The sequence below is a fragment of the Mobula hypostoma genome, chromosome 16 (genome assembly GCF_963921235.1).
Source record: "Mobula hypostoma chromosome 16, sMobHyp1.1, whole genome shotgun sequence".
Taxonomy (NCBI): domain Eukaryota; kingdom Metazoa; phylum Chordata; class Chondrichthyes; order Myliobatiformes; family Myliobatidae; genus Mobula; species Mobula hypostoma.
In genome coordinates, this window is record NC_086112.1 from 18,886,294 (window position 1) to 19,012,261 (window position 125,968).

Below are 125,968 nucleotides of genomic sequence, written 5' to 3' on the forward strand. Positions count from 1 at the left end.
CGGCCAGCAGCAGATGTATGTCCTCGGGCAGTTGCTCTAGGAACGCCTGCTTAAACATGAGGCAGAGCTTGTGTCCTTCAGCCAGGGCCAGCATTTCGGTCATTAATGCTGATGGCGGCCTGTCTCCCAAACCATCCAGGTGCAGCAAGTGGGCACCTCGCTCGCGCCGTGAGAGGTCAAAGGTCCCTAAGAGCAGTGCTTTGAATGCTGCATATTTGCCTTCTTCCAGGGGTGACTGTATGAAATCCTCAACCCGGGCAGCTGTCTCCTGGTCAAGGGAGCTCACCACGTAATAGTAACGTGTGGAATCAGAAGATATCTGCCGAATCTGGAACTGGACTTCTGCTTGGTCAAACCACACGCATAGTCGCAGCGTCCAGAAAGTTGGCGGTTTTAGCGAAACTACATGAACAGATGAAGAGTCGATCATCTTTGGTCCAAATCTCGTTTGGACCGTCAGGGTCACCAATGTAGCAATGTGCTACACACAGAGGTAGAAATAATGACATGCGCCACTGGCTTTTACGCAGTTCCGTTCCCGCCCTCTCCGCGTGGAAATGACATCAGAGGTGCATTACAAAAGTCTCTTCCTGCGCACGGGCTTTCTCCCCTTGCTGGTGAAGAAGAAGGCCCAACGTCATTTTGGGGCTGGCCTCTCTGTCGACGTGCACGCCATTTTGTGAGCCAGTTCGCCTGCGTAGAAAGTGGGTCGCCACAATATATTAAATACAAACCCTATTTCCAGAAAAGTTGGGATATTTTCCAAAATGCAATAAAAACAAAAATCTGTGATATGTTAATTCTTGTGAACCTTTATTTAACTGACAAAAGTACAAAGAAAAGATTTTCAATAGTTTTACTGACCAACTTAATTGTATTTTGTAAATATACACAGATTTAGAATTTGATGGTTGCAACGCACTCAACAGAAGTTGGGACAGAGTTAAAAGAAGATTGAAAAGTGCACAGAAAAGTCATGCTACTGTGACAATTATAGCCACCTGAGCTCGGGAGTACTTCGGAAAACCATTGTCACTCAACGCAGTCCGTTGCTGCATCCAGAAATGCAACTTGAAACTGTATTACACAAGGAGGAAGCCATACATCAACACTATGCAGAAACGCCGGCGAGTTCTCTGGGCCCAAGCTCATCTCAGATGGACCGAAAGACTGTGGAACCGTGAGCTGTGGTCAGATGAGTCCACATTTCAGCTAGTTTTCAGTAAAAACAGGCATCGAGTTCTCCGTGCTAAAGATGAAAACCACCATTCAGATTGTTATCAGCAAAAGGTGAAAAAGCCAGCATCTGTGATGGTATGGGGGTGCATCAGTGCCCACGGCATGGGTGAGTTGCATGTATGTGAAGGTACCATTGACTCTGAGGCGTATATTAGGATTTTAGAGAGACATATGTTGTCATCAAGGTGACATTTCTTCCCGGGACGTCCATGCTTATTTCAGCAGGACAATGCCAGACCACATTCTGCACGGGCTACAACAACATGGCTTTGTAGACACAGAGTGCATGTGCTTGACTCGCCTGCTGCCAGTCCAGATCTATCTCCTATTGAAAATGTATGGCGCATCATGAAGAGGAGAATCAGACAACGGAGACCACGGACTGTTGAGCAGCTGAAGTCTTATATCAGGCAAGAATGGACAAAATTTCCAATTGCAAATCTACTACAATTAGTATCCTTAGTTCAAAAACGATTAAAATGTGTTATTAAAAGGAAAGGTGATGTAACACAATGGTAAACATGCCTCTGTCCCAACTTTTGTTGAGTGTGTCGCAGCCATCAAATTCTAAATTTGTGTATATTTACAAAATACAATTAAGTTGGTCAGTAAAACTATTGAAAATCTTTTCTTTGTACTTTTGTCAGTTAAATAAAGGTTCACGTGAATTAACATATCACAGATTTTTGTTTTTATTGCATTTTGGAAAATATCCCAACTTTTCTGGCAATGGGGTTTGTAGTTAAATTAAGTAAGTAGTGCAAAGACAGGAATAAAAAAGTAGTGAGGTAGTGTCATGGGCTCAATGTCCAATGAAGAAATTGTTCCTGAATTGCTGAGTGTGCACCCTCAGGCTTGTGTACCTCCTTCCTGATGAGAAGAAGGCAGGTCCTGGGTGGTGAGGGTCCTCAATGATGGACGCCGACTTTTTGAGGCATCGCTCTTTGAAGATTTCTTGGATACTATGGAGGTTAGTACCATGATAGAGCTGACTAATTCTACAACTTTCTGCAGTTTACTTTGATGCTGTGCAGTACCACCCCCACTCTCCCCATACCAGCCAGTGGCACAGCCAATCAGAATGCTCTCCATGGTACATCTATAGAAATTGTTGAGTCTTTTTTTTTTAGGTGACATACCAAGCCTCCTCAAGCTCCTAATATAGCTGCTGGCTTGCTATCTTTATAGCCGCATCGATAAATTGGAACCTGGTTAGTTCCTCAGAGATATTAAACCCAGGAACTTGAAATTGCTTACTCTCTCCGCTTCTGATCCCTCTATGAGAGTTATTGTGTGTTTCCTCATCTTACCCTTTCTGAAGTCCACAATCAGCCCTTTGGTGTTAATGACATTGAGTGCGAGGTCGCTGCTGCAACTTCACTCATCTAGCTGGTATATCTTCTTCCTGTACGCCCTCTCTTCACCATCTGAGATTCTGCCAAATTTATAGATGGCATTTAAGCCATGCCTAGCAACACAGTCATGGGTGTAGAGAAAGTAGAGCAGTGGGCTAAGCTCACATCCCTGAAGTGTGCCAGTGTTGATAGTCAGCGAGGAAGAGATATTATTACCAATCTGCACAGACTGTGGTCTTCCGGTTAGGAAGTCAAGGATCCCGTTACAGAGGGAGGTACAGAGAGCTGGGTTCTGTAGCTTATCAATCAGAACTGTAGGAATGATGGCATTAAACACTGAGCTATAGTCAATAAATAGCATCTTGACATTGGTATTCCCCAAGTGATCCAAGGTTTTGTGGAGGTCTAATGTTGACCTGTTGTGGCGATAGACAATTGCAGTGGGTCCAGGTCCTTGCTGAGACAGGATTGATTCTAGCCATGACCACCGCCTCAAAGCACTTCATCACTGTAGAAGTGAGTGCTACTGGGCGATGGTCATTTCGGCAGCTCACGCTGATCTTCTGGGCACTGGTGTAATTGTTGCCCTTTTGAAGCAGGTGGGAACTTCCGACTGTAGCAATGAAAAATTGAAAACGTGCTCGAACACACCTGCCAGTTGGTTGTCACAGGTTTTCAAAGCCCTACTGGGTACTACATCAGGGCCCACCACCCTGTGGGCATTCACCCTCCTGAATGACAACCTGACATTGGCCTCCAAGACAGAGACCACAGGCTCACTGGGTACTACAGATATCCTCAAAGCTATAGTTTTACTCTCCCTTTCACAGTGAGCATAAAAGGCATTGAGCTCATCTGGGAGTGAAATATCACTGCCATTAATGCGATTAGGTTTCACTTTATAAGAAGTAATGTTCTCCAAACCCTGCCAGAGTCGATGTACTTTCAATCTCGCTTCAACCTCGCTTAGAATAGACTCTTCACCCTTGATATAGCCCTCACAAGTCGTACCTGGTTTTCTTCTACAAACCAGGGTCATCATATGCAAATACAGGTTTCCCCCGCCATCCGAAGGTACAGCGTTCCTATGAAATGGTTCGTAAGCCTGAATGTCGTAAAGCAAAGAAACAATTACCATTTATTTATAAGGGAAAATTTTGTGAGCGTTTGCAGACCCAAAAATAACCTACCAAATCATGCCAAATAACACATAAAACCTAAAATAACAGTAACATATAGTAAAAGCAGGAATGATATGATAAATACACAGCCTATATAAAGTAGAAATACTTTTCCACAATCATTGCCGGCACTGTTCTCTGTAGTGAAAATCTCATGCAAGCGCTGTTGGCAAAAACACTCTCTCCAGTAACCTTTAAGCTATGAAGCTGCCAAATCATACCAAATAACACATAAAAATACACAGCCTATATAAAGTAGAAATAATGTATGTACAGTGTGGTATCACTTACGGGAATCGGGAAGACAGCTTGCCGAGCACACTGATGATGGTGTGTTAGGCTGAGTCGTCGGAGGCTGGGGTGGTGTACTGACCCCCATCCTCCGGGCTGCCAACCAATACCGATCCATGAAGCATGCAGGGGTACAGCGGTGGCCGGGAGGCACACAACACATCTTTAAGAAAAAAGCCGAAATAAATATGCTAATTAATTAGGTGCCACCCGCCACGTAATTGTCGGCCCAGATCAGAGGCAAATCACCTCTGATCTGAGCCGACATTTATGTGCCGGGCGGCACCTAATTAATTAGCTTGTTTATTTTGGCTTTTTTCTTAAAGACTTGCTGTGTGCCTCCTGGCTACGCTGCATTCTCCGCAAATTGGTATCTGTCCGTGGCCTGGGGGTTGGGGTGGTGGGACACTGGGGTGTCATCTCATCGTCTTCTGTTTCTAGGGCAGGCAGGTCATCTTCTCCTATGACTGCCCGCCTTGATGTTGAAGGTCGAGGTTCGTCATCTGCTGTGGTTGATGTGGAAGGCTTGCTTGACTGCTGAGCCTCGCGCATTTTTAGATCATACAGTTCTTTGTAAGGACTCAAACCATCCTGCAAATATGCCCTAAACTGATGTACCCTTTCAAAATTAAAGTCGTACTTTATCATTGCAGCGAAAATCTCACGCAGTTGCCTCATGTTCAGTTCCTGGACGACTTCACTTTCGCTACTGAATTTGGTTTCGATTGTTATCATTTCCTCTTCCAATTGCATCAGCTCTTCATCTATCAGTTCTTGGTCATGGGATGCCAAAACCTCTTCAACATCATCTTCGTCAACCTCCACAAGCCAAACTCACTTTGTCCTTACTTCGTTCACCACGATCGAAATGCTTAATTATGTCTAGTTTTATGCCAAGTGTAACACCCCTACGAGCTCTTTTAGGCTTTTCCGATACTTTAGAACTCATCTTGCTAACGGCTGCTCACAGGCACGTGTTTAAGCAATGCCGGCTAGAATGCCGTTCTGAATCCAGGGGAGAGCGGCTGTTCGGGGCGCGCGGTGCGCTACTTTTATCGCGCGCTTATTTTTATCGCGCGCTGATTTTTTTCGCGCGCTGATTTTTTTCGCGCGCTGCCTTTCTTCGTAACAGTGAAAACACCTGTTAGCGAAAACAAGTACTAATGTAGGTCTTTCGTAACAGTGAGGTTTCATAAAGCGAACGTTTGAAAAGAGGGGGACACCTGTACCACAAATTTAGCCCTCAGCAAACTACAAACCTCTTGGTTTATCCATGGCTTTTGATTTGGGTATGTGTGGTATGTTCTTGTCGGCATACATTCACCCACACAGGTTTTAATGAGGTCGGTGACTGCTGTGTCATACTCATTCAGGCTCAAAGATAAATCCCTGAATACAGTCCAGTCTACCAATTCAAAGCAGTCCTGTCAGCACTCCCGTGCCTCCCTGGTCCATACCTTCCTGGTCCTCACTACTGGTGCGGCTGTCTTCAGTCTCTGCCTATACTCAGGAAGTAGAATACAGCCAGGAAGGATCAGATCTTCCAAAGTGTGGGCATGGAATAGCATGGTAAGCACTCTTGTTTAATATCTACCACAATTTAGACTGCATGCCCGTAAACAGTTCCCCTATCAGCAAGATATAATTAAAGTTCAGACTTTTACTTCACCTCATGCACTTCTAATGAGAAATAATAACAATCCAAATAATGGTGATGCTTAGCCAAATGAAAATCCCTGCAAGAATAATTTATGTTCTCTATTTTACAGTAATGTTTACATTTTAAAATCATTTAAATGCTATTAAACCAGTGATTATATTGCAATCTAATCAGAAGAAGAATTCTTTTAAAATCATGTATTTAAGTTGTTTTGATTTGGTGCTTGTTCTCAGTTTGTCATTTTAAATATAAATACCTTGCTATCTCGCTGCTTCCTCTAGGCTTAATAAATATTTTAAAACTCTCCATAGACTGCTGTGCAGATTCAATATATGGTTCCGCCATCGCTTATTTAGTTATGAGATACAACATACTCTTTAATGCCCATGGTCATCTGAGAATAAGGATAACCAACTTCAAACCAAGCACAAGACTCATGGTCTACGGGACGCAGCAATCCCTGCCCTGGACTGTGAATGCTTACAGCAGACACTTCAAAATACTGGAGAGATACTACTAATTCTGAATCTAGAATCTCCAAAATCCAGTAGTAAGGCAAGAGAACCACTGTTAACACCCAGCGCCAAGATGTCATTACCATCATTCAGGCCCCCATTTTAACTCGGTCAGCTTTGTTGGAAATGATCTGAGGAAGCCCTTAGGATGCTTCTAGAATAGAAAGCAAGTTTTATGAAGATGGGTTGGGCAAACTAAGGCTTTTCTCTTTGGGCTGGAGGATAAGGCGTAACTTGATGGAGGTAGACAAAATGATAAAAGGCATTGATCAAGATGGCAACTAGAGACTTTTTTCCCCAGAGTGGAAATGGCTAATATTAGGGGGCATAAGGTTCTTAAGGTTGTCATAACCGGGAGGTGGTAGTGGGGATAAGCTCCCACTACCTATAAGGTGCTCCAAATGGCGTGCGTCTCTAACAGTCTCTGACAATCAGGCCCAACTCTTGGCCTTCATGTGTGGCTTAGCTACTAGGCCTGCAGAACTGTTTCTACTGACAAGAGAAGGGGCAAAGGCAGACCACTGGTGCCTCAAAACCAGTTGCTTTGGGCAGGTTGGGCTCGTCAGCCTTGGATGGCAGCCCACCTAGGGGAAGGAAAACTCTGATTTTAAACCTCCACTGCCCTGCGGCCATACCCACCCATGGGAAAGGCTTCGGGAGTAAACCCCGAGGAAGAAATCCGGAGCCGGGGTCCCTAAGGCAGCTTGATGTTGTTTACAACTTCACTCTGGCAACCTCTGCAATGATACTGGTGCCAAGCTGTATTGGCACTTGCCCTTCCCTTGGACTACATCAGTGACGTGGAGAGGGGGAACCCACTGCACGGGCAGTAGCCGGTTCTTCAAATCTTCCTGCCCCGGCTTGTGCCCTGGAGAGGACACAGTCCACCAGAGGCCCAAACCCATGATATCCTGGGATCAATGGCTACCAACTACTAAGGGACACCCTTTGGGTTGGGAGGAGAGTAGAAGGGGAGGATGCTAGAGGTAGTTTTTTTTTCCCCACACAGAGAAAGGTAGGTATCTGGAATGCACTGCAAGGGATAGCGGTAGAGGCTCATACATGAGGGACATATAAGAGACTCTTGGATAGATAAATGGATGAAAGGAAAATGGAGTGCTATATGGGAGGGAAGGGTTTGATTGAACACAAGAGATTCTGCAGATGCTGAAAATCCAGAGCAAGACACAGAGGAACTCAGCAGGCCAGGCAGGATCTATGGGAATAAATAACATTTCGGGCGGAGACCCTTCATCAGGACTTGATGAAGGGTTAGATTGATCCTGGATTGGGTTAAAGTGTCAGCACAACAGCATGGGCTAAGGGCCTGTACTGTGCTGTACTTAACTATGTTCCAAAAGTTGAAATGTGTAGAGACACAGAGCAACATTTGCACTACTCCTAGGAATTTGTGGCCCATTTTCACTCAAATTAGCAAAGGAGCCTTTGAGGTGGCAGTGAAATCTGCCGCTTTGTGCATCAGGAGTTCACAGAAGTCTGGTGTGTTAGTGCGCTTCTCTCAAACTAACCATCCACTGGCCTGACAATTACATACTGTCCCACCTATAGTAAATTTGTGGGTAACATATAAGCTGCATCAGCTATCTCCAAACTCACATACTGTAACTTGATGAGATTCTTAATCCCAAGGGACTGTCCAACAAGGAAAAGGTTTAACTAATTAGGAACTAAATTGCTCTAATTGTTCACATCATTCTTGACTGACAATATATCTTCAATATACTGTTATAAACCTTTTGAACTACTAAGGAACTTGCGATATTACCACAGTAGATTCCAGTTAATTGGGCCTTCGGTTAAACGGGGTAGCCTCCTATTTGGGATAACTCTTAAAGGACCAAAACAAATCAAGAATATAGCCAGGATTCCCTTCATTTATTTGGGACACTGTGCTGTTTAATTGGGGCAGAAAACTGTTGCCAAATATCTTCTAAATAGTGTCAGTCACCTGCACGTCGTATGGTTTTTGTTACTCATGATTAGCGAGTCATAAACAGTAAGACAATGCAGAACCGTCTTGCTCTCCTTGGTTTCAAGTTTTCAGACTTGGAGTTGCCAGAAATGGCTAGGAGTGAAAAGGAAACTATTTCACTACTTGAACAAGTTAGGAACTGTGAATAATTTGAAGGTATCAACAATCATCTTGAGTGTTACAATGATTTGGAGGATGCAATCATTGAAAGCATTGTATGAAGGCAGTCCACTATCTGATTTTGTTTACTTACAGTCAATCAAAAGTACACGTCAGCTTTCACTGAATGAATCATTTTGTTGATAACTGTTAGGAACTATTATGACAGTTTCATAGTAAGGTACTGGCTTAGGTAGTGGTCCAATTTATTCTCCAATTCATTTAACTACATTATTTGTTATTTAGTTAGACAATAGTTTGTCTTTTTTATGCCTTTTTAAATATTTCCATGAAACCTCAGCTAATTGTGGCAGGCACTGAACTGGGCCAAAATGTACTAGTCCCAATGAATCCTAATTAACTGGAATCTACTGTAGTTACTTTTTGGTATAATTTGTGTCTTTATAAATAGAGACATTTGGCTGAATGATTAGAGCAGTTTTACCTGTTTTTCTTAAAGCGTGAGGATAATGTATGCACCCACTACAATTAGATCTCAGTCCAGCTCAGATGGTCCTCTGATCTTCACGTAATACGAATATGTTTAATGATTGAGAGAGTGTTAATTGTTCTAATTTAATCACTTTTATTGGATACAGAAACCAGATGAAAATTGGTTAAAATCCCAGACATAAGCAGAGTGAAATTTGAAAAAGCAACCAATGGCCAATAAAAGAATTTAAATTTAATCTCTAAATGAACAGATGAATCACAATGCAAACATACACTTCCAACTGAACATTGGTTGGTGGAATAAAAATATAAGAAATAGAATCAAGAGTAAAACCATTTGGCTACTTTTGCTTACTCTACCACTCAAATAGTCCCGTATCAATTCCATTATTGTTCTCTAAGTCTCTGGTTACCATCTCCTTAATAATTTCTACCACACTGCAGCAATTTCTGCCACATCGATTCAAGCTAATTAGTGTATGGCTTCTTGTTTTCTTTGCCCTCCTTTCATAAATGGTGAGATTAAATTTGAATATGCTGAGTTAGTCACCTTGTATAAAAGTATTGGATTTGTTCCAGAGTTAATTGTTGCAGTTTAATATAATTAATTGTGAAACATAATAGCTTAAAGTAAGTTCACCAACGCAGGAGTGAGAATCTCTCAAAGCCAGTGTAACAGCACAAAAAGCTTAACATTTAGAGAATAATGAATGATAAATCAAATATATGACCACTATATGTGTTGATTATGTAATCAGTTCCCATAGATCAACAGCAACATTACATGCTTTATTTTTGTTCAGATTTAAAGATGTTTTCAACAATTAACAACACATACAAAATACTGGAGGAACTCAGCAGGTCAGGCAGCATCTATTGAGAAGAGTGAAGAGCTGACATTTTGGGCCAAGACCTTTCATTCCTGAGTCGTGATGAAGGGTCTCGGCCTGAAACGTCAGCTCTTTATTCCTCTCCATTGATACGGTGTGACCTGATGAGATCTTCCAGCATTTTGTGTGTGTTGCTCTGGATTTCCAGCATCTGTAGATTCCCCTCTGTTTTCAACAATTAACAAGTGCTCCCGTTTCTGATTGTGAACATGATTGGTTGTAGTGGTAGAGCTGAATAGATCTGGAATTCATTTGGTCCTCTGCTGCTACGTAAAAACAAAATGCTCAACAATGGAAGACAACCAACCAGACTTAAATGATGGTATTGGATAAATATTCTGGAGTTCATTTGCTTATCACTGAAGGCAAAGAAATTCGAGGGTAGAGGCTGTAAATTATGCAATAAATCCAGTAAATTTACTTTATTGTTTAAAATGACCAAATTACAAAACACTTTTAAACATTTACCTTATCAAAGCATTCAAGATACCAATTCTAAATAGTTCAATAACTTTAATTTGTTTATTTACAGATTTTGTTCTTGTGTTCTATTTTTAATGTTTAGATAAGAAAGCAGAAATAATTAACTATAATACAACTGGAACAGTTTTGCAAAGATTTTTAAAAATATTAATGCATAATAGTACTTAATGAGAAAGGATGATTCTTGCTCTTTACCGAAGACTTAACCTTCCCCCATTCTACTCATACCTACTAAATAATTAATTGTATCTTTGGTTGCTCACATTAAAGGCTGTCAGACCATCAATGGCTGGTGGTACTCAGTACTCTGCACATTTAGCTAGATTGAAGTAAATGAACAGAGTGTGTGAGGTGAGTACACTGGGCATGCTCATGTGTTTAGTATTAGCTCCTAAAGAGAAATCTCTCCCCCAGTATGTTGTGGAGGCCTAACTCTGGCAGCTTGGGCGATTAAAAGTAACACATCTAATTTCACTATTAATTGTAGATGTGTGGGACACAAGCATTATTTATTTTGTCTCATTCTGCCTTTTTTCCGTTAGAATTGGATGACTGCAGTTCAGTTCCTCCCCATCTAGCCACAGCTCAGATGCTCAGCCTTATGGACAATTTAAGTCTCTTACCCAATACTTTGCCAATGTTCATTCAGGTTCCATTCTACTGAACCTTCAGAAGCATCCAACAATTTTCTTATTTATTTCCCAGTATTTTCTTCCATCTTTTTAAGAAGGAATGCCTTGTGCTTGTATACTATTCAAGAAGCAGTGATAGTTCTGCAGTACATTACCAAGCAGACAGTTCGCACGTGCAAGACTAGAGTTGGCAAAATCTCTCAAGAACACACATACCATATGTCAATGCTACAGATTGGAACATCGATTCTCCTTCAACCACCCCTTTGACTTTGTAGACGGTTGGAAAGAATTAACTAACTTGCTTTAACTGGGCTGTAGGAGATGGTTAAGTCAAAGCTGGAACAAAAAGACTATGTAAGCATTAAAATACAATGTAAATTCAACAGAAAATGCTGGATGAACCTAGGAGTTCGGGCAGCATCTATGGCCTTCATCAGGGTCTCTTACTGAAATGTCAACTATTTATTCCTCTCCATAAATGCTGCTGACATTTTGTGTGTGTTACTCCGGATTTCCAGCATCGGCAGAATCCATTCTGTTAATGTAATTCCAAGTTTTATGATGCTGTAACTTTAAGTTGTTCAAGGTCTCAAGTAGTATTTAATATGATGACTTTTTTAAAAAGTTATTTTTGGTAAATACCTCTATATATAGGCCAGATGTCACCCCTTCCATAAAATGCATCAAAAAATCTTCTCTGTTCTTAGCCACCACTCATGTAGTTTGAGTACTTTTCATGTTTTTCCATTTTATGGTGACAAATGCAGGCTTTTGGTTACGTGCAGGTTTTACGTTTAACTATACATATATATATAAATTGCACTGATAACAAAACTTTAAAAAACTTGGGTCCTCAATCAGATCCAAATAATTGATCCATTATACATCACAAATCAATAGAATTGCTTTTGGTAAAGATACAAATGTGTAGATCATCAAATGCAGAAATTTACATTGCTGTCATATTTTTAAAACATACAAAGTAATTTATTTTGGCCTCATAAATTGTACATTCCTCATCATACACTTGTCTCATACACAGTTCATTCATCAATCACAGTTATGTTTTGGTCCTTGTCCTCAAAACTTCTTTCAGTTCTGGACCCATTAGACAGTGTTTCAGCAGCTCTTGGAGGTTTATACAGGAAATAAGCTGCAGTGATGGCAATAATGCTGAACAGTTTGCAGGGTGCACCTGGAACAAATCACACCAATTTAGAATATGATGACATTCTATACCACAATCTACACTCAGGAGCCACTTTACCTCTTGTACCTAATAAAGTGGTCATTGAGCGCATGTTCATGGTCTTCTGCTGCTGTGTTCAGAGATGCTCTTCTGAATACCACTGTTGTAACACTGGTTATTTGAGCTACTGTCGCCTTCCTGTCAGCTTGACCCAATCTGACTATTCTCTGACTTCTCTTGGTGAACAAAGTATTTTTACCCACAGAACTGCCACTCACTGGATGTTCTTTGTTTATTGCACCATTCTCTGTAAATACTAGGGATTGCTGTGTGTGAAAAATCGCAGAGGTCAGCAGTTCCTGAGATACTCAAACCACTCTGAGTGCATCTTATGGATTTTGGTCTGCTGATCATGAAAATCAGGATGAAACTTCCCTATCACACACCATTTTTTCTAAAATTGCCTATATTTGTTATTTCAGTTCATACATCAAGTCAATTCAAATGTTGCCCACAATGTAAGCTGAAAAGTGCTCTATCTTGTCCAGACATGCCTGGGCAGGACAGGATTTAGAAAGGCTATAAATTTCTGTGAAGAATTTTGATATTTGAGACAGATGTTTACTGAAGCCAGGATTAAGGAAAGCGTTTATGTTGGTCCACAAATCAAACAGGTCATCAATGACAGGCAATTTGAAGAACTTCTAGTGGGACCAGAGGGAAAAAAAATTGCAAGGAAGGCATTCAAGGATGTTGCTGAAAATTTTCTTGGCAACTACAGAGCACCAAACTACATGCAGCTGGTTGACAACGTGCTTCAAGCATACAAATCATGTCACTAATGATTAATTTTCTGCATTCCTATTTAGACTTCCTTCCTGTGTATCTAGATGTCAGTGACAAGTATGATGAAAGGTTTCACCAGAACATCACGGTCATGGAAAAATGGTATCAGAGCAACTGGAATCTATCAATGCTGGCTGATTATTGTTGGACATCTAAGCGAGAAGCCTTAGACACTGAGTACATCAGAATCATCAAGAAAATATTTTTAGCTTAGTTGAACTATTGCAAAGCTTCAGCACCATTATGCAATTAAACACTTTATATTCAATAAAAGTTAAATTCTTCTTTCTCCAAATTCCTATATGATACAAACTATATGTGTTCAGCTTCAAATGGTCTAACATAACCAAAATAAATATTATGAGGAAGTCACACTTTTGAAAAAATTTGTTGTTCAGTGCAATCTTTCCAAGGACAAAGTCACTTAAACCACATTGCTTCTCCATTCTGATGTTTGTTCTGAACAATAACTGAACATCTATCTACATGCTTTTACACATTGAGTTGCTGCCACATAATTGACTGATTAAGTATTTGCATTAATAACCAGGCGTGCAGATATAATCAAGTAGCCACTCAGCGTGGTTTCTCTTGCTAAATTGCAGATTAACTGATGTTCATCACACTTAAGCTATCTACTTAGCACATCCTATTCATGCATGCCAAGAAGTGTCTTCTGGAGCCGTGGTGACCATCTCCAAATAAGGAGGTGTGCAATTAGGGTTCAAAAGAAATTCCTACAGACAGACAGTAGTGAATATTTGGAACAGTGGGACTCTGGAAGTTCAGCCACACTGCATATTCAGAACAGATATCAATAGATTTTTGGATATTAAGGTAACCAAGGTATATGGGGAAAAGTGCAGAGAAATGGCATTAAGATAAGCGACAAACATGAGGAAATCTGCAGATGCTGGAATTTCAAGCAACACGCATAAAAGTTGCTGGTGAACGCAGCAGGCCAGGTAGCATCTATAGGAAGAGGTACAGTCAACGTTTCGGGCTGAGACCCTTTGTCAGGACTAACTGAAAGAAGAGATAGTAAGAGAAAGTGGGAGAGAGAGGGGGAGATCTGAAATGATAGATGCCTTATTAATATTTCTTATTCATATTTCATATTATTAATATGTTAATATAACAGTTAATAATTTAGATTGAAGATACTCCATTGCTTACTCTCCCAGTTGTTGACTTCTATTCAAATTATCTAGGCCACTCAGCCTTTTCCATTCCTATGTCAATCACAGTTTTGTCATATCAGAACTTTCCAACCCTTGTAACCCATTCTGTAACCTTTTCAGTATCACCACACTTTTTCTATAATGTACTTGCCAGAACTGTACTCAGGCTGAGGTCTAACTAGTATTTACCCAGGTTTTGCATGGCCTCTTTTTTCATATATTCAAAGACAATTATCTGAGATGCCTTCCTATCTATTTTCCATATTTCTTTTTGTATTTCCTTGCACTTGGCTGTTCAAGTCCATACTGGCTCTTAGAGCAAATCCATCCGATTTCCCATTCTTCCATAAACTTTATTGCAACTAATTCTCCCAATGCCATTAAAGCTCCTTTATTTTTCCATTAGCTACCTATGCCAGAGGATAACTTAATGCAATGACCTGCACATCTCTGAGATGTAGGAGTAAATTTACATGGTTATTGGGAGAACAGGCAATGATCTCCACACAGATTCCTTGAGTCAATTTTCACAAACAGCAGAGCATGTGGTATTGAACGTCACGGAACTCCACTGCACACAGCTCTCCTGTTTCAAAACTTACAATGATCTTTACTTTTTGCTTCCTCCCTATGTTGAGAAAACCTAATCTCAAAAACATAATTTTGTCTTTTAAATGTCCACTCTCAAGAGCCAGAACATTGTCACATCTTAAAAGTTTATCCTTTTTTTAAAACTTAATCTCTCTTTTATTTCTGAAATTGAATGAGTAATGCAGGACTTTAGTTTTATTAGCTGTCAACTTCTCAACTGATGTTAATATTCTTCAACTACAAACCATATAAGCAATTTCCTGTCTTCAACTGCACATAATCAAGTTTATCTTGTCCTGGTCACTCAGTTTACACTAGTTTAAACATCACTTTAAATACAACACTGGCAATCCATTCTAATCTCAAGAAAGAAACTTGTTTGAGTTTCCATATACATGGACATAACCTTTTCTAATGATGATTCAACTCAATGAACACCGAAGTAAATCACCTTTTTATTGAAGTTCACAATTTAATTTACGTTACACTAAAAATTGAGTGAAAAAAAATTACCAATTGCCATGATTAAATAGGACATTTTTGGGTTGTCATATATCCAACAGGCTCCTTGATTGTTACATTCATCTTGATTCCAAAGGACACAGGAGTAATCAATTACTATCCCAAAAATAATTGGTCCTGGAATGGCACCTGTAAGTAAGTTAAAACAATATTCAATGAAAACAGAAAATGCTAGAAATATTCAGCAAGTCAAGCAACAACTGCGGAGAGAGAAACACAATTACAATTCTGCATCAGAGTTTACAACAGACTCCTCATGTGTGACAAACCCTGCATTTCAAGCAGCCCTAGCAGCTTAAATAACTAAAGAGAATTTTTTTTATGACTGAACATCCATTCCAATGCATAAAAAAAGTGTTTTGCTTGCCAAAAGATGAGGAAATTATTTCTGGATGGAACATTTTGTCATCCAATTTCAACAGTGAACCGTAAATACAAAATAATCTGCAGATGCTGGGGTCAAAGCAACACTCACAACACGCTGGAGGAACTCAGCAGGTCGGGCAGCACCCGTGGAAACGATCAGTCAATGTTTCGGGCCGAGACCCTTCGTCAGGTCAGGGTCTCGGCCCGAAACGTTGACTGATCGTTTCCACGGATGCTGCCCGACCTGCTGAGTTCCTCCAGCGTGTTGTGAGTGTTGCTCCAACAGTGAACACTTTCTCCTTTCCATCTCCAAAATAAATTTCTGCCTAACAGCAGCTCTGGTACTTCCTTTTTTTTTAATTTTGTTTTTATTTGGATAAGGAATTCACAATTATCATGTACTTTTTTCACACATATAACCTTTTCCATTTTTTTATATGTATAAAACTACAATTATTTATACATTCTTAAGTACACATTGAGATGATATAAAAGGAAAATAAACATTTAAATAGATAATTATGTACTGTGGTAAATCTAACCTATTAGGCTAAGTAATGAAATTAGTTGTTAAGAAAAATGGTAATAATAGTTTCCATACAACCCTTCTGGACCATTTCCACTGGTCCAAAATGTTGCATACAAGCCTATATACCAACCATTGTAGGTGTTTATATCCCAATTTGTTCATGCTTGTTCCTGCCCGCAGACATAATTATCCAATCCCTATGTACTTATTTACTTAATTTTTTCATTTTTTTTTATCCCTTTCCCAAATCTTTCCCTTTACTTGTGTTAATTCTCTATTTTCCAAAAAAAAACATTTAGACTAGGGGTGTTTACGTTAGCAATATTACTGTGTTGATGAGAAGAGCAATATAAATCATTAGGAGAGTCATCTAAAGTCTGCTCGCATTGGGGTTATATATTCAATCCATTTATTCCAGATTTGATAAAATGTTTCTTTTTGAGTTCTCAGGGAGTAAGTCAACTTTTCCATTTTAAATATTTCCAAGATAATTTCGTACCAATCTTCTAATGTAGGTGGTATTGGATTTAGCCATTTTCTAGTGATTGATTTCTTACTTGCCGCTAAGAGGGCCTGCAGCAACTTTATATCTTCCTTCTGTTCAAGGAACAATACATGCCCCAAATAGAGCGTCTCAAAGTTCAGAGGTATCTGGGACCTAAGTACCTTAACTAATGTTCTATGAATACCTTCCCAAAATAGACTTAATTTAGGGCAATCCCAGAAAATATGAAAATGATTTGCCTCCTTGGAGCCGCACCTTCTCCAACACATCACATTTGTATCTTTATATTTTTCCTGATATGGGGTCTTGAAGCATCTTATAATGTTTTTCCAACAATGTTCTCTCCAAGTCAAAGAATTAGTCGAGGACCATTGAAAGCTGCAGATTTTCCCCCAAGCCTCCTCTGAAAGTACCAACCCCGCTTCTTTCTCCCACTTCTCTTTAATATACAGTGTATTTACATTTTTAGCATGGGAGAGTGCATTATATAGGCGAGAAACTGATTTACTAGGTATTGAACTGCAAGCCGAATTCAGAATCTTGAAAAATTCTAATTCTACTTTTGATAGGTCTGTATATCTATAACTCTGGTTAACATAGTTTCGTATTTGAAGGTACCTAAAAAAGTCATTATGTTCTAGGCCATGTTTGTCCTGCAGGATTTGGAAACTTTGTAATACTCTTTTATCTATAAATGAGAGGTAGGTTGTAAGACCTTTCTTTATCCATAGCTCAAATCTTTTATCTCCTCTGTTGGGAAGGAATTCGGTATCATATGCACACTATCTAAAGAGTTTTAACATGTTATTAATTCCACATGAATTAACCACCTTCTGCCATACTTTTAATGTAAGATTTATCCAAGCATTATTAAATTTTTCCAACTGGGCCATCAATCCTTTGTCAGCTATTGAGGCCTGAAGAGAAAAACTGTCAACTAATCCAAATTCTATTTCCTTCCATCTAGCCTTATATTCCCTATTACACCAATATAACAGAGGGGTTATCTGTGAGGCATAAAAATAATTTCTCAGGCAAGGAAGAGCCATACCTCCTCCTTCCTTCCCTAACTGTAAGGTGTTATATCGAATTCTAGGTTTCCTTCCTTGCCAAATGAAGCGGGAAATCCATTTGTCCCATTCCCTGAATTGATTATCATCCACCTCCACCGGTAAAGTACAGAAAAGATACAATAACCGAGGAAGAATATTCATTTTTATAGTATTTATCCTTGAATTTAAACTTAAAAAGGGGATAAGATTCCATCTATGCATATCTGCTTTTATCTCTGAGATTAATGGCCCATAATTTACCTGTGACAGTGTTGAAAGATCCTTCGGCAGGGTTATTCCTAAATATTTTAATGATTTAGCTTCCCACTTAAGATCGTATGTATCCTGCAATTTTTTGGAGGGTGTATAATTTAGGGACATAACCTGCATTTTCTTTACATTTATTTTATAACCTGATATTTTCCCAAAGTCATCCAACAGTGTAAACAATCCTATAAATGATTTTTCTGGTTCACTCAGATAGACCAAAACATCATATGCAAATAACGCCACTTTCTGTTCAATCCCTGCCACCTTGATACCTTTTACGATTTCGCTCTGTCTTATTAGTTGGGCAAGTGGTTCAATATATAGCGCAAAAAGGAGAGGAGAAATTGGGCATCCCTGTCTAGTGCCTCTCTCTAAAATGAAGGAGTCAGAGAGGTCCCCATTTATCTTAATTCGGGCTGTAGGGCTGTCATATAGAGTCTGAATTACTTTAATAAACCTTTCTTGAAAGCCGAATCTTCCTAACACTCTGTATAGGAATGCCCAACTAACCGAATCAAAAGCTTTCTCAGCGTCCAATCCTACTACCATTGTCTCTATCTCGTTCTTATTAACCTGTTCTAATATGTGCAGAGTTCTCCTTATATTGTCCTGTGTTTGTCTTTGTTGAATAAATCCAGTCTGGTCTAAATGGATTAGGCCAGGTAAAAGCTTTTCCAATCTGCGCGCTAATATAGATGTAAATAGTTTGTAATCTAAATTAAGAACACTAATTGGCCGATAATTGCCACACTCTAGTTTATCTTTACCCTCTTTAGGAATAACTGAAATAATCGCTTCTCTCCAGGAAGGTGGAGTTTCTCCTCTCTGCAAGATCCAATTAAAGGTGTTAAGTAGTAATGGGGCTAACCGTGCCTTCAGGGACTTGTACCACTCTGAGGTAAACCCATCAGAACCCGGGGACTTTCCAGCCTTTAACCTAGAGATGGCCACGTTCAGTTCTTTGACAGTTACTGGTTCTAATAAACTTTCATTTTGTAAATCTGTAAGTTTAGGTAGATCTAAAAAATTCAATACACTGTCTATATAGGGCTCATTGGGGGCCCGGGGTTGGGAGTACAGCTCTCGGTAATATGTTTCAAACTCTCTTGAATTTTCCCTATTGTACTCTCCACAAGCTTTGTCTTTGGATTCTTTATTTTATGAATTGTATTTTCTGCTTGTTGTTTTCGTAATTTATATGCTAATAATCTAGCTGATTTACCTCCTACTTCATAATTCTTTTGTCTCAGGTAAAGAAAATTTCTTTGAGTTTCCAACGTATAAATATCATCAATTTCACTTGGCAATTTCCTAATTTCCTGTTTTCGATTTGAATTACTTTTGTTGCTATCTACAACTTGAAGTTGTTTTAATTTAGCTCTGGTACTTCCATCTAGGAGATAAGAGTATTTTCTAATTTTTAAAAACAGATAATTTCAAGAATCACGTATGATCACCAATTTGTGAGAACTGTTTCATTCACATCCGTTGTGAAATGAATGAAGATTACCAATTACATTCCAGGCAGTGTTCTTTCCATAGGAAGAATTTCAAATTAAGTTTATTGTCATATGTCATTATGTACTACCCTGAGATTCATTTTCTTGCAGGCATTCACCGTAGAACAAGGAATACAATAGAATCGAATGAAAAACTACACACGAAGACTGACAATCAATGGCAAAATAAGATAAACTGTATAAATACAAAAACAAGTAACAATTTTTAAATATATATAATTAAATAATAGTGAGAACACGAGTTGCAGAGTCTTGGAAGTGAGTCCATAGGTTGTGGAATCACTTCAGTGTCGAGGTGAGTGAAGTTATCCATGAAGAAGAACTAGATTGGTACTGTTCTGAAGTTAAGCACCAGCAAAATGTTTGGTTACTGCAGAAAAAGCAACATTTTTCTATCTAGGTATCCGTTAGTCTCATGAGACCATGGATTTGCGCCTTGGAAGGTTTCCAGGGCGCAGGCCTGGGCAAGGTTGTATGGAAGACCGGCAGTTGCCAATGCGGCAAGTCTCCCCTCTCCACGCCATGGATGTTGTCCAAGGGAAGGGCACTAGGGCCAATACAGCTTGTCGTCGCAGAGCTATGTGTGGTTAAGTGCCTTGCTCAAGGACATAGCACACTGCCTCAGCTGAGGCTCGAACTAGCGACCTTCAGATCACTAGACCGACCCCTTATCCACTTGGCCACACACTAACATGTGCCAACACAAAATGCCAACATTTTTCTATTTAACCAGTTCTTATCCATTTAATTAAAAAAAAGACCTATTCATAAAACAGTCTGAGAAATCACCCCAAGGATTACAATGGGCTCTCACCAATCACTTCCCTTCAACTGTGATATTGCATGAACCTAACATAATTGCAATCTGGATGGAAGATCCAAAGCAATACAGAAGGAAATCTGATTCCAATCCACCACTGGATTAGCATTGCTTAACACCATCAGTAGAAGAGGACAGGTCCAGGCTATTTTGAAAATATATTGCCTGCTCTAAGCTCAAAGTAAATTTATTATCAAAGTATGTATGCAACCCTGAGATTAATTTTCTTGTGGGCATTCATAGTAAATACAAAGAACAAAAAAAAATAAATCAATAAGCAGTAAATAGTGTTTATGACTTCCCTGGTATGGTTCCAATGGTATAGATTTGGGGTCAATATGCCTCTTCCCTCACACATATTGGTTTTCAGGTCCAAACAACCTTCAATATACCACTTACAATATTGTTAGTGAATGTCACCAGCTTTATTTTCTAATCTTACTGGCCTAAAAGGAACACCTCGAAACTGAGCCCCTGATACTTTTATTGAGGCCCAGGAATTCCAACCTGAATCCAAATGAAATCCAAGCAAATTTGGTGTTGCTGTGTTATATGCTTAGCTTCACTCATGAATGCCATACTCCATGACAATAAGTGAGATTTTAATGACGTATTTTCTTTTATTTTGTAGGTTGCTTTACAATATCAGTATCATCATCATGACAGCTCCTTACCTAGGATCCGTACAAAGGTCCAATTAATACCCAATGAAAATGAGCGCTGTGTATCTGGAACACACCTGTAGGAAAATAAATCAGGAAAAGTGGTTGATTATTTTATAAAAATAACAGAATAAGCATAAACATTAATTGTGGATTAGCAATTATTAATGATTAATGAGAATGTAGCACTTAACTTCATGCCCCATCATTGAAATGTTCCCACAGTCAACAGACTCATTTTCAAGGCCCCTTCATCTCATGTTCTTGATATTGATTGCTTATTTATTTATTATTATTGTTTATTCTTTTTCTATTTGCATGTTTTATCATCTTCTTCACTCTGGTTGAATGCCCCAGCTGGGTGGTCTTTCATTGTAATGGATATTATCCTATAGATTTATTGAATATGCCGACAAGAAGATGAATCTCAGGGTTGTATATGGTGACATACATGTACTTAGATAATAAAAATTAGTTTGAACTTTGAAATAAGATTTCTCTAGCATCCCATTTCACCATATAGAATGCATGACATTAACTATTAAGATAACAATAAGAAGAGGTAAGAAACTACTTAGTGTCCTACTTGGTGTGTTATTCTGGAAGGTTAGATCACTTGGGATTCAGTGAGCTGGCCAATTATATACAACATTGGCTTGGTGGAAGGAATCAGAGGAGCTTGGTGGTGGAGGGCTGTTAGTCAGTTTGAAGGCCGAAAATCAATGGTGTGCTGCAGGCATCCTGTTGGAGCCACTGTTGATTGTCATCCATTTAATGATTTAGAAACATACAGTCAAAGAAAAGCACAGTGCAGAAACAGGGTCTTCGACCTATCTGGTCCATGCCTAAGACGTTTGCCCAGTACTGTATTTGTCAAAATGGAGCAGAGAGTAAGTTTGTAAATCTGGTCGGAATCACGAGGGTGGAATGCCACAGAAGGAGTGTAAGACAGGTTGCAGGGAAGGAGTGCCAAGGGTGGGGGGGGGGGAGGGAGGGAGGCGCAAGTGCAGACACACCCAGCCCCGAGACACCAGGCAAGTCTACTTGACTCCCACTCTCAATCCACAATAGAGATCTGTATCAGAAATCCGGTTTATCATCATTCACACGTCATGAATTTTGTATTTTTTTTGTGATAGCAGTACAGTGCAATACATAAAATTATGACAAAACTGTACAAGTCTGAGGCTCTCTAGCTATTTATATGTGCTTCAGACTTTTGCACAGTACCGTATAAAACTTAATTGTTTGATACAATTAAGCATTTCACAGAGCAAGTTAGTTTCAAAATACAGTGGCTATATTAATAGAGTAACAAATATACCACGTACCTGAGAACAGCTGTTGTGATTGAAGTGCTGGTCATGAATGTGAAAATGACACAGAACAGAAATATTCCCAAAAACAATGGCATGTTACCACACGTAGAACCACACTTTCCTTTTCGTGCATCAAATTCAGAGATTACTTTCTGGACACAAGAACACTCCTCATAAACCTGTAATACAAAGCACAAGCACTATATATATATTGATATATATATACATTGATTCTGACCAACTTCCTGGAGAAATTATGGAGGTGAAGCAAGAGCAACAGTTAGAATTCAAAACCAAAAAAGTCCTGATGACAATCTATTTTTTAGTTGTATCTGTTTAATATTAATAAGTGAACTAGATTCACAGCTGGATAATGGTAAGACATTTGAACCAGTAGCTCATTTTAAGACAAGCACAAGGGTGTGGTGCAGAACGGTCAAAACAGAAACTGCATTCAGAAGTTCTGGAATTACCAGTCACATTTCCTATTCCATGCAAAATACTCGTATAAATTTAAGCTATTTCACATTAGTGGCAGATGTTTGTTCGACATCACAGAACATCTGGTGTATTTGTTTTTTAATAGATACTTTGAAGGGACAAGGGTTTGGATGGCATAAACCTCCAGCTTTTTGCAGCACTGAAGAAAATATTATTTTAAAAGTCACCAGAATCATACCTTAAATATCCTAATCCAGGGATTCCCAACCCTTTTTTATGCCATGGACCAATACCATTAAGTAAGGTGTCTGTGGACCTCAGGTTCAGACCCAATGCCCTATCGTCATTCAATATTTAACTAAACAATTCTTGAAGAAGCCCATCTTTAATCCCAATTCCCTTCTCTTCCTGATCTTCTTGCATGTTCTATCAGTCTCAGCTGTCACTGTCCATGAAAGACTTTAAAGCTCCTCTTCTTTTGACTTGTCCAGCAATCTTGAAATTTCATAGCTTCAAATCTTTATAATTTTACAACTTCTAATGTACAATTTTTCCCCCTGTATACTCACGCTCATTTCACCCTTTTTAAACTAATTTCTTTTTGGATCTGGGTATTGCAGGTAGAACCAGAACATTTTGCAAAAAGTACACACTACAAACATTGGAGGCAGGTTGTGGAAGCACTGAGTACAGTATTTTGAGTAGACATTGAGCAACACACATGAAATGCTGGAGGAAACTAGCCAATCAGACAACAACTATGGAGGGGAATGAATAATCAGTCTTTCGAGCTGAGACCCTTCATCGGGTATTTAGGGTAGGGGGTAGGGGGTAGGCTACCACTCCAGTGGTTTGCTTTGTCTTGGACGGGATTGAACTTCTTGAATATTGTTGCAGCTGCAAGTGGAGCATATCCCATGACAATTCCGGATGGGAGAGAAATGTGGAAAGGACGGATTAGATTGATCTTGGAGTAGATTAAAAGGTCAGCACAACATAGTGGGCTGAAGGGCCTGTACTGTGTTGTAATGATCTATGTACTAGGCCTCTTTAATTCTCAAGTTGGGGGGGGGGGAAGAAAGAAACAAAAGAAACTTATGTTTTGAAAGACATATATTGTTTCGCCATATCATATTAAGTCATGACTGAGTGATTCTTGGCTATTTATTTGTGAACCACAACATTCATATGTAATCCTGTTCCAAACTAATGTTTGAATGCTTAGACTTACAGTGGGTGGGAGGTGGAGATGGTGGAGGGGTGGGAGGGGGGGTGGTTTGCCACTGGCTAACAATGACAATTCATGGGTAATTTTCACTTTCCCAACTCAAGTGATACACTTCCAGAATCTTGAAATTCCAGCTCAAAGGCCACATAAATGGTAGTAATTTCTGGATTGGTGCCTGTGCCATGCGGTAGTAAGGATAGAAACAGGATGATTTGGCAAATAAATGCATGGCTGAGAAGCTGGTACAGAGGGCAGGACCTCAGGTTCTTGGATCGTTGGAATCTCTTCTGGGGGAGATCTGATCTATTCAAAAGTAATAGGTTGCACCTGAACCCAAGGGGGACCCCCAATATTCTCATGGGCAGGTTTGTTAGCACTTTTGGGGAGGGTTTAAACTAATTTGGCAGGGGGATGGGGACTGTAGTGAAGGGACTCAGGATAGGATGGATGGTAGGTAAAAAAAAAAAGCAAAGATGGCATATAGTCAGACTGTTAGGAAGGGCAGGCAGATGATAAGACACAATTGCAGCCAACAGGGTATCAGTGTATTAGGGATGATGAATCAAAAAGTGTAGCAAATCAGTACTTAAAGTGTTATATCTAAATGCACAGTGTATAAGAAGTAAGGTGGATGACCTTGTTGCACAATATCAGATTTTCAGGTATGATGTTGTGGCCATCACTGAATGGTGGCTGAAGGATGGTTGTAGTTGGGAGCTGAATGTCCAAGGTTGCACGTTGTATCGGAGGGATAGGAAGGTAGGCAGAGGGGGTGGCATGGGTCTGTGGGTAAAGAATGGCATCAAATCAGTAGAAAGATGTGACATAGGATTGGAAGATGTTGAAACTTTGTGGGTTGAGTTCAGAAACTGCAAGGGTAAAAGGACCCTAATGACAATTAAAAACAGGCCTCCAAACAGTAGCTGGAATAAGTTTACAAAGGGGAAATAGAAAAGGCATGTCAAAGGGGCAATGCAATGGAGCTCAAGAGAGCATATTAGGTGATCTGTACTGGATTGGGGCTATGTAATGAAGTAGAGGCAATTAGGGAGCTTAAAGTTAAGAGCACATGGTATTACAGGAAAGTTACTGGCAATGGATAGAACATTGGCTGATCAGTAGGAGACAGCAAGCGGGAATAAAAGGATCTTTGTCTGGTTGGCTGCCAGTGACTAGTGGTGTTCCACAGGGGTCGGTGTTGTGACCACTTCTTTTTATGTTGTATACCAATGATTTAAATGATGGATTTGATGCCAAGTTTGCAGATGATATGAAGACTGGTGCAGGGCAGGCAGTGTTGAGGAAACAGGTAGGCTCCAGAAGGGCTTAGACAGATTAGGAGAATGAGCTAGAAAGTGGCAAATGAAATACAATGTTGGAAAATGCATGGTCATGCTCTTTGATAGAAGAAATAAATGTACCAACTATTTTCTGGATGGGGAGACAATCCAAAAATCTAAGATACAAAGGGACTAGGGAGTCCTTGTGCAGAACACCCAAAAGGTAAACTTGCAGATAGAGTCAATGGTGAGGAAGGCAAATCCAATGTTAGCATTCATTTCAAGAGGTCTAGAATGAAAGAGCAGAGATGTGATGCTGAGACTTTATAAAGCACTGGTGAGGCCTCACCTGGAGTATAGTGAACAGTTTTGGGCTCCTCATCTAAGAAAAGATGTGCTGGCATTGGAGAGGGTTCAGAGGAGGTTCTCAAGGATGATTCTGGGAATGAAAGGGTTATCATACAAGGAACTCTGGGTCTATACTCGCTGGAATTTAGAAAGATAAGGGGGGATCTCATTGAAATCTTTTGAATGTTGAAAGGCCGAGACAGAGTAGGCGGGGAAATGATGTTTCCCATGGTAGGGAAAACAAGGACAAGAGCATACAGCCTCAGGATAGAGGGGTATCCATTTAAAACAGAGCTACGGAGAAATTTCTTTAGCCAGAGGGTGGTAAGTTTGTGGAATTTACTACCACAGGCAGCTGTGGAGGCCAGGTCGTTGCGTGTATTTAAGGCAGAGCTTGATGGGTTCTTGACTGGATACAGCATCAAAGGTTACATGGAGAAGACTGGCGAGTGGGGCTGAGGAAGGGAATAAAGAATCAGTCATGATTGAATTGCAGAGTACACTCGATGGGCCAAATGGCCTAATTCTGCTCCTATGTCTTATGGTTTTATAAATGACCCTAAGCTGACTATCAATTATTTAGTCAGTACTGCATAGTACAATAAGATGCAAACATGAGGAAATCCGCAGATGCTGGAAATTCAAGCAACACACACAAAATGCTGGTGGAACGCAGCAGGCCAGGTAGCATCTATAGGAAGAAGTACAGTCATAGAAGTACTTCTTCCTATAGATGCTGCCTGGTATGCTGCATTCCACCAGCATTTTGTGTGTGTTGCTAGTACAATAAGATATGTTTTTCCTAGAAACAGAAGCTTTTATGAAATCATTTGCTAATATAGTGCTGCAAAGTATTCCATGCCAAATGCTGCAATACCTCTCATGCATACTCTCATACACATTGTACAAGAACCTTGCATGCCTTGTAACTCATTTCCATTTAGATAATTTTCTCACTTGCAGACATTGAGCACAATTAATTTCAAAAGACCAACTCATGAAAGTAATCTACCCAGTATATACCTTGCCTCCACCTCTTAAAAAGCAAGAAAGCTGAATTTAAGCAACCTTAGATGTCACTGTACACCCTGGGGAATAGGGATAAGCATGAAGGCAGGGCTGCAGGTTGGTAACCTGATTCATTGGTCAGAACCTTAAAGACCTTGGTGGAATCAGAATCAGGTTTAATATCACCAGCAAATTTATTAACTTCATGGCAGCAATACAATGCAATACATGATAATGAAAAATAAATAGATCAATTACAGTAAGTATATTCATATTAAATAGTTAAATTAAAAATAGTGCAAAACAGAAATAATTTAAAAAGTGAGTTAAGTGTTCATGGGTTCCATGTCCATTTAGGAATCGGATGGCAGAGAGGAAGAAACTGCTCCCAAATCGCTGAGTTCTCCACAGTACACCTGTAGAAGTTTGAGTGTGTTAGGCAACAAATCAAACGTCCTCAAGCTCCTAATAGCTACCGTTGTGCGTTCTTTTGTAGCTGCATCGATATTTTGGGTCCTCAGAGATATTGACACACAGGAACTTGAAATTGCTCACTCTCTCCACTTCTGATCCCTCTATGAGGATTGGCGTGTGTTTCCTTGTCTTACCCATTCTGAAGTCCACAATCATTTATTTGGTCGTACTGACACTGAGTGCAAAGTTGCTGCTGCCACGCCACTCAATAGCTGGTATATGTCGCTCCTGTACTCCCCCTCATCGCCATCTGAGTTTCTACCAACAATGGTATCATCAGCAAATTTATAGATGGCATTTGAACTATATCTAGCCACACAGTCATGGATGTAGAGAGAGTAGAGCAGTGGGCTAAGCACACATCCCCGAGGTGCACCAGTGTTGATTGTCAGAAAGGAGAAGATACTATTACCAATCCACAGATTGTGGCCTTCCAGTTAGGAAGTCGAGGATCCACTTGCAGATGGAGATACAGAGGCCCAGGTTCTGTAGCTTATCGATTAAGATTATGGGAATGATAGTGTTAATCACTGAGCTATAGTCAACAAACAGCATCCTGACATAGTGTTTGTATTGTTCAGGTGATCAAAGGCCGTGTGAAGAGCCATTGAGATTACCGCTGCCGTAGACCTATTGTGGCGGTAGGCAAATTGTAGTGGGTCCAGGTCTTTGCTGAGGCAGAAGTTGGGCACTGGTATAATTGTTGCCCTTTTGAAGCAGGTGGGAACTTCTGACCATAGCAGTGAGAGGTTGAAGATGTCCTTGAATATTCCCGCCAGTTGGTTGGCACAATTTTTCAGATACTCCATCGGGGCCAGCCGCCTTGAAAGGGTTCATGCTCGTAAAAGGTAGCCTTACATCGGCCTCGGAAACAGCGATCACAGAGTCACCAGGTGTAGCAGTCATCTTCACACCTGTATTTATGTTCTCCCTTTCAAAATTGACATAAAAGGCATTGAACTTGTCTGGTAGTATGGCATCACTACCATTCATGCTATTGGTTTTCGCTTTGTAGGAAGTAATGTCTTGCAAACCCTGCCAGTTGACATGCATCCGATGTCGCCTCCAACCTCGCTTGGAATTGTTTCTTCACTCTTGAAATAGCCCTCCACAAGTCATGCCCGTTTTTCTTGAACGGATCTGGGTCACTAGTCTTAAATGCCACAGGACTAGCTCCCGGCAGATGACGAATCTCCTGGTTTATCCACAGCTTTTGGTTTGGTAATGTACAGCAAGTTTTTGTAGGCACACACTCATCCACACAGGTTTTAATGAAGTCGGTAACAACTGCAGCACACTCATCCAGATTCGAAAATGACTCCCTGAAGACAGTCCAGTCCTCCAATTCAAAGCAATCCCGTAAGCACTCCTGTGCTTCCTTTGTCCAAACCTTCATGGTCCACACTACTGGTGCTGATTGGAGATGCTTGGAGAGAGGTCCTGGATGCCAAGGGGGTCCAGAAAGCCACCAACTGGATGTGACCAGACAGATAAAGTCCCAAAGTCTAATGACCAAGATCTAGTGTCAGAAAAAGTTTGATGGATTTGCCTGATCAAGTTTAATGGAAATTGTAAAATATCCCATTTACCAAACAACTAATTTATATGCTTACCTCAACTCTATTACCCACTTGCACATCTCATACAACATAATTACTTCAGTTATTTAGCCCTGGTAAGCATATGATACACAATAGAACAACATACTCACTATGGTTCTTGTCTTTTGCAGGTGATGCACACATCGCAGAAGACAGTAGTTGAGAGGGGTGTAACCTACCATACCTACATTACTTCAATACTTTTCAATGTACCTTTTGCATAATCATAGGACAATTTTAATTCAATTTGTAATAAATCTGAAATAATAATAAACTATCTTAAGTTAGAGGGACTTACGTGAAGGTTATCTTTTCTTGTTGCATTAATACAACCAGCATAGCATGCAGAAAAATACTGGACATTTTCTGTACCACAGATTGGATTAAAGGATGAACGGCTACAGTGACAGTCAGCATTACAGGGTGCCTCAAGGTGGAACTTCTCTGCAGTGTTGTTACTATGAGATAACACATAGAATAAAAATCAGATGATTTATGAAGCCATGTGAGAAAAAACATGAAGCATATTGAAACATGAAGTTCTATCACTTCCTTGAAGGGCTAATAGTGAAAATATTACCTTTTTTGGAGATTCTTTATGCTATTTATTGATTTTGGAGTTGACTAAAGTGCATTTCCCAGAATTAAAAAAAGACAACTTAGTTATGCGTTAGAGCATATTCTGAATGATTATGTATATCTGCCCTATCTTGTGTCAAGGCTGTTGAAATGTACCCTTTAGGATCTTTGGAGACATATCCTTTCCACAACACATGTCCCCATCCCGAATGAAACAAAAATTATATGATATAGACTTGGAAGTCAGTAAATTTAATTAATTGCACTGAATATGAAGGATTAATTGCTTCTGAGGATAGTGTAATTATAATGCTTCATGCTAACACTTCCCTCCTTTCAGATGGCTGGTATTACTAGCAGAACTGCGATCGCTCAAATCGAGTATGATTGGTTGTCAGTGGATTCCCTTAATGGAGAACACCAGTGTGTGACTTTTTTTTTTAAATATGCAGAGGGTGGCCACCATATGGTCCTTGACAGATTGGGGCTAGAGTCCATTGTCATGGAATGCAAGGCGACTGGGGACCCTTCACTGTGTCAGCCTTCCTCCACCTTCACTGCCATTGTGATGTGTCATCATCTTTCGTCCTCTCCACCGCTGAGGTCCTGATTGGATCGCTGTTTGTCTGGAACCTACTCCTGGACCTTACTGTCATGGGTAACCCCACCAGGAGCTAAGCACCAGATCACGAAGTTCCAGGCAGCATTGCTCTGCAGATCTCAGGAACTCGCAAGCCTCTCTATCATAACAAGTTAATGATCCTTAGTGAAGTATTGTACAAACAATATTGTACAGCAACTGTTTTTTTTTTATTAACAATGAATGATGACTATCTGCTTCCAATCCCAATGCTATTCACTGGTGACAATGTCAAGATTTATTTTTGAGAAGGGAAATTGCAGCCATGTTTTATTTCAGCTAAATATTAGCCATCAGGCAATAGTTTGTATTTATACTTTTATTCACATTAGCTGCACCCTTAAGTATTAATATCCTTGCTTTGCCCTCTCTTCATCCAGCAGATTTTGCTTGTCTATTTTCCGACCTTTCTTGACACTGTTGATCCTCTGTCAGCCCACTAAACATATTCTATTTTTCACCAACTTGTCTGAACACTATCACTGACGAAACCATTCTGAACATCATCTATATTCTAAGCCTGGCAGAGGACTATCATCAGGTTGAAGTTAAAAGAGACTGCAGATGCTGACATCTGGAATAAGAAGCCAGGTCAAACAGCAACTGTGGAGCAAAATGGCATTGTTCTATAGTCATAGAACTTGGAAACAGGCCCTTTGGCACAAATCATGCCTGCTGACCAAAATGGCCAGCTACTTGCCCATGTTTGACCTATATCCTTCTAAACCTTTCCTATTTATGTACTTGAACAAATGTCTTTTTAAAATTGTTATTGTATCCGCCTCAAGCACATCATCTGGCAGTTCATTCCACATCTGTACCATCTTCCATGTGCCCTATAAATTTTTCCCCTCTAACCTTAAGTTGAGCTCAGCTACTTGGAGCGCTGTCACAGGAAAGCACCATCAAAGGTCCCCACCATCCAGTCCATGCTCTCTTCTCACTGTGGCATCAGAAAGGAGGTAGAGGAGCCTCAGGACCCATACCACCAGGTTCAGAAACAGTTACCACACCTCAACCATCAGGCTCTTGAACAGGGGGATAACTTCACTTAACTTCATTCACCCCAACTCTGAACCATTCCCACAACCTATGGACTCACTTTAACGACTGTTGATCCCATGATATTTATTATTATTACTTTTTGTGTCTTTGTATTTACTCCAAATGCCATCTAGAAAATTAATCTCATGGTTGTATATAGTGACATATACTGTATATACTTTGATAATCAATATACTTATCACCCTGACACAGTGGCATCAAGAAAACAACCTTTCCCTCAGTGTCACAAAAACAAAGAAGCTGGTTGTGGACTACAAGAGGAATAGAGACAGGCTAACCCCTATTGACATCAATAGATCTGGGGTTAAGAGGGTAAACAGCTTTAAGTTCCTCAGCATACACATCACAGACGATCTCACTTGGTCTATACATATTGGCTATGTGGTGAAAAAAGCACAACAGCAGCTCTTTCACCTTAGACGGTTGAAGGAGTTTGATGTGGGTCCCCAAATCCTAAGAACTCTCTATAGGGGCACAATTGAGAGCATCCTGACTGGCTGCATCACTACCTGGTATGGGAACTGTATTTCCCTCAATCGCAGGACTCTGCAGAGAGTGGTGTGGACAGCTCAGTGCATCTGTAGATGTGAACTTCCCATGATTCAGGACATTTACAAAGACAGGTGTGTAAAAAGGGCCCGAAGGACCATTGGGGACTTCAGTCATCCAACCACAAACTGTTCTAGCTGCTTCCATCTGGGAAACGGTACCGCAGCGTAAAAGCCAGGACCAACAGGCTCCGGGACAGCTTCTTCCACCAGGCCATCAGACTGATTAATTCACGCTGATACAATTGTAATTCTATGCTACATTGGCTATCCTGTTGTATTTATTACAAATTACCATAAATTTCACATGGCACATTTAGACAGAGACGTAACGTAAAGATTTTTACTCCTCATGTATCTGAAGGATGTAGGAAATAAAGTCAATTCAGTTCAATACTTTGAACCTTTAAGTTCAAGTTTATTGTCATTCAACCATACACGTGTACACAGCGAAATGAAACATTATTCCTCTGTGGCTAAGATGCAAAACATAACACATATAGTCACACTTAGAAAAAATAATTACGATCTAGCACGTACAATCAAAAAATAATATTAACACAAGTCCATGAGTGGAATGGCCTGGAAATATTCAGATTGTCGTAAAATTCTGGCTTGCACAATCTCTCCCTATAATCCAATCCCTCAAGTCCTGGCAAAATCCCCATAGTTTTCTGTATGCTTTCCAGCTTATCTGTTAATGTTGCAGGTTGACACCCTGCATTAGAAATGAGATGGAAAGGGATGGGGGGGGAGAAGGGGGGGAAGTCTAGCCAGCGGTGGAATCATTATTGTCAGGCTGCTCATCGCCTCAAAGAGCCTTGAGAAACCTCCGTTCCCCTGACAAATACAAGTTCAGCAACAAGTACTACCCCTCAACCATCAGGCTCTTGAACAAAAGGGGGTAACTACACCCACTTCCCATGCATTGAGATGTTCCCACAGCCAATGATCTCACTTGAGGGACTCTTTATCTTGTCATTTCATTGCTATTTATTTATATTTGTATTTATACAGTTTTTGCCTTTCATTGATCCTGTTATAGTTAGTATTCCATAGATTTGCTGAGTATGCCCACAGAAAAATGAATCTCAGGGTTGTATGTGGTGACATACATGTACTCTGATAATAAACTTTACTTTAAACTTTGAAATATTTTAAAGTCAATTGGTAGTTCGATCAGTGGTACATTTTGATCTGCAGGCTGCTATTGGTTCAAAGGTTCATTGTATTGTCAAAGGCTGCATGTACAATGCAACTTTGATATTAATCTTCTCCAGATAGCCATGAAATATAGAAGAACCATGGCGCTGTTGAAAGAAAAAACATCAACCCCCACCCGCACGAGAAAGAAAAAGAAGAAATGAAACTTCCAAACCCCAAACCCCCCCACCCCCTCACCAAAAAACTAACAGATCGCCCACACGGAAAATGGTAGCTAGAACATCACACCCAAACCCCCAACCCTCTTCCTTGTAAAAAAAACAGTGACAATAACATCAAACCTCTGACCCCCTCCCTTACAAAAAACAACAGGAACAATAGCATCAAACTCCGAACCCCTCTCTCACAGACAAAAACTAACAGATTGCCCACACAGAAAAACACCAACAAGAACATCAGATCCCAAATCCTCAACCCCTCCCTCGCACATAAAGTAACACATCTCAAAGCTCTAATCAACCTACCATGAATCAGAAAATTACACAATATAGGAACATAGAAATACAAACTTAATAAAGGTCATATACTGATAGGAGAAAAGATAATAAGCAATTGGATGATAGGTGCAAACAGATATTGAAATAAAAGGAATATTCTAAGAAAGATAAGAACTTCAAATAGCCAGATGCAATAACAACAAAAATAACCATTGTATCTCTGCAGCTTAGGCAAACAGGCTAGTTTTAGAGGACGGAAGGAAGACAAAAGGCTTTATAGAGGGTATCAAAAGGGAAAATGGAACTAGCTTAGCTGGGCATTCTGTGTGGCAGAGATGAGCTAGACTAAAGGGGCTATTTCTGTGCCTTATTACTCAATGACTACTTAAACTATTCAGAATTGCTGTGTTAAACAGAACATAATCAAATATTTACTCACTGATAATTCTGGTTGACGCCAGCAAATGGAGCGTTTGAACAATAACCAAAGGTGAATACGGTAGAGAAGAGTATTGATAATACCGTTGTAGCTAGAGCCATCTTAATCATACTATGACACAGGAGTTTCATCTTGGACATGATGATCCCACTGGTAAGCTGACCAACAACAGCTCCAGGAATAAGTGCTGCTCCTTGAAAGTAAATTTAAGATCATTTGTACCTGTGCTATGTCATTTGCCATGACTTTAACCATTTTTTCTACTATCTGGATAATTAACTGCCAACATGAAAGCTTTCATTATTTCAATTTTACTCATTTTTTCCAAAAGAAGATGTTCTGTTTGCTGAATCCAAATCATTAATGAAAATGTGAATAATAATTTTCCAGTATTAATCCATGGGGAACATAGCTTCATATTTTTTGTCAATTTGAATAACTAGAAGTCTCAAAATTCATTCTGCCAACCACATAGTTACTTTACTCATAATACCTTGTATTCTGAACATACTCATGACTATAAACATAGTCCCTTTTTAAAGCTTTTTAAAATCCCAATGTCATATGTATCAGTATTGCAATGAAATAAAGGGAATTACAGAGGCATGAGAGAGGAGCTTGCCCAGGTGGATTGGTGGAGGATACTGGTGGGGTTGATCGTGGAGCAGAGGTGGCTGCAGTTTCTGGGAATAGTTCCAAGCCGCAGGATAGATGTGTCCCACAGGGGAAGTTGTTCTCAAGTGGCAGGGGTAGGCAACCGTGGCTGACAAGGGAAATTAAGGACTGCATAAAAGCCCGGGAAAGGGCGTAAAAGGTAGCAAAAGTGAGTGGGAAGTTGGATGATTGGGTAGCTTTTAAAATCCAACAAAAGGTAACTGAAAAGCTATAAGAAGGGAAAAGATGAAACATGAGGGCAAACTAGCCAGTAATATAAAGCAGGATACCAGAAGTTTTTTCAGTTATATAAGGAATAAAAGGGAGGCGAGAGTTGATATTGGACCACTGGAGGATAATGCTGGTGAGGTAGTAATGGGGGGACAAAGAAATGGCAGATGAACGTAGTGGATACTTTGCATCTGTCTTCACTGTGGAAGACACCAGCAGTGTGCCGGAGGACCCTGAGTGTCAGGGAGCAGGAGTGAGTGCCATTGCTATTACAAAGGAAAAAGTACTAGGTAAACTCAAAGGTCTTAAGGTACATAAGCCACCTGGACTAGATGGACTACATCCCAGAGTCCTGAGAGAGGTTGCTGAAGAGATAATGGGTGCATTGATCATGACCGACTCTGGTATGGTCCCAGAGGACTGGAAGATTGCAAATTTCATTCCACTTTAAGAATGGAGGAAGGCAAAATAAAGGAAATTGTAGGTCAGTTAGCCTAACCTCAAGTGTTGCTGACTTTGACTTATTTTATCAATAGTCTCCAAGTATCCCGACTATTGATAAAATAGGTTAAAGTCAGCATGGTTTCTTTAAAACCAAAATTTGCCTGCCAAATCTGTTAGAGCTCTTTGAGGGAGTAACAAGCAGAGTGGACAAAGGAAAGGCAGTGGATGTAACTTACTTGGATTTTCAGAAGGTATTTGATAAGGTGCCACACATGAGTCCACTTAACAAGATAAAATCCTATGGCGTTACAGGAAAGATACTGGCATGGATAGAGGAACAGCTGATAGGCAGGAGGCAGTGATTGGGAATAAAGGGGGCCTTTTTTGGTTGGCTGCCAGTGACTAGTGGTGTTCCTCAGGGGTTAGTATTGCGACCACCACCTTTTACATTGTTTGTCAATGATTTAGATAGTGAAATTGTTAGTTTTGTGGCAAAGTTTGTGAGTGATACAAAGGCAAGTTAAAGGGTAGGTAGTGCTGAGGAAGCAATGTGCTTGCAACAGGGCCTAGACAAATTGGAAGAACGGGCAAAAAGGTGGCAGATGGAATACAGTGTTGGTGAAATGTATGATAATGCATTTAAGTAAAAAGAACAATAGTGTGTACTATTATCTAAATGTGGAGAAGGGTCAAAGATCAGAGGTGCAGAGGGACTTAGGAGTCCTCATGCAAGACTCCCAGAAGGTTAATTTACAGGTTGAGTCTATGGTAAAGAAGGCAAATGCAATGTTGCCAAATATTTCAAGGGAAATAGAATATAAAAGCAAGGAGATAATGCTGAGCTTTTCAAAGACACTAGTCAGACTACACTTGGAGTATTGGGCACCATATCTCAGAAAGGATATATTGTCATTGGATAGAGTCCAGAGGAGGTTTATGGAGATCATTCTGGGAATGAAGGGGTTAACATATGAGGAGCATTTGCAGCTTTGGGCCTGTACTCACTGGAATTTAGAAGAATGCATGGGGATCTCATTGAAACCTACCGAATGTTGAAAGGACTAGATAGAGTGGGAGTGGAGAGGATGTTTCCTGTGGTGGGGGGTATCCAGAAATAGAGGGCACAACCTCAAAATTGAGGGATGACCTTTTAGATCAGAGGTAAGGAGGAATTCTTTTAGCCAGAGAGTAATGAATCTGTGGAATTCCCTGCCACAGACTGCGATGGAGGCCAAATCCGTGGGTATACTTAAGGCGGAAGTTGATGGTTTCCTGATTGGTCAGGGCATCAAAGGATATGGCGAGAAAGCAGATGTCTGGTTTTGAATGGGATCTGGGATCAGCCATGATGGAATGTTGGAGTAGATGTAAAGGGCTGCATGGCCTAATTCTGCCTCTATGTCTTAGAATCTAAATACAACTTTGTATAAATTAAGGTGCTCTTTTTCACAAATCTAATAAAACTAACCGACCAACAATGTGTGACTTAGATAGTCTCTTTAAATCAATCATATCAAACCTGCATTTTAAAAAGTAATCCTCATCTGTGAAGAAAATTATTTAAACCACTGACCTCCAAGAATTGCAGCTAGACTAGCAGTTTGGCTGAACTGATTTTCAATGAATTTTGGCAAAAACGTCACAAAGCCTGTGATGACCAGAGCTTCACTGCAGCTTGCTGCAGTCAAGCACAAGAAGACCGGATTCTTCATCATTCCCTGTGAGAAAATATAGATTTGACAATTTGTGAACAGCAGCTTCAGGTAGCTCAGTAAGCTAGTTTGATTCTCTTTATAGAAAGTGAAACATAAAAGCAAAAACAAAAACACAAGAAATTCTGCAGATGCTGGAAATCCTGAGCAAAATGCTGGAGGAACTCAGTGGGTCAGGCATCATTTATGGAGGGGAATAAACAGTTGTTTCAGGTGGACACCAGTCATAGGGACTTCTTCAAAAGTAAACAGGTGCTGAACTAAAAATTCATTTACCCTTTAACAGGATCATTCGAACAGTTCACTCAGGTATCATAGCTGGAGCATCAGGACCCTGGTTTTCAGTCGCTTTCAAGAGTGTAAAAGCACAGGCAACAGTTTCTAACAAGGGAACAGTGCACTCAGTTATACCTTGTCATTAAATTTTGCCCAGCTAGCATATCATTCTCCACAGAGTCACACAACCAGCACTACTGCAGGGAGGAGGAAAGGGAAGGAAGTGTACTACCAAGCCCACAGCTATTTTCACAAGAGCACAAAATGGAAATACTAATCCTAGCCTGGAGAGAGCTGCTACGCACCAAGGTAGCTTGGGGCTTTAAAGGGCCACCATTCAATTAAGCTGGCAGGATGTGGTGGCAGAGCTGTCTGTGAAGGACATTGCGAAAGAAATATGGAGCAGAGCAGTAAGAAATACTTTAACGATACAAAGTATGCCAAGGTGACAGTTTCAACACTTCAACCTGCAGCTCCATGACATACCTACATGCACACACTCAGAACCAGGAAATTAGATACCTTCAAATACACACACACACACAGACTCATGTTCTGCATTACCACATCCAATCCAACCTTGATTACATTCTGCAGTACTGCATTTGGAAGTGAGCTATAGAAACAGGATGTAGAAGACTGGCAGTCAGCCTCCAGGAAAATCATGCATCCTTGACAACCCCTTGATGTCCTTTATCCTCTTAAATCAAAATCAAGAAGAAGAGATGGTGACACAACTGCTGGCTTGCACAATTCAATTTAAGTGCCCAACATTAACAGAGTGATGATTTTTGCCGAGTCCACTGCTGTTTGTCATCTGTACTAATAATTTGGATAAGAATGTAATTGGTAAGGCAAGTTTGGAGATGACAGTGAAATTGGTGCTATTGTGGACAGTGAAATAGAATATTTGAGACTACAATGGGATCTAGATCAACTGGAAAGTGGACTAAGGTATGGCAGATGGAATTTAATTCAAACAACAGTGAAATATTGCATTTTGGGAAGTTAAACTAGGGCAGGACTTCCACAGTAAATGACATGGCACAGGGGAGTATTGTAGACTGGAGACACCTAGGGTTACGAGTACATAGTTCTCTGAAAGTGGTGCCGCAGTCAACAGTATTTGAATGCAAAAATAATAGACATTATGCACAATTCATGTAAAACCAAAGAACACTGGCAGAACTCAAGGTGCAAGAAATTGTTGTGTACTTTAAGAGCATCCTGATCACCCTTATCAGTTTGGCTTCCTTCAAATGTGGCAGCTCCAGCTAAGCCACAAAGGTTTCTGTGTTATGGTCAGAGAGCAAAGAGTATGGAGCCTAGAGTATTCCTCAGTACAGCAGCAGAATTGCTCCTTCAGCCCATGATATCTGTGCTGACCATGATTCCATCTGCCTGCTTATGGTCTACGCCCCTCAATTCCCTGCCTGAACACGTGCCTGCTAAATGCCTCTGAAGCATATCTGCTTCCATCACCTCTTTGCAAAAAAAACTTTCTTCCAAAATCTCCTTTAAACTTTTCCCCTTTCACCTTGAAGCTATGCCCTCACGGTTGACATTCCCACCCTGGGAAAAAGACTCTGACTATCCATCCTGCTCATGATTTCATACACTTCTGTCAGGTTGCCCCTCAGCCTCTGGTGTTTCATGGATCCAGAGTACAGTACAGTATGGGTCCTCCAGCCCATAATGCTGTGCCCACATACAAGAACCAACTCCATGATCAACCTAAACTCTCCCTCCTATATAGCCTAGAACCCCTCCGTTCTCTTTCTTCCATGTGCTACCTAAAAAGCCTCTTAAATGTCCCTAATGTATCAACCTCAAACACCACATCAAGCAGCGCATTCCAGGCAGTTAGTACTCTCTGTGTTTAAAAAAAAATAACTTTAACAAACTTCCTAAACTCTCCTCCACTTATCTTAAAAGAACGCCCTCTCATATTAGCCATTGCCGCCCTGCTGGTGTTGGATGAGAAGCACATTAACTGTTTCTATTTGCACAGATGCTGCCCTTCGTGCTGAGTATCTCCAACATTTCCATTTCAGATCATGACCAGAGTTAGGCCTTCGAGAAGCACAAACCACAGTTCTATCAGCATTTAATTAGAGTTCAGTGCATTTGGTGAAAGAAGTCTTTGTGACATGAAAATGGTTCAGTCGTAAACATAACAAACATTCTGGAGAAATAACTTAGGTGGAAGTAACCTGAACTTTTTCCATTAAATATGCAGGTTCCCACTTACAGAAACTCTCCATTTAGAGTGACTACTGACTATTTTACTTATCTAGGAGTTAAAATTACTAAGAGACATAAGGATCTATTCAATTTTAACCTTTTACCATTAATTAATCAGGTTAAACAACTGATTACTAAGTGATCCCCATTGTCTCTATCATTGATTGGCCGGATCAACGCTGTTAAAATGATCATTTTACCTAAATTTTTATATTTATTTCAAACGATACCAATTTTTGTTCCTAAGTCCCTCTTTGATACTATTTATTCTAAAATTTCCTCTTACATATGGCAAAATAAAAATCCCAGATTAAATAAAATATACTTACAGAAATCTAAGAAAGAAGGTGGTTTGGCATTGCCTAACCTAAGATTTTATTATTGGGCAATTAATACTCGATATTTAATATTTTGCACCCAAGATTGGACTATAACTCCAAGCCCATATTGGGTAAACCTTGAAGGCCAATCTGTACAAGGGTTTTCTTTAGTTTCCATTTTAGGATCTTCACTTACTTTTGTACTATCCAAATTGAATAAACAAACATTTAACCCTATAGTTAAACATACATTGCGAATATGGTTTCAATTTCGTAAATTTTTTGGCCTGAATTAATTTATGTTATCAAGTCCTATTACATCTAATTTCTTTTTTCAACCCTTAGTAATGGACCAAGCCTTTTTGATATGGAAAACGGAAGGTATAATATGTTTTCGTGATTTATTTCTGGATAACTGTTTTATGTCTTCTGAGCAGTTATCTAAGAAATCTGATTTGCCCAGATCTCATTTTTTTTTAGATATTTACAAATAAGAAATCTTTCAAATACTACGTTGCCTACCTTTCCGACTTCAAATCCTACCGGCATTATTGATAAAATTTTAGGTTGAAATCTTTTTCAGAATGGATTAATAGCAATTATCTATGATATAATTATGAAATTACAGCCAGATATATCTGATAAAATTAAAAACGAATGGGATAGGGAACTTCAACTTTCTCTACCTATAGAGAAATGGGATAAAATTTTTCAATTAGTTAGTACTTCTTCTATATGTGCTAAACATACATTAATACAATTTAAAGTAGTACATAGAGCCCATATGTCCAAAGATAAACTAGCTCGTTTTTATTCCCATATAAACCCTACTTGTGATAGATGTCACTCTGAGGTGGCTTCTTTAACTCATATGTTTTGGTCCTGTCCTCTTTTGGAAAAATATTGGAAAGATATTTTTGATATTATTTCAACAGTTTTATATTTTGATTTAAAACCCCATCCTATTATGGCAATTTTTGGATTGCCAATGGTAGAATACAGATCTTTGTCTTCTTCAGCCTGTCGGATGATAGCATTTGTTATTTTAATGGCTATAAGATCTATTTTGTTGAACTGGAAGGACACCAATCCTCCTACTACTTTCCAATGGTTTTCTCAAACTATATTAAGTTTAAATTTAGAAAAAAATTACAAGTGATATTTTTGACTCTTTGGTTAAATTTGAAGAGACTTGGAAACTTTTTATGCAACATTTTCATATGATGTAATCCGACCTTTCTGAATCTTTTTTTCCTAACTTAAATTATATGAACAGAGAAGCGGAGATGACGACATTACTGAACGTGTCTGATTCAAGATATTGGTCTAGCCCTGTTTTGTTCTGTTTTTTGGGTTTTTTTTTTCTCTTTTTCTTTTGGGGATTTGTTTTTGTTTTTATATATATATTTCTTTTTATTTCTTTTTTATGACTAATTTCATTATGAGTTTGGAAGTCTATTATTCCTATGTTGCTTAAAATCCTTTTTGTATATGCTGATTAAGATTATTCCAATCTCTTTGTACCAATTTTGTTATTGAGTTTATAATTTTGAAAATTAATAAAAAGATTTAAAAAGAAAGAAAAGGAAGTAACATTTATAGTAAACTTACCATCAGCACCATGAAGAAATCCTTCAAACTTTCTCCAAACTGTTCCTGTGCAAAAATATTTGCTCCCTTATAACTGTGAGCCTGAGAAATCTTAGCAAGTTGTATTTTTTCTGTGCCTAAAATAAACAACATATTTGGGCAGTGTGAAACCAAGACTTTGGTTATTTTTATTGTCACTTCGGAAGTACATCACCTATCTGTTTATTGAGTCAAACCATGTGTTCTGAACAGAAAACTAGATTTGTCTGCCAATGGCAGCACTAACAGAAATTGTCATCACATAGTTCATCCCATTTGTTACTCTCCATCATATCATGCGGCACTTCCACAATGTTGAGTGGAACAGACTAAAAACCAATCAAAACTGGGCCTTTGGAGGATGTTGTTCTTTCTTCACTACAGATTAATTGGCAAAAACTAAAGATGCCAGAGGGGATCGTGTCCTGAAAATGCGATGCTGAAGGAGGGCCCCACATTTCAGTGAATATGTGCAGCACAGAGTGAACAAAATGAATCTGTTACCAACAGGTCAGGGGAACTGAAACAAGCAATAATTTTCAGTGCACCAGTAGTTCAAGAATCTCTTCATTATTCACCTGTTCCCTTTCCCTTTCAGATAAGGAACGGCTCAAACATTGGTGTAGGAGAAAGAATTTTAAAAAGGTGAAATAAAGCCATCACCCTCTCACAGTTGCACATGGAAGCTCAGATACTAACAAATGGCATCTTGCTAAATATTAAATAGAAGGTTGGCGTGTGTATGTTGAAACATTATCTGTAACAGGACGGAATTGAGTGCACAGAAAAAGAAATTACATTGTATCAAGTTATTTGCTGAAGTTCTACCACAGAAAAGGGCTTTAATGAGAGAGGTCAAGGACACACCATTCAAATACTGAATGCGGTTGAAGTCCTGGCAAAAATACTACAGTCTGTGTTTAGGAGCACGGGGTAGTCCAACATAACCTTTCTCGGAGGCCACCATTTCCAACAAGGAATGATTGATCGCCTCTTGCACATGTGTACAAACAACCATTATGCAATCTCGAGTGACCAATGTCCAAAACAAGCAGCTTCCACCAAAAGTCCAAATACTGAAACAGAACTGTGTGCTGTTAAGCAACTGAATCTCAGACATCTGTCATGAAAACTCAATTTGCTGCCGCACAACTACAAACTGCTCCGATGACCGTTCTCCCATCACATTTCTCACCTTTTTCATCTTTAAAGAAAACAATTTCAGCTTTCAAATTTATCTTTATAACTGTACCTAGGAACCAATCTCATAAATATTTTCACACCTTTCTATCATGAGGTAACCAAAACTGAACATAATACTCTACTGAGGCCAGGCCAGTATTTTATTGAGTTTTGAAAATCAGTCTTTCGTTGTCACATGTACCAAGGTACACTGAAAAAAACTTGTCCTGCATACTGCCTATACAGATCAATTCATCCCAATGGCGCATTGAGGCGGTGCAAGGTAAAATAAGAGTGCAGAATAAAGTGTTACAGTACAAAGTGCCATGCAGGTAGATAGTCAGGTGCAAGATTACAACAAGGTAGATTGTGAGGTCAAGGGTCCATCTTATTGTACTAGAGAAACATTCAATAGTGTTATAACAGCAGGATAAAAGCTGTCCTTGAGCCTTGATGGGAGAGGGCAGAAGAGAGAACGTCCGGGACGGTGGGATCTTTGATTATGCTGACTGAGAGAGCAAGAAATATAGACGGAGTCCATGGATGAGAAGCTAGTTTCCATGATAAGCTGAGCAGTGTCCAGAACTCTCTACAGTTTCTTGTGGTCCTGGACAGAGCCATTTCCATACTCTTTGATGCACCCATACAGGATGCTTTCCATGGTGCATCAATAAAAACTGGTGAGGGTCAAAGGAAACATACCGATTTTCTTCAGGCTCCTGAGGAAATGGAGGTGCTGGGATGCTTTCTTGGCCTTGGTGTCAACATGGTTGGACCATGAGAAGCTATTAGTTCTGTTCACTTCTAGGAATTTATACTCTGTACCTCTAACTATGTATTGCTTACTAACTGCTTTGTCAATCTGTCCTGCCACATCTTTATCCAGTATGTGGCTTCCTGATGGATGCACCGTACTCACAGGTCCTTCTCCTCCTGTGCCATTAAGTCAAGTCAAGTTTATTGTCATTTAGCTACATACATGTATATAACATATATAACCAGATAATGTATATGGAAACAAGATGACATTTCTCCGAACTAGGGTGTAAAGCACAGTAGTACACCTAACACACATAACACACAATAACTTATGAAAGTAAGGATTAAAATCTGCAGATGAATCACATATAAATAACAAACTAATGTACATTTATATTAAACCTTGTAAGGTATGGAATAGATTAACCAGTGACACTTCGAATACAATGCAGCTGGGAGTTCAGAAGTCTTGTTACGTACCCCGTAACTGGGTTGCCAAACCAGCAGAAATGGATCACTCAGTTGGAGTCTGGATTACTAGAACTAAGAAAGTTTTATTAAAGAAACAAGCAACACAGTAATCGAAAGGATAATAGATGCAACAGTTCAGCAATGATAAACACACATGTGCACAGAATTAAGATAACAGCATCAATCAAGCTCTATCATTGTCTAGGGGTAAATGACCAAATTTCAAAGTGACCCAAGAGTTCAGTCCAATTTAGTTCAGTTCGCAGTAATCGTTGCCATGGCGATGGACAACGTGGGGGGAGAGAGAGAGAGAGAACGGGAACGACTGATCATTCAGAAATGGCTTCCACTCACAGACCGGCGATAATTGCTCACAAGCAGCTTTTGGGCAGGTCCTTGGTGATGTCACCTGAGGTCACCGACTGTGACCCCTCCTCCAGATGCGGTCGATCCTCTGCAGTGAACCCGGCACCCAAGCAAGGGTGGACACACACCGGGTTCCCGCTGATCGTACCCTTCCACCCTGTGTGTTGTCCGATACTTCCCACCGACTCGTGAGAGGCGCACCGCTTCCAGGGTCTCGTTACCTCGGGTGTCGTGTGTGTCCTGCCCTAGTGAACCGGTCCCTTTTTATCCCCCTGCTGGGGTATCGCCTGTCCATCACTTCAAATAGTTCAGGGTTCAAAGGGGGAGCCGCTCCAGACAGCTCTCTCTCTCCTGTCCCTTCATTACACATCTCCAGATGCTGTTTCATTGTGTTCCTTATCTCTCTCTTGAAGACAGGTGGCAGACCAACTGCTGATCACACAGGACAGCTAACATCTTATCTATGTGTATTCTCGTCACACTTCCCACCTTTAAGGATTTTTACCGGGAGGTAAAAATTACAAACATGAATACATCATTTGATACACGCACAAATATACATCTTTATCAGCTATTCGGCTAACACAGCGAGTTTGAAGTTGTCAACACCTTGACAGACAGTCATCACATTTTCTGTTCCTTTTATATGTGTTATTAATAATCCCTTAGACCAGGCTCCAACTCAGCAAACTTCATAGTGGCCAAAAACACTGATGAATTTCGATCAATGTAACCTCTCATTTGGTTTTGTCCCGGACCACAATAACAAGGGTCGTCCCATTCCGACTCAGTTTTCTCTCGCAAGGGCTTAGTAGGAGGGGGAGGAGTAGTGACCGCAGAGTTATTGCAAAACTTCCTACAGTACCCCACCTTCTCTAAGAGCCTTCTGAGGGCCCTCTTGTCTGTCGGGGTTGGGAGGTCAGCGATAGCCTGCACTGTAGCTTGCATTGCTGCCAGCTGCCCCTGTGTCACCACAATTCCCAGGTAAATGACCCTCGTGTGGCCGAATTCATTTTTTTCAAGGTTCACTATCAAGCTGGCTTCAGACAGCCGTATTAAATTGCCAATACACACCTCTGTGTTCATCAGCCCTTTAGTCACTGAATTGCTCATTATATATCGATGTTGTTTGCTAGGCTCACCTATTGTAACAGACATCACCCAACGTCCCAGTTCTTTGCATCGCCTCTGGACAATCAAGCACACGGGTGCGAGTCGTTTAATTACTTCTGCTACAGATTCGCTTTGTTCGGGGATTAAGGGAGAGACCTTATCAGTAGACCTGGTCAAAACAATAGCCTTCTCCCATCTGATCGATCCCATACTAATCTTTTCAAAATGGTTTTTTCCTCTTATCAGGGGGCCCTTAGCTTCATTGATTTCCACACTAACACCGACGAGGTTTGTTAGCATATCAAAAGCCGGTGACCGTCTCAGTTCGCGTCGGTCATGATCAATAACATTCTTCCCCCTGGGCAGCCAGTAAATCTCTTTCACGATTCCACCAACTGTTTCCTCCAGCACCGCAAAATGTCCACCGGGGGGTACCTCGTGGGCCATGTTAAAAACCTCATCCCCATAACTCTTTTGCACCACCCCCCACTCCTCATCTGCAGGTACTGTACTTGATTTCCCTTTTTTCCTTAGCACTTCCTCCTCCACACAATAGCCTACTAGTTCCCTTGTTAAAGCTCTGTCAGAGAGAGCTGTTTCTGCCAAAACCATCAGCCCCTCGTCTCGCTCCTGCGTCTGCACAAATTCTTTCCTGGCTACTGCTACGTTTGTCCCAGCTCCCTCACTGCCTCTTGTCTCACTACACTCTTTCTTTCCATTTTCTACCCTCTTCCCGTACAAGGTTGGCAGAAACGTTTCAGCTAAATTCACTATCACGGGCCCGTGATGAACCTGTGAGTCCATGGGCGGAGCCTCAATGCTGGCAGGCTGACCTGTCAATCTCACGGCTGGGAACACGATTCCCCCGGCGATGTCATTACCGAGCAAGACTTCCACGCCTTTCATCGGTAATTCGGACCTCACCCCGATCGTGACTAGTCCAGAGACCAGGTTGCTTTGTAAGTGTATCTGGTGCAAAGGGACTGACTCTGTCCCTTCCCCAACACCTTTGACCTCTACCTTCCCAGTCTGGGTCTCTGAGCTAAACTCTAATACACTCTTCAGTATTAGTGACTGACACGCTCCCGTGTCTCTCCAGATCCGCACTGGAACTGGTTTTTAACCCCTCCTTCACTGACACCAATCCGGCCGAGATAAATCTCTCGCGCCCTTCCTGGATTTTTTCAGACCTGTCCTTCCCTAGCGGTTCGCTTAACAGCTCGATACAGCCATTCAAAATCGCTGTTTTTCCTTTTCCCGTCTCCTTCTTTGGGGCAAAGCACCTGGACGCAAAGTGTCCAACTTTCCCACAATTATAACGGACGACCCCAGGAAACTTCCTACCAGACTGCTCCCGGTCTACCTTATCCTTTTCACTAGTCCCCGGCTTACTTTCTGACTTTTCCGGCGGACTCTCCCCGCCGTCCTGACTACCCTTCTGGTAGCCTTTACTCGGGGCAAACTTCATTTTATGCGTCAACGCATACTCATCCGCTAACTTAGCAGTTGCGGCTAACATGGCTGCCTCTTTCTTATCTAGGTAGGGTCTCATACCCTCAGGGACACAACCTTTAAACTGCTCAATCAGGATCAGCTGCAGCAGTCTGTCATAATCCCTCTCTACCTCCTTCGAGGCGCACCAACGCTCACAATATGTCTGCATCTCACGGGCAAACTCCAAATACGTGCGGTCCCACTGCTTCCTCGCATTCCGGAACCTCTGCCGGTATGCCTCCGGGACCAACTCATAAATCCTGAGGATGGCCTCTTTCACCACCTCATACCTCTGGGCATCTTCCGCGGACAAAGCGGAGTAAGCTTCTTGGGCTTTCCCTTTCAGTACACTCTGAAGTAACACAGCCCACTTATCCCTCGGCCATTCCTGACTTATAGCCACTTTTTCGAAGTGGAGAAAGTACCGATCCACGTCGGTATCGTCAAATGGGGGAACCAGCCTAACCTCCTGGGTCACCCGGAACCCTCCACCTTGGTTCGGCACGAGCCCCTGCTCGGCCCTTATCTTTAACTTCTCCAGCTCAAATTCCCTTTCCCTCTGTTTCCCTCTCTCTTCTCGCTCCCATTGCCTCTCTTTCTCCTCTCTCTCCAACTGTCTTTCTCTTCTCTCTCCAACTGTCTCTCTCTCTCTTGCCTTTCTACCTCTTTCTCTTTCTCCCGCCTTTCTAACTCTCTCTCCTTCTCCCGCCTTTCTAACTGCTTCTCTTCGTGTTCTAACTGCCGTACCCGGAACTCATGCTCGAGTCTCAGTTTTTCAAGCTGTACCTGTACCGCGTCTCCAGCAGGTTTTTCAATAGACACCACCCCCAGCTCACCTTGGGGAAACACACCTTTAGATACATAGTGCTCTACAATAGCTCTGTGTATCTCCTCTCTCCTCATTGTCGACTTCACCTTAGCAAGGTTCAACCGTTTGGCCACAGCTACCAATTCCGATTTCCTGGCATCCTCTAATGCCTCCAAGGTCAGCGCCTTTATAAATTCCTCAGCCTCCATTTCTGCTGTTTGTCTTTTCTTTCTTTCGGGAATTTTAACCCAATCAATTTACTCCGTCCCAAATTTAGCGTTCAAAATCGCGGACGAGAACCCCACTTATGTTACGTACCCCGTAACTGGGTTGCCAAACCAGCAGAAATGGATCACTCAGTTGGAGTCTGGATTACTAGAACTAAGAAAGTTTTATTAAAGAAACAAGCAACACAGTAATCGAAAGGATAATAGATGCAACAGTTCAGCAATGATAAACACACATGTGCACAAAATTAAGATAACAGCATCAATCAAGCTCTATCGTCCAGGGGTAAATGACCAAATTTCAAAGTGACCCAAGAGTTCAGTCCAATTTAGTTCAGTTCGCAGTAATCGTTGCCATGGCGATGGACAACGTGGGGGGAGAGAGAGAGAGAGAACGGGAACGACTGATCATTCAGAAATGGCTTCCACTCACAGACCGGCGATAATTGCTCACAAGCAGCTTTTGGGCAGGTCCTTGGTGATGTCACCTGAGGTCACCGACTGTGACCCCTCCTCCAGATGCGGTCGATCCTCTGCAGTGAACCCGGCACCCAAGCAAGGGCGGACACACACCAGGTTCCCGCTGATCGTATCTTTCCACCCTGTGCGTTGTCCGATACTTCCCACCGACTCGTGAGAGGCGCACTGCTTCCAGGGTCTCGTTACCTCGGGTGTCATGTGTGCCCTGCCTTAGCGAACCTGTCCCTTTTTATCCCCCTGCTGGGGTATCGCCTGTCCATCACTTCAAACAGTTCAGGGTTCAAAGGGGGAGCCGCTCTAGACAGCTCTCTCTCTCCCGTCCCTTCATTACACATCTCCAGATGCTGTTTCATTGTGTTCCTTATCTCTCTCTTGAAGACAGGTGGCAGACCAACTGCTGATCACACAGGACAGCTGACATCTTATCTATGTGTATTCTCGTCACAGCCTAAAGGCCCGGGGGAAGAAACATCTTCTCGTCCTGACCGTGCTTGTTTTTATGCATCGGAGTCTCCTGCCTGATGGCAGAACATCAAAGAGGATGCTGGATGGATGGGTGAGGTCCTTAATAATACCTAGGGTCAGTATTCCTGACCCCTCCTCCAAACGACCAGGTGCTGTGTCTTACTGTGGCCGATGTGAGGAGAACCCTGTGCAGGGTCAACCCACGGAAGTCTGCTGGACCAGACAATATTCCTGGCAGAGTGCTTAGAGGATGTGCAGACCAGCTAGCTGAGATTCTCACTGACATCTTCAACAACAGGGAGGAGGAGAAGATGGTGACGCGACGCAGCTCGCAGCAGCCACTCCGGTGGTGATGTCTGTTATTTGTCAAGTAGGGTGCCATGCACAATCCTGATTTGATGGAGACGGACATGAGAGCACGGAGGAACATCTGGTCAAACTTCTGAAATGCCTGCTTCGCTGCTGCTGATACTGTGTGGTCCAGAATCTCCGGAGGAGAAGGCCCTGAGTCCTTGGTTTTGCTTGTTGCTCTGCAGCTGGGGCAGGGTCGAAGCGCTCGACAGAGGATGGTGCTCAGAGAGGCTGTGTCGGATGGGCTGGTCGGAGGCTCGAAGTTTTCAGACGGTCGGGTGCTTCCAATGGTGCTATATCGGCAAGTTGGCAGTGCCTGGATGTTCATGGCAGGGAGAGTTCCTCCCTTCTGCCATCTGCGTGAGATGATGAGTCTATCGGGACTTCGAGACTTTTTTTTTACCGTGCCCATGGTCTGCTCTTTATCAAATTATGGTATTGCTTTGCACTGTTGTAACTATGTGTTATAATTATGTGCAAACAACAGAAATTCTGCAGATGCTGGAAATTCAAGCAACACACATTAAAGTTGCTGCATTCACCAGCAACTTTGGTGTGTGTTGCTTGTTATAATTATGTGGTTTTGTCAGTTTTAGTCTTGGTTTGCCCTGTGTTTTCTTGTGATATCATTCTGGAGGAACGTTGTATCATTTTTAATGCATGCATTTCTAAATGACAATAAATGAGGACTGAGTGTCCTCATAACCTAATCTAATCTAAACATCTCCCTGAGCAGTGCTGTCGTTCCTTCGTGCTTCAAGGCCACTACCATCGTCCCCGTGCCAAAGAAGTCTTCAGTGTCCTGCCTCAACGACTACCATCCCGTTGCACTCACATCCATCATCATGAAGTGTTTCGAGAGGCTCGTCATGAGGCACATCAAGACCCTGCTTCCCCCCTCACTGGACCCCATGCAGTTCACGTATCGTCCCAACCATTCCACAGACAATGCCATTGCCATCACCCTCCACCTGGACAAAAAAGACACGTATGTTCGAATGCTGTTCATAGACTTCAGTTCAGCATTCAACACAATCATTCCTCAGAAACTGATTGGAAAGCTGATTGGAAGCTACTGGGCCTGAACACCTCCTTCTGCAACTGGATCCTAGACTTCCTGAATGGGAGACCTCAGTCAGTCCGGATTGGAAGCAGCATCTCCAACACCCCCCATCACACTGAGCACGGGGGCCCCCCAGGGCTGTGTGCTCAATCCACTGCTGTTCACTCTGCTGACCCACGACTGTGCTGCAACATACAGCTCGAACCACATCATCAAGTTCGCCGATGACACGACCGTGATGGGTCTCATCAGCAAGAACGATGAGTCAGCATACAGAGAGGAGGTGCAGCGGCTAACGGACTGGTACAGAGCCAACAACCTGTCTCTGAATGTGAACAAAAGAGATGGTTGTCGACTTCAGGAGGACACGGAGCGACCACTCTCCACTGAACATCGACGACTCCTCCATAGAGATCGTTAAGAGCACCAAATTTCTTGGTGTTCACCTGGTGGAGAATCTCACCTGGTCCCTCAACACTAGCTCCATAGCAAAGGCGGCCCAGCAGCGTCTCTACTTTCTGCAAAGGCTGAGAAAAGTCCATCTCCCACTCCCCATCCTCACCACATTCTACAGAAGTTGTATTGAGAGCATCCTGAGCAGCTGTATCACGGCCTGGTTCAGAAATTGCACCATCTCAGATCGCAAGACCCTGCAGCGGATAGTGACGTCAGCTGAGAAGATCATCGGGGTCCCTCTTCCCGCCATTACAGACATTTACACCACACGCTGCATCCGTAAAGCAAACAGCATTATGAAGGACCCCACGCACGCCTCATACAAACTCTTCTCCCTCCTGCCATCTGGCAAAAGGCACTGAAGTATTCAGGCTCTCACAACCAGACTATGGAACAGTTTCTTCCCCCAAGTCATCAGACTCCTCAATGCCCAGAGCCTGGACTGACAACAACCTACTGCCCTCTACTGTGCATATTGTCTTGTTTATCATTTATTGTAATGCCTGCACTGTTTAGAGCACTTTATGCGGTCCTGGGTAGGTCTGTAGTCTAGTGTAGTTTTGTGTTGTTTTTTTTTTACGTAGTTCAATGTAGTTTTTGTATTGTTCATGTAGCACCATGGTCCTGAAAAACATTGTCTCGTTTTTACTGTGTACTGTACCAGCATATGGTTGATAACGGTAAAATGACAATAAAAAGTAACTTGACTTGACTTGGATGGTAGGGAGACCCCTGTGATTCTCTCAGCTGGTCTCACAGTCCTTCTAGTCCAATGTTCGATTGCTCACGTACCAGATGGAGATACAACTTGTCAGGACATTCTCAACTGTGCTGCTGTAAAACACAGTTAAGATGGGATGGGGGAGCCTAAGATGCTTCAGTCTTCTTAGGAAGTGAAAGTGCTGCTGTGCCTCGTTGTTCAGGGAGGTGATATTAAGGGAGCAGATGAGGCCATCTGTGACGTGAACTCCCAGGAACTTGTTACACTTAACTCTCTCCACAGAGGAGCCATGTATTCACAGAGCAACGTCCTTTATTCTCTAGTGCTTTTCCTCATTCTTGCTGCCAATATGCATTTCTTCACACTTTTTTCTGTATCAGATTACATCATCAATACAATATGTTCTCGGTGGTAGCAGGTCCTTTAAGAGGGAACTTACCAGCCTCTCTCAGCTCAGCCAGATAGTCTAGTGTACAGGTGGCCCTTCTAAATCTCAAACTCCAAAGCTAACTACAGCCTTTTCAATTGCACACTGGGGGAGGGTGTTATTGGGGTTTGGTGTGAGGTTTGTGACTATTTTAGTGTAGGCTTCACTCAATGTTTTTGGAACAGTCTCTTCCCCTCCAGTTTCTGACTGGATAATGAACCTATGAACAATACCTCACTATATTTGCATCAGTTTTTGCCCTACTTATAACATTTATATTTCATGACATGTCAGTGATAATGCACCTGATTCTTTTGGAGACACAGCTATCAGTCAGGTTACCTCACTGGTTCAGGCCTCTCAAGCCAGACAGGTATGAGGCGCAAAGGGACTTGGGAGTCCTTGCGCGGGATTCCCTAAAGGTTAATTTGCAGGTTCTGTCTGTGGTGAGGAAGTGCAATGTTAGCATTCATTTCAAGAGGATTAGAATAGAAAAAGCAAGGATGTAATGTTGAGACTTTATAAAGCATTGGTGAGGCCTCATTTAGAGTATTGTGAGCAGTTTTGGGCCCTTTATCTGAGAAGGGATGTGCTGAAACTGAAGATAGTTCATAGGCGGTTCACGAAAATGACTCCAGGATTGAATGGCTTGCCATATGAAGAGTATTTGATGGCTCTGGGCCAATGAAGGGTGGCCTTATTGAAACCTAACAAATGGTGAAAGGCCTTGACAGAGTGGATGTAGAGAAGATGCTGGAAGAGTCTAAGAACAGAGGACACTGCCTCAGAATAGAGGGGTGAAATTTTAGGACAGAGATGAGGAATTTCTTTAGACGGAGAGTGGTGAATCTGTGGAGTTCTTTGCAACAGGCAGCTGTGGAAGCTGCCTTTATGTATATTTAAGGCAATGGTTGATAGATCCTTGATTGGTCAGGGCTGAAAGAGCTCCGGGGAGGGGCAAGAGATTGGGGCTGAGAGGGGAAATGGATCAGCCACCATGAAACAGTGGAGCAAACTTGATAGGGCAAATGGCTGAATTCTGCTCCTATACCATATGGTCTTGTGGAATGACAGTCTGAGTGCATCTGAATGTGGTAAGTATGGACACAAAGAGACTCTTGGCAGTGATTCCAAGTGGTGAAACCTGACCAGTAAGCTTAAACTATTGACGCACAGTTAGAGCACACAGAGAATCCCCATGACAAGTTCATTGATACATTGTGTAATAATTTAATTTACTCGAGTGACACATACTAAATGTTGGAGGGACTCAGCAGGTCAGGCAGCATCTATGGAGAGGAATAAACAGTCAACATTTCAGATTGAGACCCTTCCTCAAGACTCAAGAAGGGTCTCAGCAGAAACATCGACTGTTTATTCCCCTCCGTGGATGTTGCCTGCCCTGCTAAGTTCTTCCAACATTCTGTGTACACCACTCTGGATTTCCAGCACCTGCAGAATCTCAGTATTTATAATTTAATTTACTAAAAGAGATTAGAATGTATATTCTGTGTTAGCAATGTTTGCATTGTGGGAAAGATAAGGAGTGAGAAGCCTTCGATATGAGGTGCTATTTGGAGATTACTGATGTCAGTGATAAAGTATTTGATCATAAGCATAGGAACAGAGTTAGTCCATTTGGTCCATCAACTCTGCTCCACCATTCCATCATGTCCGATTTATTATCCTGCTCTACCCCATTCTCCTGCCTTCTTCCCATAACTCTTGACAGCCTTCCTAATCAGAAACCTATCAACCTCCGCTTTAAATATATTCAATGACCTGACCTCCACAGCCGTCTGTGGCAATGAATTCCATTGTCTCATCGCCCTCTGGCTAAAGGAATTCCTCCTCATCTCAGTGAACCAGAGCAGGAAAGGGAGGTACATGTTCCAAACCCCTTTTTTCCGCTGAGACATTTTCCTCTTATTGAGACTTCTCAGCTTCTTGCTGTTAGCTAGTGATAAGGGCAGCTTTATCATGATAGCAAAGTTACGCAGCAGGCCACACGTCGCCACAAGTTTTATGAGTCATGAAGCTGAGCTATTGCAGGACTCCAACAGACAGCAGCATAAGGAGTCTGTGTATAAAGAAACAGAACTGAAGTTTCAGATCATAAACACACAGGTGATAGAAAAATTAAAGGCTATGGAGGAGGGAAGGGTTAGATCAATCTTAGAGTAAGTTAAAAGATCAGCACAATATTGTGGGCCAAAGGACCTATACAGTGCTGTAGTGTTCTGCTTCTAAGAGATTCTGCAGATGCTGGAAATCTTGAGCAACACACACAAAATGCTGGAGGAACTCAGCAAGTCAGGCAGCGTTTGTGGGGGACGTTTTGGGCTGAGACCGTTCAACAGGATTGGAAAGGAATGGGGAAGAGGCCTGAATAAGGTGAGTGGAGAGGAAGGAGTACAAGCTAGCAGGTGAGACCATATGAAGAGAAAGGTGGGTGGGGGGGAGGGGTGAATTAAGCCTAGAGGGGATTGGTGGAAGAGGCAAAGGGCTGAAGAAGAAGGAATCTAATAGGAGAATGCAGAGGACCATGAAAGAAAGGGAAGGAAGAGAACCAGAGTGAGGTAATGTGCGGGTGAGGAGGAGAAGGGGAACCAGAATGGGGATTGGAGATAGAGAGACGGAGGGAGGGAGGGAGGAAGTTAGAGAAATCAATGTTCATGCCATCAGGTTGAAGGCTACCCAGACAGAATATGAGAAGTTGCTCCTTCAACCCGAGTTTGGCCTCATCATAGCAGTAGAGGAGTCCGTGGACAGACATGCCAGAATAGGAATGGGAGTAGAATTAAAATCGGTAGCCACTGGGACATCTTTCCTTTTGCAAAAACAGTTTCTGATCAATGTCTTTTCATCAGAAATGGTAAAGTGAGAACATTAGTGTCTTTTAAGTTAAATAAAGATACGGGGGGGTCAAGTTGGGGGTAGGAGTGGAAAGAACAAAGGTAATGTCTGTGCTGGAATCGGAATATAGACTGCCTCACACTGGTGAAACCAAACACTGATTGAGTGACGCTTTGCACTACAATGCCACTCAATCCTCAGTCCAGCTGCTTGTCACTCAGATTTCGGCTTCCTACATTTTCTAAGGAAGCACAAAATATACCTGAGGAACAGCAACTCGCCATCAACCTGCGGATGATTCGCCAATTTCCGCATTAATGTCAAACTCCTTGGAACAAAAGTGGAAACCGGTCATTCTATATCCTAATGAACTAGCGAAGAAGAAATAGCCATGGAGGCTGAATTAGAACCAGATTCAGAACCAGGTTTAATATCATTGGCATTTGTTGTGAAATTTATTGTTTTGTGGCAGCATTGCATTGGAATACATAATAATAATAATAAAACTATAAATTACAATAGTACAGGTATACCCAAAAATATATATTTTATTTAATATATAATTAAATGAAGTAGTGCAAAAAGAGAGCAAAATTAAATAGTGAGGTGGTGTTCATGGGTTCATTGTCCATTCAGAAATCTGATCATGGAGGGGAGAAGCTGTTCCTAAAACATTAAGTGTATGTCTCCAGGCTGCCATACCTCCTCTTTGATCAAAAACAAGAGAAAAGCTGCAGATGCTGGAAATCCAAGCAACACACACAAAATGCTGGAGGAACTCAGCAGGTCAGGCAGCATCTATGGAAAAGGGTACAGTCGACGTTTCGGGCCGAGACTCTTCAGTAGGACTGGGGAAACAGAGATGAGGAGTAGATTTAAAATATGGGAGGAGGGGAGAGAGAAACACAAAGTGATAGGTGAAACCTGGAGGGGGAGGGATGAAGTAAAGAGCTGGGAAGTTGATTGGTGAAAGAGACAGAAGGTCATGGTAGAAAGAAAAGAGGGAAGGAGCACCAGCGGGAGGCGATGGGTGGGCAAGCAGATAAGGTGAGAGAGGGAAAAGGGGATGGGGAATGGAGAAGGCAGTGGGGGGGGTGGTGAGGGGCATTACTGGAAGTTTGAAAACATCACAACAGTGGAAGAGGCCATGGGTGGATATATCGGACTGGAAATGGGTGGCCACCAGGAGATCCCACTTTTTCTGGCAGACGGAGTGTAGGTGCTCGGTGAAGCACGTTATTGTGAAACTCCTCCCAGTAGCTGCAAAGTGCTTTTAAATATTCCGAAGAGGTCATAAAGGCATTTTTAAATGCAAAGTGATCCTTTCTTCTGCCTTAAAAGTTTGATTTTCCAGCACAATTGCTACTGTTAATAGTGAATTCTGTGATCACCAATAACCTATAAATCGCACAGTCCCCTGTATTGATCGTAAGTATCATATGATTTGACAGATTCAAGAAACATTCTTTTGTTTCAAAAGTTCCCTTCAAACTCATTGCAGTCATTTGCTCTCAAACATCAAATAAACAGTAAAATACACACTTTAGAAGCGATTGTAGTTGTTACCAGACTTTCATAAAATGCAGTGCTAGCCAGCACATTGATGAATGGCTTCCTTAATGAGCATTAGAAACCAACTTAATTAGAAGTCCAAACTTTAATCATTCTCTAGTTAGACATGTCCACCGTGCATTTAATCTCCAAGCCAAAATGCTAACTCATGTTAACAATAGATTAACCAGGTATTACAGGAAACAACTCCAACTTGAAGACATCTTGACGCTTAAATTATTGATTCCACAGCAGAGGATATATGTCAATCAATTAACTTAGTAAGTAACTTGTATAACCTTAAATCTTAGTAAGAATGCAAGCTGGAATTCAATTTTAGCATTCTATTTAGAATTAATTTTGCAAACTTTATTTTTAGTTTGCATATTCTATTATTTCAATTGGGTGGAGAGCATCTAATTTTATAAAAACGAATTTATGCATACACCAATGCTATCCCAAACTCAAAACAACTCAGGTTTCTAATCCTTTACATAATTTTTAACTAGTTCAGTAATCATTTTAAAGTGAATTAATCATGGGATTTACCTGGTAGATGCTTTGGGAAGCAAGATAGAGGTATAATCAGACTCCAGGAAAGCATCCAGCACACAAGAAATCCAATCCACCAAGCACCAAGCCATCGAGGGTCATCTGGCATTAAATCAATGCTGCAAAATAAAAATAATGTCTTAAACAGGAGACCTAGGTGTCAATCTTGGGATCCTTGGTCAGCATGGACCATTAGGCCAAAGGCCTCTTTCAGTGCTGATTGAATTTTTGCTGCAGTGTCCTAATCTTACCTCAGGGAACCATACAAAAACAAAAAAAAAGTATAGCTATTGGTATTAGCGAATTTTTAAACAATTTTGTTCACATTAGCTTTCTCTCATCCTTCCGAGGGATTTTAGCAACATCTAGCTTAAAGTAATTTCAGAGGTACTGTATACACCTTGACTACTTTCAATGTTAGGGATAGTTTAGGCAATAGATTATTAAGAATATCTTGCAAAAGATGATGTTTCATCAAATGAACATCAAAATATTAATCGAAACATATCATGGTGGAGGATTACAAATACCTGGGGATATGAATCGACAATAAACTGGAGACTGGTCAAAGAACACTGAGGTTGTCTACAAGAAGGGTCAGAGCCATCTCTATTTCCTGAGGCGACTGAGGTCCTTTAACATCTGCGGACGATGCTGAGGATGTTCTACGAGTCTGTGGTGGTCAGTGCAATCATGTTTGCTGTTGTGTGCTGGGGCAGCAGGCTGAGGGTAGCAGACACCAACAGAATCAACAAACTCATTCGTAAGGCCAGTGACGTTGTGGGGATAGAACTGGACTCTCTGACGGTGGTGTCTGAAAAGAGGATGCTGTCCAAGTTGCATGCCATCTTGGACAATGTCTCCCATCCACTACATAATGTACTGGTTGGGCACAGGAGTACATTCAGCCAGAGACTCATTCCACCGAGATGCAACACAGAGCGTCATAGGAAGTCATTCCTGCCTGTGGCCAACAAACTTTACAACTCCTCCTTTGGAGGGTCAGACACCCTGAGCCAATAGGCTGATCCTGGACTTATTTCATAATTTCCTGGCATAATTTACATATTACTATTTAATTATTTATGGTTTTATTACTATTTAATTATTTATGGTGCAAATGTAACGAAAACCAATTTCCCCCGGGATCAATAAAGTATGACTATGACTACCTCATCAATCCATTTCAGAAAAGTGAACAACTGGATGCTAGGGATTGAAGACATGAAAACAGGTCAGAAATGAGAGGTCAATTTCTTCTCAGTGCTTGAGATTCTCAAACGGTAATCAAAGTCCTTGCCTAATTCGTATCAAAAATCAGTTTGTAGCTCTCCACCTTTAAGAGACAGCTAATTCAAACCCCATGAGGTAAAATTCTGAGAATCTGCCAACACATAGACTTTGTTTTGCCAGCCCTCAAACACACGCATCTCTGAATGGGTCTTTTTCCACGACCTGTACAGCTAGCTGAACAATCTAATTTTGTTAACTTGAAAAATTGAAATTTAGAACAATTTGATACAGGATATTGAAGTGATATTATGTTTGAAAAGCAATATTCCCAAATCACAACTGCATTAGAAGAAGTTAACTTTTTTTAGAAATCCAGCATTGCTGCTGCTTATGTGTGGGAGGGGGAGTCGGGGGGGGGGGGGGGAAGCTTTGGAGCTCTAAAGTTTTTACTGTCACTGATTATTTGGGTACTTTTCTGTTTTCATGGATGTCTTCGAAGAGCAAGAAATTCTGGTTGTATATTGTATATATTCTTTAATATTAAATGGAACTATTGAACTATTATTTATTGCCTTAAAATTAGCAGACACTGGTACACTTTAATATAGTGTACCAAGTGTGAAGCAATTAACTGTTTTGATATTTAACTATTTTGAACTAATCAATAAGCTTCAAGATCTAGACTTCAATACCTCTTTGTGCAACCGGATCCTTGATTTCCTCGCTTGCAGAACCCCACCAGTTCGAGTTGGCAATATCACCTCCACAATCTCCATCAGCACAAGTGCACCACAAGGCTGTTTGCTTAGCCCCCTGCTTTACTGCCTTTATACTTATGACTGTGAGGCTTAGCACAGCTCCAATGCCACATTGCCAGATACAGGTTTGCTGAGGACACCATTGTTATTGGCCAAATCAAATGTCGTGACAAAGCAACAGGTAGGAGGGAGATTGAAAATCTGGCTGAGTGGTGTCAGCAAGACCAAGGATTATTGACTTCAGGAGGAAACCAAAGGTCCACAAGCCAGTCCTCATTGGAGGATCAGAGGTGGAGAGGGTGAACAACTTTAAATTCCTCCGTGTTATCATTTCGGAGGGCTTGTCCCAGGGCCCAGCACGTAAGTGCAATTACAAAGGAAGCACAGCAGTGTCTTCCTTCCTTAGATGTTTGCGAAGACTCGGCATAACATCTAAAACTTTGACAAACTTCTATAGATGTGTAGTGGAGAATATATTGACTGGCTGCATCACAGCCTGGTATGGAAGCGCCTGGTGGTCCTCCTAAAGTTCCACACCTCACACTTGACTGCATGAAATTCCATCTGTAATTTTTCCAGCCCATTTCACCAGCCGCTAAAGATCCCACTGCAAGCTTTGATAGTCTTCCTCACTGTCCAATACACCCCTAATTATTGGTGTCATCCACAAATTTGTTAATCCAGTTTACCACATTATCATCCAAATTGGTGGTATATATGACTAACAGCAACGGAACCAACTCTGAACCCTACGGCACACCACTATTCAGAGGCCTCCAGTCGGAGAGGTAACCATCTACGACCATTCTCTGCCTTCTGCCACAAAGCCGATGTCTAATCCAATTTACTACTTCACCTTGGATACCAAGCGACTGAACCTTCTTGACCAACCTCCCATTCAGGACCTTATCAAAGACCTTGTTAAAGTTCATGTAGACAACATCCACTGACTTGCCTTCATCAACTTTCCTCAGAACTTCCTCAAAAAACTCTACAAATTGGTTAGTCTCGATTACCAAACACATAGCCATGTTGAACACCTAATCAGTCCCTGTCTATCCAAGTACCTATTTATCCAGTCACTTGAAATACCTTCCAATAACTTTTCCACTACTGATGTCAGGATTGCTGGCCTATAATTTCTTAATTTACTCTTACAGGCTTTCGTAAACAACAGAACAACATTAGCTATCCTCCAATCCTCCATTATCTCACCGTGGTTAAGGATGTTTCAAGTATCTCTGCTAAGGCCCCAGCAATTTCTGCACTAGTTTCCCACTGGGTCAGAGGGAAAGTATTGTCAGGCACTGGGGATTTATCCTCAAGAAACAAACACCTCCTCCTCTGTAATCTGTATAGGGTCCATGACCTTGCTGCTGCTTTACCTCACTCCTATCGACTCTGTGTCTGTCTCCTGAGTAAATACAGATGCAAAAAAAAAAATCCATTTATTATCTCTCCCATCTCTTTCGGCTCAATGCATGGATTATCACTTTGATCTTCCATAGGACAAATTTTGTCCTTTGCTATCCTTTTGCTCTGAATATATTTGTAGAAGCCCTTAGGATTCCCCTTCACCTTGTCTGCTAGAGAAACCTCATGACTTCTTTTAGTTCTCCTGATTCCTTCTTTATGTATTCTCTTGCAAGTCTTACACCCCTCAAGTACCTCATTTGTTCCCACCTTCCTATACCTGCAAGGCACCTCCTCCTTTTTCTTAACCAGGGCCTCATCATCTCTCGGAAACCAAGGTTCCCTAAACCTGTTATCATTCATTGCCTTTTATGCTGGCAGGAACATGCCAACTCTTTACTCTCAAAATTTCATTTCTGAAAGCCTCCCACTTACTAGGTAAACCATTGCCAGAAAACTACCCATCCCAATCCACACTTGCCAGATCCTTTCTGATACAATCAGAATTGGCCTTTCTCTAATTTAGAATCTCAACCCAAGTACAAAACCTATCTTTTTCCATAATTTCCTTGAAAGTAATGGCATTATGATCAGTAGATGCAAAGTGTTCCCCTACAGAAAGTTCTGTCACCTGTCCTGTCTCATTCTCTAATAGAAAATCTTCCCACTCTCTTTAGTTGAGTCTTTTATGTACTGATTGAGGGAACTCTCCTGAACACATTTGACAATTTTTTTCCCATTCAGCCCTCTTACAGTATGGAAGACTCAGTCAATAAGTGGAAAGTTAAAATCACCCAATATCACAACCTTAAGTTTCCTGCAATGGTCTGTGATCTCTCAACAAATTTGCTCCTCTAAATCCCATGGACTGTTGGGTGGCCTATAATGTAACCCTCTAAACATGGTCATGCCTTTATTATTCTTCAGTTCTACCCATAAAGCCTCACTAGACAAGCTTTCCAGTCTGTCCTGACTGAGCACTGCCATGACATTTTCCTTGAGCAGTAACACCACCTCTCTCCATTTAATCCGTTATGCTCTATTACATCTAAAGCAATAGAACCCCAGAACATTGAGCTGCCAGTCCTGCCCCTCCTGCAATCAAGTCTTAGTAATGGCCACAATGTCATAATTTCATGTGCAGTTCCGGGCCCTAAGCTCATTCACCTTTTCTACAATATTTCTAGCATTGAAAAATACGCAGCTCAGAATATTAATCTCGCCATGCTCAACCATTTGATTCCTGACTTTGTGTGAGGGCTTAACAACATCTTTCTCCACAACCACTCCACTGTCTGTTCTGGCGCTCTGGTTCCCACCCCCCTGCAACCGATGTCATGATAGATCCTTGCTTGTTTCATGATCAGCGTGCTGCTAAGCAGTATATGCTCACTGCAAAGCTGGCAAATCCACTCATTCAATACACGATGGAGATCTTAATTTTTCCACTTGATGCAGTGATTTTTGATTTTTGATTAACTTCCATTCATTCATTACGTACGTGAGATCAATTCTCAGAACGGTCTGGGGTGTGCAGAGACCTGTGCATGGCTTGAGAACCTTCCCAGCGCCTTGTGGAATTTTCCATTTGTAACATCAAGTCAGTGCTGAAAAAATTATGGATTTTGGAGGTTTTCGGATTTTGGAATTTTGGATAACCGGTAGTCAACCTGTAGTATAATTAGCTGAGGATCTGTGGAATTCATTGTCACAGATGGCGTTGGAAGCCAAGTTATTGGGTACGTTTAAAGTGAAGGTTGATAGGTTCTTTATTAGTTTGGGTGTCAAGGCTTGTTTGTCGGTTTATTTATTTAGGCATATAATACAGAACAGGCCCTTCCAGCCCAACAAGCCGCACGCCCCAGCAACCCACAGAACAATTTACAATGACCAATTAACCTGCCAACTGGTATGCCATTGGGCTGTGGGGGGAAACCAGAGCACCCAGGGGAAATCCGTGAGGTTCATGGGGAGAACGTACAAACTTCATACAGATGGCACTGGAATTGAACTCCGAACTCTGGAACACCCTGAGTTGTAATTGTGTCGCGCTAACCATGATGCTACCATGGTGCCCCAAGTTACAGGATAAATGTAGGAGAATGGAGCTGAGAGGGATAATAAATCAGTGGAGCAGACTCGATGGGCCGAATGGCCTAATACTGCTCCTATGTCTTACGGTCTTAATATTTTCAGCCCAGCAAGGAAGGAAGCATAGCTCTGCTAAGATCAGAAAATGAAATTATACATATGGAATGTGCATTAGTGTGGAGCATGCAGGAAGCAATGATTGTTCCCAATCATTTGCGGAAAAGGAGTGGGAAGGTCGCCTCTGAATAATCGGGTTATTTTCCGACAATTTAAACTGACCCAGATGAACTAAAATCAAGAGGTCTGCAGGTCAGCAGTAAATATGGAATGGGTGCCCTCCAGGGAGAAAACAGAGTACAATCACAATGCAGTTCCACAAGGAGTAAAGAAGAGCATCCAAAGCTGGAGTGTCCGGTCTACTTCATATGTAAAAATGAATATAAAACACAAACACGAACATTGCGAGTAATGCCAGATTCACAGTTCGATAAAGAACCTGGTTGAGTACCAAAAGACCAGAAGAAAACACAAAAATAAACTGAGTAGGAGAGCACATCAGCAAATAGGAATAAAGAGTAAGCACATATAAAATCATTTGTAAACAGAAATAAGCAGAAAGTCAAAGATAAAATATGGCCAGTTTGGAAGCATAATGCATATTTTACTGGCAGAGGGCAAGGGCCTCCCTTTAGAACAGAAATGAGTAGGAATTTCTTCAGCCAGAGGGCGGTGAATTTGTGGAATCCATTGTCAGAGACAGCTCTGGAGGCCAAGCCTTTGGATATATTTAAAGCGAGATTGATATGTCCTTGATTAGTAGAGGTGTAAAAGGTTACGGAGAGAAGGCAGGAGAATGGGTTTGAGAGAGTTAATAAATCAGCCATGATTGAATAGCGAAGCAGACGATGGGCTGAATGGCCTATTTCTGCTATGTCTTATGACTTTGGTAAAATATATTAGACCATTAGGCATTTACTTTGATTGGAAAAGAGGATGCAGCTGATGTAGCAATAAAGGAGAAGGTAGGAACAGCAAACAATATGACAAAAATCTTCCTTCATTAATGCAATTGTTTTCTTCAATGAAGAAATGGCATGGCTTGATGAATGCAGTGGACTTGATATGGAGAGGTAATGATGGGGATTATTTGGGATATCTTCAAGAGTTGAGGAACTATGTGGACCATAGGCATTAATACAAATGAGAACAAATGTTCAAAAATCTTTTTGAATGTAAATTACAAGCAGTAATCAATTTTTAAATTAAAAGTATAGCTTTGTAAACAATTGGTACTTTGTGCTCTGTACGCAGTATTGACTCACAGCAGGAGGCTATTTCAAGAGAAATAGTTTGCATACTGACATGATCTCGAAACATCTTTGCACATCAGCCAAATACAAGACAATGGGGTAATTTACTGGTCTCTATCAAAACAGACATCAGATAACTTCATAAAATGCTGGGGAAATTTCTAGCATCCGCAGATTTCCTTGAATCAGATAACTTCAGCTAAATTACTTTCGACTTCTCTAACTTCCGCTAAGGCCCCACCTCCCCCTCGTACCCCATCTGTTACTTATTTTTATACACACATTCTTTCTCTCACTCTCCTTTTTCTCCCTCTGTCCCTCTGAATATACCTCTTGCCCATCCTCTGGGTCCCCCCCCCACCTCCTTGTCTTTCTTCCCGGACCTCCTGTCCCATGATCCTCTCGTATCCCTTTTGCCTATCACCTGTCCAGCTCTTGGCTCCATCCCTTCCCCTCCTGTCTTCTCCTATCATTTTGGATCTCCCCCTCCCCCTCCAACTTTCAAATCCCTTACTCACTCTTCCTTCAGTTAGTCCTGACGAAGGGTCTCGGCCTGAAACGTCGACTGCACCTCTTCCTACAGATGCTGCCTGGCCTGCTGCGTTCACCAGCAACTTTGATGTGTGTTGCTTGAATTTCCAGCATCTGCAGAATTCCTGTTGTTTGCAGCTAAATTACTTTGCTTCATTGTGATAGAGGTAAAGGGAGGCTCCAGACCAAACATGGTCACAGGCATATTTGCTCTGTATAGGAATAATGCTGATATTTGTGTAAGCAGTCAGCCTGGATCTCTATCCATGTGAGCAGTGTAGTCCCAGAAAAGAATCTTTCAGGGATGTCTCATCAGTTACAGTTTGTTCCTTTTGTAAATATGTAATTCAATGGAACTGCTTGTCAGACTCAAAATACTGAAGTAAATAATATCACTGCAATTACTGAAACTATATTGAATCAGCTGATATAATCATCGTTCTTGGTGAAATTGTACTGACACTCACCAACAGAATGGTCATTTGACATGATGAATGAAGACCTTCTTGCCTGTGTCAGCTTCAATCTCCAGTGGCTTAGCCACGGACATAATAACCCCAATGAAACATTGAAATACATAGGGGTTAGAGAGGGTAATTACAAGACAGACATTTTCCTCTGATTAAGAGGCTAGAATTACATGGCATGATCTTTGGATAATAAGTCAGCCATTCAGTATAAGGAGAACTATGTTCACTCATCGGTGGGGAAGCTCTGGAAATCTCTATCCTGTGGGCTGTGGGTGCTCATCTGTTCAGTAGTTTTGAAACGGAACATGAAAGAATCAGGACGAGCGGGAATCAAAGAAAACAAGTACCAGGAAGGAAAGTGGTCTTAAGACGGAGGATCCATCATGGTCTTAATGAATGTCTACAACACACACCAAATGCTGGAGGAACTCAGCAGGCCAGGCAGCATCCGTGGAAAAGAGCGCAGTTGACGTTTCGGGCTGAGACCCTTCAGCAGGACTGGAGAAAAAAAGATGAGGAGTCAGAGTTAGAAGGTGGGGGGAGGGGAGGAAGAAACACAAGGTCATAGGTGAAACTGGGAGGGGGAGGAGTGAACTAAAGAGCTGGGAAATTGACTGGTGAAAGAGATAAAGGGCTGAAGAAGGGAGAAATCTAATAGGAGAGGACAGAAGGCCATGGAAGAAAGAAAGACGGCGGAGCACCAGAGAGAGGTGATGGGCAGGCAAGGAGATAAGGTGAGAGAGGGAAAAGGGGATGGGGAACAGGGAAGGAGGAAAGGGCCATACCGGTAGTTTGAAAAATTGATGTTCATGACATCAGATTGGAGGCTACCGAGTTGGAACATTAGGTGTTCTTCCTCCAACCTGAGTGTGGCCTCACCACGACAGTAGAGAATGCCATGGAGAGACATGTTGGAATAGGAAAGGGAAGTGGAATTAAAATGAGTGGCCACTGGGAGATCCCGCTTTTTCTGGCGGATGGAGCGTAGGTGAAACCTCTACTGCTTGGCTTATTTCTGTTTTTTTCTACCTGCCTTTGTGTCCTGCTGTTTCCTGTAACCCAGTTTTGATGACTAAGACCCAATGAAAGGCCTCAGCCCAAAACATTGCTTCTTTAATCCTTTCCTTAGATACTACCAGCATTTGTGTGTGTTGACCTGGATTTCCAGCATCTGCAGAATCTCATGTCTAAAACCGATTTTTTTTCTAGACCGGATTAAAGTCCAACACCATTTTAAAATTAGGGAAATATTATAAACTGGATAAACCATTAAAGGAATGGGTCTTCCTTCCAGGAGATGCAGAACAAGTTGGAAATACTGTATATTGGAGTGAAAATAAAAGAAAATCATGAGGAAAAAGGATAGCAACAACGAGAAAGTGACAGACAAAAGATGTAAAGAATTGAAAACAAGAGTAATGTGTGTGAGAGGATGTAAAGAGTCAAAGGTTTTCCTTCTTTTCCTGCCCAAATGAATTCAGATTTTAACTTGAAGAATTTAAGGTGGGGGAAACTGGGCAAGGGTATTGGTGGGAAAGTGGTTGGGGTTAGAAAGAAAAAAATAACAACAGGAGAAGTAAACATAGTACTCAAGGACCTGTTGCAAGGAAAAAAAAGAGTTGAAGATCTTCTTCAACTAATTTCTGTTATTTCTGTTACTTACTGCAAAGTCTAGAGATCTTGAATGAGAACTAAGGATATTACTAGTGATGTGCTGACGGTGATTTCTTTCATTCTACAAGAGTAAGAGCAAATAAACGGAAAGAACATAGCATGGAGAAATCCAAAAAAAAATGACACACAACTTACCTGGAAACACGATCGACATCAATATAGATGTCCAGCAGCTGACCACCTAATACAAATCCAATGGCTGGGCCCAGAACTGCCATGCCATTTCCAATACCTGCAGAGTATCATAAAATAGGATTATTTAATTGAGACGTAAGGCACCATAACATTAAAAATATGGTTACAATTCAACTAACTTTCCCTTTAGTGGCTGTGATTCCAGATGCCCAAGGCCAAAATTCTGAATTCCCCATTCTAAGTCTCTCTGTTGCCCTTTCTTTTGTACCCTCATTATAACCGATCCTGCATGCTTTAACATATTGTTGTTTTTGCGACTATTCTTGTGAAGTACCTTCTTGTCATGTACTATGTTAAAGTGGCTAACAAATGTAAATAGTTATTGTTGAGGTTGTAACTGGAAATGCTCCAAAGTAAAAGTAAAGATAGTAGATTGTAAAAAGTAGTGTTTGGAGTGGAGTCACCTTGCTTGCAAATTTATTGTCTCAAAATCAGGAGCACCCAACCTGGAGTCCATGGTTAATGGCACGGGGTCCATGGCAAAAAAAAGGTTGAGAACCACTGCTCTAAATTAAAGGGAGTAAATGGAGAGTTTCATCTATGGTAATTTGTGACAAGAGAGTTCTGATCTCCCTGTACTCTGTGGGAACCAAGGGCATCAGGTGAACAAAAGATTTGCATACATTGCAATCACATTCTCAGTCCCCGATTTTTTTAACAATATTTTTTATCATTGAAATTGCATCGCACCACACAATAACCCTTGCTTGTCAGGAAATAACTGCTTAAAAATGATTCCCCATCTTAACAATAAAAGCTGCAATGAAAATCCTCCATCAAATTACTGATGATTGTCCGTGCATAAGACCACAAGACATAGGAGCATGATTTGGCTATTCAGCTCATCCAGTCTGCTCCACCGTTCAATTATGTCTGAAACTTGATGATCTACCAGTACATGGAGATGTCCGTGGGAGAATGCTGCTGACTGGCACATTCTCGGCTGCAGGAGTACGTGCTGAGGGACCTGCTGAAACTTGGTGCAGCCACCGCAAGGGCCCGGTGGGGAAGGACCACAGTTTAGGGTTCTTCTCCCGCGAGAGTGGGAGGGGTCGGGTGGCAGGGAGTATACCCCTCAAACAATGGTGTGGAAAGGTGAACCAACGGAGTGCCACGTGGGTGGCCAAAAGTGTGGATATGTATAATGGAAACATCTGTAAAGGATTGACAGACACTGAATGGTTTATTGTATATAATTTTATTTTTGAATATAGTATATTTTGGTTAAAAAAAATGTCAGATTTATTTTCCTTCTCCACTCCATTCTCCTGCCTCCTCTCCATAACCTTTGATATCCTTACTAATTAAGTACCTAGATACCGCCACTTTAAATAAATCCAGTGACTGGGCATCCACAGACGTCTGTGGTAATGAATTCCAGTTTCACACTCAGCTCTCTACCCACACGCCCAACCATCTATTTAATAACATGGTAAGGTCTGAAAATTTAACTTCTGTTTTCCAACAAGTAGTGTGACATAACAAACAGTATGAATCATATCACCCCAATTCAGGAGTCCTACAGTTTTCCAGAAAATCAGTGACCTTTGAAGTAAGTATATCACCAGCATACCTATATATAGAGAAGTCTTGTCATTAGGAACACTGTCATCGAGGTATGCCGTCCCCAGTGTGTACAAAGGGGTTCCTCCAACTCCATGCAACAATTGCCCCAGCAAAAACAGATAGAAAAAGTTGCTGTCTTTATGTGCAACAGAGGGTTTGCAGTCTTGTGTCGTGGAATTACCACTGGACGGAACACAAATATCTGAAAGATAAAATTGTGCAATTATCCTAATAGTTTAAAATTTAGGTCGCAAGAGTTTTTATATCTTAATATTACTTTTCTTTTTTTTGGTCCCTATTGATTCCACAAGTTATGATATTCAACTGGAATGTCATTAGTTCAGCATATAATTTACACTCATTTGAAACAACACCTAGTTTAAAGAAAAAGAGCTATTAAATTGAAACATAATACAAGATATCAGATATTAATTAACCATGTCCTTCGAGCCATAATCTGGCAAACTGAAGAGAGGAGCTGAATTTGTCTGACTATATAGCTCAATACCAGGTTGTTGATCTGATCTGTTAAGAAGATTGACAACTGTTCAGTTAAGACATAATGTCAATGGTAAAAATATTAATGCTTACATGAATTGTTAATCAGACAGCAATTTACAGTGAACATGGTTAAAGATGGAAATTAAAAAATTGTTGCTCTAGTCATCTTGATCTGACAGGAGTTGTATTGTAATAGAATATCATCAATACATGCAAAATATACAAGCGTAAATGAAAAAATCTATTTAATGGTAAGATAGTCATCAGAAAATAGGGTTCGTCCATTTAAGTGCAAGTGAATTTGTTTACCGGATTAATAAACTCTGATTACTGCCAAATAATCTCTTTAGCACAGGAAATTAACTTTTATAGGCATGGAGCTAAATTCTTCAGATTTTAATTATTATTGGAGACTTGGTATTAAATTAAACATACTTAACTGACAATTTCTAGTTCTGACTCTGCATGGTTCAGTGCCAGTTGTCAATCATAAGTAGATTCAAATTGTCTGTTTTAACTGGGTTCAAATTTGTTTCACAGAATGCATTGCACCATGATGCCTTTCTAATTACAACAAACTCCTGTGTCATGCCTGACAAATATGATTTCTAGTTAAGCACAATTGTAATACTGGATTCATGCACAGCTGACCAGAAAATTCAGCCAAGACAACAATATAATGGGTATTGAAAATTTGGATTAATGTGGCAATTTATGAACCCAGTATTAATGCTAATAAATCGTTTTTACTCAAAGCCTTCGTTATCTGCTCCACACATTCTTTCACGCAAATAATAATACAGCGTGCTAAGGACTAGGACCAGTTAGGGGGAGGGGGCTGGGGTCGGCAGGGCTGTGGGATGTCAGGACTGGCATTCACGTGCCTGACTAAAATTGAGGGCGGAAAGACCAGATCTTGTATGAGAGATTGGAAAATGGAGATGGGCTCAGAGATGAAGGGAGCAGTTGGCAGAGATGGCGGTGGCCGGGAAGTGTGGGTATGCTTGATGATCATAGCCTGTAGTCAGTGGGTTGGAATGGTAGTCAGGCCATGGCAGTGGTCAGAAATCTGAAACTGGTACAGATCTGGGGGGTGGGAATGGGTGTAGGAAATCAGTGGGATGTTTGTCACAAGGCCATGACATCAGGTGGGATGTTAATGGGAGATCATGGGGAGGCCGAAGAAAGCAGTTAAGTTACAGAAATAAAAGGAAATTAAGTAGGTCAGGTCCCTAGTCCTGGAGTGTGGGCTACCACAGGACTCCCTTAAGTAAGGGCACTCAATTCATTTTGGAATGCCCAATTCTCCTCAGAGTAATGTGGCACAATTTACTGGAAAATATTCCAAAGGTCAAATTTTTGATAAGCTGCACTTATAAATGAAAATAACTGCGATTCATACAAGTAGTTCTGAAAAAAGTTCCACCAGATGTCCAATTTTCTTGGTTATCATAGCTCCACATTTCAGGACAATAAAATCAAAATAGTAATTCATATGTGTGCAGTTAAAATCTGGTTTTCCCAAGGGAACAGAAATAGAGTCATCAAGAAGTACAGCACAGAAGCAGGCCCTTCAGCCCATCTAGTCCATGCCAAAACTATTTAAACTGCTTCCTCCCAATGACCTGAACAAGGAACCATAGCCCTCCATACCTTGACTATCGATGTACCTATCCAAACTTCTCTTAAGCGTTGAAATTGAGCTCCCTTGGACCACTTGTGCTGCCAACTCATTCCACACTCTCACAGCCCTTTTCAGCGAAGAAGATTCCCTTCATGTTTCCCTTAAACTTCTCATCTTTCACCCTAAAGCAATGACCTCTGGTTGTAGTCTCACTCAGTGGAAAATGCCTGTTTGCATTTACCCTATCTATATCCCTCATAAATTTGTTTTCTCTATCAAATCTCCTCTCAGTCTTCTACGTTCTCAAGAATACAGTCCTAACCTATTCAATCTTTCCTTATAACTCAGGTCCTCGACTCGGCAACATCCTCGTAAGTTTTCTCTTCACTCTTTCAACCTTGTTTACATCTTTCCTGCAGATGGGTGGCCACCCATATGGAGACAATCCTGGGAGGATACAGAACTGGAAGGGCTTAATGGTTCAAAATACTAGTCAACATGATATTCACAAAATGCTGGAGGAACCCAGCAGGTCAGACAATATTGACGGAAAGGAAGAAAGAGTCAGCGTTTCAATTCAAGACCATTCTTCAGGACTGGAAAGGAAGGGGGAAGCCACTAGTATAAAAAGGTGGAGGGAGAGAAAGGAGGTCCAGCTATAAAGTAATAGGTGAAGCCAGCTGGGAAATAGAAAAGATATGGGGGAAGAGAGAGAAAAAAAATTACTGGAAGGAGACATTGTTGTTCATGCTTGGATTATACCTGGACGGAATATGAGATGTATGTTGCTCCTCCATCCTGAGAGTGGCCTCATCGTGGCAAAAGAGGAGATCATGAGCCATATGTCGGAACAGGAATGGGGAAAGAAATTCATTTCCATAGATGCTACCTGACTTGCTGAGTTCAGCCAGTATTTTGTGTGCGCTGCTCAGGATTTCCAGCATCTGCAAAATCTCTTGTGTTTATGATCTTCAGGACACTGATTTCCACCCCCATGTGCCCCACTACTAGCCCGACTATCAAAATTATCTTCCACAACGTAGAGATAATTTAGTCTGCACAAAGGAAAATAACTAATAATTCATAAAACTACTGAATAATTACATGAAGACAAGAAATTCTGCAGATGCCAGAAATCCAAAACAATGCACACAAAGTGCTGGAGAAACTCTTACCTCTTCTCACTTGCCTGTCACTTCCCCTAGTGCCCCTCCTTCCCTTTCTCCTCTGGTCCCCACTCCTCTCCTCTCAGATTCCTTCTTCTCCAGCCTTTTACCTTTCCCACCCATCTGGCTTCACCGATCACCTTTTAGCTGCCTTCCTTCCCTTCCCCCAACCTTTTTATTCTGGTAACACTTTCAGTACGCTGGATGAACTCAGCAGGTCAGGCAGGATCAGTTAGAAACGATGATCCGACGTTTCAGGCCGAAACCCTTCGTCAGGACTGAAGAATGAAAGATGGGGAAGGATTTGAAGAATGCTTGTAGCTCTTTATTCTGGTGACTTCCTGCTTCCTTTCCAGTCCTGAAGAAGGGTCTCGGCCTGAGTTACTTCAGCATTTTGAATTTCACATAAGACTGGACTGTGCGATTATCAAGTTTATGCATCTTGCAAACTCACTTATTTACAGAATAGACAAGTGCACCATCACCAGCACTTTCTAGATCTTGTCACAGGTCAGTTGAATTAACATTACTGACTAAGCATTTAAAATATGGCAATTCATCTTTAGTCTAAGATAACACTCAATAATTACAACATGCTTGGCACAATAGTATTCACAAATGCTGCTGGGTTACAGTTTCATAACAATACTTTGTCATCAATAAATGTTTTTAAAGCAACACACCTAGAATTCTGAAGGAACTTAGCAAGTTAGGCAGCATCTATGGAAAAGAGTAAACAGTTGACGTTTTGGGCTGAGACCCTTCTTCAGGACTCTATAATTATAGTTTTATATAATTTTCCCCTACCATACCACGCTCCTTCAGACTTTCAATTCGTCGATTAAGTTCTGAATCATCTGAAGCTTTGTAAATGATGTGTCAAAACTCCCAAACATGAATTTGGCAATTTTCATTTATACTGTTTAGTCATTTCCAATGCATTAATTTATTGCAGACAATGAACTCATAGAAAGGGTGCAGAGGAGACTTACAAGGATGTTACCTGGATTGGGGAGCATGCCTTATGAGAATAGGTTGAGTGAACTCGGCCTTTTCTCCTTGGAGCGATGGAGGATGAGAGGTGACCTGATAGAGGTGTACAAGATAATGAGAGGCATTGATCGTGTGGATAGTCGGAGCCTTTTCCCCAGGGCTGAAATGGCTAACACAAGAGGGCATAGTTTTAAGGTGCTTGAAAGTAGGTACAGAGGAGATGTCAGGGGTAAGTTTTTTTTTACGCAGAGAGTGGTGAGTGTGTGGAATGGGCTGCCGGCACTGGTGGTGGAGGTGGAAACGACAGGGTCTTTTAAGAGACTCCTGGATGGATACATGAAGCTTAGAAAGATAGAGGGCTAAGGGTAAGCCTAGGTAGTTCTAAGGTAAGGACATGTTCAGCACATCTTTGTGGGCCGAAGGGCCCGTATTGTGCTGCAGGTTTTCTATGTTTCTATGAACTCATTGCCGTTTCAGGAATAAGCCACTTCTATGCAATAAATATTATGCAAGATGTGATAACATTTGGAATTATAACACATAATAAGTGATGAGTTCTACTTAATTCTTACAATTAATCTCAGTGATGGTCAAATTTAAAATTATAATAATAGAAATATTATGCAGATTTTAGTAAATCAGTTTATTGAAGTGGGCTGTTGACCACCACAAGTCAGAGGGATTACATGGATCTTTACCTGTATGTGAAGGCAAGCTTCAAATGTAACCGATCTTTTAACTTGGATCCAATGACTAACTAGATTTTGGCATGAAAGGAGTTTTGAAATTTTAGTTTGCTTGTGAAGTGGCCCAGATTGTGTGGCTAGCAATGAATAAGCAGCACTGGCCATTTACTGTGGCTACGTTTTCTCTACATTTACTCAACCGGCTTTTGCATTAGAGATTGTAAGATCAGAGGTCCGCTACAAACTGCCTAAGGTAGTTGAAAACAAGCAAGCAACCATGGTCCAGGGCATATAATGTGCAGAAGAACATATGCTAAAATAGTCATGCAAAGACGACCACTGCCAGACATTCCATTCACAATTTCACAAATCATGACAGAAGGGCAAGTTTATAAATGTTACTGCTTGCCTTAACAGAAGGAATTAAAGTGCTGGTGCACTGCATGAAACACCACTTCAAAATCTATGACAAGGTCAAGAGGATGGCAGGAAGGAGATACCATGAAATCTCCATTGGATAATTAGGCTTTGTGTCTCAGGATAAGTAGTTATCACCTCTATTTCACAGCACCACCCATTTTTCTAAAGAAAGAAAATGGCCTTAGTTGAAAAAAATGATCTGTCAGAAAAGATTTCTTCGAGGTCTTTAGCAAAAGGCTCCCTCTACCCTGAGCAATCCTTCATTCTCCTGTTAAAACATATATATATTCTCCTGTTAAGAAATATATATATACACACACACACACACACACACGAGCAATTGCTGCTTTTCAAGCCATTGCTGTGCTTCAAACGATCCATCTAAAAAGATGGATTTAAAAAGATCCATTTTTCACAGATCTTGAACTTGAAGATTAAAAAGATCCATTTAAAAAGTACAATTTTACAAAATAATTTCTAGCTCTATACATCTTAACCAACTGAGATGAAGAATACGTTAGTCCTGACGAAGGGTCTCGGCCTGAAACGTTGACTCTACCTCTTCCTAGCGATGCTGCCTGGCCTGCTGCGTTCACCAGCAACTTTTATGTGTGTTGCTTGAATTTCCAGCATCTGCAGAATTCCTGTTGTTTGTGAAGAATACTTACCTAGTGTCTGAAAATGGAAGTGTAATTGGAAAAATTAACTCAACGCTCAGTGGAAAAGAAGGAAAGAAAGATTACATTATTAATAATAAACCCTAACAAGACCTTTTTTTCTCAGCACCACTTTCCTGTACTAGTCTCACATCTCTTAATTCCCAAAATACACAAATATCTGAAGAGATAGAAAAAAACGAGTTGCATTTATTATCTTTTAAATCTCCAACAACAATTAAAATCTAAAAGAATGTGACCCTATGTATTTAAAAACAACTTTCCATTGTTAGAGAAGCACCTGACCTAAGGTGCCTTTAAGAAATGAACTTGAACATGAATTAATGAACTTAATATTTACCCATCAAGTTAGTTTAACAACTTCAACACTCAATTCCCTGCTTTCCATGCTTAACTGGACAAATGTGGTCATGAGCAATGGCTTGCTGATCTACTCTTTATTACATCTCAATTGATGCATCTTACTTTATATTCACATCCAAATCTGAGCCAGTGTTGGTTACAGATCAAACTTATTTATATCTTGGCTCATGCAGCTCAATGCTGTTTAACAGAATAAATTCACCATTTATTCAACATTTTCATATGATGTAATTTGACCTTTCCGAATCCTTCTTATTAACTTAAAATATATGACCAGAGGAGCGGAGTTGAGGACATTATTGAACGTATTCGATTTAAGATATTGGTCCAGCCTTGTTTTGTTCCGTTTGCTTTTTTTTTTGGGTTTAGTATTTAGTTTTTTTTTGTTTTTTGGGGGGGGTTTTCTTTGTTTTTTTTTTCTTTTTATTTCTTTTTTTCCTCTATGATTAACTATATTTAGAGTTTGGAAGTCTACTGCCCCTGTATTACTGGAAATCTTTTTTGTACATGTTTATCAACAATAAGATTATTCCAATCTCTCTGTATCAATATTGTTATTCTGTTTATAATTTTGGAAAATTAATAAAAAGATTTAAAAAGAAAAAAGAAATTCACCAATTTAATTATCAAATATAAACTAATTTAATTAGCATAAGCTACACATCAAAAGAGGTACAAAAATCAAAGAGAAATTAGCTTAGTATGCCTTGATGACAGTGCAGCTGAGTTGTGTTTTTTTGATGGTTTGAAATTAGATTGCATTATCTTATTGAAACTACTGTAGTATAGGAGAGTGAACAAGGTAATAATTCTCAAAACAAAAAATACAGACCTCTTACTTTGGAACCATAATTATACGAGCCACTAATGAAATGAGGAAGCGAATATACAAGGGATCCCAATCCAAGCATGAAAGCTGTAAAGGCCAACCACCGTGGCTTGTGACCCTTTTGTCCATAGTACGAGATGAAAAGAGCCAAGGAACAGAAGGAGATGTCATAGCCAGTAGAAATCAATCCTGTGAGGATACTAGTCAAACTGTATCGCTTTTCTATTGTGGAGATGTTGATATTCACCAGACCATTCACCAAAGCACCTGGAACAAAAAAAAGTTATTATTTTAAAGGTATAATGCACTGGTTATGATTTCTACTGCTATGCGGTAGCTATTTCATTTTAGCAGCTTTGTAAGAGCAGTCTGTTCTGCTTTTAGCATGTTTGGGTTTGAGCTGAAGTAAGGGACTATGTTGTTCAACTTAAGAATGTTGTGTCAGCCAATCAGGATGGTGGAATTGGGAGAAGGTTCTAGAGAACGCTGGGCAGAGAGGTTTTTGTGACGGACACCGGTGAGGGTTGAGGTCTTTTTGGCAGGAGCTGCGATAAGACAGGAAGGAGGATAGCTGAAATGCCGTCCCTGTTGCGCAAGGTGCTTTGTGCAGATGAACGGCTTCAAGGAGGAAGGACCAATACACCAGTGGGGGAGCCCATTTGTTCAAAATAGATATCGAGCGACATTCGGAAGGTGGTGAGTGCTTTCACACAGCCCATAGGTCCAGTGCGAGTTAAGGACAACTTCAAGATAAGCTACATAAGGTAAGAGAGGTGAAGAGAGCTTTTGGTTTGCTGGCCTTTATTAATCAGAGCATTGAGTATAGGAGTTGGGATGTAATGTTGAATTTGTATAAGGCATTGGTAAGGCCAAATCTGGAGTATTGTGTACAGTTCTGGTCACCGACTTATAGGAAGGATGTCAATAAAATTGAGAGAGTACAGAGGAGGTTTACTAAAATGTTGCCTGGGTTTCATCTCCTAAGTTACAGAGAAAGGTTGAACAAGTTAGGTCTTTATTCTTTGGAGTGTAGAAGATTGAGGGGAGACTTGATAGAGGTGTTTAAAATTATGAGGGGGATTGATAGAGTTGACGTGGTTAGACTTTTTCCATCGAGAGTGGGGAAGATTCAAACAAGAGCGCATGGGTTGAGAATTAGAGGACAAAAGTTTAGGGGTAACGTGAGGGGGAATTTCTTTACTCAGAGAGTGGTAGCTGTGTGGAATGAGCTTGCAGCAGAAATGGTTGAGGCAGGTTCTATGTTGTTGTTTAAAGTTAAATTGGATAGATATATGGACAGGAAAGGAATGGAGGGTTATGGGCTGAGTGCAGGTCGGTGGAAATAGGATAGGGTAAGAGTTCGGCACGGACTAGAAGGGCCGAGATGTCCTGTTTCCGTGCTGTAATTGAGATATGGTCGTATACGTGTGCAGATTTGTACTGGGTTAACTGTAATGGGCTCTTTTTTTTCCCTTTTCTTTTTCCTACTAACTGTTCGATAAAGCTGAAATTTGTAAATATATTTTCTTTATCATTGTATGCTGTGTACAATCTGTTATTTCTTGCCGACGGCTAATTGCACGGGAGCAGTATTTACATAGTATTTGCACAGACCAGGGTTCGGCTGGTCAAGGCGTCCCAACTTCCCAGTTTAGGTGGGACCCAAATCATACAGACCCAAGTCATAGAGTTTGAGAAAGCTGGTTTTCTCACTGCTGAGTCCAGTGGCTGTTGGCGAGAGGCTAACAAGCCGCATCTCTAGAGAAGCTCGGTAAAAAGAGGTTTCGAAGATATAAAAGCAGGGAACATATCTCAACACTAATTCTAAGGTGGCATCAAGCAAGCAACATAAGTGTCAAATTAATGAATTCGACTGAACAACTTTGGGCCCAAGTCACAATTTCCATGTCTTTCCCCATTATCCTTGAATTGCCTGATGGTGGTAATTCCTGAATCGCCCTTCATTTTACTACTGTTACACCAGACTGGGACACTTTAAAGGCAATTTCCATTACTCCCCTTCGATTCTTCTGACCACTCAGAACATAAAATCAGTACCATCATGATCCCCAACATTAATCTTAACACCCTCATAATCTTAGCCCCAATTCCCTGATATCCTCTAGCTTTTCACTATTATTCAAACACTATCTTTCCAAACTTCCTCTATCTTCAACGTCTCCAGTTTCCCAATCTCTCAACTCCTCAGGCACACCCATCCCAAGTGACCATTAACTTCAAGACCTCCCAAGCAACTCAAAGTCAACCAGCACCACCTATGAAGCTATGAACAGTTTCCTGTTTTTTTGGCGTCCATGCGCGTGCGTCTGAGTGTGCGATGTTGGTGGGACGATGTCTTTTTCATGCCTTTACAAGGCACGGAGCAAGAGAGACTGTGTGACGCACCACTCCTCACACAGACATTTCGCAGTAGTTTTCCCTTTATTTTACAAGGTCGAGTTGCAATCTCGACACTCAACCTGGCGCGGATGGAAAGCGTACTCGGGAGCAGCCCCGACGGGGTTCAAACTGGGAACCTCCATTCCGGAGTCCGACGCTGATGTCATTGCGCCACCAACCGGCCCACTATGAATAGTTTCCAATGCAATGACCACAAAAACACTCATCTTTGCACACCTTGGTCCTGAACAGACTATAGAGGGAAACATTAATCAGTAAATGTGGTGTACCAAGGAATTTTTTTTAAATCACTAATTACTGATGGTTAAAACACTGCACAGTACTGTAGCAATTTTATGGATTGCACTGTACTGCTGTCAATAAAAAAGACTAATTTCATGACCTACATGAGTGATGATAAACTTAATTCTGATATGGGTCTCTATTGTGGACTGAGAGTGGGAAGAGGGCAGGGAGAGGGGAATCGTGGTTGGGGAAAAGGGAAGGGAGAGGTGAGGGAGTGGAAAGATCCAGAGAGACATTCTGTAATGATCAATAAACCAATTGTTTGGAATCAAATGACCTTGCCTGGTGTCTCAGGGCTGGGTGTGTTTGCAATCATGCCATCCCACCCCACCTCCCTAGCACTATTTCTCTGCCGCCTGTCCCACACCCATCCCACAGCACTCCACCCTTGCCATTTTCAACATCCTTTGCTCCCCCCAGATTTACAAACTCGCTCTCCACTCTACATTGACAAATACAGTGCAAAAGTCCTAGGCATCCGGCACCCTAGCTATATATTCATATGCCTAAGACTTCCGCACAGTACAAGTTGTAATATTTAGTTACACATTCAGCAGCTTTGACAATAGACAATAGGCAATAGGTGCAGAAGTAGGCCATTCGGCCCTTCGAGTCAGCACCGCCATTCACAGTGATCATGGCTGATCATCCACAATCAGTATCCAGTTCCTGCCTTATCCCCATAACCTTTGATTCCGCTATCTTTAAGAGCTCTATCCATCTCTTTCTTGAAAGCATCCAGAGACTTGGCCTCCACAGCCTTCTGGGGCAGAGCATTCCATATATCCACCACTCTCTGGGTGAAAAAGTTTTTCCTCAACTCCGTTCTAAATGGCCTACCCCTAATTCTTAAACTGTGGCCTCTGGTTCTGGACTCATCCATCAGTGGGAACATGCTTCCTGCCTCCAGCGTGTCCAATCCCTTAATAATCTTATATGTTTTAATAAGATCCCCTCTCAGCCTTCTAAATTCCAGAGTATACAAGCCTAGTCGCTCCAATCTTTCAAAATATAACAGTACCACCATCCCGGGGATTAACCTTGTGAACCTACGCTGCACTCCCTCAATAGCAAGGATGTCCTTCCTCAAATTTGGAGACCAAAACTGCACATAGTACTCCAGGTGTGGTCTCTTTCTTTTTTTTTTTCTTTTTAAATCTTTTTATTGAGTAAGTATACAAAAAAGGTAAGCCATATAAACATTAATACAATGTTAAAGTATAATAAAATTCCAAAAGATAACAATACCAAAAAGAAAATACTACAAACAATGTAATTTAAGCATAAGAAACCAAGATAACATAATAGTATACTAAATTTTATATATATCAATGGAAAAAAAAGAAAAAAAAACCCCAAAAAAAAAACCCACCGTGCAGCTAACTAAAAGCAAGGCAAAGCAATGGGCTAACTTGAAACCAAACAGAGTTAAACTTAAAATCACGTCCTCAATCCCGACCTCCATTAAAAACAGTGAAAAAAAACAAGAAGGGTAAATATTACATTAAATGAAAATATCGAATAAAAGGTCCCCAAATCTATTCAAATTTAAATGAAGAATCATAAAGGTTACTTCTAATTTTCTCCAAATTCAAACATAAAATCGTCTGAGAAAACCAAAAAAAGGTAGTTGGAGCATTAAGCTCTTTCCAATGTTGTAAAATACATCTTTTCGCCATTAAAGTAAGAAATGCAATCATTCTACGGGCTGAAGGGGAAAGATTACTAGAAATTTTAGGTAGTCCAAAGATAGCAGTAATAGGGTGAGGAGAGATATCTATATTTAATACCTTAGAAATAATATTGAAAATATCTCTCCAAAAAGTTTCCAAAGTAGGGCAAGACCAAAACATATGAGTTAAAGAGGCTATCTGCCCCGAACATCTATCACAGAAAGGATTAATATGCGAGTAAAAACGCGCTAACTTATCTTTGGATATATGTGCTCTATGAACCACTTTAAATTGAATTAGGGAATGTTTAGCACAAATAGAGGAAGTATTAACTAATTGTAAAATCTGCCCCCAATCATCCACAGAAATGGTAAGCCCCAATTCCTGTTCCCAATCTACCCTAATCTTATCAAATGGAGCTTTCCTAAGTTTCATAATAATATTATAAATCATAGCCGATGCACCTTTCTGACATGGATTAAGGTTAATTATCGAATCTAAAATATATGTAGGAGGAAGCATTGGAAAGGAAGAAAGTATAGTACTTAGGAAATTTCTAACTTGTAAATATCTAAAAAAATGTATTCTTGATAAGTTATATTTATTAGATAATTGTTCAAAAGACATAAGGGAACCATCTAAAAATAAATCCAAAAACCGTAAAATACCCTTAGTCTTCCAAGTTTGAAAAGCGCGATCCGTAAAAGAGGGAGGAAAAAATATGTTACCTAAAATAGGAATCGCTAACCCGAATTGATTAAGATCAAAAAATTTTCTGAATTGAAACCAAATGCGCAAAGCATATTTAACTATCGGGTTAGAGACCTGCTTAAGGTGTTTCGAATCAAAAGGAAGAGAGGAACCTAAAATAGAACCAAGTGTATAACCCTGAACAGATTGTAATTCCAATGCTACCCATTTAGGAATAGATAGTATGTCCCGGTCAAGTAACCAAAATTTCATATGTCGAATATTAATAGCCCAATAATAAAATCTAAAGTTAGGTAATGCTAAACCTCCATCTCTCTTAGCTTTCTGTAAATGTATTTTACCCAGTCTCGGATTCTTGTTCTGCCAAATAAATGAAGAAATTTTAGAGTCAACTTTATCAAAAAAAGATTTAGGAACGAAAATTGGTAATGCCTGAAACACATATAAAAATTTTGGCAAAAAAAACATCTTAACTGCATTAATACGACCAATCAAAGTTAAATATAAGGGAAACCGTTTAGATGAAAGTTGAGTAATATGGTCTATTAATGGTAAAAAGTTAGTCTTAAATAAATCTTTATGTTTACAAGTAATTTTAATCCCAAGATATGAAAAGTAATTATTAATCAATTTAAATGGAAATTTATAATATAAGGGAAGATGTTTATTAATCGGAAAAAGTTCACTCTTACTAAGATTTAATTTATAACCTGAGAAAAGACCAAATTGTGCTAATAACTCTAAAACAGCAGGAATGGATCTCTCAGGATTAGAAATATATAAAAGTAAATCATCAGCATAGAGTGATAATTTATGGGACTTTAATCCCCGAGTTATCCCAGTAATATTTGAAGATTCTCGAATAGCAATTGCAAGAGGTTCTAATGCAATATCAAATAATAGGGGACTAAGAGGACAGCCTTGTCGACTACCACGAAAGAGAGGAAAAAAAGGTGAGTTTAAAGAGTTAGTACGAACCGAGGCTACAGGGGAGTGATATAACAGTTTAATCCAGGATATAAATTTCAAGCTAAAATTAAACATTTCAAGCACCTTAAATAAATAAGGCCATTCTACTCTATCAAAAGCTTTCTCGGCATCTAAAGAAATAACACACTCAGGAACATTTTGTGAGGGAGTATAAACGATATTTAACAATGTACGAATATTATAAAAAGAGTAACGACCTTTAATAAAACCCGTTTGGTCTTCCGAAATAATAGAAGGAAGTACTTTTTCTAGTCTATTTGCTAATAACTTAGAAAAAACTTTAGAATCAACATTTAATAAAGATATTGGTCTATAAGATGCACATTGAGCAGGGTCTTTATCCTTCTTTAGTATTAAAGAAATTGATGCTCTATTAAAAGATTCCGGAAGTTTACCAAGTTTCAAAGAAGCCTCAAAAACCTTATAGAGCCAAGGAATCAATAAAGAAGCAAAACATTTATAAAATTCAACGGTAAACCCATCAGGGCCAGGAGCTTTCCCCAGATTCATAGAAAAAATAACATTCTTAATCTCATCCATTGTAATGGAAGTATCTAATAAAGAAGACATATCCTGTGAAATCTGAGGGAAGTCTAACTTATCTAAAAAATCATTCATATATTTAGAATCTCGAGGAGACTCTGATTGATATAAAGAAGAATAAAAATCACAAAAGGTTTGATTAATCCCCACATGATCCAATATCAATCGATCATTTTGGTTATAAATCTGATTGATTTGAGATTTAACATAATTAGATTTCAATTGATTAGCCAGCAGCTTGCCAATTTTATCACTGTGAACATAAAAATCACTTCTTGTTTTCTTTAATTGGTTTACCAATCGAGGACGAGAGTAGTAAACTGTGTTCCATTTGAAGTTCAGTTCTTTGTTTGTATAGCTCCTCAGAAGGAGCCATAACATATTTCTTATCAATTTCTTTAATCTTGTCCACAATTGCCATCTCCTCCTGCTTCTGTTTCTTCCTCAAAGCAACGGAATACGAAATAATCTGACCCCGAATATAGGCTTTAAAAGTGTCCCAAAGAGTGTTAACCGAAATATCTTCTGTATGGTTAATTGTAAAAAAAAGCTCAATCTGTTCATTCATAAAATTAACAAAGTCCGAGTCCTGCAGCAACAGCGAATTAAAACGCCATTGTCTATTGTTTGGTATATTGGCCATAATTTTAATAGAAAGCTTAAGTGGAGCATGATCCGAAATGGTTATAGAATCATAATCACATTTAATCACTGAAGGAATGAGACGAGAATCAATGAAAAAATAATCAATTCTTGAATAGGAATGATGAACATGTGAAAAGAAGGAAAAATCTTTTTCCTGAGGATGCAGAAAACGCCAAATGTCCGTCGACCCAGAATCAGAAAGGAAAAAATTAATCAAATTTGCAGATTTATTAGGTAAAGTCCGTAAAGGAGCCGAACGGTCCAAAGCTGGAGATAAACAGGTATTAAGATCTCCGCCCCAAATCAATGAAAACTCGTTCAAATTCGGAAACTGATCAAACAATGATTTATAAAATTCCGGACAATCCATATTAGGAGCATAAACATTAACCAAAACTACTTTTTTATTAAATAGTAAACCACTAACCAATAAAAATCTACCATTCGGATCAGAGATAATATCCTGTTGTATAAAAGTAACTGAGGAATCTATAAAAATAGAGACGCCTCGAATCTTAGCATTGGAGTTCAAATGAAATTGTTGTCCCTTCCAGAATTTGAAAAAACGTAGTCTGTCCCCCCTCCATACATGGGTCTCTTGTAAAAATAAAATTTGTGCTTTAAGTCTCCGGAACACTTTAAAAACTTTTTTCCTTTTAATAGGATGATTAAGACCATTAGTATTCCAGGAGACAAAATTAATAATAGACTCCATAAATCCTAAAGTCAACCCACAACAAGGAGGATTGACAATAGGCGCGACCCACAAACCCAGAGAGGAAACAGAACATACAAAAGATACCGGGGAAAAGGACGCAACCAGTACTTCAATAATGTATATAGCCCAAAGAGAAACAAACTAAAACGTGAAGCCCCTCCCACCACCCCCCCACCCCAAGACCCCAAGGCAAAATCTAAAGCAGACCCGCCAGAAAGAAGCAAGCGCTAAAACTACCCCCATGACTTCCGGTATACGCTCCCTAAAAAAAAGGTATAAATATGAAAAGGATCAGCTAATTGTAAAACAGTAAAAAAATAAGTAAAAAAAAGTTAGCTCAATTAAAATACACACAGAACAGAACAAAAGGCGGAAAATATATATTAAAAAAAACCACAATAAACCTCAAACTCATGAATAGACACAGCAACAAAAAAAATAGGATTATTAACATAAAGTGATTATAAAAAGCAAAACAGAATAAAATTTTAAAAAACTACAAAATTTAAGGCCGCACAGGAAATACGTAAGATGACAAAAGGGAAGTAACCACCCAGAATCCCCTGGGAAAAGAAAGAAATGACGCAGTTAAAAAGAAAGTTTAGCAGCCATATTAAGAAATCAAAAGTAAACTTTTCTGCCCAAATAGGGCACAGAAAAGTTAAAACCAACCAATTCACAGCCTCCGATCAACGGAGATAATTTAAAAAAGGCAATTAAGATGTTGAAGATGAAAGTTGATCCAGATAACTCTGGGCATCCGATGGAGAATCAAAAAAACGAAGGGCTCCATCTAACATGCGAATCCTTAGACGTGCAGGGTACAGCAGCGCTGGTCTTAAATCCATCTTATAGAATTCCGACATCACGGATCTGTAACGGACCCGTTGGTCCCAGATTGGTTTACTGAAATCTTCCACGAATCGGAACTTAAGATCCGAAAAATCAATGAAACCTTTAGATCGAGCGAATCGAAACAGTCTCTCCTTGTCTTGAAAATAATGAAAACGTAAAATAACATGCCTAGGTCTATCTGACCTAGACGAGTATGATGGGATTCTGTGAACACGATCCAGTAGCGGTGGTTGGTCAGGAAATACAGTAGGGAATGCATCTTTTAAAAGTTGAGAGAAATATTTCATGGGGTTGTTGGCTTCAACAGCTTCCCTCACGCCAATCATTCGTAAATTCTGCCGTCGCATTCTAGATTCCAAGTCAGAGTTTTTAAAAGTCAAAAAGTCAAGTTTCTTCTTCATTACATTAATTGTTTCTTCGATTTTCCCCATCTTAAGCTCACTTTGTTGCGCGAATTTTTGAAGATCAGATATAGCCGACTGATGTTCCGCAATACATGTTTGCATCTTATCAATTAAATCGGCAATTTTCTGGAAATTAGTTGAGATTTCCGTATGAATCAGGTCTTTAACAGAGCCTGCAATTTCTGTACGAATCATCTCCCTAACAGAGGTTGAAATTTCCCTCTGAATTAACTCTGATATCGCTTTCAAAGTCACCGGTGATTCAGTCGGGGGGAGATCCGTAGCTTTCGGTTTAACCGGAGGTTTACCATCCTTGCCGTTTTTCCCGTTCTTAGACATAGCAGATCTAAGTATCATCCAATTGTCAGAGAATTCAGTTTAATTCAAAGTATTGTAAAAATTGATGCCTTAATGGTTAATTAAAGTATAGCTGACCATAGAGAAAAAAAACTCAGAGGTAATGGAGCGAGTCAAGAACGCGACTTCACTCCATGAGCGCTACCGGAAGTCCTCCAGGTGTGGTCTCACCAGGGCCCTGTACAGCTGCAGAAGGACTTTGCTCTTATATTCAATTCCCAATTTACAACTAATACGGCAAAGTATCATGTTGTAGCTGATCCTTATCGACTGTACATTTTCAATGCACAAAATTTGATGATGTGACAAAAGCTACTCAAAACATCAGTGCTTTAGACAGCATAAGGCAATCTCTTGGAAATAGATACTGATGGAGAAAAACTGTTCTGTACAATCTACCCTGCAAAGATTTCAGATCCATATTCACTTATTTATCATATGTAGATCAAAACATACAGTGAAATGTGTTGTTTGCCTCATCAACCAACACAACCTACGGATTTGCTTGGGGCAGCGCACAAGTGTCAGCACACATTCCAGCTCTAACATAACATGTCACAATGTTCAGTAGGACAACACAAGCAGCAGTAATGACACCAGAACTACAAAGCAACAGCAAAACAAGCCTCTTTTTCACCTTTCCTGATGTTAGATCACCTTGCAAGTAGTGTGTTGATGTTCATTTAAAGTCAAATAAAAACAGCTAAAATATAAAGGAAATGTTTGTGAAGTTTAAGATGCTTTTCCCTTGAGAAACGATATATCTACTGACTTCTACCAATAACTGTGAAAAATATAAAAACACATATTACTTTTCTGTAAATCAGCTTCAATTTTGAAGTTCATCCAATGATTTAGGTAGGACCTTAATTATGTGATTAAGTGGAACAAATGGCACCATACAGATTGACTCACATCTCCCATGTTGTTAAACACTTCAATAATACATCGTTTTCTCTTCTCATTTTAGCCATTGTTGACTGGTTTCCATTACATCAACATTCATAGTAACGTCAACTCAATAATCCAGCATTCTTGGAAATTCAGTGGTGCTGTACTGGTATCAACTGCTGTTTGTGGAAGGGAGTGTAGAAATACCCCCAAGTCCACTTTTAAAGAAAACTCCCATGGATGGCAGAAATCTGAAATAAAAACAGAAAATACTGAAAATACTCAAACATTCTGAAGGAACCAGCTTTAAGTTTCAGGTCAATAACTTTTGATTAGATTGAACCTGAAATGTTAACTCTTTCACTCTACACAGAAAGAGATGCTTGACTAGTTGAGCATTTTCAGTATTTTCTGCTTTTATCTTATAGTTGGCAAAAAAGTTTTGAATAATGACCTCAAGACCTTGATTTTCCAATCTGCAGAAATAGCTTCTCACTGCCTACCCCAATAGCTCTGTTTAAATACCTTGAAGCATCACTCAAACTACAAACCATTAAAATTCCAGGCAATTAGCACCCACACACATAATATAGCCCTTGCTATTATTTTGTGAAAGTGCACTCCCTCCAGAGCCAATATATTCTTTCCTAAAGAGAGGTGCTGGAAGAACTCTAGATACGGGTTATTCAGAACTTTGTATAGCTGGAGTATAACTCCTCCCTTTCAAATCTTAGTGCTCTATTTCCTTAATGCACAGAAAACTAAATATACATAGAACAGTGCAGCACAGGAAGAGGCCTTTGGGCCCACAAGGTTGCACCGATCTAATTAAATTAGTAATCAAATACTCACTAAACTAATCCCTTCTGTCTACACAGTGTCAATTTCATTCACTTTTATGTGTCTATCTAAGAGATTAATGCCCCTATCATACTTGCCTTCTCTAACACCTGCGGCAGCACATTCAAAGCGCTTGCTACCATCTGTGTAAAATAAACTTTCTCTGCACATCTCCTTTCAACTTACCTCCTCTCACGTTACATGCATGCCCTCTAGTATTGCATATTTCAACCTCAGCTGCCAGGACCTTTCCCCCCATCTAGGCACCTCATAATCTCTAATAGATCTCCCCTCAGCCGCTGCTGTTCCAGAGGAAGGACATAAGAAGGCCACAAAGGTCAAGTGAGTGAAAAGGTTCTAGTAAATGGAATATAATGTGGGAACATTTTACATTGGCCATATTAGCAGGAAAAATAAAACAGCCTACTATGCGAGAAGTTTCAGAGCTCGTAAGTGAGGATAGATTGGGTTGCCCAAAGACAAAGAGATGAACAGGCTAGGCTTGTATCTACTAGAGTTTAGAATAGTGAGAGGATACTTAATTAAAATAAGTAAGGTTTCAAGGGGTATTAGTAGGGCAGATATGGAATGTGGAACGGTGTGTCTTATGGAAAATCTAGAGCTTTTCCATAAGATCTAGATGATGGAAGATGATAATCATTTACAATTGAGATTAGGTGATTTTTTTTTCTCTCTCTGAGGGCCATGAGTATTTGGACCTATCTGTCAAAGAATAACAGAAGCAAAGAATTTATTTCAGAGCAAAGGCAAATACATTCATTATAAGTAAGGAAGTAATTGAGAAATTACAATTCAATTAGCAATGGACTTATTAAATGGTGGAAAAGGTTTAGAAGTATGCTCCTGGTCCTCTATTTACAGTTCATACATTCATATAATTTGCAAGGGCTATGACCACGATCTGGTGATATCAACAGGAAGAGGTATCAGGGGACTTGCAGCATGAAAGCAGTGAAGTCTGGTTATTGAAACTATAGAGGACTTCCCTATATTTAAGAAGGACTTCTGTCACATTGTTAGGGTTCTTGTTAACCTTCCTCTTTCCAATGGCCTTTTTCTAATGGCCAAAAGAACTGCTCCCCACACCATAGTGTGAATTCCATCCATCTCAAAGGTATATAGGGCACAATCTTCACTACATGAGTCTTCCAAGAAAGCTCTAGGGAACAGTACCAGCATACATCAGTCTGAACACAAAGCACATGGATAACAGGACAGGAGTGATCCCAGTCCTCCAATATGCAAGTGACACCTGGACTACCTACAGCATGTATCTCAAGGCACAAACAGTCTCTGTAACAGCAACGGAATTCACTGAAGGGTAAGTGAACCAATGTCACTTTCCTTTCATCTGTCATCATCTATAGTACTAAGGTCCTAGATATACTCAGACTCCCGACTTTACACCGAATTCTATCACAGTTCCTGATAGACAAAAGAACACATTCAATGATATGCTCAAAGTCACTCTGAACAAACCCAACATTCTTACTGACTTCTGAGAACCTCAGGCACATTTCTGCTTAAAGTGGTAAAGAAGCATTTGGGCTGATACTTTGGATGTGCATTGAAACTCTATGCAAGTCACAGAAGGTGCCCACAACCACACTAACCACCACCACCTCTAAAGTGTCTAGATGAGGCTCTATAAGGCACTGGTAAGACCTCACTTGGAGTACTGTGGGCAGTTTTGGGCTCCTTATTTAAGCAAGGATGTGCTGACGTTGGAGAGAGTTCAGAGAAGATTCACAATGATTCCGGGAATGAAAGGGTTAACATATGAGGAACGTTTGTCCGCTCTTGGACTGTATTCCTTGGAATTTAGAAAAATGAGGGGGGACCTCATAGAAACATTTTGAATATTGAAAGGCATGGACAGAGTGGATGTGGCAAAATTGTTTCCCATGGTGGGGGAGTACAAGAGGGGATGACTTAAGGATTGGAGGGCACTCATTCAGAACAGAGATGCAAAGAAATTTTTTTAGCCAGTGGGTGGTGAATCTATGGAATTTGTTGCCACAGGAAGCAGTGGAGGCCAAGACATTGGGTGTATTTAAGGCAGAGATTGATAGGTATCTGAGTAGCCAGGACATCAAAGGTTATGGTGAGAAGGTGGGGGAGGGGAACTAAATGGGAGAATGGATCAGATGACAAAATGGCGGAGCAGACCCAATGGGCCGAATGGCCAACTTCCGCTCCTTTGTTCTATGGTCTTATGGTCTAGTTCAAAGAATTTTAATTATCTTTTAAAAAGTTTACTGAGATAGGAAACAATTACACCGAAGGTTCAGGCCAATTAAGAATTGGTTTCATAAACTAATTTAGAACAATGAGCTATTCTAAAAATATTTGGCTAACAAATGTTTCAAGTGGATCCACCATACATCAAATGGATTCCTTTGAAATTTTCAAATGAGGTCTTACATCTTCAGTCAAATTCACAAAGAAGATTAGATTATTACTCTAGCTAAAGTTGTGACTTTCTCATTTTCACCATGGATGTTTCCAGTCCTTATTGTCAAAAAATTGCATCTACAAGTTAGTACGTAATTCGAAGACATAACGCTGGACCTTTGACTATAATTAAAACATACTCCTGTTTCTCATTATTGAATCCTGTTTGCATTTCTGCCTTTATATCAATCATTTTATATCAGCTTGACAATCACTTATTCCACTCCACTGTGAGTTTATTTGTTCTTCTCAGACTTGTTCTTCGTATCAAAGGCATTTATAATTGAATATCTGTTCGTCAATTTACACTGCTCCTAAAGTTCCTGACTCTTTTTCATTTGTCGATTGAGACTCATCCAGTGCAATTCCCCAAAAGACAAATTATCTTTCAGGGTTCGTGTCTTGGAAATGCCCTAAAAGGTTATTATTACATTTTCAAATCTTCTTCTATTTGCAAATTACAAAACTGCATTTATCTCCAACTCTTAAGTTCACTACAGGAATATTATCATATATAGTGTGCACATCTGTTCCAGTCTGAACAAAAAGCTATTCAGAACATTTTTTTCCCTCTCAAATGCTGCAACCAACTGTGCCCATTCTTCTAACCATTCAACTGTGCCCATTCTTCTAACCATTCAACTGTGCCCATTCTTCTAACACCTCTTCAATTTTAGTAGCAATAGTAATATATGGTACTTTACCATCTGAGTTGACGTTCCCCTCCTTCAATTGCAGCACATTTCATCAATCTCAATCACTCAGCAAAATAGCTTTTAACAATGTCCAAAGCACACTTATTTAAAACCGTAATTTAGAATTACTAAACCTCAAGAGATTCCAGCTCCCTGAAGAGAGGTCTGTCCCCAAATTTCAAACACTGTTCCAGGTCAGTCTAAACCCAAGTGACTATAGCATCATAAAAGTATACAGCACAGAAACAAGCCCTTCTGCCCAACTCATTCATGTGAAGCAAGATGCCCACCTGAGCTGGCCCATCTGCCTGCACTTGGGCATATTCCTCTAAACCTTACTTATCCAAATCCCTGGCTAAATGATTTTAAACGTTCAACTTGTATCCAACTCTACAGCTTCCTCTGTTAGCTAGTTCCATTTACCCAACACACACACTGTAAATAAAATGTGCCCCTCAAGTCCTCTTAAAATCCTTCCCCTCTCATCTTAAACCTGTGACCTGTAGTTTCAGACTGTTCTACCCTGGGATTAAGACTATGACCATACACTTTATCTAATTCCCTCATTATATAGCACTTTAAGGTCTCCCTTCAGCCTCCTATTCTCCAGGGGGGAAAAAAACTTCCATTCCATCCACCCTCTCCTTGAAACACATGCCCTCCAGACCTGGTTAAATTGTCCTGAATCTTTTCTGCATTCTTTCCAGTTTAAGGATGCTCTTCCTAAAGCTGGGCACCTGTAGTTAGCCCCTGGTTTCCCAAAAATATTCCATAGTACTCAGTCACAAACAAGAGAAAATCTGCAAATGCTGGAAATCCAAGCAACACACACAAAATGCTGGAGGAACTCAGCAGGTCCAGCAGCATCTATGGAAAGAAGTACAGTCAACGTTTCGGGCCAAGATCCTTCATCAGGACTGGAGAAAAAGAGATGAGGAGTCAGAGTTAGAAGGTGGGGAGAGGGGAGGAAGAAACACAAGGTGCTAGGTGAAACTGGGAGGGGTGAGGGGTGAAGAGTTGGGAAGTTGATTGGTGAAAGAGGTACAGGGCTGGAGAAGGAGAGGACAGAAGGCCATGGAAGAAAGAAAAGGGGGAGGAGCACCAGGAGGTGATAGGCAAGTAAGGAGATAAGGTGAAAGAGGGAAAATGGGAATGAGGAATGGTGAAGGAGAGGAGTGGGGGGGGCATTATTGAAAGTTTGAGAAAATGATGTTCATGCCATCAGGTTGTAGGCTATCCAAACAGAATACATGGCGTTGTTCCTCCAACCTGAGTGTGATAATCGTTGACAGTAGGGGGGGCCATAGACTGACATGTCAGAATGGGAATGGGAAGTGGAATTAAAATGGGTGGCCACTGGGAGATCCCGCTTTTTCTGGTGGATGGAGTGCAGGTGCTCAGCGAAACAGTCTCCCAATCTACATTGGGTCTCACCGAAATACAGGAGGCCACATCGGGAGCACCAGACACAGTACATGACCCTAGAAGACTCACAGGTGAAGTATCACCTCACCTGGAAGGACTATCTGGGTTCCTGGATGGTATTGAGGAAGGAGGGATCCCAGTACTCAGTGATCATTTAGCACCTTTAATCGTGCAGTATAACTTCGCAGCCCGTCAGTTAAATACTTTAACATATGCAGTAGACTGAGTGATCTCACACTGCTATAAGTCTTACAGAGAGAGCAGGTCACCCCAAGGCTGAGTCCTGGTTCTTGTGGATGATAGTGAAGCTGGCCTTGTGCTTGTTAACAGAGTGAGCCTCAGGGTGGAGAAGGATAGGGGGCCGTGGTGAAATGTTGGGCAAAGGTTCAGATGTACAGAATGAGTTCAGTCTGTCGTTAACTGGATGGAGGCGTGGTGTGGTTGGATGAGAGATGATGGGGAGATATAGCCAAGTGTTCAGCTTGGGCAGTGTAGGTCATGTGAGCATGAACGGGGTGATTAGCATGGAAAGGCAGTAGGGTTGAGGGGGCCTGAAGGAAAACCAACCGGCAAATAAATTAAAAGATATTCATGTGGGTTGGGTTCTCTGCAGCACCAAGATGGATGACTTGGAGGGTGTTTCAAAAATCTATTGCTGCAGATCAGCGATAGATTTGTTGAGCCATCAGTGCCAACAAACTCAAACCATGATCTAATTTCACACAGTAGCGTTCAAAGTGAGCATTCCATGGAGAACAATACCAGTAACTGCCCGCCCGGCAGCTTATACCCTCAGTGGCAACTTCATTAGATACACTTGTATACGTACTCGTTAATGCAAATACTCATCAGCAAATCATGTGGCAGCAACTCAATACATAAAAGCATGCAGACACGGTCAAGAGGTTCAGTCGTTGTTCAGACCAAATATTAGAACGAGGAGAAATGTGATCTAAGTGACCTTGACCACGGAATGATTGTTGGTACTAGATGGGGTGGTTTGAATATCTCAGAAACTGCTAATTTCTTGGGACGTTCACACATAACAGTCTGTAGAGTTTACAGAAAATGGTGCGCAAAAACAAAAAAACAAAAAAAAAATCTTGTGAGTGGCAGTTCTGTGGGTGCAAATGCCTAGTTGGCGAGAGAGGTTAGAGGAGAATGGCCAGACTGGTTCAAGCTGACAGGATGGTGTCAGCAACTCAAATAACCATGTGTTAGAACAGTGGTGTGCAGAACAGCATCTCTGAATGCACAATATGTTGAACCTTGAAGTGGATGGGCTACAGTAGTAGAAGACCACAAACATACAGAAATAGACTCAGTGGCCACTTTGTTAGGTACCTCTTGTACCTTATAAAATGGCCACTGACTATGTGCGCCATTGGAATTGCAATAGGCTGAAACCAATCAAATTTCCAAAGAGACACAGGGATCACTGATTTTCATATGCAGAACACTCAGTAAACATTGCCACACAGCAAAACAGTCTAGTCTCTTTTAAAGACTGAAGACAATCAGGTGATTATGAAAGAGAACAGGATGTTACAATGAGAAATTACTTGGTGCAAATGTTTACGGAAGAATACGCTGTTAAAAGGTTTTTGTGACTATTAAGTTAGAGATAAGTGATGGAGCAAAGTGATGTGCTCAATATGAGCAGGAAAAAATGCCAGAAGAGAGGAGGTGAGATCATATTGTAAGTTACTTATCAAGAGCAAGAAAGACAGTGCAGCTCCATGTGTGACTAATGGGCCAGTGTGGGAGGGAGGGCTCTCTTCCAGGGCAGGTGGGACCTGTACGGAGGGAACAGGTTGCTCCTAAGCTGGAGGTGAACCAAGATCATTGCAGAGAGCCTTTTCAGTGCTACTCGAAAGAGTTTAAGCAAGAATAGCAAGGAGATGTGGGCATGTGGCCAAGTGGTCAAGGCACTTGACTAGCGACCTGAAGGTCGTGAGTTTGAGCCCCAGCAGAGGCAACGTGTTGTGTCCTTGAGCAAGGCACTTAATCACACATTGCTCTGCGACGACACTGGTGCCAAGCTGTATGGGTCCTAATGCCCTTCCCTTGGACAACATTGGTGTTGCGGAGAGGGGAAACTTGCAGCATGGGCAACTGCTAGTCTTCCATACAACCTTGCCCAGGCCTGCGCCCTGGAGAGTGAAGACTTTCCAGGTGCAGATCCATGGTCTCGGAAGACTAACCGATGCCTTTACTTTACTTTAGCAAGGAGGTGGAACCGTGGGAACCAGAGCCGCAGGTCAGCAGGTGGAGAGGTTAATGAGAAGCTGGGGATTAGGCAAGTAAGCCTGATAGAAAAGACAGGCAAATGTGCTCAGTGGAACTGTTGGGCTGAAATGTGTTTATTTTAACACAAGGAGTAAGGCCTTGAACATTTGTCACCATTACACACACTTGGTGAGGGACAGGACAGGCAGCTCAACTTGCCAGTGTTTTGATGTTTCCAACAGGATACAGGAGGAGGTAAAAGAAGTGGGGTAACTGTGTTACTAATCAGGGAGAATGTTGCAGCTACATTCAAAGAGGATATACTGGAGGGCTTGTCCACTGAGGCAGTATGGGTACAGCTGAAAAATAAGAAAGGTGTAATCACTCTGATGGGTTAATACTACAGGCTTCCCAGTAGCCAGGAGGAGACAGAGGAACAGGTATGTAGCCAGATGGAAAAATGCAAAAGCAACAGCAGTGTCATAGTGGGTGACTTTAAATCCCCCTATATTAATCTGATGTCTTTAGTGCAAGAGAACTAGACAGGGGAGGGACAGCATTGTTACATGCATCCAAGAAGGTTTCTTGAAACAGTATGTGCATAATACAACCAGACAAGGAACCAAACAGATCCTTATGTTGGAAAACTAGCCTAGCCATTGATGGGAGTTTCGATGTGAGAGTTCGTTGTGAACAATAATCACAAATCCTTCAACTTTAACATAGCAAAGTATAGGGATAGATCTGGATCTGCTGGTAAAGCATTAAATTGGTGGAGGGTAAATTACAACATTATGGAGAGAAGGTAAATTGGGAACAGTTGGTATTGGGCAAATTCACATCTGCATGTGGGAATTCTTTAGAGATCAGCTGATCCAAGTATAGAACTGGCATGTTCCAGTAAGGAGGAAGAACAAGGATGACAAGGCAAAGGAGGCTTGGATAAAGAAAGGGGTCGATTTAATGGAAAAGATAAAGGGAAACAAACGCAAGGTTCAGGAAGTTGAAATCTGACAGGATCTTTGACAAATATAAAGAAAGCAGAAAAAAAAACATATGCAGTGAATTACAAGAGCCAAAATGGCCACAAAATGTCCTTGGCAATTTGGATTACAGTGCAGAATGCTACCTGGCTAAAACGGTATCAGCTTGAAGGAGAAGCTGAACTAACCTGGATTGTCTTCTCTGGAATATTGGAGGCTGAGAGATCTAATAGAAGGTTATACAATTGTGAGAGGCATAGAGAGGGTAGATGGTTAGAATCTTTTATTCCCCAGGATAGAAATGTCAAATACTAGAGAGGGGAAAAATTTAAAGGGGATGTGTGGGGCAGACTTTTTATAGAGAAAGTGCTAAGTGCGTGGAACAAGGTGCCAAGGGTTGATAGTGGAACCAGCTATAATGGCGGTGTTATACTAATAGATTGAAGAATAGAGGAATACGGAGAAATGGCACAGAAGAAGATTTGAGGCCAGCACAGGTCAGCAGTGATCATGTTAAATGGTGGGGCATGCTTGAAGGGCTCGACAGCCTTACTCTTGCTCCTACTTTCTTCTGTAGTTGCAGAAGTATTGTGTGAAAAGAACTGTCAAAAGCCAGAACTAGAAATTTCACATATTGAGCTTAAAGCTTATCGAAAGCACGACAGCGCCTCTACTTCCTCAGGACTCTGCAGAGATCCGGTATGCCATCAAAAACCTTGATAAATTTCTATAGATATGTGGTGGAAAGTGTGCTGATTAGCTACATTGTGGCCTGGTATGGGAACAACCGTCTTTGAGCAGAAAATACGACAAAAGGTAGTGAATTTGTCCCAGTACATCACTGGTAAAGCCCTCCCTACCGTTCAGCACACTTACATGAAACGTTGCCACAGAAAAGCAGCAACCATCATCAAAGATCCTACCCAGGCCACACTCTTTTCTCACTGTTGCCTTCAGGTAGAAGGTACAAGTACCTCTGGACTCACACCACCAGGTTCAAGAACAGTTACCACCCCTCAACCATCAGGCTTTTGAACAAAACGGGATAACTACACTTGTTCTATTTCTGGTGTTCCAACAACAAAGAGGTCTTAAAGTGAGACTATTTATCTTGTTATTTCATGCTTATTATTTATTGCTATTTATTTATATTTGCATTTGCAGTTTGTTGTTCATTGATCCTGTTTATAGTTACTATTCTATGGATTAGCTAAGCGTGCCCACAGGAAAAAGGATCTGTGTTTTATGTGGTGACATGTAGGTGATCTGATAATAAATTTTACTTTGAACTTTGAAAGCCTGTTATCCAGATTATGCCATATAAGAAAATTGGTTGAGAGGGGAAGAAGCTTCCGATCAGGCATTATACTTAGATTTACTGAGCAATAATTTAAACTAATTATAAAAGACTTAAATCCATTTTGTTTTGTATTGAGTTGGGAATAAATGGAGTTGATACTAAGGAGTGCTAGGTGACTTTAATTTACTCCAATAAAATTATCCATTACAAAAGCATATGCAGCTTGTTTTCTTAATAATTCAGAGAATTGCTGAAGGATAGCCAGCATGATCTCACATACATGTTTGTCCATGGATCAAGAATATTTATGATTGAGAGATTGTGCATTGGTCATCATAATACTCATATTTATCATCTCATTCACAGTCTTAATTGTAAATTTGATAATGATTAATGGGAATCAAGAAAACAATATTAACAATATTTGAAGAAATAAGAAAATTGTAAAACCTACCTTGTACAATAGATAACAGACTGTAAAAGAGTAAATATCCTTTAGGGTTATTGCAGCGTTGAATGTAACTTAATGTAAATGATCCCCAGCCACATGGTCCTTCCTCAAATTCTTGACTTGATGTTGCTACTTCTTGGATGTTTTCATTGTTAGATCTTGAGTTTTGTTCCACATTTATATTTTCATCAAGAATAAATGCTGCATTATCGTTACCTTCAGGCTTTTCTTTAGCAGATTTTGCTAAAGCCATATTTCAAGCAGAACTACTGCAGTCAGACTGCAGTGAACAAATTATACATCCTAAGTTCTCTCACATACAGTAGTTTAGTTTTATCATTTGACTTCTATTGCTGATGGTACTTAGTTTGAAAACAGTAAACCTCAGGTCTGCTGATTAGTTTGCACCTGCTTGTGAATTCAGGGTATTTCTGCTATGAAGTGATAAGCAGAATTACATTTGCATTAACAAGAGGCGGAGTTAGAGTTCTGGTTAACAAATACCGAGACTATCATTTAATTGTCTGACTAATAAACATGTCAACTCATGCCTGGTTTGTAAATTATTGTCCAGGAGAGCCATTTTTCTAACTGTTCACTGCATATCCATTTTCACACTAACAAAGCCTGATATTCAGATGGTTACCCAGTTCTGAGCTCAAATCTATCAACAGGACCTTTATAAAAGCAGGAAGTTCATTGTGTGCTGCTTCCTTTAAGAGTTGACAGTTTAACCCATTCAGGGCTGAAGACGTTTCATACATTTCAAAGTTACTGGAACAAAGAAAGTGAAAAAATCAAATGTTTGGATGGACACTACAGTGCATTAAACAACAGCTGGTGAAACGAGAAAGCTAGGGCAAAATAAGTGCGAATCACAAAACAGAAAATATGCACATACGTACAAATGATCTATTTAAATGATGTGTTAGCCCCAGCTCTCAAGAAACATGTTTTTTTTAAATGATAATTTACTGAGTTCCGAAATATATGGAGGCGGGGGTGAATCACTTGTAACGCTGGGCTCTAGAGAGAAGAGAAAGCGCTAGAGAAAAGGAACTGAAACTCTCAAGCCGAAGCGACGAAGCCGGTCGGCAGCGAGGAGGTCTCCGCCAGGCTGAGGGCCCGGGGTCCGGGCAGGGTGTGGCGCTGAAGGCCCAGGGCGGAGGAAGGGGCACGGGCCCGGAGCCCGGGCAGGGCGTGGCGCTGAAGGCCCAGGGCGGAGGAAGGGGCACGGGCCCGGGGTCCGGGCAGGGTGTGGCGCTGAAGGCCCAGGGCGGAGGAAGGGGCACGGGCCCGGAGCCCGGGCAGGGCGTGGCGCTGAAGGCCCAGGGCGGAGGAAGGGGCACGGGGCCCGGAGCCCGGGCAGGGCGTGGCGCTGAAGGCCCAGGGCGGAGGAATGGAGAGCCCAGCCGTTACTCGCCCCGGAGGTTTGATCTGGCACTTTGAAGCGTGCCGCTGTGACTGGGTGTGGGCCATCGACTCACCTCAGGATACACTTTTTCCAATGAAACGGTGTGCTGTACTCTCTTCTCTCCAGCTTTTTGGAACACCTGCTCAACCACGAACTCTTCAACTCCTAAATTTCTTACTTTTTCTTTCCTAGTCCTTTTTATATAAAATTCAAACATACGTAACATTAGTAATTTTACATTCATTTTTGTCAAATAATAGTTCGTTCTGCAAATTATTACATCCATTCTCTGTCAATTGGTATGAGAAAACTTAAATAAAGCACAAAGGATTCTAGCTGAGGTATTTAACTTATATCAAAAGGTTTAGTTCCAACATAGGACAGATTGAAATAAATTCACTGGAATATGCAGAGTCTGTAAACTCCGCGATTGATGTGAAACAATAACGACCCATTTTCTTCTGAACCACCCTCACTTGTCATAATTTAATAGACTTTTGTAACTATGGCAGCATTATAAGATAAAGCATGAAGTCAGGAGATTATGAAAGATGGATATAATCAGCATTTATGCGCAAATGTTTGTGAACATTTCAGCTTTCTCTTCAGCACTCACTGTTGGTTCTGCAATCATTACAGATGGGAATTTTTAGAATTTGTTGTTTGCTGTGTATTTGTACACTTTGTTGGTGGATGATAGGTCCCCAACCCTAAACATTGATTTTCTCTTCCTACAGACACAGCATGACCTGTTGATTACCTTCCACATTTTCTGTTTTTGTTTTAGATTTCCATTATCCTGTTTTTTTCCCCCTTGATTTTCACTATTTATGACACAATGCAGGGTATCGATATGATGCAATGGTTGTGGAATTGCTAAACTACATTATGTCGATTACATTAGATTCTTGTCTTTGAATATGCATGTCACAATCTCACATAGTATTTTAGGCATTACGTAAGCTCCTCTGAATTCCTCATCTGGACTGATTGAGTAATGAAGAGAGAGGGCAATATTAAATTGTAGCAGTGTAAACTTCCACTGCTGCTAATGGTCTTCATTTCCTTATGGATGCCCACTTTAAATCTTTTAGGTCTGTTCGGAGCCAGTTGGCACAATTATAATACCTAGCATACAAGGGAGTGTGCTGTCAGTATGAAGGCAGATCTTTGGTGATATCTTCCACCACTGACAACATAGCTGAAGTACAAAAAAAAGGGAGAGAGAGGCTGGAGCAGTTTTAAATGAAAAGGTGTGTCTTTAACAGATGGGATTTTAGCTTTGGATTTTTAGGTATCTGCTATTTCTTTCAGTTCATCATATGCAGCCACTCCTTCTAATTATCTTTATCGCATGTTCTGGAATTTTCACTGTAAAAATTTCAATTTCTTCCTATTCATTCTTTTAAAATCCCCCTCTTGGTCTCCCTTTAAAGGCCTCTTTTCTGATAATGTCTCTATCTTTGTCATGCTTTTTAAAAAAGTTTTATTGATCATTTACCAACATTGAAGGTATCGTGAAAGTGTAAATTATTCTTACAGAACATGGTAACTTCCGCCATCTCCAAAGGGATCCTACCACCATATCTTTACTCCCCCCTCCCCGCACCCGCTTTCTGCAAGGATTGCTCCCTCTGTGATTTCCTTGTTCATTTGTCCCCCTCCACTAATCTCCCTCCCAGCACTTAATCATGGAAGAGGACGGCACTACATCTATCCATTCACCTCTTCTGTCGCCTCCATTCAGAACCCCAAACAGTTCTTCCAGATGAGGCACAACACTTCACCTGCAAATCTGCTGGGGTCATCTGTTGCGTCTGGTGCTCCAGGTGTGGCCTCCCTTGCGTTGGTGAGACCTATCGTAAGTTAGGAGACCATTTTGTCCAGCACCTCCACGCAATCCACCAAAACTGTACCATCCAACAGCCAAACATTTTAATTCCCGTTCCGACATGTCAGTCCACGGCTTCAATTGTGCCGTGATAAGGCCACCCTCAGGGTGGAGGAGCAGCACCTATATTCAGTCTGGGTAGCCTCCAACCTGATGGCATGAATATTGATTTCTCCTTCCGGTAAAAAACAATTCCCTCCCCCTCCCTTCTTCTATTCCCCACTCTGGCATCTTACTTCTTCTCACCTACCTATCACCTCTCCCTCGTGCTCCTCCTCCTTCCCTTTCTCCGACAGTCCATTCTTCTCTCCTATCAGATTCCTTCTTCTCCAGCCTTTTACCTTTCCTATTCACCTATCACCTCATAGCTTTCCTCCTTTCACTCCCCCCACCTTTTTTATTTTGGCATCTTCCCCCTTCCTTTCCAGTCATGATGAAGGGACTTGGCCCGAAATGTCAACTGTTTACCCATTTCCATGGATGCTGCCTGACCTTTCAGAAGGAAAAAAATGAAAGAGCAGATTATTATTTAAGTGGTAAAATATTGCTACTGAGCAGAGGGACTTGATGTGCATGGATCACAAAAGGTTGGTCTGCAGGTGCAGCAGGCTATCAAGAAGGCAAATGGAATGTTGGCCTTCATTGCTAGAGGGATTGAGTTTAAGATCAGGGGAGTTATGCTGCAACTGTACAGGGTACTGGAGTACTGTGTGCAGTTCTGGTCTCCTTACTTGAGGAAGGATATACTGGCTTTGGAGGTGGTGCAGAGGAGGTTCACCAGGTTGATTCCAGAGATGAGGGGGTTAGACTATGATTTGGCCGTGGACTCATCTCCACCTACTTGCCTTTTCCCCATCACCCTTAATTCCCCTACTATGCAAAAATCTATCCAACCTTGTCTTAAATATATTTACTGAGGTAACCTCCACTGCTTCATTGGGCAGAAAATTCCACAGATTCACCACTCTCTGGGAAAAGCAGTTCCTCCTCACCTCCATCCTAAATCTACTTCCCCAAATCTTGAGGCTATATCCCCTAGTTCATGTCTCACCTACCAGTGGAAACAACTTTCCTGCCTCTATCTTATCTATCCCTTTCATAATTTTGTATGTTTCTATAAGATCTCCTCTCATTCTTCTGGATTCCAGCAAGCACAGTCCCAGGTGACCCAATCTCTCCTCGTAGTCTAACCCCCTCATCTCTGGTATCAACCTGGTGACCTCCTCTGCACCATCTCCAAAGTTAGTATATCCTTCCTCAAGTAAAGGACCAGAACTGCACGCAGTACTCCAGGTGCAGCCTCACCAGTACCCTGTACAGTTGCAGCATAACCTTCCTGCTCTTAAATTTAATCCCTCTAGCAATGAAGACCAACATTCCATTTGCCTTCTTGATAGCCTGCTGCACCTGCAAATCAACCCTTTGTGGTTCATGCACTAACACTCCCAAGTCCCTCTGCACAGCAGCATGCTGCATTTTTTTAACCATTTAAGTAATCTGCTCTTTCATTTTTCCTTCCAAAGTGGATGACCTCGCATTTACCAACTTTGTACTCCATCTGCCGGACCCTTGCCCACTCACTTAACCTATCTATACCTCTCTGCAGACTCTCCGGATCTTCTGCACAGTTTACTTTTCCACTCAATTTAGTATCATCAGCAAACTTAGATACACTACACTCAGTCCCTCTTCCAGATCGTTAATGTATATCTTGGACAGTTGCGGGCCCAGCACCGACCCCTGCGGCACCCCGCTCACCACTGATTGCCAACCAGAGTAACACCCATGTATCACAACTCTCTGTTTTCTATTAGTTAACCAATCCTCTATCCATGCTAATACATCACCCCCAACTCTATGCATCCTTATCTTATGGATAAGTCTTTTATGTGGCACCTTATCGAATGCCTCTGGAAATCCAAGTAAAGTAATGTGCGTCTATTCCCCTCTATCCACTGCGCTCGTTATATCTTCAAAGACAGACATCCCACCTCTCCCGGAAGTTCCGGGAGTCTCCCGCATATTAATAGTGGCTCCCTGATGCCCGCAAATTATATACAATGTCCCGGAAATTGGTTTTTTTGAGAGTGAGTGTGAGAGAACGTGCAAGAAAGAGCGAGAGAGCGAGCGCAAGAGCAAGAAAGCAAGTGCGAGACAGTGAGTGCGAGTGAGAGAGCGGGAGAGCGAGAGAGAGAGAGAGCGAGAGCAAGAACGCAAGCACAAGTGAGCAACCACAAGAGAGAGGGCAAGAGCGAGAAAGCAAGCGCAAGAGAGCGAGCGCAAGTGAGAGCGACCACAAGCAAGAGAGCGCGCCCGAGAGAGAGAGCGAGAGTGTTCCAAAAAAAGAAAATATGAAACGTACGTCACCCCAGGCTACACTAAAGTGTACCCCTGCCTAATAGGGGTCAAAAATAATGACAATGTTGCTCGCTGCACTGTTTGCAACAGTGACTTTTCTATTGCCCATGGTGGGTTAAGACTGTAAAAGACATGTTGAGGTGAGTTTAACAGGTGTCATTCGTTCATGAGCGTAGCTAATGTTACTTAAACTAGCTGGCTAGCTGCTAAGGAGCTACTCTATTGCAGACATCCCACCTCTCCCGGAAGTCTCCCGCAAATTGATGGGGATGTCTGCAAAGAACTCCAGTAATTTTGTCAAACAGGACCTGTCTTTGCTGAATCCATGCTGCGTCTGCCTGATGGATCCATTTCTTTCCAGTTGCCTGGCTATTTCTTCTTTAATGATAGCTTCAAGCATTTTCCCAACTGTAGATGTTAAACTAACTAGCCTATAGTTACCTGCCTTTTGCCTCCATCCTTTTTTAAACAGAACTGACTTGCCATTCATTAGCCCTTATAGCAAATAACAGAGTTGAATAATTAAAAGTTTATCAAAGTACATTTATTATCAGAGTATGGATGCAGTATACAACTCTGAGATTCATCTGTCTGCAGACAGCCATGAAACAAAGGAAACCATGGAACCCATTCAAAGAAAAACATCAAACCCCCAATGTACAAAAAAAGAACAAATCACACAAACGGCAAAAAGAGTGAAAAACACAGAATATAAAATATAAAACCACAAAGTTCATAGAACAGTCCAGGAATGTTCAGCTTCTGCTCAGTTCAGTTCCACTTAGCACTGTGTTGTTTGTTGACTGCAGGCCACAGTGGCAGGAGCAACCAGAGACATGCCATAACACTACTTCAGATTCCAATCCACAAACTGTTGATATAATAAATATTATATAATAATATTTTCAAAGATTGGAGAAACCAATTCCCTTTAATAGAGCAAAGTAATGAGTTTCATTTTTGTTATCTAAACATAATTAACGATTGTACATGTTGATTCACACACGGTCAGTGAGCAGAAAGCAACACGAAACTCTCATACTGAGCTGTTAAGTGGGAAATGAAATTTAACATAGGTAAAGACAAGGCAGAGCATTGAAATACAAAGTATAATAGCAATTTCTGTACCGTAGAAGACTGGAAAATAAATAGGACAGAAAGACACTTCTCCAGTTCTGATGAATGATTAGAGACCTGATATGTTCAGTTTCTCTGTTCACTGATGCCACATGACCTGCTGGGTATGCCCAGCGTTTTCTGCTCTGATCAGAGTAGCAAGGAAAAGGTGTGCTGGTGAACAAATCACTAAAAGCTTTATGGTAAGTCAGAAATGATTATAAAGTCAGTGAAGTATTACAGTTTCTTTCTGGAAATATTGAACTCAAAATAATGAAGTCATGTTGAAGTTGTCATGGTGCTCTGAGCACCTGACATGACTGATCTTTGCATTATAGGAGAGATAGAGACACAAAATTTATGAGAATTGTACTGTAACTGAAAAATTGTCACTATGAGAAAGGACGGAATGGCTAGATTTTGTTTTATTTAGAGTTCGAGGTTATCTGTCAGAGTTTAGGAATGGCTTGGAGAGAAGGTGTCCATTTCTGGGGGATAAAAACTAAACTTTCTTAACTTATGGTTCGAATGTGGAACTTGCTATCACACAAAATGATGGAAAGAAATAAATTACATGCTTTCTGGAAGAAGCTATTTGAATACATAAAATACAATGGAAGGAAGTGCTGAAAGGTTGAGCTGAGGTTGATAGAGTATCTTGTATATTTCATTTTTATTTCGTGAAGGGTCTCATTGGTTCAAATCATCATTGGAAAAATCTCAGGACTATGAAAGCACTATATAAATGTCAGCCTTAATCTTTCTTACCTCAGTTTGGATTCAAAACCAAGTCCAAAATGTGCAGTGTGAGAACTGGGTAAAATTGCACAATACTGTAGAATATCAAGTATCAGTTTGAAAATAATAAATTTGTAGAAAAGTCAACAAGAATCTTAAATTACAAAAAGGAAACAGAACAAAAGCGTGGAAGAGTGCCATGATGTTTAACAATAGAATATGAAAGACCCAAGTAACAGAAAGACAGATTGTCCATGAAGGTTCTCAGTCATCCAGGTCATTATGTATCAAGCAGTAATAAATCAGGATCAGGTTTATTGGCACCGGCATGTGTCATGAAATTTGTAACTCAGCAGCAACAGTTCAATGCAATACATAATATAGAAGAAGAAAAAATAATAATAATAATAAATCAATTGCAGTATACATATATTGAATAGATTAAAAATCATGCAAAAAGCAGAAATAATATGTATTTAAAAAAGTGAGTTGGTGTTCATGGGTTCAATGTCCATTTAGGAATCGGATGGCAGAGGGAAAGAAGCTGTTCCTGAATCGCTGAGTGTGTGCCTTCAGGCTTCTGTACCTCCTACCTGATGGTAGCAGTGAGAAAAGGGCATGCCCTGGACTGGGGGTCCTTAATAATGAACGCTGCCTTTCTGAGACACTACTCCTGTTGCCTTGATTTACTACTGCTTGATATAGAAAGACAGATTGCTCTGAAAAAATGTACAACGCAAATGTGAAAATATGCACAATATGTAGTAAAATATGCATTATAATTTGCTGATAAATTAACCCATTCAATCTCTGTGGTAGGTACAAAAACAGTGTACAATACGTATTCGTCATTTCACAATTTTAACTTCATCCCAGAATAGAAAGAAGTATGAAAAGAAATTTTGAATAAGATAAGGAGACATTTTGTAAACACGAGGAATTCTGCAGATGCTGGAAATTCAAGCAATACACATCAAAGTTGCTGGTGAACGCAGTAGGCTGGGCAGCATCTGTAGGAAGAGGTGCAGTCGACGTTTCAGGCCGAGACCCATCCACAGGACTAACTGAAGGAAGAGCTAGTAAGAGATTTGAAAGTGGGAGGGGGAGGGGAGATCCAAAATGATAGGAGAAGACAGGAGGGGGAGGGATGGAGCCAAGAGCTGGACAGGTGATAGGCAAAGGGGATATGAGAGGATCATGGGACAGGAGGATCAGGGAGAAAGACGGGGGCGGGGGGAACCCATAGGATGGGCAAGGGCAGAGGGACAGAGGGAGAAAAAGGAGAGAGAGAGAGAAAGAATGTGTGTATATAAATAAATAACTGATGGGGTACGAGGGGGAGACATTATGTCCATGGTTTCAGGCGATCAGGTATATGCCTTGCAAGGAAGAGATTGGGTAACATCTTTCTTCATTTATATGCACTAAACATGCCACAAAACAATAATAATGAACACAAGCAACACACATAAAAGTTGCTGGTGAACGCAGCAGGCCAGGCAACATCTCTAGGAAGAGGTGCAGTCGACGTTTCAGGCCGAGATCCTTCGTCAGGACTAACTGAAGGAAGAGTGAGTAAGGGATTTGAAAGTTGGGGGGGGAGGGGGAGATCCAAAATGATAGGAGAAGACAGGAGGGGGAGGGATGGAGCCAAGAGCTGGACAGGTGATTGGCAAAGGGGATACGAGAGGATCATGGGACAGGAGGTCCGGGAAGAAAGACGGGGGTGGGGGGGGACCCAGGAGATGGCCAAGGGGTATATTCAGAGGGACAGAGGGAGAAACAGGAGAGTGAGAGAAAGAATGTGTGTATAAAAATAAGTAACAGATGGGGTACGGGGGGGGTGGGGCATTAGCGGAAGTTAGAGAAGTCGATGTTCATGCCATCAGGTTGGAGGCTACCCAGACGGAATATAAGGTGTTGTTCCTCCAACCTGAGTGTGGCTTCATCTTTACAGTAGAGGAGGCCGTGGATAGACATGTCAGAATGGGAATGGGATGTGGAATTAAAATGTGTGGCCACTGGGAGATCCTGCTTTCTCTGGTGGACAGAGCGTAGATGTTCAGCAAAGCGGTCTCCCAGTCTGCGTCGGGTCTCGCCAATATATAAAAGGCCACATCGGGAGCACCGGACGCAGTATATCACCCCAGCCGACTTATAGGTGAAGTGTTGCCTCACCTGGAAGGACTGTTTGGGGCCCTGAATGGTGGTAAGGGAGGAAGTGTAAGGGCATGTGTAGCACTTGTTCCGCTTACATGGATAAGTGCAGGGAGGGAGATCAGTGGGGAGGGATGGGGGGAGACGAATGGACAAGGGAGTCGCGTAGGGAGCAATCCCTGTGGAATGCAGAGAGAGGGGGGGAGGGAAAGATGTGCTTAGTGATGGAATCCCATTGGAGGTGGCGGAAGTTACGGAGAATAATATGTTGGACCCGGAGGCTGGTTGGGTGGTAGGTGAGGACCAGGGGAACCCTATTCCTAGTGGGGTGGCGGGAGGATGGAGTGAGAGCAGATGTATGTGAAATGGGGGAGATGCGTTTAAGAGCAGAGTTCATAGTGGAGGAAGGGAAGCCCCTTTCTTTAAAAAAGAAAGCATCTCCCTCGTCCTCGAATGAAAAGCCTCATCCTGAGAGCAGATGCGGCGGAGACGGAGGAATTGTGAGAAGGGGATGGCGTTTTTGCAAGAGACAGGATGAGAAGAGGAATAGTCCAGATAGCTGTGAGAGTCAGTAGGCTTATAGTAGACATCAGTGGATAAGCTGTCTCCAGAGACAGAGACAGAAAGATCTAGAAAGGGGAGGGAGGTGTCGGAAATGGACCAGGTAAACTTGAGGGCAGGGTGGAAGTTGGAGGCAAAGTTAATAAAGTCAACGAGCTCAGCATGCGTGCAGGAAGCAGCGCCAATGCAGTCGTCAATGTAGCGAAGGAAAAGTGGGGGACAGATACCAGAATACGCACAGAACATAGATTGTTCCACAAAGCCAGCAAAAAGGCAGGCACAGCTAGGACCCATACGGGTGCCCATAGCTACACCATAGCACATCTTTCCCTCCCCCCTTCTCTCTGCATTCCGCAGGGATCGCTTCCTACACGACTCCCTTGTCCATTCGTCCCCCCCATCCCTCCCCACTGATCTCCCTCCATGTAAGCGGAACAAGTGCTACACATGCCCTTATACTTCCTCCCTTACCACCATTCAGGGCCCCAAACAGTCCTTCCAGGTGAGGCAACACTTCACCTGTGAGTCGGCTGGGGTGATATACTGCGTCCGGTGTTCCCGATGTGGCCTTTTATATATTGGCGAGATCCGACGCAGAGTGGGAGACCGCTTTGCTGAACACCTGCGCTCTGTCCGCCAGAGAAAGCAGGATCTCCCAGTGGCCACACATTTTAATTCCACATCCCATTCCCATTCTGACATGTCTATCTACGGCCTCCTCTACTGTAAAGATGAAGCCACACTCAGGTTAGAGAAACAACACCTTATATTCTGTCTGGGTAGCCTCCAACCTGATGGCATGAACATCGACTTCTCTAACTTCTGCTGATGCCCCACCTCCCCCTCGTACCCCATCTGTTACTTATTTTTATACACACATTCTTTCGCTCACTCTCCTTTTTCTCCCTCTGTCCCTCTGAATATACCCCTTGGCCATCCCCTGGGTACCCCCCCCCACCATCTTTCTTCCCGGACCTCCTGTCCCATGATCCTCTCGTATCCCTTTTGCCTATCACCTGTCCAGCTCTTGGCTCCATCCCTTCCCCTCCTGTCTTCTCCTATCATTTTGGATCTCCCCCTCCCCCTCCAACTTTCAAATCCCTTACTCACTCTTCCTTCAGTTAGTCCTGACGAAGGGTCTCGGCCTGAAACGTTGACTGCACCTCTTCCTAGAGATGCTGCCTGGCCTGCTGTGTTCACCAGCAACTTTTATGTGTGTTGCTTGAATTTCCAGCATCTGCAGAATTCCTGTTGTTTGCATTATGAACACAAACTGTTATTGCATGGATATGCCAAACATACCCGTGAAGGACACAAAAACAATTCAATTACTTCTAGATTATTTTGGTTAATTGGGATCTAAAGGTTAGTAAAATAAGAAATTTTATGATAGCAGCTTGGGCTAAGATCTGAACCTGAATATCTCAATGCACATTGGAATGAATTGATCTGTATGATTGGTATGCAAGACAAGTTTTTCACTGTACATCATTATATGTGATAACAAAAAAATCAATTTACCAATTTCAAATTTCAAAGTACATTTATTATCAAAGAACATATATGTCACCATATACAACCCTGAGATTCATTTTCTTTCAGGCATGCACAAACAGAGTCCTGACGAAGGGTCTCGGCCCAAAACGTTGACTGTACCTCTTCCTAGAGATGCTGCCTGGTCTGCTGCGTTCACCAGCAACTGTTAAGTGTGTTGCTTGCTAACCATTTCTAGGCGGTTAAACCACTTCCCTGAGAGTCTTCTCGTTTACTTTTAAATATGTATACAAGGGGTGATTGATAAGTTCGTGGCCTAAGGTAGAAGGAGTCAATTTTAGAAAACCTACCACATTTATTTTTCAACATAGTCCCCTCCTACATTTACTCACTTAGTCCAGCAGTCGTGGAGGATACGGATCCCTTCTTTGTAGAAGTGGTCCACGGCAGGGGTGATTGATAAGTTCGTGGCCTAAGGTAGAAGGAGATGAGTTATTAACTTCAAACTTTCTGCATTATCACTCAAAGAGTTGAACTGCACGTGCATGTAACGAGAGTGTCTTGGACCTTCAGGTGGACAACAGCAGGGGTGATTGATAAGTTCGTGGCCTAAGGTAGAAGGAGGTGAGTTATACAGCTCTCGTTACAGGCACCTGCAGTTCAGCTCGTAGTTTTCATTTACGTTGGCAAGCAAGGTTAAAAAGATTTAACAGTAAAACTATATTAAACAAATAAAGACTCGAAGTTCAGACCGGCTCAACAAGATTGCACTTGGTGGATACTGCATGTCACTGACTGGCAGTGAGCTCCGCCCTCCTGTACGTTTCTGAATCATGATTAATTAACTTTGCACTTCATTCTACTGGAAAGGTACCAGCCAGCACAATCCTTGCCAAATGTTCTGTATCTGTCTGGAAGGTGTGAACTCATGTCAATGTTGTCTCCCAGGCCAGCATTCCCAGCATTGACACTCAGTACTGAGGCTCTTACACAGGAGGTACTGATGTGTGGGCTACATTAGACAGAAAACAGAGCACTCCACTCCAAACTTCATCACAGAAAATGTATCAAGGATGCTTCTCAATCTTCTTGATAAAATGTAACATCCTCATCAAAGTGAGAATTCTTCCCTTGTTTCTGGTCAAAATGGAAAAGGAGCATCCTGGTGCATATTGAGAGTGTTTAGTCTTTTCATCAAGAGCACACAGAAGACAAAAAAGTACCACCAAAACTATCCATTCACCTGACTCTTCTATGGGAGAATCTGCAGATTCCATGTTGGGACTATCAGCCACAGGGAGGGACATATGAATTAGAAGCAGGATTGGTCCCTTGAACTTGCTCCATCAAGTTCAACAAAACCGGCTGATTTGATTGTAATTTCAGATTTGCATTTCCCATGGAAATATTTCACCCTCATCCATGTCCACCTACGAATGCTTTAAAAATATTCAAGTACACTACTGCCACAAAAGGAAACATCCTCTCCACATCAACCCTATCAAGACAGTCCCATCATAATTTTAGAGTAAAATGCACAATGGTGGAAGTCCTTCAAGAAGCTCTTGGCTAATAGCAAATGTACAGGTTGAAATAGGAATGTCCAAACACATATAAGGCCATCATGTCATTGCAGGAATGTTGGAGAAAATTGTATTGATAGCATAGTGAGCCATATGTTTTGGGAATATTTCTACCATATTCCTGCCAGGCAGGGCAAGATGGCATTATCCTCAGGAGATACGCTCAGAGTCATGCTGGCAGGAATGAGAAGGACCAGTTACCGATGGTTATTAACTATTTGTGAGCATCAATGATCTTAGGAGTGAACCTGATTTTTAGTCACTTGGATTGAAGAACAATGTTTCACAAAGGATTGCAGCCTAGGTAACAGAAGGCACAGCACATGGATGGGGCCGAAGACATAAATTGCTTAAAGACATTCAAAATTAGCACTATTACCACATGGTTAATAATATTTAGACAAGTGCCAAATATAAAATAATCTATAAATAGAAAATAAATATAATAAAATCTTCCCTTCACAACTACATGGACAATACATCTTCCCACCCTGTCACTTGTGAACCCATTGTTTCTCCCAGCTACCTGGACATTACCTCTTCCCACCCTGTCACCTGTAAAAATGCCATCCCTTTCTCTTAATTCCTCTGTCTCTGCCGCATCTGCTTTCAGGATGAGGCTTTTCATTCCAGAACTAATGAAATGTCTTTCTTCTTCAAAGAAAGGGGCTTTCCTTCCTCCATCATCATTGCAGCCCTCAACTACACCTCTTCCATTTTGCGCACGTCTGCCCTCATCCCATTCTCCCGTTGCCACCCCAGGGCTGGGGTTACTCTTGTCTTCACCAACTACCCCACCAGACTCCATGTCCAGCACATAATTCTCCATAACTTCCACCGTCTCCAATGGTATCCCACCACCAAACACATCTTTCTCCCTACTCTGCTTTCTGCTTTCTGCGGGAATTGCTCCCTACGTGACTCCATTGTCCATTCATCCCTCCCCACTGATCTCCCTCCTGGTACTTAACCTTGCAACTGGAACAAGTGCCACACCTACCCCTACACCTCCTGCCTCACTACCATTCTGGGCCTCAGACTATCCTTCCAGGTGAGGCAACATTTCACCTGTGAGACTGTTGGGGTCATCTATTGGTTCTGGTGCTCCCAGTGTGGGCCTCCTGTATATCGGTGAGACCTGACGTAAGATCAGGAGACCGCTTCACTGAGCACCCACACTCCGTCTGCCAGAAAAAGTGATGGCCACCCATTTAAATTCTACTTCCCATTCCCATTCAGACGTGACAGTCCATGGCTTTCTCCACTGCTGTGATGAGCTCACACTTAGGTTGGAGGAGCAACACATTATATTCCATCTCCAACCTGATGGCACTCACATCAATTTCTCGAACTTCCGGTAATCGCCACCCCCCCCCCACCCTCTCCTTCACCATTCCCCATTTCCTTCTCTCACCTCATCACCTTATCTCCTTACCTACCCATCACCTCTCTCTGGTGCTCCTCTGCCTTCCCTTTCTTCTATGGTCTTCTGTTCTCTCCTATCAGATTCCCCCTTCTCCAGCCCTTTTTATCTCTTTCACCAATTGATTTCCCAGCTCGTTACCACCACACACCCTCTCCCAGTTTCACCTATCACCGCCTACCTTGTACTTCTTCCTCCCCTATCTCCACGTTCTCACCCTGACTTTTCATCTTTTTTCTCCAGTCCATATGAAGAGTCTTAGCCGGAAACATTGACTGTTTACTCTTTCCCATAGATGCTGCCTGGCCTGCTGAGTCCCTCCAGCATTTTGTGTGTGTTGCCAAATATAATATATAGTTTTCTCTTGTGGGTATTTGTTGGCTTGTTATATTAACACTTATATATGAAGTACACACTGCATACAGTGAATGCAAGTTTATAGAGATAATTATCTTAGTGCAACAATTATAGACATAGCGGGTACGGTTTACCACAAAGAATTTGGTAGATGCAGTAGCTGTAGGATCATTCAGGTCGGGTATAATGTTCTCCCAAAGGGTTGACCATTAGTGTAGGGTGGATTCTCTTAAAGGAGAATGCCTATGCGTGACTTTGTTTAACATGGGGAGGCTGACACATGGACAGCCACCACATGGTCCTTGCCAGATCAGAGTCAGGGTCCGGTGGCCTGGAATGCAAGATGACTGGGGACCCTGCGCTGTGCAGCCTTCGTCCGCCATTACTGCCATTGTGATGTCATCAACTTCTGCCAGCTCTGCTGTTGAGGATCACTCTTTGTCCGGAACCTCCCCTTTGACCTTACCTTTGACCCCTCTGCCATGGGTGACCCCACCAGAAGCTAAGTGACGGCTGGCTAAACTCCCAATGGTATCACTCTAGGAATCTCAGGAACCCACAAGCCTCTCCACCAAGACAAGATGATGATCTTCAGTGAAAGGTCGATATAAGAAACAGTACACCAGCATTTAGCTAAATTTACGGTGGTGTGTAAATATTTATAATTAATTTATAAAGGCAAATCATTATTTGATGGTGTAAGTTAATGCATATAGTTAAATGACAGTTTGTAGGTTAATTACCTTTTCAAAGTTATTCAAGAACTGTTGCATATACAATTGTGCATGTATCTTTAAGAACTGGATGTATCTCATGACATGACCTTGACAAATTATAGCATCAGATAATCCTGTTAATGATAATGGCTATGTTTATATTATTTTATGATTTTATTTGACTAGGTAGTGTTTACAGGATCCATAGTACAAATTAGTTGTCATCTTTCTATGCATCAAAGCTGTATTTGTACTTTACTAACATGAAGTTGTTGTGAATATTGCTATGCAAAATGAATTCTTTCTTTATATAATGAATTTAGTTGTTTGACTGTTCTGATTTTTTTTCATAAGTCTCCTATTTTGAAGAACTGTGCTATGAGCTCAGCTAATGCATAATACTTACAGCACAGAGAGACATCATTGGGTGCAAGAGTACAAGAGTCCTTGCCAGCATTATGCAAGAGCAATCTAGATAGTCCCACTTCCTGCCCTTTCCTTAAAGTCCTGTAATTTGTGTTTTTTTCGTTCTGTACTTTGCCTTTTGACTACTACTGTCATGGTCCCGACTGTTAATTCCTCTTATTCTCCTAATTCCCTTTTCCCCGTGTTCTCCTGGGATCCTCGATTGCAGCACCTGATTCTCATCGAAACCTGCAGCATAAAAACCCTGGCTTTGCATCCACACGTTGCCAGATTGTTGCTTCAGTCAGTGTGGTAATTCACATGCCCGGCCGCTTAGAATGGTGTATTCTAAGTTTTACTTCAGCACCGAGGTTTACCTGTGTAACTCTGTTTCTCCGTGTCAAGATAAGTACTGCCTACCATTTGCCACTCTGTGTCAAGATAAAGATTGCCTGCCTTTTGCCTTTCCATTTAACTCTCCGTGTCAAGATAAGTGTTGCCTGTCGCCTGTCTCCTGTTTGCCGTTCAGCTCCAGCAATGCCGTGTCAAGAAAAGTTTTGCCTGCCTCCTGCTCTTCCATTCATCCCTGCTGTTTGCCTGTGTTAACTCTGTCTCTCACCCGCTTTGAATTGTGTATTCTAAGTTCTGTTTCCACGCTGTTTCCCTGCGTTAACTCTGTCTTTCCATGTTAACAGGAGCATGGCATGCCGCTGCCGTTCTCCCCCAGCCACTCTCATCCCCTTGTCCGCATCCCTGCTCCGCCTCATCCCGCCGTTCGTCTACACTCTCCGCTGGCTCAGTGGTTAGACGCCATGTTCTCACCGTAGTGACCTGGTTTTGATCCCCGGTCCAGCCTCACTCACTCCTTGGCTTTCCTCTGCCTAATCCTCGCTCTCCAGCCTTCCCTGAAACTATTAATAAACACTCGTCTGCATCCTTACGCTACCTCTGTGTCAGTGTCCTGCGTTTGGGTTCACCCATTCTCCGTGCAACAGCTACAACTAAATTTGCCCCTCATGCTATCCCTGCAGTGCATTTGCTACATCAGAAAGCTTTTCCCGACATCACTTTTGGTTCTTTGCCAATTACCTTCACTCAATGTCATTTGGTTCTTGACCTCTCTGCAAAAGTGAACTATTTCTCTCTGTCTACACACTTGCAATTTCTTAAGTTTATCCACATCCCTCATCCCAGCTATGATTTTAGTGAATCTCTTCTACACCCTCTGTAAAGTCTTTGCATCTTAAAGCGTGGCTTCCTTGACCTGGGTGCAATACTCCATTTACAACTCAATCACTGTTTTATAAAGGTTAATCATAGCTTCCTTGAATTTCTTTTTACCACTTTCTCAACAAGCCCTGCCAGTTTCAACAAACCATGCATACCGTAAGTAACCTACAATCACTCTACTCTGAGAACCATTACAGAATTATGCCCTTTGGTTTATATTGCCTCTTCTCATTTTATCCTACCAGAATGTAACACTTCACATCTGTCATTTATTTCCTATTCCATTAGCCAGCCCATATTTCCTTGGTCTACTACAGTCTACTCTGTATAGTTCATTATACCTCAGTGAAGCAGCTGGATATTGGGAAACAGTGCTGTACTTACCCAAGTACAAGTCATTTATAGATATTAGGAAAAGCAGTGGTCTAGTATTGGTGGAAAAGATTTTAATAATCACTTTAGGGGAGTTTACAGCAAGAAACAAACAGTTAAACATGACTGTATGATCACAACTGTACTTCACCAATTTTCGCATAGTTTTTGACACTTTGCTGTGAATTAATCAGAGAAAGCATCAACTCTTAAAAGACAGACTTTCCAATTAGAGCCAGACATCTAATTTAGAATTTTTGATAGCAATATAAATAAGAAATGAATGCAAATTCCTCTAAATATGATTAAATAATTAGGTTTCAAGCAGAATTGTGGAATACAAATTACATTAACACTATGCTTACATATGAAAACTAAATAAATACCCAGTTTGAATTGAATTATTCTCTCATAATTGGTCCATATCAAAAGCTTTATGATGTATTTGAATTTGGTATAAAGACTGTATAAGTACTTAAAATTTTTTTCTTCTTCAGCCCTTCACCACTTTGAACTATCACCTCCCAGCTTCTTAATCCAATCTGATTCACCCACGCAACCACTTCCCCCTCACCTGGGTTCACCTATAACTTGTCAGTCTGTAATCCTTCCCTTCCTCCCACTTTCTTATTCTGACTCCTTCCCCTCTTCTTTCCAGTCTTGATGAAGAGTCTCGGCCCGAAGTGTCAACTGCTTTTTCCCCTCTATGTTGCCCCCTGACCTGCTGAGTTCCTCCAGCACGTACGTGTGTGTGTGTGAGAGCAACTATGAAGAAAATTTTCCACTTGATATTTTGTGCAGTGTTTTTAAATGTAGTACCTTATGTATTTTAAGGAGATAGATGAAACAATTAAGGCCATACATCTGATTTTGTTATGGAAAACAATTATTCATTTTCCAGACATTTTACTTATTGACACTGTATCTTCTAAATTCTGGCTCATCTCAAACCTGTGTACTGCCATTATAGATGGATCCAAAGTTTAAAGGTCATAAACTTTCTCACAGTGTATCCTTGCTGTATGAAGATTTACGTACATTAAATGGAGGCAGAAATAGTCATCACGGCCCCTAAAGCGTCTTCTTGGAGATCAGTATCATCCCTGATCCTGTATCTTATCTTATTCCCTGCCTTACTCCCCTATTTCTTAGTCCCTTAATGTCTAAAAATCTATTGAGTCTAACCTTTAATGTATCTAACAATCAATTATCTTCAACAGCAAAGAATTTAACTGTTTTATTCTCCCCTTACCCCTTCCCCTCCCAAACACCCTGGGTAAAGAGAATTTTCCTCATCTGTCCTAAATTATTCATCATCATCATCATCAGCATTACGTGCCACTTTGTATGACGTAGGTGATGATGATCCATGACCATGATTGCCCTTGGCAGAATTTGTGCTGTAGTGGTTTTCCATCACCTTCTTCTGTTCAGTGTCTTTACAAGATGGGTGACCCTAACCATTATCAATACTCTTCAGAGACTGTCTGCCTGTCGTCAGTGATCGCATAACCAGGACTTGCACCAGTTGCTCATATGACCATCCACCACCTTCTCCCATGGCTTCAGTTGACCCTGATCAGGGGGAGGGGGCTAAGCAGGTGCTACACCTTGTTCAAAGGTGACCTGCAGGCCAGCAGAGGGAATGAGCGCTTCACACATCCTTTGGTAGAGACATATCTCCACTCTGACACCCACCCTAAATTATTAACCCATCCAATTATAGTTCTAAGATTTTAAGCTGAGAAAATATCCTCCCTGCACCTATGATTTCAAGTTCATAAAATCTTTGTGTCTACATAAGGTCCCTCCCTCATTCCTCCAAATTCCAGTATGTTCAGGCCAATCTTCAGCCTGTCCCCGTAGCACAATCTTCTGATCACAGAAAAGAACCTAGTGAATCACCCTCCCAGTCTCTAATTTGTTTGTCCTTCCTTAGGTGGAGACCAAATCTGCTGCAGGTTTTTTAATGTGGTTACAATTACATTCATCAATCAGGGCATTGAGTACAAGTGCTGGGACGTCATGTTACGGCTGTACAAGACTGTGCTTGGGGTATTGTGTGCAATTCTGGTTAATTGTTTTTGGATAGGTGCCAAAAAGCTGGAAAGGGCACAGAAAGGGATTCACAAGGATGTAAGTGAGACTGAGTTCTTGAGTTATAAGTGGAGACTGTATTGGCTGGGACTGTTTTCACTGTGCTGTAGAAAGCTATGGGGAGACCATTTTGAGGTATATGAAACCATGAGGGACATAGATGAGGTGAATGATCGTAGTGCTTTTCCTAGGGTAGGGGATTTTAAACTGAAAGGGCATTAATTTAAGGTGAGAGGGTAAAGGGAATTCAGGGGCAACTTTTTCAAACCGACAGTAATGAGTACATGGAATGAGGTACCAGAGGGATAGTAGAGGTGGGTAGAATTATAACATGTAATAGATATTTGGACGGGTATGGGTGAAGTCAGAAGTTTACATACACCTTAGCCAAATACATTTAAACTCAGTTTTTCACAATTCCTGACATTTAATCCTAGAAAATCTTCCCTGTCTTAGGTCAGTTAGGATCACTACTTTATTTTAAGAATGTGAAATGTCAGAATAATAGGAGAGAGAATGATTTATTTCAGCTTTTATTTCTTTCTTCACTTTCCCAGTGGGTCAGAAGTTTATATACACTGTTAGTATTTGGTAGCATTGCCTTTAAATTGTTTAACTTGGGTCAAATGTTTTGGGTAGCCTTCCACAAGCTTCTCACAGTAAGTTGCTGGAATTTTGTTGCATTCCTCCAGACAAAACTGGTGTAACTGAGTCAGGTTTGTAGGCCTCCTTGCTCGCACATGCTTTTTCAGTTCTGCCCACAAATTTTCTATCGGACTGAGGTCAGGGCTTTGTGATGGCCACTCCAATATCTTGACTTTGTTGTCCTTAAACAATTTTGCCACAACTTTGGAGGTATGCTTGGGGTCATTGTCCATCTGGAAGACCCATTTGTGACCGAGCTTCAACTTCCTGGCTGATGTCTTGAGATGTTGCTTCAATATATCAACATAATTTTCCTTCCTCATGATGCCATCTATTTTGTGAAGTGCACCAGTCCCTCCTGCAGCAAAGCACCCCCACAATATGATGCTGCCACCCCCATGCTTCACAGTTTGGATGGTGTTCTTCAGCTTGCAAGCCTCACCCTTTTTGCTCCAAACGTAACAATGGTCATTATGGCCAAACAGATCAATTTTTCTTTCATCAGACCAGAGGACATTTCTCCAAAAAGTAAGATCTTTGTCCCCATGTGCACTTGCAAACTATAGTCTGGCTTTTTTATGGTGTTTTTGGAGCAGTGGCTTCTTCCTTGCTGAGCAGCCTTTCAGGTTATGTCGATATAGGACTCGTTTTACCGTGGATATAGATACTTGTCGACCTGTTTCCTCCAGCATCTTCACAAGGTCCTTTGCTGTTGTTCTGGGATTGATTTGCACTTTTCGTGTCAAAGTATGTTCTTCTCTAGGAGAGAGAATGTGTCTCCTTCCTGAGCGGTATGACGGCTGCGTGGTCCCATGGTGTTTATACTTGTGTACTATTGTTTGTGGTACCTTCAGGCATTTGGAAATTGCTCCCAAGGATGAACCAGACTTGACATCATTTTCTGACCTCAATCCGATAGAAAATTTGTGGGCAGAACTGAAAAAGCGTGTGCGAGCAAGGAGGCCTACAAACCTGACTCAATTACACCAGCTCCGTCTGGAGGAATGGAACAAGATTCCAGCAACTTACTGTGAGAAGCTTGTGGAAGGCTACCCAAAATGTTTGACCCTAGTTAAACAATTTAAAGGCAATGCTACCAAATACTAACAAAGTGTATGTAAACTTCTGAGCCACTGGGAAAGTGATGAAAGAAATAAAAGCTGAAATAAATCATTCTCTCTACTATTATTCTGACATTTCACATTCTTAAAAGAAAGTAGTGATCCTAACTGACCTAAGACAGGGAATGTTTTCTAGGATTAAATGTCAGGAATTGTGAAAAACTGAGTTTAAATGTATTTGGCTAAGGTGTATGTACTTCGACTGTTCATAAATAGAAAAGGGTGAGGGAAAAGGGAAGTGCGATTAGCTCAGGTAGGGAACTTGGTCAACATGAATGAGCTGGGCTGAAGGGCCTGTTTTTGTGCTATGTGATGACTGATGTCGTAGTTTCTCATTTCTCACAAACGACAAGGAGACGCAGAAAACTTGTCAAGACGTTTTAAACTTTAATTTGCAAATCAAAGCTGAGACAATCAGAAAGTTAGTAGCTGACTGCCCATCGAGGCTTGTATACAACATTTTTTATAGCAATTTCCTATCTTAGCTACATTATCATATCCAGTCGGCCTGTGATTACATATCATCAATATATCCGCTCTTGACTTTCCACTACTGTTTTACTCCCCAACTTAATTATGTCCTAGTTTACATTTTAGACCATATGTCCTCTCATCCCTAACCACAGTTATTTCTTAATTAGTCTTGCATTGACATACTGCCCCATATTTCATCACCTTACTTGCCACCGTTATCTTTCTACTTGGTTTCATTCTAGTTCTCTTCATGAATTAATAGTGAACAGGCCAAAAGTCATGGCTACATAGTGAATACCTTCTATTGAGCTAGCAGTGGTTACCTAGTAAATATAGAAAATACAATGTGTGCATTTGAGTAAATACTGTAATACATAGAAAATACAATGCATGCATTTGCATTTTCCAATATAATCTCCCCTTTGAGATCCACAGGGTCTCATACAGAGAGAGAGAGGACTGAGAGTCTATGCACAAAAGCTCAAATAGAGCCCTGCATTTACTCCCAAATTTGGGTTAAACTATAGTTTCCTGCGCTTAGGACTCAAAGTGTTCTCTCCCTACCTCCCTAGGCCACTGAGCCAAAAACCCATCCCTTCGTATCTGAGACAGGGAAAAAGACTCAGGAGCCTTCACAGTCTAATCCCCACATATTTCATCTCTCTCCTGTTCGTCTTGCTTGTCTCGCAGACTGTACAAATACATCATCGGTGCTTCTTTTTCCGTAGGGCTCGACCCAATAATTTCCAGGAGCATCGGAAACTGTTTCATTGTAGCACACACTACAAACGACTTGAGGCATGGAAGAAAACAGCACAAAATGACCGCACAGCTTAGTAATACAATACCAATGGTTACTGCAGTCTTGGTCAGCCATGCTCCCCATCCTCCTAGTTTACTATTTAACCAGTCAAAGAACTGGTGTCCAAACCCTGCATTTTGTTTAACTTCCTTTCTTAGATTTTTCAGTTTATTCATTGCTCTGGTAAATGATCCCTCCGGACTAGTGTTATTCGGTATAAAAGTACAGCACTGTTCCCCAAACATTACACAAACCCCTCCTTTCTCTGCCAATAGCCAGTCTAGTACCTGTCTATTTTGCCACGCCACTCTACTGGTTGCATTTAGCTGCTGTCCCAAAGCCTCTAGTGCATCATTGGTGTGGTTAATGAATCTCTGTTGATTATAATATATATAATTTATCCATTCAACATTTTTGCTAATCCCTATTATAGGTATAAGTACTTCCCTGCCCGCAGCAATCTCATTTCTTGCCTTAAACTCGTTAGGTATGTCCCTCGGCTGTCCTATACTGTCGATCCGAATCGTCAGGTTGGGCTCATATTTTCTCTTCCTCCATTATAGTGTCTGTTGCCTCGAGGTGTCAAACTGTACTTCAGGGGATACTACAACTTCTTGAATCAGCATAACACGTGTACAAGTACCCGCCCAGTTAAGGGGAAGTGTGGATCTCAAACCTCCCTCCTGTCCACACAGCCACCAGGTATCTGCTAACGGGATGGTCTGGGAGTTCAGTGCACCCTCGGGCAGAGGGGTACCTGTCTGGTATCTTTGGCCTGGGGTTACATCCCAAGTCTTAACACAGTTGCCGCTGAAATCCCCAACCGAGAGGTCACCCGTCCACGTGAAACATTCATAACTCAAATGTTCCTGCATTTTAAGCTTTCCCAATGTGGGTGTCTGGCTTCTTTTATTTATAGCCCACGGTCTGCTGTAATTACAGTTACAGGCAAGCTTGTTTTGATCAAACTGCGAGGAAGCCTGGTATAACATACACCAATAAGGGCACATTGGTGTGTTATCAATACATTTCTGATAACGAGGATCCGTCCCACTACAAATTCCCATGCTGCAAGTCTTGACTACACTTGGACACTGCCGCGCACACTGCCCCCTCCGCTCCTTTCGCCATTGCGTGCAGGTGGAGGAGTTATAAGGCATGGGGGCTACGTTTTGCACCGGACTTGCCCTTGAGCATAGATAACAATTCTGTCTCTTCATCAACCCTGCTGTATAATTTGCCCTTTGGTACCACATGTTCTGTTACCATGGTGCGGAGGTAACCATTGTGCTCCTCTTACTCCTTTCTCTCAGGTTTTGTGGGATCCTAACAATCCCATGCACACCTGCCAAATTAATGGTCTCCAAATCTGCACAAGAGTATCTGAGTATATCATCCCGGGGGGGCGGGACTGGTCGCCCCCAAGTCGTCCCCATTATCTGAAAGAGTACTACCATCCATAACCCCATTTTTAGGGTCTTCTGGCCTGTCCGCAGGACCAAAAATTTCCCTTATTACTTAGTCAAGTTCCTGCGGTTCAGTGTCAGCTTCTTGTTGCTCTTGTCTGTCCCCTACTGTTTGTTCCTCTTCACCACTTACCTCGGGTGGCCCACCGGACTGTACCTGCGGGATTGCTCTAGTGCAGTGATTGAGATGATACCAGGTGGAGCGTCCTTCCACTTGAACTGCGGTGGGTGATGCTTTGGTTACTGTAAAGGGCACTTCCCTTCTAGGTTCGTTCCACTTTCTTCGAAACGCTGGCACGTAGACCTGATCACCTGGCTTGATTCGTCCTTCCCCTTGATCAATCTCTGGCTCTTTCTGTTTTTCCTGTGCATAAATAGACTTGTGTATCATAGTTAATTGCCGCATGTATTGTTTTAATTCCAATTCCAATTGTTCCAAATTAGGCCCTTTATATGGTCCTCTCCACTGGGGCACTGGCATGGGCCTTCCAGTTGGCATTTCATGCGGTGTTAGACACGTCATCTGATCAGTCTGCATGTGGTAACTCATTAATGCTAACGGTAGTGCATCGACCCAGTTGAGTGTAGTATCTGCACAGATTTTGTTTAGTTTGGTTTTTAAGTCCCATTAATTCTTTCCACCATACCCTGCGACTGCGGGTGATACACACATCCAAATCTTTGCTTTATTCTCAGTGCTTGCAGTACTAACTTGACCACTTTTTGGATGAAAGCTGAACCATTGTCTGAGCTAATTTCTGTCGGTATCCCAAACCTTGAGATCACTTCGTTTGTCAGGAATTTCACTACTGTTCCTGCCCCTTGATCTTTCGAGGGTACTGCCTCTACCCATCTGCTGAATCTGTCGATTACCACCAACATGTATCTTTTCCCTCTTACTGCTTTTAATCATGTCTACATAGTCAATCACATCCCACACATTTGAGGATTCAATTGTCTGATGGGTCTTCCCGTTCTTTCGACTCTCCATCGGAAGCCCAGAGTTACCTGGATCAACTCTTGCCTTCAACATCTTAATCGCACTATTAAATCATCTCTGTTTGATCGGAGGTAGTTAATCTGTTGGGTTTAATTTTTTTTGCTTTATATGAGGGCAGAAAAGTTCTTTTTCGGTTTAATTAATATGGTTGCCAAACTTTTTTTTAAACTGCGTCATTCCTTTCTTCTTCCCTGGGGATTCTGGGTGGCTATTTCCTCAGCGTCATTTTACGTATAACCCTGGAGGCCTTAAACTCTGTAGTTTTCAAAAGTACTTTTTGTAGTTTTCATGGCTAGTCTGTGCTAATATTTCATTTTCTTGTTTAAGTATACGGTCTGCTGTAGGTTAACGGTTTTCTTTATATGTACCTGTTTTTTCTTTGTATTATATCGTTTTCGTTTTAATTGGTGTACTTTTTTTATTCCTTTACTGTTTTATAACTTTAGCTGATCTTTTTATATATACACTTTTTTTAGTGAGCGTCTATCGAAAGTCATGAGGGTAGTTCTAGTGCTCGCTTCTTTCTGGCTGGTCTATCTTAGATTTAGCTTTGGGGGTACGAGGTGGGGGGTGGGGGGGGCTTCACTTTTTAGTTTTTCTTTCTTCTTGGGCTACTTATATTACCGAAGTATTGGTCACGTTCTCTTTCCCGTTATCTCTTGTTTATTCTGTTCCCTTTCCGGGTACGTGGGTCGAACCTATTGTCAATCCTCCTTTATTTGAGGGTTGACTTTAGGGATTATGGAGTCTACTATTAATTTTGTCTCTTGGAATACTAACGGTCTTAATCATCCAATAAAAAGGAAAAAAGTCTTTAAAGTATTCCAGAGACTCAAAGCACATATTCTATTTTTACAAGAGACCCATGTGCGGAGGGGGGATAAACTACGTTTATTTAAGTTCTGGAAGGATCAACACTTCCATTCGAATTTCAATGCTAAAATTCGAGGAGTTTCTATTTTTATAGATCCCTCAATCACTTTTGTACAACACGATATTATTTCTGATCCGAATGGTAGATTTCTATTGGTTAGTGGTTTACTCTTTAATAAAAAGGTAGTTTTGGTTAATGTCTATGCTCCCAACATGGATTGTCCGGAATTTTACAAATCATTATTTAATTTGTTCCCGAATTTGAATGAGTTTTCACTAATCTGGGACAGGGACCTTAATACTTGTTTATCCTCATTATTGGACCGTTCGGCTCCTTTACGGACTTTACCCAATAAATTTGCAACCTTGATTAATTCATTTCTCTCAGATTCCGGATCGACGGACATTTGGCGTTTTTTGCATCCTCGGGAAAAAGATTTTTCTTTTTTTTTTCACATGTTCATCATTCCTATTCAAGAATTGATTATTTTTTTATTGACTCTCATCTTATTTCTTCAGTGGTTAAATGTGAATATGACTCTATAACCATTTTGAATCATGCTCCACTTAAGCTTTCTATTAAAATATCGGCCAATACACAAAATAATAGACAATGGCGTTTTAATTCGCTGTTGCTTCAGGACTCGGATTTTGTTAACTTTATGAATGAACAGATTGATCTCTTTTTTACAATCAACTGTACAGAGGATATATCCATGAGCACCCTTTGGGATACTTTTAAAGCTTATATTCGTGGTCAGATCATCTTGTATTCTGCTGCTTTGAGGAAGAGGTTGAAGGAGGAGGAGCTGGTTATTGTGGACAAGATTAAGGAAATTGATAAGAAATATGCTACAGCTCCCTCTGAGAAGTTGTATAAACAAAGAACTGAACTTCAAATGGAACACAGTTTATTACTTTTGTCCTCTATTGCAAATCAATTAATGAAAACAAGAAGCGAATTTTATGTACATTGTGACAAAGTTGGTAAACTGTTGACTAATCAGTTGAAAATTAACTATACTAAATTTCAAATTAATCAGATTTATAATAAAAAAGATCAACTGATATTTGATCAAGCTGAGATTAATCAATCCTTTTTTGCCTTTTATTCCTCCTTATATCAATCAGAGTCTCCACGAGACTCTAAACATATGTATGACTTTTTAGATAACCTAGATTTCCCTAAGATTTCACATGATATATCTTCTATGTTAGACTCTTCCTTTACCACTGATGAGATTAAGAATGTTATTTTTTCTATGAACCCGGGGAAAGCTCCTGGTCCTGATGGGTTTACCGTGGAATTTTATAAATTTTTTGCATCCTCATTAATCCCTTGGTTACTCAGGGTTCTGGAGGCCTCATTAAAACTTGGTAAACTTCCCGAATCCTTTTATAGAGCATCGATCTCTTTAATATTAAAGAAGGATAAAGATCCTGCTCAATGTGCGTCTTATAGACCAATATCCTTATTAAATGTTGACCCTAAAATTTTTTCTAAATTATTAACAAACAGATTAAAAAAAGCACTTCCTTATATTATTTCAGAAGACCAAACGGGTTTTATTAAAGGCCGTTACTCTTCTTATAATATTCGTACACTGTTAAACATTGTCTATACCCTGTCACAAAATGATCCTGAATGCATCATTTCCTTAGACGCTGAAAAAGCCTTCGATAGAGTCGAATGGCCTTACCTATTTAAGATGCTTGAAATGTTTAATTTCAGCCTGAAATTTATATCCTGGATCAAATTGTTATATCATTCTCCTATGGCCTCAGTTCGTATTAATTCTTTAAACTCACCTTTTTTTCCTCTTTTTCGAGGTACTAGACAAGGTTGTCTTCTTAGTCCTTTATTATTTGATATTGCATTAGAACCTCTTGCAATTGCTATTCAAGAATCTCCAAATATTACTGGCATAACTCGTGGTTTAAAGTCTCATAAAGTATCACTTTATGCTGATGACTTACTTATATTATTCTAATTGTCAAAAATCTATTCCTGCTGCTTTAGATTTATTAGCACAATTTAGTCTTTTTTCAGGTTATAAGTTAAATCTCAGTAAGAGTGAACTTTTCCCGATTAATAACCAAGTTCCCTTATATCAGAACCTCCCGTTAAATTGGTTAATAACCATTTTTCATATCTTGGGATTAAAATTACCTGTAAACATAAGGATTTATTTAAGACTAATTTCCTACCCTCAATTGATCACATTATTCAACTTTCATTTAAATGGTCTCCACATTATTTAACTTTGATTGGTCATATTAATGCTGTTAAGATGTTGATTCTGCCAAAATTTTTATATGTATTTTAGGCACTACCGATTTTTGTTCCAAGATCCTTTTTTGACAAAGTTGACTCTAAAATTTCTTCATTTATTTGGCAAAATAAAAACCCGAGATTGGGTAGAATACATCTACAGAAAGCTAAGAGAAATGGAGGTTTGGCACTACCTAACTTTAGATTCTACCATTGGGCAATTAATATTCGACGCATGAAATTTTGGTTACTTGACCAAGATACACTATCCATTCCTAAATGGGTAGTATTGGAATTACAATCTGCTCAAGGTTATGCACTTGGCTCCATTTTAGGTTCTTCTCTTCCTTTCGATTTGAAACGCCACAAACAGATTTGTAACCCGATAGTTAAATATACCTTATGTATTTGGTTTCAATTCCGAAAATTTTTTGATCTTAATCAATTTCGGCTTGCGATTCCTATTTTAGGCAACATATTCTTTCCTCCCTCTTCCATGGACTGTGCCTTTCAAATTTGGAAGACTAATGGTATATCACGGTTTTTGGATTTATTTTTAGATGGCTCCCTTATGTCTTTTGAACAATTATCTAACAAATACAACTTACCAAGAATACATTTTTTTAGATATCTCCAAGTTAGAAATTTCTTAAGTACTATACTCTCTTCCTTTCTGACGTTACCTCCTACATATATTTTAGATACTATAATTAACCTTAACCCATGTCAGAAAGGTGTAACGGCTATTATTTATAATACTATCATGAAACTTAGGAAAGCTCCATTTGATAAGATTAGGTCAGATTGGGAAAAGGAATTGGGCTTTATTATCTCGGCAGATGACTGGGCGTATATTTTACAACTAGTCAATACTTCCTCTATCTGTTCCAAACATTCCCTAATTCAATTTAAAGTTGTTCATAGAGCACATATGTCTAAAGATAAATTAGCTCGTTTTTATTCTCATATTAACCCTCTTTGTGACAGATGTCATGGGGAGATAGCCTCGTTAACTTGTATGTTTTGGTCCTGTCCTACTTTGGAAACTTTTTGGAAAGACATTTTTAATATTATTTCAAAGGTATTGAATATAGATATTTCTCCCCATCCTATTACTGCTATCTTTGGATTACCTAAAATTTCCAGTAATCTTTCCCCTTCAGCTCATAGAATGATTGCATTTCTTACTTTAATGGCGAAAAGATGTATTTTACAACATTGGAAGGAGATTAATGCTCCAACTATGTTCTTTTGGTTTTCTCAGACGATGCTATGTTTAAATTTGGAGAAAATCAGAAGTAATCTTTATGATACTTCAGTTAAATTTGAACAGACCTGGAGATCTTTTATTCAACATTTTCATTTAATGTAATTTTTTTTCTCTCTTTGCCCATATTTACATTCCCTTCTTGCTTTTTTAACTGTTTTTAATGGAGGTCGGGTTTGAGGATGTGATTGTTTTAAGTTGTTTAACTCTACTTGATACCTAGTTAGCCCATTGCTTTGCTTTTTAGATTAGTTGCATGGTGGGGTTTTTTTTGGGTTTTTTCTTGTCTTTATTGATATGTATGGAAAATTAGTATACTATTATATTACCCTGTTATTTTATATCTAAACTGCAC

At 40.9% G+C, this 125,968-nt stretch overlaps 1 protein-coding gene and 1 long non-coding RNA gene across 3 annotated transcripts; both read right to left on the reverse strand.

Annotated features, from left to right (window-relative positions):
* Positions 1-9,004: 9,004 nt before the first annotated feature.
* On the reverse strand, positions 9,005-96,416 carry LOC134357262 (solute carrier organic anion transporter family member 4C1-like). 2 transcript variants are annotated; one of them, XM_063068603.1, is made up of 13 exons: positions 95,785-96,416; positions 74,894-75,157; positions 67,639-67,833; positions 66,006-66,102; positions 56,388-56,509; positions 41,031-41,146; positions 36,441-36,585; positions 33,539-33,731; positions 28,905-29,064; positions 22,239-22,405; positions 20,920-20,984; positions 15,175-15,312; positions 9,824-12,049 (listed from the first exon to the last, which is right to left on the reverse strand). In XM_063068603.1, exons 1-13 carry the CDS (start codon positions 96,032-96,034, stop codon positions 11,898-11,900), a joined length of 2,064 nt encoding a protein of 687 aa, XP_062924673.1. In that variant the 5' UTR covers positions 96,035-96,416; the 3' UTR covers positions 9,824-11,897. The 2 variants fall into 2 exon arrangements, with proteins under 2 accessions (XP_062924674.1, XP_062924673.1); XM_063068604.1 differs by lacking the exon at positions 74,894-75,157 and having other exon boundaries at positions 9,005-12,049.
* Positions 96,417-102,061: 5,645 nt separating this feature from the next.
* On the reverse strand, positions 102,062-108,322 carry LOC134357526 (uncharacterized). The gene is made up of 3 exons (XR_010020640.1): positions 108,263-108,322; positions 107,903-107,982; positions 102,062-102,315 (listed from the first exon to the last, which is right to left on the reverse strand). It is a non-coding gene; the product is annotated as an uncharacterized LOC134357526 (long non-coding RNA).
* Positions 108,323-125,968: the final 17,646 nt, after the last annotated feature.

Excerpts from the sequence above, each read along its gene's own strand:
- LOC134357262 (XM_063068603.1), bottom strand. The coding sequence starts at position 96,034 with ATGGCTTTAGCAAAATCTGCTAAAGAAAAGCCTGAAGGTAACGATAAT. Across the intron at positions 75,158-95,784 it reads TCTGTTATCTATTGTACAAG|GTGCTTTGGTGAATGGTCTG; the intron begins GTAGGTTTTACA and ends TTTTTGTTCCAG. Across the intron at positions 20,985-22,238 it reads ATCACAACAGCTGTTCTCAG|GTGTGTTCCAGATACACAGC; the intron begins GTACGTGGTATA and ends ATTTTCCTACAG.